The sequence below is a fragment of the Malus domestica genome, chromosome 16 (genome assembly GCF_042453785.1).
Source record: "Malus domestica chromosome 16, GDT2T_hap1".
Taxonomy (NCBI): domain Eukaryota; kingdom Viridiplantae; phylum Streptophyta; class Magnoliopsida; order Rosales; family Rosaceae; genus Malus; species Malus domestica.
Genome location: NC_091676.1, coordinates 9,780,920 through 9,904,907, shown reverse-complemented (window position 1 = coordinate 9,904,907; position 123,988 = coordinate 9,780,920). Strand labels below are relative to the sequence as shown.

At 39.0% G+C, this 123,988-nt stretch overlaps 19 protein-coding genes across 24 annotated transcripts; 10 read left to right on the top strand and 9 right to left on the bottom strand.

The window, feature by feature from the left end:
• Positions 1–3,110: 3,110 nt before the first annotated feature.
• LOC103433124 (transcription factor HY5-like) lies at positions 3,111–5,493 on the top strand. 2 transcript variants are annotated; one of them, XM_008371356.4, is made up of 4 exons: positions 3,111–3,578; positions 4,093–4,285; positions 4,901–5,057; positions 5,163–5,493. In XM_008371356.4, exons 1-4 carry the CDS (start codon positions 3,401–3,403, stop codon positions 5,226–5,228), a joined length of 594 nt encoding a protein of 197 aa, XP_008369578.1. In that variant the 5' UTR covers positions 3,111–3,400; the 3' UTR covers positions 5,229–5,493. The 2 variants fall into 2 exon arrangements, with proteins under 2 accessions (XP_008369578.1, XP_008369576.1); XM_008371354.4 differs by having other exon boundaries at positions 3,243–3,578; positions 4,045–4,285.
• A 22-nt stretch (positions 5,494–5,515) lies between these two features.
• LOC103433123 (pectin acetylesterase 10-like) lies at positions 5,516–9,689 on the bottom strand. Of its 2 annotated transcripts, XM_008371353.4 has the most exons (12): positions 9,076–9,689; positions 8,655–8,737; positions 8,161–8,290; positions 7,971–8,044; positions 7,259–7,345; positions 7,061–7,185; positions 6,916–6,976; positions 6,674–6,727; positions 6,458–6,535; positions 6,217–6,322; positions 5,952–6,097; positions 5,516–5,822 (listed from the first exon to the last, which is right to left on the bottom strand). In XM_008371353.4, the coding sequence occupies exons 1-12, from the start codon at positions 9,311–9,313 to the stop codon at positions 5,715–5,717; spliced, it is 1,290 nt and encodes a 429-aa protein (XP_008369575.1). In that variant the 5' UTR covers positions 9,314–9,689; the 3' UTR covers positions 5,516–5,714. The 2 variants fall into 2 exon arrangements, with proteins under 2 accessions (XP_008369575.1, XP_008369574.1); XM_008371352.4 differs by having other exon boundaries at positions 8,655–9,123.
• Positions 9,690–11,048: 1,359 nt separating this feature from the next.
• Positions 11,049–14,201, bottom strand: LOC103433194 (protein NRT1/ PTR FAMILY 4.5-like). The gene is made up of 6 exons (XM_070815938.1): positions 14,076–14,201; positions 13,394–13,484; positions 13,021–13,238; positions 12,406–12,828; positions 12,174–12,298; positions 11,049–11,961 (listed from the first exon to the last, which is right to left on the bottom strand). The coding sequence occupies exons 1-6, from the start codon at positions 14,199–14,201 to the stop codon at positions 11,049–11,051; spliced, it is 1,896 nt and encodes a 631-aa protein (XP_070672039.1).
• A 1,215-nt stretch (positions 14,202–15,416) lies between these two features.
• On the bottom strand, positions 15,417–22,399 carry LOC103433121 (uncharacterized). 2 transcript variants are annotated; one of them, XM_070815495.1, is made up of 21 exons: positions 22,025–22,399; positions 21,905–21,939; positions 21,693–21,814; positions 21,346–21,435; positions 21,103–21,222; positions 20,918–21,001; positions 20,615–20,692; positions 20,042–20,167; positions 19,870–19,959; positions 19,333–19,368; positions 19,194–19,256; positions 18,964–19,070; positions 18,309–18,453; positions 17,752–18,196; positions 17,549–17,640; positions 16,829–17,378; positions 16,476–16,611; positions 16,246–16,287; positions 15,932–16,088; positions 15,732–15,815; positions 15,417–15,643 (listed from the first exon to the last, which is right to left on the bottom strand). In XM_070815495.1, exons 1-21 carry the CDS (start codon positions 22,279–22,281, stop codon positions 15,497–15,499), a joined length of 3,006 nt encoding a protein of 1,001 aa, XP_070671596.1. In that variant the 5' UTR covers positions 22,282–22,399; the 3' UTR covers positions 15,417–15,496. The 2 variants fall into 2 exon arrangements, with proteins under 2 accessions (XP_070671596.1, XP_008369572.1); XM_008371350.4 differs by lacking the exon at positions 18,964–19,070 and having other exon boundaries at positions 19,201–19,256; positions 22,025–22,398.
• Positions 22,400–23,063: 664 nt separating this feature from the next.
• Positions 23,064–25,664, bottom strand: LOC103433120 (F-box/kelch-repeat protein At1g16250). The gene is made up of 4 exons (XM_017331594.3): positions 25,357–25,664; positions 25,114–25,237; positions 24,248–24,823; positions 23,064–23,877 (listed from the first exon to the last, which is right to left on the bottom strand). Coding segments are annotated over exons 2-4 (1,161 nt in total). The 5' UTR covers positions 25,116–25,237; positions 25,357–25,664; the 3' UTR covers positions 23,064–23,294.
• Positions 25,665–26,413: 749 nt separating this feature from the next.
• On the top strand, positions 26,414–28,203 carry LOC103433119 (rhomboid-like protein 14, mitochondrial). The gene is made up of 2 exons (XM_008371348.4): positions 26,414–26,763; positions 27,227–28,203. The coding sequence occupies exons 1-2, from the start codon at positions 26,551–26,553 to the stop codon at positions 28,016–28,018; spliced, it is 1,005 nt and encodes a 334-aa protein (XP_008369570.1). The 5' UTR covers positions 26,414–26,550; the 3' UTR covers positions 28,019–28,203.
• An 827-nt stretch (positions 28,204–29,030) lies between these two features.
• Positions 29,031–33,344, top strand: LOC103433118 (DEAD-box ATP-dependent RNA helicase 50). The gene is made up of 8 exons (XM_008371347.4): positions 29,031–29,512; positions 29,722–30,350; positions 30,841–31,035; positions 31,447–31,634; positions 31,880–32,093; positions 32,383–32,514; positions 32,672–32,847; positions 32,988–33,344. The coding sequence occupies exons 1-8, from the start codon at positions 29,221–29,223 to the stop codon at positions 33,223–33,225; spliced, it is 2,064 nt and encodes a 687-aa protein (XP_008369569.1). The 5' UTR covers positions 29,031–29,220; the 3' UTR covers positions 33,226–33,344.
• A 446-nt stretch (positions 33,345–33,790) lies between these two features.
• LOC103433117 (large ribosomal subunit protein uL18c-like) lies at positions 33,791–35,964 on the top strand. The gene is made up of 3 exons (XM_008371346.4): positions 33,791–34,293; positions 34,982–35,143; positions 35,592–35,964. The coding sequence occupies exons 1-3, from the start codon at positions 34,117–34,119 to the stop codon at positions 35,739–35,741; spliced, it is 489 nt and encodes a 162-aa protein (XP_008369568.1). The 5' UTR covers positions 33,791–34,116; the 3' UTR covers positions 35,742–35,964.
• Positions 35,965–36,117: 153 nt separating this feature from the next.
• On the top strand, positions 36,118–40,440 carry LOC103433116 (cation/H(+) antiporter 19-like). Its single transcript, XM_008371345.4, has 3 exons — positions 36,118–36,663; positions 36,820–37,821; positions 38,931–40,440. The coding sequence occupies exons 1-3, from the start codon at positions 36,475–36,477 to the stop codon at positions 40,191–40,193; spliced, it is 2,454 nt and encodes an 817-aa protein (XP_008369567.1). The 5' UTR covers positions 36,118–36,474; the 3' UTR covers positions 40,194–40,440.
• Positions 40,441–47,492: 7,052 nt separating this feature from the next.
• Positions 47,493–50,209, top strand: LOC103433115 (uncharacterized). Its single transcript, XM_008371344.4, has 5 exons — positions 47,493–47,791; positions 48,110–48,224; positions 49,471–49,542; positions 49,637–49,854; positions 49,945–50,209. Exons 1-5 carry the CDS (start codon positions 47,682–47,684, stop codon positions 50,045–50,047), a joined length of 618 nt encoding a protein of 205 aa, XP_008369566.1. The 5' UTR covers positions 47,493–47,681; the 3' UTR covers positions 50,048–50,209.
• A 122-nt stretch (positions 50,210–50,331) lies between these two features.
• LOC103433114 (probable glycosyltransferase At5g03795) lies at positions 50,332–52,144 on the bottom strand. Its single transcript, XM_008371342.4, has 2 exons — positions 51,262–52,144; positions 50,332–50,905 (listed from the first exon to the last, which is right to left on the bottom strand). The coding sequence occupies exons 1-2, from the start codon at positions 51,996–51,998 to the stop codon at positions 50,419–50,421; spliced, it is 1,224 nt and encodes a 407-aa protein (XP_008369564.2). The 5' UTR covers positions 51,999–52,144; the 3' UTR covers positions 50,332–50,418.
• Positions 52,145–55,999: 3,855 nt separating this feature from the next.
• LOC103433127 (uncharacterized) lies at positions 56,000–59,932 on the top strand. The gene is made up of 10 exons (XM_008371359.4): positions 56,000–56,511; positions 56,635–56,704; positions 57,477–57,601; positions 57,798–57,906; positions 58,004–58,067; positions 58,160–58,215; positions 58,538–58,645; positions 58,804–58,953; positions 59,045–59,215; positions 59,376–59,932. Exons 1-10 carry the CDS (start codon positions 56,270–56,272, stop codon positions 59,607–59,609), a joined length of 1,329 nt encoding a protein of 442 aa, XP_008369581.1. The 5' UTR covers positions 56,000–56,269; the 3' UTR covers positions 59,610–59,932.
• Positions 59,933–60,264: 332 nt separating this feature from the next.
• LOC103433126 (DNA repair RAD52-like protein 2, chloroplastic) lies at positions 60,265–62,924 on the bottom strand. Its single transcript, XM_008371358.4, has 4 exons — positions 62,355–62,924; positions 62,242–62,279; positions 61,557–61,648; positions 60,265–60,714 (listed from the first exon to the last, which is right to left on the bottom strand). The coding sequence occupies exons 1-4, from the start codon at positions 62,702–62,704 to the stop codon at positions 60,580–60,582; spliced, it is 615 nt and encodes a 204-aa protein (XP_008369580.1). The 5' UTR covers positions 62,705–62,924; the 3' UTR covers positions 60,265–60,579.
• A 3,929-nt stretch (positions 62,925–66,853) lies between these two features.
• On the top strand, positions 66,854–70,474 carry LOC103433125 (U2 small nuclear ribonucleoprotein A'-like). Its single transcript, XM_008371357.4, has 8 exons — positions 66,854–67,167; positions 67,267–67,307; positions 67,427–67,556; positions 67,650–67,855; positions 68,420–68,584; positions 69,185–69,235; positions 69,332–69,505; positions 70,150–70,474. The coding sequence occupies exons 1-8, from the start codon at positions 67,086–67,088 to the stop codon at positions 70,153–70,155; spliced, it is 855 nt and encodes a 284-aa protein (XP_008369579.1). The 5' UTR covers positions 66,854–67,085; the 3' UTR covers positions 70,156–70,474.
• Positions 70,475–72,645: 2,171 nt separating this feature from the next.
• Positions 72,646–76,275, bottom strand: LOC103433128 (eukaryotic peptide chain release factor subunit 1-3-like). 2 transcript variants are annotated; one of them, XM_008371360.4, is made up of 3 exons: positions 76,025–76,275; positions 73,212–74,692; positions 72,646–73,129 (listed from the first exon to the last, which is right to left on the bottom strand). In XM_008371360.4, exon 2 carries the CDS (start codon positions 74,649–74,651, stop codon positions 73,344–73,346), a length of 1,308 nt encoding a protein of 435 aa, XP_008369582.1. In that variant the 5' UTR covers positions 74,652–74,692; positions 76,025–76,275; the 3' UTR covers positions 72,646–73,129; positions 73,212–73,343. The 2 variants fall into 2 exon arrangements, with proteins under 2 accessions (XP_008369582.1, XP_008369583.1); XM_008371361.4 differs by having other exon boundaries at positions 72,646–73,069.
• Positions 76,276–77,001: 726 nt separating this feature from the next.
• Positions 77,002–80,638, top strand: LOC103433129 (histone-lysine N-methyltransferase ASHR2-like). Its single transcript, XM_008371362.4, has 2 exons — positions 77,002–78,356; positions 80,500–80,638. Exon 1 carries the CDS (start codon positions 77,086–77,088, stop codon positions 78,325–78,327), a length of 1,242 nt encoding a protein of 413 aa, XP_008369584.3. The 5' UTR covers positions 77,002–77,085; the 3' UTR covers positions 78,328–78,356; positions 80,500–80,638.
• Positions 80,639–86,087: 5,449 nt separating this feature from the next.
• LOC103433131 (uncharacterized) lies at positions 86,088–92,052 on the top strand. 2 transcript variants are annotated; one of them, XM_070815159.1, is made up of 14 exons: positions 86,088–86,161; positions 86,402–86,736; positions 89,325–89,462; positions 89,573–89,654; positions 89,849–89,925; positions 90,002–90,108; positions 90,219–90,333; positions 90,445–90,561; positions 90,653–90,744; positions 90,867–90,933; positions 91,013–91,091; positions 91,196–91,287; positions 91,446–91,589; positions 91,694–92,052. In XM_070815159.1, the coding sequence occupies exons 2-14, from the start codon at positions 86,425–86,427 to the stop codon at positions 91,718–91,720; spliced, it is 1,449 nt and encodes a 482-aa protein (XP_070671260.1). In that variant the 5' UTR covers positions 86,088–86,161; positions 86,402–86,424; the 3' UTR covers positions 91,721–92,052. The 2 variants fall into 2 exon arrangements, with proteins under 2 accessions (XP_070671260.1, XP_008369585.1); XM_008371363.4 differs by having other exon boundaries at positions 86,095–86,267.
• Positions 92,053–92,060: 8 nt separating this feature from the next.
• On the bottom strand, positions 92,061–94,117 carry LOC103433132 (UPF0481 protein At3g47200-like). The gene is made up of 2 exons (XM_029096131.2): positions 93,388–94,117; positions 92,061–93,166 (listed from the first exon to the last, which is right to left on the bottom strand). The coding sequence occupies exons 1-2, from the start codon at positions 93,982–93,984 to the stop codon at positions 92,297–92,299; spliced, it is 1,467 nt and encodes a 488-aa protein (XP_028951964.1). The 5' UTR covers positions 93,985–94,117; the 3' UTR covers positions 92,061–92,296.
• A 21,474-nt stretch (positions 94,118–115,591) lies between these two features.
• Positions 115,592–118,151, bottom strand: XET01 (probable xyloglucan endotransglucosylase/hydrolase protein B). Its single transcript, NM_001294036.1, is given in 5 exon segments — positions 115,592–116,301; positions 117,274–117,467; positions 117,572–117,672; positions 117,818–118,012; positions 118,109–118,151. Coding segments are annotated over 4 exon segments (885 nt in total). The 5' UTR covers positions 118,008–118,012; positions 118,109–118,151; the 3' UTR covers positions 115,592–115,901.
• Positions 118,152–123,988: the final 5,837 nt, after the last annotated feature.

Below are 123,988 nucleotides of genomic sequence, written 5' to 3'. Positions count from 1 at the left end.
AAGATAACAGACTACTTTCCAAACGGTCTGATGAGTTAGCTATTAAGGATTCGCTGGCTCTCAGTGTTCAGTGTGCAGGTTCTTTGTCTAATATGGCCCAACGCCTATTTGCTCGAACCCGCCAAGTTGAATCATTGGCGGCTGAGGTGATGAGTCTCAAACAGGAGATTAGAGGGCTCAAGCATGAGAATAAACAATTGCACCGGCTCGCACATGACTATGCTACAAACATGAAGAGGAAGCTTGACCAGATGAAGGAAACTGATGGTCAGGTTTTACTTGATCATCAGAGATTTGTGGGTTTGTTCCAAAGGCATTTATTGCCTTCGTCTTCTGGGGCTGTACCGCGTAATGAAGCTCCAAATGATCAACCTCTGATGCCTCCTCCTTCTAGGGTTCTGTCCAGTACTGAGGCTCCGAATGATCCCCCTCCGGTGCCTTCTCTTTCTGGGGCTCTACCGACTGCTGAGACTTCTCCTAAGCAACCCTTGTGAAGGCTCCCTCTTGTTTGTTTATTTTGACTCATGTATATGTACATATTTGTAGCTTATCGGGGATATCAATAAATAAGTTTTCCTTCATTTCAACGTATTGTGTTAAATACACCAAAACCTTCTTCGCTAAGTTCTTTGAATTTTCTTTTGTTGAAGCTTGTATGTTGAAGCTTTGTGAGTGGAGCATGTAGGTTAGGGTAGTGTTCCCTTAATTTCCCGAGTGAGGAAAACTTCTCGGTTGGAGACTTGGAAAATCCAAGTCACTGAGTGGGATCGGCTATATGAATCTTAGAACGCCATTGTGCTCGGTCCTGTGTCATGTCCTTCGTTAGATCCAAGTACTCTAAGTCTTTTCTTAGAGTCTCTTCCAAAGTTTTCCTAGGTCTTCCTCTACCCCTTCGGCCCTGAACCTCTGTCCCATAGTCGCATCTTCTAATCGGAGCGTCAGTAGGCCTTCGTTGCACATGTCCAAACCACCGTAACCGATTTTCTCTCATCTTGCCTTCAATTTCAGCTACTCCTACTTTACCCCGGATATCCTCATTCTTAATCTTATCTTTTCTCGTGTGCCCACACATCCAACGAAGCATCCTCATCTCTGCTACACCCATTTTGTGTATGTGTTGATGCTTCACCGCCCAACATTCTGTGCCATACAGCATCGCCGGCCTTATTGCCGTCCTATAAAATTTTCCCTTGAGCTTCAGTGGCATACGGCGGTCACACAACACGCCGGATGCACTCTTCCACTTCATCCATCCAGCTTGTATTCTATGGTTGAGATCTCCATCTAATTCTCCGTTCTTTTGCAAGATAGATCCTAGGTAACGAAAACGATCGCTCTTTGGTATTTCTTGATCTCCGATCCTCACCCCTAACTCGTTTTGGCCTCCATTTGCACTGAACTTGCACTCCATATATTCTGTCTTTGATCGGCTTAGGCGAAGACCTTTAGATTCCAACACTTCTCTCCAAAGGTTAAGCTTTGCATTTACCCCTTCCTGAGTTTCATCTATCAACACTATATCGTCTGCGAAAAGCATACACCAAGGAATATCATCTTGAATATGTCCTGTTAACTCATCCATTACCAACGCAAAAAGGTAAGGACTTAAGGATGAGCCTTGATGTAATCCTACAGTTATGGGAAAGCTTTCGGTTTGTCCTTCATGAGTTCTTACGGCAGTCTTTGCTCCTTCATACATATCCTTTATAGCTTGGATATATGCTACTCGTACTCCTTTCTTCTCTAAAATCCTCCAAAGAATGTCTCTTGGGACCCTATCATACGCTTTTTCCAAATCTATAAAGACCATGTGTAAATCCTTTTTCCCATCTCTATATCTTTCCATCAATCTTCGTAAGAGATAGATTGCCTCCATGGTTGAGCGCCCTGGCAAGCAAGAAAAATTTTCCTTCGAGTCAGACTCAACAATAATCCTTTCCATACCCATCGAACTGGCAAGTTCGCACCCGTATAAAATTGCCAGTGCCTCCGCTGCTGCAGCACTCGGCGCCTTGATCTTCAACTTTCTCGCCGCCACAAACAAGCCATCATCGTTTCTTGCTATAACCCCAGCATGCCCATTACCAGTGGCAGCAACCCAACTTGCATCCACATTCAATTTCATGTGATATAGTGTCGAAGTATGTAGGAAATGCAAGAACAAATGGACTGTAGTATGCAAGGCAGCAAGGGGCAGGACATGATGCGAGAATAGTATTTTCGGAGCTGGTTGAATTCATGGTCTTTTTTACAAGCCGGTCTGTAAAGTGAGAAACTTGAAAGTGGAAAGCAAGCAAGCAAGCATTCCAACTTTTTGACTTGGCTTGATTAATGGATGAGTGACATGGTTGGCTGAATCTTGAAAGGGAAAGATGTGATTACTCTAAGGGAAGGATGAAGTGTTTGAACTCAAAACGTAATGAGCTGAAGAGTGCTCTATCTATCAGTGCAATCCACTACTTGCAAGAAACTGTTTTTGTTATAAGACAAGAATGCACACATCTTCTTAGGATTTATATATCCCGCAATGTTGTTCAATGATAAAAACTATCTATACTTCTTCAAAAGTATCATCATAAAAAAATAACGAGATTCAAAATTGTATGATCGTTTACAAAAATATGAAGTAACACAATTTATTGGATGCAACTGAAATGAAAATGAGGATAATGAAATTGTTAAGTGAAATATTCATGATTAATTCGACTTTTTATACATGAATAATTCTTGAAAGGAAATCTAAAGACTGAGCAATTATAAAAATGAATGGAAGAAGATTTAAACACGCTCATTTTAGCCTCTTACATAATCTTTAAATGATAAATATGCGCTAAAATTAAACTTGAAACGTGAGAGGTTAAAAAGAGTGTAACTATAGTATTTTACTTACAAAAGAACCATGTCTTTATATATTATTGAAGTAGCTAGTACACTAAAAACAGCTTTACTCAATGAAAATGGTTGGTTGCGTGTTGTTTAGGGGGAAGTTTGTCGCGCGGCTGTCTTTACATCAACGTGTTCGCTCCTCATCCAAACCCTTCCTTTTACTCCCAACTCTATCAACTCATCTAAACACACACACACACAACTGAAGACACATAATAAATTCCATAATTATATATACACATACACTATATAATATGGGGTGTGCTATCCACACACCTCTTTTTACTTTTTTCACACCTCTTGTTAATTTATGTCATTTAATATTCTTCAATTCATCCGATCCAACGGCCGAAAATTAAAAGGGTGTGAGAGAAGTAAAAAATGGTATGTGGATATCACATCCCTATAATATATCTGTGTGTGTGTATGTGTGTGTGTATGTATATCGTTTCATATATAACCTCAACGTCCAGAGAGAGAGAAAGTAGAAGAACAAAGAGAGAGGTCATCCGCCATGTCAGTCCCAATCAGAGCAGGAGATGGTGAAGCCAAAAATCCGATGTTATCAATATCCTCCTCCTCCTCCTCCAGTTTGGAACAACCTCAGCGGCAGCCATCTGGTTCTTCTTCCTTGAAGCTTCCTCATCCTTCTCTTCTTCTTCATAGTAACAACAAGAACAGTAACAAACTAGGTTTGCCGATACTTTGTCAAACTCCCAGTTAAAAGTTGCACAATATTTTCCTCCATATTAGTGTTACATTAATTAAATTCATATAAAATATTCCAATGTACTAATTGAGTTGAATTTATTTAAGCCTTTTTGGGATTGCTTTTAGATTAACTAACAACGTTTTTCTTACATTTGAAACTCTTACAATTAACTGCGTTTGACAAAAGAAGTTCATAAAACTGGTTTCTGGAGAAGCACCTATAAAAGGTCTGGTTTAGAAAGCGCTTCACTTCAAAGTGCTTTTTTAGGAAGCACTTAAATTTTTAATAACGAGTTTAATGTATTTCCAGATGAGAAGATATATTGATCCGAGGGTTGGGCTTTTTTTGCTTGAAGTTACTTACATTTCCATGCCTTAATTTTAAGGGTTACTCTTTTGTTTTTTATATTTTTAATTTTTCAATATTAATTTTGTCTTAATTAATAGACGTTCCTTGGTTTTGGTCATTGGATGATGATGGTGATAATGTTCCAGAAGTGAGCGATGAAGATATGTTCATGGTTCCGGACGTGGAGGCGTTACGTCCTCCCAATAATAGTATTAATAATGCGGCCTCAACAATCGCCAATGCCACCAGTAACAACAACCCAGATGCCCAGTCTGGCTTTCCGGCCAAGCGCCACCGAGGCCGAAACCTGGTCGATAAGGAGTACAGGCGGCTCAAGAGGTACTATCAATAATAAATATAGGGGTTCGGAATCCCTATATTATCAATCAATGGCTTCTATACATAGGAGTAGTTTTTATATATGCAGTGCATTGCATCAATACACAAGCTACTTTTGCTTAAAACTTGCATGCATGCACAAATATTTGTCTAGTCCATGTGCCAAGTCGTTGTTACTTCCATAATTCAATCTTCCTCCCAAAACCCTCCCTCGGAAATTTCCGTTTATTCTTAATCAAGTTCTACCTCGCATTTGAAAGATTTTGCTGCAATATGTCCGGTTGTTTTTGGCCATCTTTGTTAGATTTGAACTCTCTTATTCGCTATTATGCGTAATTGGATTGCTAGAGACCGAGCTTACACCTACCAGTCAGAATGAAACTTGTCAAATTTTGAATGGAAATTAGCTGAATTGGAATTTTTTTTAGTTCGACATTGCCCAAAACCTCAATTTATCTTAATTTGTCCAAACTTCTTGGTTCTTAAGTCAGTTTACAAGGCTCATTGAAATCATGTGTAGTGACATTATCAGGTTGCAGCTTGACATGATTTCATAACAAATATCCATTTCCAATTAATTAAAACTGATCAAAACTTGTGTATTCAAACTTACAGATTGCTAAGGAACAGGGTGTCTGCTCAACAAGCCCGGGAGAGGAAAAAGATTTACGTCAACGATCTGGAATCAAGAGCCAAAGAATTGGAGGATGGGAATTTAAAGTTGGAAGAGAAGATATCTACGGTTGTTAATGAAAACGCCATGCTTCGAAAGGTGAGGCTTCTGTTACCGTTGATTGAGTATTACATCCACATTGCGGTTTACAAATCGTATAACTCTTTCTAATGGTCGAATTTGAAATCTCTGTCTCAATTTCAGGTTCTTATGAACACAAGGCCAAAAGTAGACGAAGGTATTGAACAAAAGCAAGGATCAGTTAAGTAAGAGCAGACAAGCATAAAGGAGTTCTTTTAGGCAGTTTTAGGTGAATATATTTAGAAATTTTTTAGAGATCAATTCCGACGAATGTGAATCACAGCCTTCGATTCTCCAGCTACATATGGTATTTGTGCATCACTTAATTTGATATGAACACTCAACTAGCTAGTATGGAAGTTTTAATGAACTTCTGTCTTCTCCCTTTTGTACCATGTATTTTTCATGGAAAATATTTTTTTTGGATGAATTTCATTCGAGAAATTGCTACTCATTGCATCTTCGTCAACTAGATGTTGTCAAAATATATAACTGAAATTTAAGCAAAGATTATTCCGTTTATATGTTGGATTATAAAAACGATACCTGAACATGCTGATCACTCTTCGAGCTTCACAGCAATGACTCATTTCAAAGAGTACATGTTGCATTACATGCCCTTGGCAATATAAATTAGGGAGAGAAGACATAAATAGAGATGATATACAGATATTTTCACTTAAACACCAGATTATGGCAGGTCTTGTCACAAGGGTACGGACAATCTATAGCTTTGGTACTATACCGATCGAAATACCAGTTTCCGACTGATTTTGCTATCCCCTGCAGATAATTGATGGCATATGAGATCAAGACAGACTCTAGTGTGACAAAATAATGTGAAAATGAAACGACTGCAAATCCATAGATATTTGTTTCTTTATCCGAGTTTAAAGTGGAAAAAGGACATACCTTATTTCCAATAAGGGGAGGATTTTGAGAAAACCAGGTGTCTTGTCTCTCGGTCTGGCAATGAGAAAAGCAAGAATTTATGAACAAACCATTTTTACCGGCCCTCGAGAATCCGCTTACAGCTTTGAGCATCTGATACCGGAAACCTAATAATTTGTTGGAGAAAGAAAAGAGATAACTGAATTCAGTTCCGAAACACAAAGCATTGAGCATGTAACTAAATCATCATCTGGAACACAAAGCATAATCAAACTAATGAGGTCACCTTGCAAAAACTTAATTTGCCATGCAGCACAGTTTGCATTATTGTTTGTGCATGCATGCCAAAGGCCATTAGGGTCTGCTGTTCGTGGAGCTAAACTGGCCTGGATCTGATTGAAGGAGAATAACATTTAAATTAATCATTCACTCGTCATCGTATCACGATTCTACTGCAAGATATCAGGTCTCATTCACCATATGAATCAGAAAGAAACGCGAGGATGAGAAATTATATATGAACGTACCTGCCATGTATCATAAGCTGCATTGACCAGAAAAAGGGGAGTCTTGACACTTGCAATTAAGTGCTGGGGGAAAAAGCACTGAAATTTGAACGACGAAGTTAATAATCAAGACTAAAAACAGAAGGGAAGCCTCTTTCCAAAATTGGGTTCTTTGTATAATCTATATAGAAAAGGGAGTTTCTCTTAAGATAAAATAAATACAAGAAAAGAAATTACCAAAGTCGGGTTGAGGCGATTGGTACAACTCCATGGGAGATTCTTTTGCACCCCCTGCAAAATAATTGTATCTACATGATCTTAAAAAGTTCCCCACATCAAAGTACAAACTAGCAGAACAAATTTTAGGAGTTCACAGATCAATGAAAAATTGCACGTCTTCGGTGTGTTAATCATAGAAGCTTCAATCCACAATAAGCACATTCGAAGGTTGATAGTTTTAGTTTTAAATTGTAATATACCTGTAGGCTAACCACTCTTCTAAACATACTTCTCAAAGTGCGCCTACCAGATACATCAATTCTGCAATTTCAGATAACAAGGTTATTTATCTAAGTACCAAAAGGTATCGGGCATGCCAAAATTTGTTGAAGAAAGGATACTTACGCGTCAAGAAACAATCCACCATCGCTGAGGCACTTGACTTTAGTAGTTGAGGGAAACATTGCACGAAATCCATCGCAGTGGAGTACAGTTGCAACACCACCAGCAGAACATCCAGAAAGAAGAGCCTGAAATCCAACGGTAAAGTGTATAATACTAACACGAGTAAAATTATATCATCTCTCAAAAATTAACAATAACCTGATTAGCATAACGCATTCCCTTTGACATCAAGTCTTCCATAGCAGCTTTCCAGATACGTTGCCCTCGAAAATGCAATCGGGCAGCCTGATCATCAAATAAGCCATAATTTTGCAGTCATAATTCATAAATGATGAAGCTAAAAAATTGTCCTCCAGAGTTTTAGCGGTATACAATAATGAAAAAGTAATTAACTTAAACCAGAAACAATACATGCATCAGTGGTAGAACAAGAAATTAGTTCATTTGTAAGGTGGAAATGACCATACCAATTGAGGACATGATCAAGAATCCTGCGTAAAATTGTTTGTCATCCATAATTAAATGTGGAAAATTCTTTTGAAAGAACAGTAGCAGTGTGACATGTTCAAGCAAAAATAATAAGAGGAAGGCTTACAACCACATAGCCTTAAGCAGTGAGAAAAACCATGGTTGAAAAGCGATATTTCTGAACTAATCTAATTAACCGGGAGGGGATACGAACTTGAGTGCAAGGTGATATGCACACTACACTAACCGACTAGCTTAACTCACCTCAGCAATTTTTTTTTCAGTACATTACATCTATAAGAATGCTGCTTTCTTTGAACTTTGTTTGCATAAAAATTGTTTAACAAAAAAATTCTCAAGAACCTGTTACATCACAACCAGTGTAATACAGCAACTTTTTCAAATTTAAGACCTCTGGATTTTGGAAATTAAGCAAACTGACCTCATTTTGACTGTCACCGCTGAAAGATGCACCATCACAATATCGAACCTTAACTCTGTTCCAGTTGTAAAAGTCTGCAATTGTTTGTTTTGCATCCAGAATGTCAGATTACTAATTACTTCAGAAAGAAAATGTAGGAAAAGTAGTGCTTTGTGTGTAATGAAATAAAGGACGCAGCCAGATATATAACCAGGGTTTTCTCCAGCCTTGTTGCTCAATATCCCTGAAAACGGTATCTGCTTCTCCATATATGCGGATGAACCACGACGAGTTTTCTTACGATAGACACAATTTCTGATTGTATCACACCATCCTCCTCCCTATCAATAAAAGAAGTTTAGCTCCTAACATGTTACAGGCAAGCCACCCAATAAAACAAGTTTAACCAAGGAAGGACAATTCGGCATCTTCTAAGTTCCTTCCCAAGATCTATTTCCTGTATCTCCTTTAGACACATAAAAAAGGAAAAGAAGTGCAAATCATCTTTGCCGAACGAGAAACTAAGTCTAATTTGATCAGAGTTACTAATGAGAGATCCATCTAGAAGTACCAATGGTTAGTAACAAACAGAAGGTTTACTCAATCATCATAACTATTAATGGTGATGTGTCAAGAACAGAACTGCCATAATTCACACTGTCAAGTGTGTATGACAGGTCTTAATTTCCCTCAGTTAAGACATACCTCCAACTGAACGAGCCAACTGTTTGCTCCTGACCCGTATCCGCGGTGGATGTGGTAAGCTGGTAATGTTCCATCTAGGCAGACTGCACATTGAAATATTGAATATCTGATAAGTCCTTCTTTTTGCGCAAGCATATGCATTATTTGGACACTAATCATATGACTCAAGGCATCACTTCCTTTCCTTTGCATTTCCTGGAATTGGCCACATGAGCATGTAACTAAGAAACAGATGATTTTACTTTCAACTATCAATGAATCCATTGAATCGTTCGACAAAGAAACAAACTTTAATAAACAAACAGAATCATAAAGAAGGGGTATGCACATCAAGATACACAGTTAAATCATTGAAAAAACACAGTAATCTGTAAATTCTAATATCTTTTCCATTTTTCATTTTTGGGTGACCAAAGAGAACCTGCTCCTTTGGCAGCAGCTCCATTGATGAGAGTGAGACCCACCATCAAGGGTCTGGTGGAAACCCCATAACCATAAGCTGCATAGCCATACACATTACTCTGTGTATAATGCAGGTCTTGTTCCTGGGTGACATTCACTTCCCTAATAAAAGTTCCATCTGTTCTTCTGCAAAACAGTAACCCCATAAACCCCACAACCCACAAAAGCTTCATGTTGGCTGACCCCAGAAATCTCATTGCGCATACAAATGGTAAAAACTAGAGCTAACACAGCGTTGAGAAAATAACAACAAAAAACCCAAATGATGATTGCAAAACTACAGTTCAAATCACAGCTATTTTTTTATTTATTTCACTGTAATTCAGCTGAAGAAAGGAAGGGGGAGGCAGAGAGACAGAAATACACAGAGAATGTGGCTGAAGAACAACTTGGGTAATATGAAGAGGAATATCAATAAGATATGCAATGATTGTGAGTGCCTAATTGGAGGGATGTTGGTGCTCGCTCCCGCCAATTTACATATACTTCATTCTTTCCACTGTCATTTCAACTTTTTCATGGATTATTGAAATTATGTGGGGCTATTTTGGAAGTGCATTAAAATTACTGAAAGTTTTTTTTTTGAAAAAAATGTTTTTGGATTTCAAAAACACTTGAAATACTTTTTGGAAGAAGCACCAAATATGTGTTTCTTCTTCTAGAAATCACTTTAAGTGATTTTATAGGATTTATTTGCATTTTTACTAAGGATTGGTTTTAATAACATTTTCACAAAAAAACTCTTTGAGTCTTGTTTTTTTTTTTAACAAACGATATTATTTACACGAAGGGCGAGGTGGTGGGCTTAGCCTTACAATAGACTAGCATAATGTGGTTCAAATCCGTCTTTGGTGAGAATCAAATCTAAGGTTTCTCACTTACAAATGAAAAGGAATATCAATAGACCGTAGTACAATGCTTTGAGTCATTTTAAAAATACTTTCAAACGAGCTCGTAATGTCAATATTATGTGAGAAAGTCGAAACCATAGTCTGTGTAGGTTGATAGAATTAGAGCTTTTAGGGACATTTTAACCTAATTAACTTCTTTTTTAAGTAAATAATGTATGCCTCTAAATTTAGAGTGGGGTTTAGTGATATTTAAGGGCAACCCTAAACCCCTTATCCAGACTGACTTGTGAGAATGGCAGCCGACACTTTATTTGATCGCCAATCACGCCTAGTCGAGAGCTGTACCACACTCATTTGGTATCTTTGCATGGCCATGATGTCCCCATGCTTATCAAATATTCAACTTTGTTATCCTAGTAGTTCACATTTCAACATCATGCACACCATCGTGAGTTCTATCCTAAAAGCTTACCAATGCTTTTGCATGTCCCACATTCGAGAAGAACTTGTCATAAGCTTGGAATGTCGTCGTGGGGTTATTTCATGTTAATCATGCATTAGTAAAGTAAAAATACATGACAATGTGTGATTGATTTGAAATACCGTCATAGTAGCATCACACATGTAGATAAGTTAATTTTCTTGCATCCACATCTATCATGACAACTTCTTCTTTTTTATAGTTTTTTAATACAAACGATATTAAAAGTGAGGAAAATCAAACACACGATCAAAGTATAAAGTTAACTAATCATAATCACTTGAGTTACAATCTTTTTATATCATATGCGTTGGGGAAATTGGTCTTATAGTATTGAGCACTATATGAGGTTCATATATAGTTCACCAAATTGGAAATTCCCAAATTATATAGAATTTGATCACTTAAAAATAATACAAGATGTTGTGGTCCATGCATCCATACCATGACATTGCCATCTATAGGGCTTTTGGCTTTTGGCTTTTGGGAATTTTTATTTTTATGTCACGTAACATTTAGTACTCAAAACTCAAAATTTCTGTATGCATGGAAATGGAACTAGTACTTGTACTTGGGGCATACACTTTGCTTCCTATTTTTTCACTTGGCCCCGCTTTGTTTTTCTTCCTTCTCTCCTGCCTTGGACACAATGCTTACACCACTTGCAGAGAAAGACTGAGGTTCTCCGGCTTTGAGCAACATTTCCTCGTCGACCGCAATGTCATTCTTATACTTGTACCATTTGGCACACCATACATAAATTCCGAAATTAACCACGCTGAGGATCGCGAGGAACCAATAGAAATAGTCCACGTGGCTTTTGTTCATGTCGCGCCCTTCCAGCCACCCCATTTTGTTCTTAGTGAACTTGCTAGTGATGGTGTTTATGAGATCAACAAAAACCGTGCTCAAGTAGTAGCCAATGGACAGAGAGAGCCAAGAGAAGGAAGTGGAAAGAGAGCGCATGCCGGCGGGAGCTTCCTTGTAGAAGAATTCCATCAGCCCCACAAGTGTAAACATGTCCGCTATTCCAAAGATTGCGTAATGGAAAGAGAGCCAGAAGAGGCTGATTTTGTGGTTGTGGTGAACCATCTCATGTTTTCGCTTCACTTCTACGAGTCCTGCTATGGCCATTGAGATAGCTGAGAGGACAAGCCCCACCCCGACTCTTTGGAGGTGGGTTATGCCATTGGGGTGACCCGTGATTTTGCGCAAGAGGGGAACGAAGGCAAATTCGTAGATGGGGATAAGGAGGGACATGAACAATAGAGGAATCACCGGGATTGAGGCAGATGGGACATCAAAATCGCCAATGCGCGTGTTCATGAGGGTGCCTTGTTGGATTGAAACGGTTTGCAATTGGGCTAAGCATGTGTTCATGAGGATTGTGCTTAGAAGAATAGGCATCATCCTTGTCAAAACCTTCACTTCTTCCACCTGCGTGACTGTGCAAACTTTCCATTTTCCTGCTCCGCTCAGGCCTGTAGGAAGAACGGCTGCCTTGTCTAGTAATCTGCTCAAAGAAAAGTTGTACTTTTCAGTCATTGCGATATTTTGTTTAGTTTGCATGCTTGCTTGAACAGCAAGTAACTATCGATCTAACATCTAATTAGTCACATACTGTCACGTGATCTGTTATTGCCAGAAACATGGTACATGCCGATTGTATGCAAGAATTGAAAGCGAACAAGTGGAGATAACAAATTAAGGGTTTGAGGACCATGCCTGAATTGACTGCTGTGGGGGATGAGCTCTGCTTTAGAAGCAGAATCGCGAGCGTGTATTTCATACAATTCATCGGAACTCTGGGGTACCTCCACCTTCCAGTTCTTTACAGACACCACCAAAACCTGCACAACAGGGTCATCTCAAATTAATCAGTCCTCTGTTAATGGCATTACTAATCACTGTTTTTATTAGCTAAGTTACCAGACACGAGAGGAAGGGAGAGAAAGACCTCTAGAACCCTAATCAAAGGGCTGTCTCCTGGAACTCGGACGCGATAATATGGCCTTCCCAATGCAACAAAGATAAGACCAACCGCAGCGCAGGACAAGGAGATGATAAATCCGATATCCCATCCAACATTTGAGCTCACATACACCACAAATGTGACACCAACCACAGCTCCAACTGTTATGCTAAGCAAAAGCCAATTGAAGAAGCTGGCTATGAGCTTGTGCTCATTGGGATCTTTGGAGTTGAATTGATCAGCTCCTAAAGCCGGGATTGCTCCTCTGATTCCACCTCCTCCAAGTGCCACAAAGGAAATCGAAGCGTAAAACAGTAGGGCCTTTGTGCCATGCACACAGGTTGATTCCAGACAAGGTAGAGGTTGCAGTTTTGTGTAATGGGATTGAATAATGAGCAACATATATCCCTGGAAGTCAAAACACAGCATATATGTATTGATTAGTGTAGTCCGGCTATGAAACAGACAGTCTGTTTGTACTAAAGAACGAAAAGTCCTACATAAAGATTCCTATTGATTAACATTAGTTCTTTTTTTGTGTTTCCGGTTAAGATGAATCAGATTAAGTAGGTTGGAAGGATGGAAAGAAACAAGATTTACCATCAACTCGATTACGCCAAAGAGTAGAGTCGTGTTGAGGCGATTCATATAGGCATCAGAGATGAATCCTCCAACAATGGTGAGCAAGAATGTAGTGCCCAAGTAATTTGTTGTGGTGGTTGCAGAGCCAGAGAGGTCAAAATGTATGACGAACATGAAGTATAAAACCAGGCTTGCCATGTTAGCCACAAAGCCTATGTTATCAAGGAACATCATTGCTGCACACAAAACACAGATACAACAAGAGCTCAAATTTCTGTCCCGAATTAACGTGATTTCGAAAAAATGACACCATTTTTTATATAAGGGGGTCCCACATATAATGGTAGAGTCCGTTTCTATTAAAGTGTGTCATGCTGCACTAATCACTTACCAAAGATAAAATAGTTGGCCTTGAATCCACCTTGGTTCCTCTTCAAGGGCTCATAGGCCAAGTCCTTAGCACCAAGTTCATTGTCCAACCCCTACAAAGTATAACCAACTAATATGAGAAAATGACATACAAAATGTAGTAGCTCTAATGAACAACCATGCATGTTCAATTTGTTTTTTTTTTTTTTTTTTTTGGTGTAAAATGCTAATTGAATGAGCAAGGCATGACACTTTGAATTCACGGTCCATTAAACAACTGCTTTTAGAATGGTTAAAGAGCTTTTGAAAGCGTTTAGAGAAAAAGTTAAATGTTATTTGGTTCAAAAGCTTTTTTTTTGGGTAATTGGTTTCTGAAACATTTTCAGAAACACTTGAAATTTTTTATAAAACCAATTTAAAAAGATTTCCACCAAAAACGTTTATGAGCAGAGGTGTTTTTGCCTCAGTAGTTACCATAGCCAAGGATGATAAGAGTTCCTTTGTTAAAGAAAAGGGTGGTTAGAGATTTTTGGGAGAAGAGTAAGGAGAGAGGGACTCCTACAGGTGTTAGCGGGAGGTTGCAAGTGCATAAATATATATAGACACATGTATTTATGATTAGGTGTGTTGTTAAGAGAGCATAAAATGTTACGCCATCCTGTCTAATGCCAGTGCCAGTGGCATCCTAATTGTGGGAAGCATACAAAAACAGTGGCATTCCAACTCCCAGATCCCAAATGCCAATGCCAAACAACGCCAGAAGCCGACGGACCGGCCGTGAGATCCAATCCAGCACAAGTATTCTCAATCATTGTCGCTCTGACAGCCATCTATAATCTAAGTTATTTATGCCCTTAATCATAATTTAATTTACAAATGCTATTTCAAACAACGTGAAAGATGGAGCCAGAGATGATTAGTTGGAGACAATTCCCCTAAGGTGACCAATGAGGGCTCACTTGGAAATGTCTGTTGAGCGAGCATTCATGTTCATAAGCGTTTTTGTTAAAAATGCATTAATGTAAATAGCATTTGGAAGTGCTTTGTGAAAAAATTCAAAAGTTCTGTCTAACAACTAAAGGTGCTTCTAAACTGCATTTGGACTTAAAAGTGCTTCTAGCTCATAGAAGCGCTTTTTGGAGAAGCACCTGCCAGGTTCAATCTTTATCAAGCTAATAAAAATTTCAACGTATTTATCATAAGAGCAATTCTTACAAAAATACTTATGAACATAAGAGCTTTTTAGAAAAGCAATCCAGCAGGCGGCCCATAAGGCGTTTTTGGTTACACAAAAGCGTTTTTTGTCATACAAGAGGCAGTTCCAACTGGAACCCGAGCCTTTGCTTAGTCTTATTCGAGGGCGTGAGATTCTGGCTGCTAAGTTACGGCCAGGAGGGGCATTAGATGCTTTTGGTGGCCTTTACGGTGGAAGATCATAGCTAGTAGCTACCCTACAAAAACGTCAACATTTAACTCCCCTTGCACTCCACATGTCCGAGTTTACAAGCGGATCTTCCAATCTGTTGCCTCCAAACTTCTTACAAGCTCATTGCATCATTCACTTCCCAGCCAGTCATCACCTTTGTATTTTCCATCATTTTGTAGTGCACTGCACTCGACCAAATCTGCTGTATTTTTTCAGTTAGATCATGAGCTATCGATAACTTATTGTACAATCCAAGTCGTAAGGAAACCGGGTTAGGCAGGTACGACGACCATTGCTTGTGCACGCTCAAGTCCGGTCGTGTTTGAGCATGAAGAGCAGCAGACACAGCTCAAATAGTTGGTACAACATCACATTCATTAGATTTTTCCGCAAGTATTCCTGTTTAAATAAGGAGGTCGCACTTGGTGCGATGGCAAGTGCCTTCGCCCATGAGCAGTAGGTCTCGGGTTCGAGACTTGGGAGCAGCCTCTCCATAAATGGGGGTAAGGCTAGCCGACATTTACCTCTCCCAGACCCTGCGTAAAGCAGGAGCCTTGTGCACTGGGTACGACCTTTTTTTATTCCTGTTTAAATAAACGAATACAACTATGACTATGCATTTGGTATCTCAAATGAATAGCTACAATAATCAATCAATAAATGTGGACAAAAATTTTCAGTTGATTACATGTATGGTTTCTATTTTTCGCTGAACGGGTCTTGTAGAGCATCATCATCATCTTCTACGCGACTGAAATAGTAATGTGACGCCACACAAACGAGTATGTCCGTGAGGATAAGACCAGCCACATCGAAAACAAACTTAGGAGCAAATAAACCCCATACCTGCAAGGTAAACATGTGGCTATGAGCATATCATGGGAAAAAATTATCATGAAAAGAAGAGAGATTCGTGTTAGAATGACGTTTTTACCATTAGATGCCGCCTATGCATTGTAACGCATATTATAGTGGCTGTGACCGAAGTGGCCGTGATGACCCCATAAATCATATACACCTAAAACATGAACAATAATCGACTCACTCGTGATCTTACTAAAAGAATCCCTTTTGTAAAGATAAAGCTCATTTCAGTGGCAAACAGATGATCTATATGCAAGTCAATAAACTTACTAGAGATAGTCGCGTGAGCATGAATTTCTTCCCTTTCTCGGTCTGACCCAGGCGTGCAACAAGAAATGGAAGTCCAAATATTGGAAGGATGAGAGAAAAACCAAATGTGTCCATTGTAAGGAGGATTGCTTGGGGACCTAGGACGAACTCATCGAACCTGAAAATAATACAGGGTTTTAATAATCTAATCCACAGGGCAATGGATATAACTCCCACACTATGACCATTGACCACTAACAAAGGCAAAAGTGGTAGACAATCACTACTGAATTCTTTAGCTTTCAAAAGATACTTATTGGATACCCGTGACTCACCCAATAAATGCAGCACCGTATCGGAGGCCGTCAAAAGCACACCTGAAGGAAAGTTTGTTTTGGGTTATGAAACATAAAGAGGGCAAAAAATGAAGAAAACAATGCAAATATAATATAGAAAAATTCAACTCTTTTTGTAGGGACCAAACCAAAAGGATTATGAAAACTAACACAAAATGTGCTGACAAGAGAAATCAGAAAACACCCAAAGTAGGAAACAAGCAACAAACCAATGACCAGTGCAGAAAAACAGGCACACAGCAAAAAGGCTCCATTGAGTTACAGGGACAGGATCAAGCGACGTATTCCAACTGCCTCCATCTTTGGCATCCAGTTCTATGTTATCCAGCCTCATTATGCAATAACCTGGCAAAAGTCAAAACAGATTATTACATGTACCAAAACTTTGAGAACAAAAGCACAAATCATTTTATAAAACCTAACATGGTTTTTCTCCAATGAAACAACTTCTACGACTGACCATGTATTCAAAGCAGGGCTAAAAGATGAATTTTATTGGCCAAAACAATATCATTCAGTAGAAAAATAAAGCACCAAAACTGTAAATAACTAAAACACACACCTCCAATAAGGAATGCTAAAGCAATCCAGGGCCCCTGCTTTCCCAACAGAAGAATGACTGTTGAGCTCCAGGCAGAAAACATGGCCACTGTTTTAATAAATAAGACTTTGCTGCAATCTGAGGATTTCCCTTTATTGAAAAACTGATTAAATGCCAGTAAAAACAATTGTCCAAATCCAATGGCATATATCAGTCGAGGAAGGTTATTTCTTCCAATGCCTTTAAGCACCTCATCCAGATTCAATATGTTACTTTCTGAAGCCCAATGCACTGCTATTAGTATATAACTTATATTGGTTCCTATGACAATATACTTCCAAATCCCCTCAGAAGAGCTTCCAGTAATAGCCTTGCGCAGCAAGATTGCCAATAGAATCAGGGCAACTACTGGTAAAACTTCAGCGAGAATATTCCAAACTGGAAACCCTGCAGTGATCCTGAGCATCCACGAAGGATATGCATTAATAATTTCAGAACTAGGAGCCTGCTTTGACATTCCAACTTCAATAGTAAATCTGCAAATGGTGATCAGAAGAAGGAAAACAAATGCCTGCACTTACATCAGTGAAAAATGATCATTACAGGTAACAATATTTGATCTAGTTCTATCAGAAATGAAATCACAAACTTGTAACAGTATGTCCGCAAAAAATGATTAATTAGAATTAGGGTCTTGGGTGGGGGCACAGTAAAAGAAACCGGAGGTAAACAACTACTTACTTCTAATATCATCTTCTTCTTCATGATTGAATATCGCATCTTAATCAGTCCAGTTGTGGCCAAAAGAAAGCATGCCGCTTTTCCTTCTTCCACTGATCTCAAGATTGACAATAAAGAAAAAGAGAAAAAGTTACTTTGCCAACGTGAGCATTAACCATGGATTATGTGCATCAATATATAAATGAGCAGTAATTATTACTTACAGATAAAACTATTCGAGAGGAAGCTGCATGCACGCATCACCACCATAAAACAAGAAAAAACTAAACCGAAGGATATCCCAGAATCTCCAGATGAAGTAAAAGAAAAACCATATTGCTCTTTCACTTTCTTAATTGCAATGAAATGCATAAGAAGTGACATCAACATAATGCCAAGTCCAGCACCCATCATCTTTAAATTAAACTCAGTCCATTTGGAGCGTGCAAGTTCAGCAACACTTGCCAGGAAATCAGAATACAAATCAATTTGCCTCTTAAGAGCAGGCAATAATTCATTCTGGCCTTCCTTTTCACGTGAAAGCAATTTCTTTGTAGCATGTGACCATTTCTCCTCTGCTTTAGCATACATGCCTGCTATGTGTAACAAGTCTTCGTGGGAAAATCCAATAACTGCTGAAGCTGAATAAATATCTATATATCTTTTTACCTAAACACGAAGAATCCAACAATTATTTCAGATAAATGATACACGAGGGTTAAATTTTTCATCCAAGAATTGATGAAGTACATTGACATAATATAAAATGCTAGAGTAATACCTGCCAAGAATTGGTGCAGAGAATATTGGCATAATTCAGCATCCATTGTTCCAACTTTGAATGACTTTGGGAATTGCCCACACTATCTTCAAAATTCCATGTTCCAGCACCTAAAGCATATAGCTGAGGATTAACTTGCCCAATACTGAAAATAAAACAAATAAAAGTGATATAATTCCTTCAACAACGAAAAGCTAAAGTAATGACACAGTGGTACAGAGGTGAACAATCCATTGGACATTGATTATTGTGATTTCTACATCATAGAATTCAGAAATGAAGGAAGCCAACATATGTTCCAGGATATGGAAACTGGAACAAATATTAGACGCCATATATTAGAAATCATGTTTTCAAGCAAGTTACGCTTTGTGTAGGATCACCAGACATTGTCAACTGGACACAAAGTGGATAGATTTACAGTGTGCAATGCTCTCACAAATTGAGTACCATGAAAACAATGCAAACCAAACCCATATAATCCAAACGCGGGATCATGTGACCTCTCACAAAGATATAAACAACAACCCAGTTTGTATGACATTTTGTGTATTAACAGAGTCTCAATTAGGTTAACTACAGTGACAGCTTCATCCAATAGATTGCCTTACAGTCTTTTATTTATTTATTTATTTTTGGTCTGGAAATGAGCAACCTGGTAAAATGTTGTCCATATATAAGCAGTAGGCACTGGCTCAAATAAACGAATGTTGACTTCATGGCCATTGAATGTTTCATTTCATATTTCATCGAAAGTATTGGCTTGCCCATGGTATAATATAGTGTAGGAAAAAAATAAGAAGCCGAGTTAGTCATGTAATGATCAATAAAATCAATAAGTAATGACAATCATAATGGCAAAACTTAAATTGACAGGATGCTTACACTACACCTTCCAAAAGGAAAGGGGATACCAAGAAGCGCTGATATTGTCACTGCAAAGTCAAGCTGCAGAGAGTGACTTGACTAAGGATGGGTGATTGGCAAGTAAGACAAAAGAACAAATACATTAACCCATTATTACCTGCTGGAAGGAACTGGCACAAATATTCCTCCCATCCTGAAGCCAAACAATAAATAATTTAATCAGAACAAAAAATTAACTTATGACTCATAAAAACCTAATTAAAAATGCCATTTGAACAAAGAGATTTTCTTCTTTAAAGTTCTCTTAAGGCTAATAGGACTCATACCTATGGAGAGTCTGAAAGACAAATTAGTTTTATGACCAATCGAATCAAGTTTCAACAATCCCTTTAAGTCGTCGTACCCAGTGCACAAGGCTCCCGCTTTAGGCAGGGTCTGGGAGAGGTGAATGTCGGCTAGCCTTACCCCCATTTATGGAGAGGCTGCTCCCAATCAACAATCCCTTTAAGTAAAAGGCAATATTAGATTTTGAAAATTTAAATTATTTAATTGTCCAACCATTTTGAATGTTTCTCTTTTTCATTTTCTACAAAATCAATCTTGAGCCTCCATAAAATATAAGAGAAGAGTAGCAAAGGGAGCAACTCATTCGTAGGTAGAAGATTTCTATTGTACTTTGGGAGAGAGGCGGTACCAAGTCTAGTTCACATGATGAAGTATCAAACTCTAATAGTATGGGAGATGGAGGATTCTTAAAGCTCACAGCAAACATTGATGTCTCAACCTGCATTGTGTTTTATTATTAGCACGAGTAAAACAAAATAAAAAATAAATAAGCATTAAGAAAAACATGTTTTAATACGTACCTCTTCAGCACTTCCTCCACCATGATCTCCATTCACAGTCTGACCATGATCGCCCATCACAAGTAGCAGAGTATTTTCATGTAAGCCCCCTGGCGCAGACTGCCTCTCCAGTGCTTCAACTACTTTCTAAAGCAAACTGATCAGTTTGTTGTGGAAATTAGGGAAGGATAGATAAAAAGGCTAGACCTATAGCACATTATTAGGTGAACAAGGCGTAGCAACGGCACCAAGCAGCAAAATGTAAGTTCCTAAAAGGCTAAAACTATTCAATATTTTGAAAAAATGACCCAAAGGTTGGAACGAAAAGGAACCAAATTCAGAAAGTTGAGGGAGAATCATAATTTTGATAAAAATTCCCACGTGTTTGGGCTTCAAAATTGTACTTTCATTGCTTATCATGGAAGAAAAGCGAAAAAACACATAAAAGATATCATAAAAACTGGGTAATTTATCACAGGGAGCCAAGTAACAGCCAACTAGCAAGTAAACAAAAATTAGGAATCCATGGAAGCAAAGCGTCCAATGAAGCATACTTGCTCAGAGCGATTTTCATATGTGAGTTTGAGGACTTACCAGCAAGACGTTGTTGTATTGCTCCAACTTTTCTATCATTTGCACAGAATCAACCCCAAATATGTGCCCAGCATGATCCTGAGCAATGAGAAAATTTAAAATAAAAGGTCGTACCCAGTGCACAAGGCTCCCGCTTTAGGCAGGGTCTGGGAGAGGTAAATGTAAATAAATAAATTATACATAGCTTTCATTAGAAGAACATAATCTGCTTCTCGTATGAAACCCTTAGAGCAGGTCTATACAATTGGAAACAAAATATCCAAATCTACTTATCACTGCAAAAAGTAAGCAAACAAACCGTACCACTCCAAGAAAGTGTGCGATAAGAACATCCCAATCTTCTTGGTACAAGAATGGAAGAAGGTGGTCAATGCATCCGCTGTCCACCTGGAACAGAAAGACAAATTACTTCTAGCCATGATCATATTCAACAATATGACTGAATTCAAGGAAGGTTAAAAAACTTGGAATTTTTTTGTAAGGCGTACCGTATCAAGATCTCTAACATTAAAAGAGGGGTAAGGAAAAGATTTTTCAAAGTGATGAGGAAACAACTGCGTCCATGTATCATCCCCCATCATCACAACTCGCTTTCCATTTTTAGCCAACTGCAAGTAGGTCCACGTTTCAGATTGGCAACAATAAGAAGTTATACAATTTGAAAAAAAAAGAATTACTATCCAATACAAGAAATTATGCCAAGTAAAATCATGGGAGGGGGAGAGAGCAACTTGATGTATCAAGTTATCTTCAACTATAGCTGGAGCACCAAAGCTGTTCCCAACATCAATAAAAGTCGGCAATCCACCAGTTGTCAAGCCCTACAAAACATTGCAAGGGAAGCAATTGATAAAGTTAACATGCATCCTTGGCATAAGGCCTGCAAACAGGCTCTAATTCACCAAATTCGAAATATCAAAGCATGCATTGCTCTACACTAGAAACGCAAACTAAAAGCATGGAACAGTAAATCATAATCCATGAAAGGATAAGCTTAAAGTGGTGCACGAGGCATTGTGCAAAGCAACCATCTTGAAGCTAACATTACAATTTAGAACAAGCAAGAGAAAAAGCTAACCTTCAAACGCTGCAAACTCGTCGTGGGCGGATCAGCAATGGCTTTGAAAATCCGAGCAGACGATGCATTTCTAGCTGCAAGGTCTTGTACAAGCTGTAATTTGTTCATCCATGGCTTCAATTCTGCAACATAACATTTATCAAGCACTCGACTTTACAATCGCAATCGTATTGCAGGCAATGACTAGTGGAGTGAGAATTGAGAATGCTAACCTTGAAAGAAAGTACTCGGAGCTACAAAATCAAACCTGAGAAAAACAAAGAGATTAACAAAACTGAGATTGCCCACATAACTTTCTTCGATAAATTTGATAAATTTGAAACGGGGTTTACCTGAGAGCGTCGAAAACGATGATTACAAGCCGCCCAACAGCAGGCTTGCTCCAGCAACGCTGCTGATTCGGCTCAACGGTGTCATTTCGGTTCAGGGTTTCTGGAACGGAGTATGAGCAAGGCGATTGGGAAGCGTCGGAGCAGTTGCTGTAAAAGGGAAGCTCCGTCCGGGTGAGAAGAAAGCCTCTGGTGAATAAGAGAATGGCGACGACGTGAAGCGCCATGATCGCCCAGTGAATCCATATTCCTTTACCCATCTTGCAAGTAATTGCATTAAGAAGAAAGGGTCGCTGGTTCCTGGGTTTCTTGTGAGATCTTGTATTTAAGGGCAGTGATTGCCGCGCGTTGATGACGTTTGATTCACTGGGCTTTCAATTTTCAACTCTGTTTTTCCTTTTGACATGTTCTGATTTAGTTTCCAATAATTAAATGTTCTGGCAACAGTCTACTAATATTCTTCTTTATTGGTAAGTAAGAAGTGTTATATTCAATTCTTGTTAAAAATGAATTTGAACCACATTTTTGCTAGTACATTGTAATGTTAAGTGCATCCCCTCCCTTAATGTAGATAAAATCGCTTGTTCAAAAAATTAAAAATAATCAGATCTTACACTTTCAATTCGGACTAATGTCTTTCTCATTCACAGTTCTGTTAATTATGTCAGTTATTTTCATCCATTTTGTACTATATAAGCCTCGGAACATGGTGCGATGTGTAAGTTCCAATTCTTCTCCAAATAATTTCAAATTGAGAGTTAATTTTGTTGCGAATGTAGTATTTTGATGGTGATACGCCTAAAACTCGGTTATGCTGCATTGCAGGTGATGAAATTGAGGAAAAATTGCGACGAAATTGATAATTGAGAACATTGACACGAATTGAAAGTTCAAAGAACTCAAAACCAATTTGAAAATGCGGGGGACAAAGTAGAATAAAGTCCAAAGTTAAAGAGGTTTTGTAAGTTTTCCGTTGAAAATGGATACATTTTTTCAAGTTTTCAACTTATAACAGTAATCATGTTGTTCTGAGTTGTAATCATTTAGAAAAAAGAATTCTGATTTTAATTAAATTATAAAGTTTCAAAACACAATAGTAGTGCACTCGGTCTGTAACTCAATAGAGTTTTGAGTGTATAACTCAATACAGAATCAAAGCCAAAGCATGTTCCTTTGACAAATTTGAAAACATTCTTCCGGCAAGGCTTTTCTTGTCGATCAGTCAGTCAGTCAGTCAGCTGAAATCGCTCCATTTTATCGTCGGGATACAACTTCACCGTGTTAAAAATGAAGATTCTTCTTCCATGGATGCGCACCCTATAACGGTGCCACGAGCTGACCCAATCATCGGTCTAGTTTCCCTCCATTTTAATGGCTTAGCCGATGGATTGCAAACCCTAACCAAACCCAACTTCACAATGTCAAACCTCCCGGCACCAGATTGTTCCCACCTGAGAGCCTTCCCTCCCAGAACATATAGTTCGTGCCTTAAGGCAGCAAAACCGTACCCAAAAGCCTCCAGCAGCCGAGGGTGATCATGAAAAATCACTGACGGAACTGAGCCTATGGTGTACCACTCTCCCTTTTCAGTATCCCTTGTTTTAATCAAGCTCTCGCCCCAGTCTACAACAGTATATATTCGATTATCTCCGATCACCTGAGCTGCAAATTGCATTGCCCTGGAAAAAGGCCAGATGTCTTCCACAGTGCGCCATGTTCCATCGGATGGAGTAAAAACCTCAGAGGTATTTTGGTCTGGCAGGCCTACTTGATCACTGAGAACATGAAATCTGCCTTTGAATGACAAGCCTAAGCAGTCCATCTGAGGATTGAGCATTGGTGGCAACTCCTCCCATCTGAAAATTTCAAACAGTTATAACTCGATTAAAGAATTACCAGATTAGGAAAGAAAACCGAAGAAAGAAATACAACTGAATCAGTTGGCTATAATATTATCACAAACACGCATCCACGCATACACGTTAGGTTATCTGCTATTAATACCGTCGGGCCTCACTTTTAACGAGGGGGGATCAAGATAAACATAAGAAAAGTCAGTAATTTACCAAACCTCAAGGAAGACTGAAGTAGTTTGCTCAAAAAAGAAACGGCGAAATGTAATATAGCAAGAAATGAAAAACGAAAAACTTTTCCATATGTAAAAATGACAGAAGCAGTGATAGTAACATCAGATCTCAGACATTATTGCCAAATATAGTAACATACTTATTAGCCACAGGATCATAAACCTCAGCAAGAGCAAGCCCTCTGGTGCAAGATAAGTTGCGGCCCCCAACAACGTAAATTTTACCAGAAACAACACTACATGCAAAATGAGTACGCGGTGTAAGCATGCTTGCCACACTGGTCCATTGTTTCTTAAACGGATCAAACTGCATCACCTCATTTGTTACCAAAGACTTTTGGTGGGGAACCGGTGGGTCATTCTGCGCATAGGACCCTCCAATAACGAAAAATCGGTTGCAGACACCAATACTTGAAAATCCAAAGTGTTTCCAGTCACCATGAGCGGTGGGAATCTTTGGCAAAGGATGCCACCTATCAGCTTCAGGATCATAAGCAACCCACTCATTGTTAGATCCTTCTGTAAGAACAAACAGCCAGTCGCCGCACCATCCTTCTCTAGCTTTATAATTGGCATAGTCCGAGCTGCGTAATAAATCTCTCCACGTCTTTGAGACAGTTTCAAGCAATCCATGGTACCCATGAGACACCTTTGCCAAGCATCTCAACGCCAAATCATCAGACAATCCAGGAATAATACACTGGTGCAGAGACTCCCTATATTCCAAAAGATAAACCAACCAAATCCTTGAGACCGAATACTGGAAAACCGAAAAAATGGAAAAACTACATGCATATAGAACTATAGACAAGATAAAGGCCAGTTCTTTGAAAAAGCAACAATTGTATTTACCAAATATAAACTAAAAAAATAAAAAACAACAGCAAAAATAATTTTATGTAGGGAACTGAGAGAAACATTACACCATTTTTAAAAATCTTAAGCATGGCATTCTTGCTGAGAAAAATTGATATCTAGTTGAGAACTGAGAAAAACAATTTCTTACATATTTCCAATATATCCAGAAGAAAAAAATGGCTCCTTTTGGTTATCAACCTGAAATGGGCATCGGCAACTCCGCTACAGGAATCAAATACCAAATTGAAAGTCAAACCCTTCTGATGAATATCCTGCAATTTTGAATTGGGGTTCAGATAACTACGCAGAAATACAAAATTCATTCATTAAAATTGAGAAATATGTAAAAAAAAAAAAATTAAAAAATAATTCAATGGGGGAGAAGACTTGCAGAAATAGCAGGTAAATGGATTGTTGGCCTTCTGGATTCTGGGCAGAAAATCAAATCCAAGCTAGCTTCTTTGCAGTTTCAGCGGCTCCAATCCTCTGTGGCTCTTATCACTTACTTTCAGAAATGCTTGATTCAGAAGAAAGAAGAAGAAGATGGAGTTGGGGATAAATTGGTTTTTTCTTGTACTTTTTCGTGACGACCTAAATATTCTTTTGTTGATGTAAACATAATGAATAACATAATCATGTACTCCCGTCGCTATCCCTACCTAGAAATTAACTTGGCTATTCAATAGATAAAGGAGTTCTTCTTCAAGATGTTTGTGGAATTGTATTAAATAATTAGAACCGTTCATATAATAAACTATTTAATTATTGAATTGTATAAAAATATATGATCGAATGCAATAAAATTATTATAAAATGTCTATCTATTTACTACGGTTAATTGACTAAACACTCATGTTTTTAATTAAATTTTTTGCAAAGATAATATCGACAAAATGATTGATAATACAAACGATGCTGATAAAAAAGATAAAATACCGTAAATCAATAACACGATACTTTGAGGATTAACTCCTCCTCGAGGTATTAATAAGAAAGCTGATGATCAAACTGAAAGTCGAGGAGATAGATCAGATGAAGGTCATATTAAGACACTTTTAAAAAATTTCACAACTAAAAATGAAATTAATAGTCAATTAGTACTATAATATTTCGCTTCATTTGTAAGTGAAAGGTTTTAAGTTCGATTTTTGCAAAGTCTAACTTGAACCACATTATTACTATCTCAATGTGAAACTTAATCCACTATTTTACCCCTTAATCTTGGTAATATCATGTGTTCAAAAAAAAAATTAATGGAGGTCAAATTTTCCTATTAATTTATAGCAGGCCGGACTGGCACTGCCGGCCGCGGGGCTTGCGTCACGAGGTAATGGGCTATCTTACGGGTCGGCCCATTTCTTAACATAACACGAAACTTAAGGAAGCCTCTCATGCACGCGCAAGTCACGTGATTAGAGTCCTACAAAATAAATCGCGGAAAAGAAAAAAATTGTAACCGCCAAGCCGAAGCGTCTTGGACTCTCTGGAAGGTGCTTTTCGTACGAACCAAGAAGCCAAATCGATTCGAGAGAGGAGGCCGTTGCACTCGAAGATCAACCAATTCAACGCAGCCCGAAGCTCAAGAATGGTGATTGGAAATCGAAGGCCGCGATCGAACGGAATGTTGCCGCTGCTGGCACTTCACGCCGTCAGCGAGTATTACAGGCTCGAACGGAAACCGCGCGTCACCGCCGGACTCATCGCCGCCAACGCTCTCGTCTACTTGCGCCCAGCTTTTCTCGACAATATTCTTCCATCAATTCAAGAAGTCGGGTTCAATCCTCACCTCATCCTCAAGGTAATTTCTCATTTCTTACTCAAAAAGCCCAAATTGTTGTAAAATTTTAATTCTTGCTCTTCTTATAATTGCATGTATGCAATAAAATTTGAATTGTAATGTTTTGTTAGATTTTGCTACTATTTTGTATGAACAATGTGAATAATAACCCAAGTTTTGTTACTCTTTCAGTTTATTTTTCACATTTCTAAGTTATGAAAAACCCCAAATTGTTTGTAATGTGCTAATTTCGGTCCTGTCCATGTATATGATAGAACTTGAAATATTATTTTCTGTTAGAATTTCTAGAAAGCTACAACCTTTTTGTTGTTTTGATTTCATATGTCAATTGGGTTTAATGGGATCATTGTAAATTAGTGTGGGTAAGTTGTTTCTTTATTTTTTTGCAAATTTTATAGTTTTGATTCTATATGTGAATTATACATTGATGTGGACAAGCTGTTTTTGCAATTGGTTTGAACAGTATGGGGACTTGAAGCGGTTCTTCTTGTCGCCGTTCTACCACGCCGGAGAGTCTCACTTGGTTTACAACATGCTCTCCCTGTTATGGAAGGGGATTCAGTTAGAATCTTCAATGGATAGTGCTGAATTTGCATCCATGGTTGCTGTCCTGTTGGGTATGTCCCAAGGAATGTCACTGCTGATTTCCAAGTCTCTACTCATGTTCTTCGACTATGACCAGTCTTACTACTATGAATACTCTATTGGGTTTTCTGGGGTTCTCTTTGCCATGAAGGTTGTGCTCAATTCACAGACTGAGAACAGTTATGTGTATGGAATTCCAATACCGTCTCATTATGCTGCGTGGGCAGAATTAGCTCTTGCCCAAATGCTGGTACCTGGTGTCTCTTTTATTGGCCATTTGGGTGGAATACTTGCCGGTCTTGTCTATATCCGGCTGAGGGGTTCATATAATGGTTCAGACCCACTTACTGCTATCTTCAGAGGTGTTTTTGGTGTGCTGAAATGGCCTGTGAGGTTTTTACAGCGCTTGTTTCCGCGGAGGCAAATATCTGGTAGAGGACGTGTTGGTGGGGGTCAGAGAGGAATGTCTGTAACTGGTTTCTGGAGGTGCCATGCTTGTACGTATGAGAATTCTGCTTGGCTAGATGTATGTGAAATGTGTTCGACAAATAGGAGAGGGGATGGCTATGGCAATGGCAGTGGCATTTCACCTCGATCACCACATTATTCCGGTGACCTTACTTTGGAAGAGTTACGACGGCGGAGGTTGGAAAGATTTGGTAGATGGTAGGGTCCTAAGGCTTGTTACAGATGCCAGGTGGTGTTGGCAATGCAGGACATGTAAATTCAAATACCCCTTCTTCCCCTCTTCCCATTTCATTTGAATGTTTCAATCCGTCATCATTGCTCGCACCTGATCTTATGCTGTTCTGTCGATCCATTTTATTAAAACTTTGAACATTTTGTCTTGAGCAATCTGATCTTTGAGAATGCTATGGTCGTAGGATGGCCTGCTTTTATGTTTTGTGTATGAACATATATACTTCCAAAATGCTATAAATAGGAAGAGTTGATGAAGGTCACAGAAGGATTTATCTGATCATATGTATCATCAAACATTTCTCAACGGTTGAGATTGATTTGATGAGCAAGTTTATACGATAAAGGGAAGTAGGAGAGCATGGGTGGTCAAGAGAGTTTCGTCGATCGAATCATAAGGAGAATGAAACTATTTGTGGAGAGCATGATCCCCGTGTAACACTTCCTACCGCCGAAAAATTGAGTGTGACATCAATAATATAGAATTAAATTTCCACAATTGGTCGGAAGGTTTTAGTGTTATGAAGGGTATTCTTAATTTGAGTTCAATATATTAAACTCATGAGTATGATACTAAAAAATAAACGACAAGAGAAAAAATAGATAGCTAATCATTAAATAAAGAAAAGAAAAATTGACGGGTTTCACATTAATATACAAAACTCACGATGTCTGATTCTTGTATCCTCATTTAAACAATGGGGTGTGCTATCCACACACCACTTTTTACTTCTCACACACCCCTTGTTGATTTTTGTCCTTTGATCTTCTTCAATTCATCCGATCCGACGGCCGAAAATTAAAAGGGTGTTTAAGAAGTAAAAAGGGGTGTGTGGATATCACACCCCTAAACAATTACGAAAGGCCTTAAAGTTACACCAAGAAAAGGAAGAAAGAAACAAGGCCCAAAATAAGGTTAATGTGGGCCGGACACAGTAACGTAGTGGCAGTGCCTTTGCGTTAAAAACGGCGCGGCTTCTATCGGTAGCCAGTAGAGACGATACTCGAGTGCTGATAAGGGGAGCAGGAGCGGAGCAGCAGCTAAGAGATAACCGTTGATACTTGTCACCTCCACCATCCAACTCCAACTCCAACTCCAACGACTTGCACTCTCACTTTGTATCACAATTTCACACAAAAATACTTGTGAATTTCGAACCAGAAGCAGTAGAAATGCTGGCCAAAGTTCCTGCTCCGGCGGCAGTCAACCACCACCACCACCACCTCCTGCGGCCAAAACGCCTTGAACCAGAATCATGGATGGCGGGAACCCACAGCTGCAAGTGTCTCTATCTTCATCAGACGAGAAAATGGGGGATTAGTTGCAGTTTCAGTCAGAGACCCACCGATAACCCTGCAGCTGCAGCAGAAGCTTCTTATGACCTCATGGACGATTTCATCGTCCTTGGACAAGACAACACTGCCCCTCCCACTCCCACCACCAGAAACACTACCACCCATCGAGGTCTTCTCTCTCTCTCTCTCTCTCTCCCTCTCAATTTCAATTTGGGTTTTGCTGCAAATCTCACATACTTGGTTGGTTTTTCCGAAATTATAAAACTTGAGTCTGATTAGACCTGTAGATATGGCATACATAATTTGTCTGCTTCAAACTGCACATATGTTATGTTTATCCAGTTTGGGTGGGAATTGAGCATGTGCCACCATTTACAGGCAATGACCGTCAACCGGCACCTACTAGTAGGAGAGTTGCTCAAAGTTTCGGGAGATTGAAAGTACATAGAGTGAAATCTATAGCTGAGAAACCTTCTCGGATTAAGCAAGAAATAGATGAAAGTGATGATGAAGTAAATGTGCAAGATGCACCACCATTTGTCAATTCGCCTTCAAGACTTGAATTTGATGGGAAAAAGAACAGAGCAGATGCCCGCGGTCTTGGTGGAAGACGCTCAAGTGATTCCCACTCGAAAGAATTTAGGGACATGAGGCGGAGGAAGGGGACAGCAAACAACATGGACCATTCTCCTGTGAAAAGGACGGAAAATGGTTTTGAGCCAATCTCTGACAATCAAAACAAACAACATAAGCCTTATAGGTCTGACACCAACATAGCCAGACAAAAGGATTCAGCTCCAAGAGGTTCTTCTGCTCACTCAAAAGGATGGGGCAATGGAGGAGGGTCCATGTATGACTTGGCTGAGTTGCCCGACCTAAATCAGCGAAGGAAATTTTCCACTGACAATGACTTTTTCAGTCGAAAATCCTTTAGGGATGTGGGTTGCAGTGAATATATGATTGAATGTCTGAAGAGGCAGCTTTTCCAGCGCCCATCGCATATTCAGGTACATCAACATTGCTCCCATATTTAGTTTGCATTATGTGAATAATTTGATTTGGTTGTTTGTTTGAAATGTATCCACTTCAAGAAATGTCTCATATATAATATCCTCTGAAGTATTATATATAATTTTCCACCTTATGGATTTCATTCCACGCTGTTAGAAACATGTTTAATTTGTTGCAGCTTTCATATGTCGCTGTTTGATTCTATTTCATCACCACTTCCTTCCTATCATGTTTAGTTATGTTTGTGTAGTTAGGCTGTTGTCGTCTTATTTCGAAGGGCTGTCTCTTTCCTATTCCCAATACTGATATTGCTTCATTTGCAAAAGTGAGCAAGTTCCATCCTCCTGGAAAATTTTATGCTTAGTCAACCTGTACATGGATATACCTTGAAAAAGTTTCGTATTGGTAACTCATATTTGATGAAGACCTACTTACAATTTTTCAAGTACAGTTTAAACTTGTGTTACACATCTTGTATAACTGCAGGCCATGGCATTTGCTCCTGTTGTTGAGGGGAAAACGTCTATTATAGCAGACCAAAGTGGATCTGGCAAGACATTAGCTTATCTTGCTCCAGTAATTCAGCGTTTAAGGGAAGAAGAACTTCGAGGGCTGAGCAAATCCTCATCACTGAGTCCTCGAGTTGTTATACTGGTACCAACTGCTGAGTTAGCTTCTCAGGTCAGTTGCTGTTGGTTTTAATATTTGTTGTCGTCTTGATCTTTGCTCACGTTGGTTGAACAACAGTTTTCTGAGCATATTAGTTTATTGCCAGCTCTTTGTGTGGCCTGGTTCTCTGAGATTTGCCTACATGCATATGCATGTGTTTGTAGATTAGAATTTTGTAACTTAAAATAACTGCCTGCAGTGCAGAACAGTACAGCACAAGCTCAACCAGAATTTAAAAAAAAAAAAAAAGAAAAAAAAAAAAAAGAGAGAGAACGGAGGAAACAACTAAAAAGGTCGTACCCAGTGCACAAGGCTCCCGCTTTACGCAGATTGTACATATAAAAGAATATAATGGATATTTAGTCTTATTTCTCCCACTTTATGGTATATCAGCCTGTGACAATGCAAGTGTAACTCATGCAGGTTTTGGGTGTTTGCCGTTCAATGTCAAAATTTGGGGTTCCAGTTAGGTCTATGGTTGTAACTGGTGGTCATCGGCAGAAAACTCAGATGGAAAGTTTAGAACAAGGTGTGGATATCCTAATAGCAACACCTGGTCGGTTTATGTATCTGATTAAAGAGGGCTTCGTGCACCTATCAAATCTAAGATGGTAACCCAGTATTCCTTCAACTTCGTTTAACTTTTCTATTTAAGTATATCTCTGGGTTGATAAAACTAAAGCTCCTTTGTAATTTGAATTTCATTGGTGCATATTGTTATACCCTGATATGATTCCTTCACCTTGATGAGTAAATTCACTCAGTTATCCAGAATTAATCTAGATGAAGTTTACATAATAGATTAGGAGTTCTTGGTGATGCTTGGTGATAATATATTAGAACCTCTATGCTGCAGCGCTGTACTAGATGAGGTAGATATACTCTTTAATGATGAGGATTTTGAAGCAGCACTGGAAAGTTTGATCAATTCTGCACCTGTTACCACACAATATCTTTTTGTGACTGCAACGTTACCCCTTGGAATTTACAACAAATTGGTTGAATCCTTTCCTGATTGTAAAGTAGTCATGGCACCTGGAATGCACCGTATAAGCTCTGGCCTTGAAGAGGTTAGTATAGTTATCCTGTTGCGTATACAATGGTTTTCGAATTTAGTCCTGGTAATGAGGTGAGTATGAAGGTTCTTATTTTATGGTTTACGCAGTTTCATAACATGTCAAGAACAAATTATCACCTTCAATTGTTGGAGAAAAAGGGTGTTCTTATTGTTGATGCATTATTAGTTTTACTTTTGTTCAAATTTTCTCCTAGCTTCCGATCAAATTTCATTTTATTAGAACTGAAGAGCTGTACGTAACTCCAAAATGACGGATTTTGATAATCATGATTCATGTCCAGGTGCTTGTAGATTGCAGTGGAGATGATGGAGGTGAAAGATCTCCAGAGAAGGCATTCTCAAATAAGAAATCTGCTCTTCTACAGCTTGTGGAGGGAAGTCCAGTTCCCAAATCGATAATTTTCTGCAACAAGGTAACGTGAAACATTTTCCCTTTTGAGTGGCTTGCCATGTACCTGGGATTGTGTGTATTTACAAGCCTTTCTGATTCTATGTATATGGAACTAAATTTCTTCTCAGGTCACTTAAAGAAAGTATTACTCAAGTTAGCTTTTCCTTGCCTGTTTGCAGATTGAAACGTGCAGAAAAGTTGAGAATATATTAACACGTTTTGACAGAAGTGGAACTCGCGTTCGGGTTCTACCATTCCACTCTGCCTTGGCCCAAGGATCAAGACTCGCAAATATGGAGGAGTTCACCAATTCTCATTCAAAGGAAGTCTCACAGTTTTTGGTTTGCACTGATAGGTAGCAATTTCCGTTGCCTTCTGTATCATTTCCTGTACTGAACTTTGCTTGCATAATAAGTATAGACCGGATCATTATTGGTTCCGTAAAAACGAGTCATATAGCATACAGCAAGTTGACGTTTATGAAATATTTGACAGAGCATCGCGTGGAATCGACTTTTCTGGCGTGGATCATGTTATCCTCTTTGACTTCCCCCGCGATCCAAGTGAGTATGTACGACGTGTTGGAAGAACTGCCCGAGGTGCTGGAGGAATCGGAAAGGCGTTCATCTTTGTGGTGGGGAAACAAGTCTCCCTTGCGGGAAAGATAATGGAAAGAAACCGGAAAGGTCACCCGGTGCATGATGTACCAGCTGCATATGAGCTTTTGTATTAAAAGGCTTTTATGCCTGCTTGTAAAAGAAGCATCACCACCAATTTTCCTGACATACGCTTGGCTTTCAGAAAACATGTGCAATATGCTTTTCATATAAGCCAATTTTTTTAATGATTTAATCAGTATTATCGTCGTGTTAACTAACAAGTTAATATCATTTCAACCGTGTAAACATTGGTCGTGCGAGTTACACAACTCAGGTTGTGTAACGTGTCATGTTTGAAATTGTTTGTTTGTTTTGGGCGAAAAAAATCCAAGATGAAGAATAAAAATTTGAAATCGCACTTTCACCGAACGTTTTAGTTTGTTTTATTAGCACCCCATATTTTCTACACACACCTCACACTTTTCACATCTTAGGTGCAAATATGTATTTTGTGTTTTTATCTTTACGCCCTACACTCTTCTCATATTCGAATTATGAGGTGGTTTTTATGTTGTTTCTCCTTTCAAATAACGAAGATTTAGATTTGAGAATCCACGTTGAAAAAAAAAAAAGATTCCTTCACTCTGTAGCATAAAGTGATCTAGAAATGCATAGCATAATTGATTATGCATTAACTTCATAACGTAACTGCAGGCATGCCAATATTGTTGAGATCACTAACAATAAAAAATATAACGTCGATTTCATGTTATATTCAACAAAAATAATTTTTTTCAATCAAGGTAATGAAAAAATGAAACAAAACCCATGGGCTTTGGGGGAAAAAATGGGTTAAAAAGAAGGAATAACAGAGTGGATAAATGGTGAGTAGTGTTCTGGGTGGGGGATGGATAAGGTGCCAAATTGCAGAATTGGGTTTTAGAAATACACAGGGAGAGAGACACACACTAAGAGACGAAGATAGATAGATAGATAGATAGAGAGAGAAAGAGAGATACAGTACAATGTCAGCTTCGCTTTCGTTCCTAGCGTCTTCTCAGCAGCTATGGCTGCGTCCTCAGCTCGTGGGAGTGGCGGCGACTCCGTCTCCAAGGCCTCAGTCTCGGTCTCTTGTCGTGGAAGCCAAAGCCACCACCAAAAGAGAAGACAGGACCGCCCGCCATACCCGTATCAGAAAGACGGTACCTTTCCCAACTTCTTCTTCTCTCCAATTTCTGCAATTTGATTTCTTCTCTTCCAACCCACATAATTCAAGATAAAATTTTACGGCGAATTGTTGTCCCTTTGGATTGTATCTTCTTAACTGTCCCTTATCGTCTTCCCTCCCAAGTTCCCAACCCAGAAACTCTTGCTTGTCAGTTTCTGAGTAGTGGGTGTCCAGAACATGAAAATGGGTGCCTTCAATTTCATATGCCAGAAACTCCTCGTGAATTGACATCACATGAATTGGGTTAGCTTGTTCTAGTTTCCAATTACAGAGTTTCCGGTTGAATGTAGCAGATTAAACATAGATTAGCTTAACTGATAGGATCTTGGTTCGAAAAACTCGAATGCTTGTAGCAAAGACAAGGTTCCCATGAGTGGTGCCTCCCAATATTCTCCACAGGCTTTGCTACTATGTTCATTCGGAAAGTTTAATGTATTGCCTTTTTGTTGACAGTTCTTACCTAAAGTTAAATTTTGAAGCTTTGATTGTCTTCTTATCAGTATCATGATGCACTCTCGAATCCTCGACTTTACCCTTGCAAATGAACTTATGTGGAATATTTTCCCTTGATTCTATTAGTTTCTTCTCTAATGGATCATTTTGCGAAAATTTGGTTGATTTGCCTCTTCTGATTGTGGATGGCGCATCTGTTTGTTTTTCAGGTTGAAGGGACTCCCGAAAGGCCCAGGCTGGCTGTCTTCCGCTCCCACAAGCATCTCTATGTCCAAGTGATTGATGATAGCAAGATGCACACACTTGCTTCGGCTTCAACAATGCAGAAACCCATCTCTGAAGAATTTGACTACACTTCTGGTCCTACCATTGTGAGTTAACACATATCAGTTGAACAGAAAGTTCGATATTGTTCCTAGGCTATGCGGTTCTTTAGTCTGAAAACTTTATTGCAGATGTACATCTCTGTGATGGAATTCATCAATAGATAGCCATATTTTCTGAAAACTTTCCATTACCTTTATTTTCTGAACCGTACTTCTCGGTTAAACTTTTAACATATCATCAAATGACTAGCTCCTTATACCTGTTGTCTTTTATTGTTTGACTTTAAGATACGTTAATTCCAATTCGATGATTTATCATAAATGATGTAGTAATAAACTCAACAGCTGGAAAAAAAAGTCTTGTAGTTCAGCTTAGGTTTTGATCGTTCGTTTATGATTTGGTATTATGTCAATTCTATTTGATAAAACTTGTTGCCTAGCTTTGATGTTTGTTAAACAAAATTCCTGATCTATTCAAGCTATGTGGCATCAGGAAGTAGCAAAGAAGGTAGGAGAAGTGATCGCAAAGTCATGTTTGGAGAAAGGGATCTCAAAGGTGGCCTTTGACCGTGGTGGATACCCATATCACGGACGTGTGCAAGCCCTTGCTGATGCAGCCAGGGAACACGGCCTTCAGTTCTAAGATCACGAAATACTTCAATCCTATTTTGGACCGTCGTACCCCTTTTGTAGTTTCTGTAAAAGATTTGGATGGAAGGATGTATCAATGTGTAAGCAGAGTTGCTGTTTCCTAGTTAATTGAACATTTGACATTGAGACGCTGTCAATTTTCTTTCCAATTCAGTTTGTATCCCTGAAAATTATACGCATCGGAGATGAAATTCTTATATGTGGTGATTAGTTTATATCTTGATAATTGACTCATTAGGGCATTGCATTCAAACTTGAGATTTGTTCGGTCATTTGAGATCGGAGTTGAAACAAATTCAGGTTGAATATTAACCACATGTCCGAGGGGACGGAGGAATCAGCAGGCACTTCCTCACTCCCAAGCAAAGAAAGCGTTCAATTTGTTGTCATTTGCTATAATTAGTATGTTGGTTTTATTTGTATCACTTTTCTCTCCCCTTTGCTGTGCTAGCTTCTTCTGTTCACTCTCCGGAGTCTGTTTCGAATCGAACCAAATTAAGTTACACACATGCAGAGATCAACCGCCGGAGATCCTCATATAAGTCGTCCAGCGTCCAGCATCTAGCGTCCTGAGATTATCTTCATCATGTCAAAAGAAAAGAAATTTTGAGTTGGTTCATTTCTTCATCAATTGATTTCTACTCACTGGAATGTTGGTGCGGCCGGCAGATCCGTTGTGTGTGTGGTGATCTCTTAAATCTCTGACCAATTCAATCGATCTGAAGATGGCTCCGCCACCACCGCTGGTTGCCCCCATGAAGGCAACATCCAATGGATCGTTTCAAGGCGAAAATCCCCTAGATTTTGCTATTCCCTTACTCATCCTCCAGATTGTCTTGGTCGTTGTTTTCACCAGAACACTTGCATTCCTTCTTAAACCTCTGCGGCAACCTCGAGTTATAGCCGAAGTCATTGTAAGTTCTTTCGTTAACCTGATCAATGATTCAAATTCACGATTTAGCAACATAATCATGTTGCGTTTCAGATTGTCTGGTAAGAGAACATTCTTTGTTTTGCTTTTGTAACCCAATATATTTATCATTCATGCATGCACGCACATATAATTCTAGGGAGGGATATTGCTTGGGCCGTCGGCATTTGGGAGAAGCCAGAAGTTTCTACACACAGTTTTCCCGGCAAAAGCCATGACTGTACTGGACACAGTGGCAAACATCGGACTCCTCTTCTTCTTGTTCCTTGTCGGCCTCGAACTCGACATCCGCGCCATTCGCCGCACCGGCAAGAAATCCCTAGGCATCGCCGTCGCAGGAATCACCCTCCCTTTCGTTCTCGGCGTCTTCACCTCCTTCGCACTCCGCGCCACCGTCTCCAAAGGAGTCAGCCAAGGCCCCTTCCTCGTCTTCATCGGCGTCGCCCTCTCCATCACCGCCTTTCCCGTCCTCGCCCGCATCCTCGCCGAGCTCAAGCTCCTCACCACTGACGTCGGCCGCATCGCCATGTCGGCCGCCGCAGTGAACGACGTCGCCGCCTGGATCCTCCTCGCCCTGGCCATCGCCCTTACCGGAACCAATACCTCCCCGCTCGTCTCCGTGTGGGTCCTACTATCCGGGGCCGGCTTCGTTGGCTTCTGCGTCATTGCCCTAAGACCCCTCCTAGCCATGATGGCGAGGCGGTCCCCCGATGGGGAGCCGGTGAAGGAGCTCTACATATGCATCACGTTGTCCCTCGTCCTGTCGGCGAGTTTCGTGACGGACGTAATTGGGATACACGCGCTGTTCGGCGCGTTCGTGGTTGGGATAATAGTCCCGAAGGAGGGGCCGTTCGCCGGGGTGCTGATAGAGAAGCTAGAGGATCTGGTGTCGGGGCTTTTCCTGCCGCTATATTTCGTGTCGAGTGGGTTGAAGACCAACGTGGCCACCATCAGCGGCGGGCAGTCGTGGGCGCTGCTGCTGCTGGTTATATTCACGGCGTCTTTCGGGAAGATTGTGGGGACAGTGACGGTGTCGATGGCGTGTAAGGTGCCGTTCAGGGAGGCGTTGGCACTTGGGTTTCTGATGAACACCAAGGGACTGGTGGAGCTCATTGTCCTCAATATTGGAAAGGATAGAAAGGTTAGTAGTTATAATTTCTTGTCACCTCCATATATCACTCTAAATTCTTCTCAAAAGAATTAAATTTGGTTTAATTTTACACATTCACCTCTAATACGATTCTAATATGAGTATTGCTACACACACCAAATTTTGTATCAGTTTGCTATTTAATTATGTTAATCTTATTTTAATTTTTTTTAATTTTTAATAATTAAGATTCTGATATGTGTACAAATACATTAGTTCCGTTGAATAAAATTAAAAGAAAAAACCTTAATGATTCTTGGATTCCTAGTATATATAGAGAAAAATTGGTAATTAAAAGAGAGTTCATGCATTGAAAATTATTTAGCGTCTACTTAGTCATGGTAAGAAAATTTTATGTAGCCAACTATGAAATTAGGTCTTCATAAATGTTCACTTATGTGGGTGGGTAAAATGTCATACACATAGCATTACGGTTGCTAATTATTTGGTGGAAAGTCAATTTAGATCTAGTCAACTTACAACTTTTATGGGTGGGAAATCAATTTTACATTGACAGTTGTATAATATTGTTAGTTCATATTGTGGCAGTGATTGGGTAAGGTTCTAAAAGGCGCTAGATGATAGTGGTGGGCATGAATCTAGTCTTAGTGTTTAGACCGGGCCTAGGCTCTTTTTTTTTTAATTTAATTAAATTTATTATATAACACACAAAGAAATTTTCACCTATACCTAAAAAAATATATATAATTGTAGTGGAATATTAGATCATATTGACAGCTTGAAGAACAAGCATAATAAATGTTTATTTAAGTATTCAATAGGTCTTTTATTAGTGAAAAAAAATTCAAAATGAATGTCTAAGTGAGAGTCGCAACTTAGGTGAGTCTAGGCAGGCTAGGCGACGTTCAGGTAGGTCTAGACATCATTTCTTAATTTCTAAATGTCTAAAAATTAATCGAAACGGTGACTAACTCTTTAACGTTTAAACGGAGCTTAAGCGAATATTTTTAGAATAGTGATGAATCAGTAATGTCACACACAAACCTTGACTTCTCTCAACATATGGTTAGTTGTTATTAGATTATTACACAATTTTAATTTACAGTCTAATTTATGTGTCACCACTATACGCATGGCAGGTGCTGAACGACCAAACCTTCGCCATCTTCGTCCTAATGGCGTTATTCACCACCTTCATCACCACCCCACTAGTAATGGCAGTCTACAAGCCAGCACGCCGAGGCGCCCCCTACAAGCACCGCAGCGTCTTCCGCAAGAACCCCGACACGGAGCTCCGAATGCTGGCTTGCTTCCACAGCACCCGCAACATCCCCACCGTGATCAACCTCATCGAGTCCTCCCGCGGAACCCGCAAGCGCGGCCGCCTCACCGTCTACGCCATGCATCTCATGGAGCTATCAGAGCGCTCCTCCGCCATCTCCATGGTCCACAAGGCCCGCAACAACGGCCTCCCTTTCTGGAACAAAAAAAACGACGAAAACAACAAGGACCAAATGGTCATTGCATTCGAGGCCTACGAACAGCTCAGCTCCGTCAAGGTCCGCCCCATGACCGCCATCTCCTCCCTCGACAACATCCATGAGGACATCTGCGCCAGCGCCCACCAAAAGAATGCCGCCGTGATTTTACTCCGGTTTCACAAACACCAGAGGCTCGACGGCAACATGGAGTCTCTAGGAAACGCGTTTAGATCGGTCAACGAGCGTGTGCTTAAACACGCTCCCTGCTCCGTTGGGATTTTGGTGGACAGGGGTCTTGGCGGAACAGCCCAGGTTTCGGCCAGCGAGGTGTCGTATAATATTATGGTGGCGTTTTTCGGAGGGCGGGACGACAGGGAGGCGTTGGCGTACGGAATGAGGCTGGCAGAGCATCCCGGTATTGTGATGACATTGATTCGGTTTGTGGCCCCACAAGGAAAGACGTTGAGTTTTGGCGCGAAATTGGTCGGGATAACTTCTGACAAGAACAAGGAGATTTTGAAAGAGGAAGACTGCGGCGGCGACCAGAAGGAGGACGACGAGTCGCTTTTGGCGGAGTACATGAATGTGATGAAGAATAGTGGGAATAAGGAGGGCGGCGGGGAGCCGTCGATGCTGTACGAGGAGAAGGTGGTGGACAGCAAGGCGGAGATTTGTGTCGTGTTGAAATCGATGGCTAAAAATGTCAATTTGTTTATTGTGGGGAGAATGCCTCCGACGGCGCCGTTGGTGGACAGTTCGAGTGACTGCGCGGAGTTGGGGCCGGTGGGAAGCTTCTTGGCGTCCTCAGACTTTTCGTCCACAGCGTCGGTTGTGGTGTTTCAACAGTATAATCCCACGTCGTCGCAGCCGCTTGTGGTGGAGGAAGCTGACTATGAGGTGCCGGATACACCAATGGCTTGATCGTTTGCTTCGAATTGTGCGAGAGATGAATAATTAATTGAGTAATCCATCTATAAAGCAGGAATAAGAACCGTATTAACCTTTCCAATCCTTGATTATATATTCAATTAGGAAACGATCTATATTCTATAGTCAAAGTTTAATTACTTGTATTTCTGTTGTACCCGATTTTACATTTTCGGATTAAGGATTGTCAGATGATTATGAAGAATTCTAGACATTGGAATGTGATCAACTTTGTACCCAATTAGGCATTATTGGCTTGTTTCTAATATTTTTCTGAATATTAGTATTGGATTATTGTAGTAGTTATCTTATGAAAATATTAAAAATGAGCTTGAAGAGTGCATATTGAAATCAAGGACTTTTCTTCCTCCACGAGTCTGTTCGGGATTCTCGTATTGGAGTTTTGTAGTGTATTCCAATAATTCAAGCACGGACAAGGTCAAACAACATGGGCAGATATGGAAGAATCATAGCCACCAAGTATCTTGGCAGGATTTCAAGTATTTTAATTAAATGGGATTAATGAAATTGCATACATTATCACATCCAGGAAAAGGTTGGATTGCATACAAGATGTGGAGATAAAGTGGAACTGCATTGGAACACGTGGATTTTGAACGATGGTGATGACGCAATTAGGATTGAATCTTTGAAAAAGATTGTACAGAATGTCAGGATGGAAAAGATGGGATCAAGCTTTTATTGATGTGATAAGGTGTGGACTTATGTGCATATGAGAAAAAGTTTTCATAACTTCATTTATTATTGTAATTATGCATGGGATAAGTGCGTGGTCAGCAGTAACAAATAAAGACTCAGAGTCACATTGCAATTGGGATTAGTTTTTACGACTTGAGCAGGTCTGTATAAATACCAAGTGGCAAACGACTAAGAGGGCCCCTCCCAAATCAAAACACAAATTACCCTGCGTAAAGCTTCTCAACAACCCTAAGGTTTTATCCTCTTCCCCTTTCTTCCCGCCAACACATCTTCAGTTTAGATAAACAGTATTATGAAAGAAACCAGAGACATCTTCAATTTGGATAAACAGTACTGGAGCCGTAGAATCAGTCGACTTCTTCAGTTTGGATAAACAACACTAGAGCCGTAGAATCAGCCGATCGATAAACACCTTCAGTTTGGATAAATAGCACTGCTTCGAGATTGACTGGTTATTTATCCAAGTCTCAATCAACAAGGATTTCTGAGTCCTTGTTGGTAGAGATCATCCCATCATCATTCTCGGCAAAGTGAGGTGTTACCAAGTTACTACATTCGGCACATTGAAAGCCGAATTTGAAATTGAACTTCGCAAAACTAGCAGCCTTGTCTTCAGGCTCTAGAACCCGAAGGCCGAGACATGTTCCTTCCTCGACTGCACTCGCAAGATCAAAAAGTCAGCAGGGTGCCCGATGCCACATCAGCATATTTTACTCCCCGGTTGAACTCGGGCGACGAGTTGGCATGCCTTCACATAACCGAATGACGTAGTTAGTTTATTAATTACTCGACCTAAGCGCCACGTAGGCTTAATAGCTTTTAAGGTCAACAATTTCTTATCAAGTTCTTGTTGTTTTTAGTCACTGAGTGCAAATCATTTACTAAAATGATTCATTATTTTTTTTTAAAGGTTGATTTTTTCTATATGAACGATTAAACGATCTGTAATTTAATTTGTTCATCAAAATTCAATTGAACAATCATAATGTTTGGATAATCATCTATGCAATACGAACAATCTATGTACGAATGATCTATAGAATACGTACATATGCTTGAAATTATCAAGTTCAGTTTATATCAAAATTTTGCTGCGATCTCCAACGACTTTGAACCTGGCATGCAACATGTTGAACATGTCCTACATCCAACACATTCTTCAGCAACGCTATGTCAATTTCCGTTCCCTCGTGTTCTTTATGAACAAAAACTATTACAGTTGTTGTCACGCGGGCGGTAAACCAAATCGTAAAAACAGTTAAATGCAACTTCTTTTAGCCCATGAAGTGATTTCCGTTCGATCTAGTAACGATCAAGATAGTTAAATTAGCACGACAGCCACCTAACAATAAGATTTGTTTATACCATATTTAGGGCCTCATATTTTGATCTCGTACAAATACTCGGGAGACTTAAATGTAATTATGTGATAAAGGAATGGGCAAATATGTAATAAATGAGGAGTCCTTATTCTATAAAATGACCCCTCACCCTCACAATTGGGGGAGGCCAATTCCTAGGCCCTCTCACCCCCTCTCAAAGCTCTCATTCTCAGAGCTCTCTCTCCCTCAAATAAATACATAATCAGTGTGGACGTAGCCCAAACCTTGGGGTGAACCACGATACATCTTGTGTTATTTACATTTCTTACAGATTCACGGTCGGATTTACGTTGTTCCAAGACCTCCGGTTTTGTGCATCAACATTTGACACCGTCTGTGGGAATCGACACAAAAAAACTATGTCGGATCTCTCTTAATTTTTCCACCTCCATCGTGAATTTGCAAAATGACAAAAACTCAGAAACCCAATAACCTCTTTCTCTAAACTTAAAACCTCAGGAGAGAGAAAGCAATTTATTGGTGATATGGCAGGAGTAGCAGGTGCAGGCGCAGCCTCAACCTCAACGCCATCGTCGCCAGAAGAGGAGATAACGTTGACAGTGAAGTGGAGCGGAAAGGAGCACACCGTTAAAGTATACGGTGACGACACGGTGGGCGAGCTCAAACGCTGCATCTGCCAACTCACCATCGTCTTGCCCAAACGTCAAAAGCATCTGCCAACTCACCACCGTCACCAGAGACGACAACGAAGAAGTTCATCAAAGGTTAGTCGACAGGTCGCCAATTTATGGTGCCAACTCTTCTTCTTCTTACATACAAAAACAGATAGAGAGAAAGAATGGCGAGTTGCAGCTCTTCCCACAACCCAGGTAGACAAGAATCCGACCCAGATCCAAAAGGGTCTTCTTCGTTGGCGAGTTTGGTGCAAAAGAAGACAACAAATGTGGATTGTCCTATACTGCAGGCAAGATGTCAAGATTACATGAACGCCACAACGCCACATGTCCTATAATTTTCCAAATGTTGACTTACTCCTTTCGCCGATCCTCTGAGAGCCACCACGACACTCACCAAGAAGCAAAAGCATCTCTCTAGTCAGATATTGAACGGTGTTCCTTCGTCCTTGGTATTAGCATATCTATCCTCATTTTTTTCGGCCTCCTTTCTCTTTTTAGCCAACTCTCCAAAAACAGCATCCAGGACCTCTTTCTGTGCAATTTGAATCTCCACCCTTTCATCGTTTTCTGAATCATTTTCTTCTGGTAGCTCAATGTCTTCAGGATTTGCGGTAACTTTGATCCCTCCGTCAGTCTGTTGAATTGCTCCAGCATTCATAAAGCCTATTCTACTGCTATCTTTAGTGGTAGTATCGTTGGCCAGAGGTGCGAACTGCCTCTTTAGAGCAGCGTTTTCATCTTTGGGGACTCCTGCCTGTTTCAACTTGTTTTTTGCCTCGTCCATGTTCAGCCTCTGATCCTTTTGCATCATATACCCTGTGATGCTTGAGGCTGCTCTACCCTGTGATGCTCGAAAGCCCCGAGCTCTGTGGTCTTTCATCCGTAAAATCTACGTGATCGTTGCCATCCAATTACTCGCCACCATCACTGTAGGCACCGTCGTCGTTTTGGTCCGACCAGTGGCTAACTTCTTTGTCAGTATCTGCGCCGCCCTGGAGCTCTACCTCGTTCTCATCATCACGCCTTTCATCGTGCTGTGCCCGCTGTACTATTACCACCAGAAGCATCCGGTTAACTCCCAAAGTTTCTGATGCTCCTTGACAAACAAGTGCCAGCAGCCCAACAATCAATCACCGAGTCAATGGCTCCTCCAAATCTTCTTCTTGGTGTTCCGTATCTCTGCACAATCTTCAACTGCATCATCATCACAGCCCTGAGAATAATGGAGAAGCTTTTCTAAAAAAGCCACAAGCAAAAAAAAAAAAAGGTGTCGACCACCAAAGAAAAAGAAAAAGGGAGACTGATATTGGTATGCTTTTGCTTTTGCCTGACGATGTTTTCTATTAATTCTCTGTGATTAAATGGATCAGATGCATGCAAGCACATGTGGATTGATGGCCTCCAAGGAAAGTGGTCACGGAGCTCATGAGTGATGACCTCCAAATATGCTCTTTACAAATGGACAGCAGCGCAGAGACAGAGACAGAGAGAGTGCAGCAGAAAAATACAAGCAAAAGCAAGGAATAAACACCCCACTAGAATGATGTGGTTTACTTTCCTTATTTTTGAATGATGTAATTTATTTATCTTTCGGAGATATGTGTATAAACCCCATCAGAGGGTAAAAAAAAAAAAAAAAACAGCAAAGCCCAAATAAATGGGCTGGAATGTTGTGTGGATGGCGAAGGCCCATAAGCCCAAAATAACCCAACCAGGTGATCAAAAGTACGCCCAGTACTCCAAAATTATTCGGCAACCTGCCACTATTACCACCAACCAGATGATCAAAAGTACGCCCAGTACTCCAAAATTATTCGGCAACCTGCCGCTATTACCGCCAACCAGGTGATCAAAAGTACGCCCAGTACTCCAAAATTATTCGGTAACCTGCCGCTATTACCACCAACCAAGTGATGAAATGTACAACCCGTACTCTAATATCATTTGGCAACTAGCCATTCATGCCACCAACCAGGTGATGAAATGTACAACCCGTACTCTTCTTCATGCCACCAACCAGGTGATCAAAAGTACACCCAGTACTCCAAATTATACATGAGCATTACTCATGTTATTCATACATAAACATTCATGAGCATCACTCATGACAATTATACATAAACATTCATGACCATCGTTCATATCAACATTCATGAGCATCACTCATGTTAACATTCATGAGCATCACTCATGACAACATCCATGAGCATCACTCATGTCAATCAACATAAACATTCATGAGCATTACTCATGTCAATCAGCTTCAAAAGCTTCAGAGCTCTAGCTTCAAAATCTTCATTTACAGAACTCTAGCTTCAAAAGCTTCATTTATAAAAGCTCCAGCTTCGAAAGCTTCATTTACAGAGCTCTAGCTTCAAAGCTTCACCTACAAACCTTCAGTGCAGGGTATACAAATACCGCCTCCGAACAATCGCTACTTCGGCTCATACATGGATTCAATTTGAAGTCTCTAGCCAACAGACTCTATTGACCGAAGACTTGGGGGACTACATTATGTACCATATATTGGGCCTCATGAAAAATACTTGGGGGACTTAGCCCATTATTCATGTACTGAGGGGCGAACCCTTATTTTATAAAAGGGACTCTCTCACCTTCATTAGAGAGCAACGCCGCCAGCTGAGCAACCGCATCGCCACGAGCATCACTTCTAACCCATCACTTATATATTGAGGAGCGAGCTCTTATTCTATAAAAGGGACTCCCTCACCACAATTAGAGAGTATCGCCGCCTACTGAGCAACAGCCTCGCCGCAAGCATCAACTCTAGCCCATAATTTATGTATTGAGAAGCGATCCCTTATTCTATAAAAGGGACCCCCTCACCTTCAAGCGCCACAAGCCGAGCAGCCTCGCAACATGTGCTACTTCTAGTTGAGCATCATTTCAGATTGAGCACCGCCTTATATCGAACATCAGTTCAAGACAACATCTAGTTACTTCGGCCCACACATGGACTGAATTTCCAAGTCTCCTGCCAAAAGACTCTCTTGACTGAAGACTTGGGGGACTACTGTTTATACCATATTTAGGGCATCGTATTTAGATCTCGTACAAATACTCGGGGGACTTAAATGTAATTATGTGATAAAGGAAGGGGCAAATATGTAATAAGTGAGGAGTCCTTATTCTATAAAATGACCCCTCACCCTCATAATTGGGGGAGGCCAATTCCTAGGCCCTCTTACCCCTCTCAAAGCTCTCACTCTCAGATCTCTCTCTCCCTCAAATAAATACATAATCAGTGTGGACGTAGCCCAAACCTTGGGGTGAACCACGATACATCTTGTGTTATTTACATTTCTTGCAGATTCACGGTCGGATTTACGTTGTTCCAAGACCTCCGGTTTTGTGCATCAACAAGATTCATAAATCATCATTATATCTTATCACCTAATGATAAGATTTAAATTGGGAGACAATATCAATGTAATTAGAAGTAATTCCATCCTTTTGAAATCACTACTACAATTTTTAGTCTTCGACAACGGTTTTATCCATTGCCTTTTTCACTATAATACCGATGTATTGTGAGGTGGTGCTATATGTAAACAACAGTGTGCTCAACCCTCTTGTACTCAATATTCAAATCCTCCTTTCCTCAACTTAGATTAATTTATAGTAATTATTTTTTCGTTTATAAAATAAAATAAATAGAAGAAAGAAGTTGCATGGATGCAACAGAAGTCAACGAAACCTACAACTAGGAAAAAGCCCCTATCCAATCGAAAACTACGTCCGATTTCTAATAATTTTTAATTTGTCAAGTTAAGATGATTTAGTGCTATTTTTTTTAATTTGTAAACGAGAAATTTTAAATTCGATTCTCTCTAAACTTAAATTTGAATTGAATTACTATAATTAGTCTATTGTGAGATTTTGCCCATTCTTTTGTTTTTATTTTTTTAGTGAAAATAATATCAATGCATTAAAAAAAAAAACCAGTTTCTTCTTCTCTCTCAGTCAGCAACATAGAATACAGAGAGATTGTTTTTCGATCAAATTTTTACGAGAGTTCTTAAGTTTCAACTCCTACTAATGTGCATGTCAATATTTTTGTTAATTATTCTATCAGATTGAGAAGGAGAGAAGGAGAGAAGGAGAGAGAGAGAGAGAGAATGGGAGGAGTGAAAGGTTTTTGTTTTTGTTTTTGTTTTTGTTTTTTTTAATATTGAAGGTATTTTAACATCGTCTGTAAGTGAAATTTCAATAAAAAACAGTAAAATTTGAACATATGAAATTACATTATTGCCCATCAATTTTTTTTTTTTTTGTGATAGAAAGATAATTTGTCTTTTTACCCTTTTTTGGTTGACAAAAAAAAATTCATTAATTAGTAGAGATTAGATTGAGAATTATTTTGTTTTGGGACTTTGACATAGACTTTACCGTAAATGAAAGGTTAGGGAAACTTAAAAAAAATTAGGGAGGATCAAAATCAGTAAGATTTATAATTTAAGGACGTGCTAAAATTTTCAAAAAAAAAAAAAAAGAAAAAAAAAAGTAAAGAAAAAAAAAGTAGAAGTGTGTAGATATTACGTTCGAGAAGGTTGCGGAAAGCGGGTGAGTGCTGGAGAGCGTGGGGACAAATTAAAGACGTGTCCGTTTACCGAAGGAAACCAGAGCGACGTGGTGAAATAAAACTGATCCATCCCTCTAACGGTCCACCGGAGGAGGAAGAAGAAGGAAACCGAGAAATCTAGAGAGAGAGAGAGAGAGAGATGGCTGTGAATCCTCAACTGTTCCCCAATGGCATGCCCGTTCCTTTCGTGAACGAGATGTTTGTTTTGGCCAGAGACGGCGTCGAGTTCGAGGTCGATAAGATTCCCGGGTTCGTATTCTCTTACAATTTTGATTGATTTCACGTCCCTCACTTTTTCTCTGTGAAAATTTCTTGCGACTCAATTCTGTTCTGCTAGCATTAATGATCAAAGCCCATCAAAGCATTCAATCTTCATCCTTGTCAAATGGGGTTTGATTGGAATTTTGATTTGATGGTTGTTTAATTTAAAGTTGCTACATTTATTTTATTTGATTTCTGTGGAGTTGTTGGAAGAAGATTGCGGCAGTGTCCAACTGTTGTTTGTTTGTTTGGTTAAATTGGAATTGGTTTCTGTATTGAGCATTTGCCTCCAACTTGCACTTGCAGATATGATGGTGGTGGTCGTCTGAAAGCAAAAGGAACAATCTACTTGTCAAATATACGGATGGTCTTTGTTTCCAACAAGCCTGTTGGGAGCTTTTTGGCTTTTGATATGCCCCTGGTATGTGATTCTTGCTCCTAACTCTAAATTGCTTTCCTTTCGTCCTTCTGCTGCGGTTTTCTTTCAGAAGTTCATTTGAAGTGAATAAACTTATTCAAAACCTGATGATTCTTATGTAATTCTTTGTTTTTGTTAGTATCAAATTTGTGAAGCCTTGAATTTTTATTTGTTAATGTTCAGTAACAAGAAATATCGTTCGGAACTGCCAGACTAATACTAACATAGAACGTACACAGAAATATAATCTGGTACATAACAGTAAGAATTCTTTCAACAGTCTACCTGTCTCAAACGGAGGTTGTAACACTTTGTTTTTGTTGATTATAACCCTGTAAGCCTCTTTTGATGTTTATATCAAGTCCGAAGCAACGAGCTTTAATTTTTTATATTAGACCAAACAGATGTATTGCTTTTGCCATTTTTAGCTTGCTGAGTTCTTAGTCTCTCACCCTATTGTGAGCTACATTGAGACTTTGTTGGAAGAATTAAAAACGCTCCACAAAAGGGTAAAACCCCACTGAAAAAGAAAACCCCACGCCCTAGTTGAGAAGCACTCTCCATCCACTTCCCCCTTTCCCGTGTGCCCAAAAGCTCGCCGCGCTATTTGTGAGCGTCTTTTTAATTCACTGACCCAATTTCAAATACTTGATTTGATGTCAATCATGAGCTCATCTTCCCCCTTATTTTTATGTTTGGTTAGATCTTTTTTTTACTGTTTCTCCGCAAATCTATGTTTTGGGCTATTTAGCATGGTTATTAAATCCTTGGTATCATCTTATGATTGATCCGAGGGCCCTCTACTGGATCTTAGGGAGGACAGTAGGATCCTGAGTTAAAGTTCCTGCATCTCTCATTGCCATTATCTAACCAAGACTATGAACTGATAAATTTGATATTACAACATATTTAATCAACCTTTTATGTCACAAATGTGTCATAAACCTACAGTCAGCCATTATCCGCCACTACAACCACCCAAATTTTCACTGTCAACAATCATAATCCCACAGCAGTAATAATGTGATATCGAACAGTTGTTGGATTTCAGTCCCTTACTGGTGCATATTTCTAGGGACTTAGGCGAGTGCTACTGTTATTATGTGTGTAAGGCTTAAAAGCATTTTTTATGTGACGATTGACCTTTTGTCTCCGTGCAGTTTTCGTGCATAGTTGATGTCTCTTCCTGTGTTTCTTTTGTATCTATTTATTTGCATCTCACTGACTTTTGGATTCATCTGTTTTTCAGCTTTACGTCCATGGTGAAAAGTTTAATCAACCAATTTTCCACTGCAACAACATTGCTGGTCAGGTGGAGCCAGTAAGTATATGTGTTAGAGGATTTCAATTATTGGCCATCCCATATCCCCGTTTCTGATTTTGGAGATCTTATCGGTCTTAATGGCTAATTTCAGGTGGTTCCAGAAGGTCAGCATGGGGCTCTTTATTCCACTCACTCATTCAAGATTTTGTTCAAAGAAGGGGGCTGTGGGACGTTCGTTCCACTCTTTTTCAACTTGATCTCCGCAGTGAGACAATATAACCAGTATCAACACCCCAACGCTGGGTCTCAGCCTCTTGTGGATCCTTTGCAAGCAGCACAAACTCCTGTTGATGAGATGATGAGACATGCGTAAGTGAACGTATTTTGCTGTTTTATGCTTGTAGTCAAGTGGCTGAAGAGAAGGATTACCGGTTTAACTATGATTTCCTAATTTTGCAGGTATGTCGATCCTAATGATCCAACGAGGATCTTCTTGCAGCAGCCCACTCCAGAGGCTCAGCTGAGGCGGCGCACATACCAGTCACAGCCCGTCGAACATTAAATGTAGTACGTTTACAAATATTGAATAAAATTACATGTTTTAAGAAGCCATATTAGTGTGCCGTTTAACTGGATTATAGCTACATTACATTTTGTAAGAAGTCTGTTTCTACTTGTATATTACCGAGACTTCCTATTGTGAGTAAATAATCTGTTGAATCTTCGCTGTGGATTCGTTACATTTTGGCCTTGAGCGTGTAATTCCTGAAAGTATGTGTTATTGTTTGTTTTTTTGGGGGTTTTCTGTAACTGTTGTACCGGCATCATTCAGTTACGCGTGCCCTGTTTCACAAAATATGGTGCAAATCATTCATGTGGTACAACTGTGACATTCAGCTTTAGAAGTGTAAAGATACAACGCCGGAACTTGGTTTAGGCGGACAGACGCAGCGAGCTTCTTTTGAGCCACAGCTGGTAAGCAGTCATGTGGAAGGAGTCGTAACCTTTCGGAGTCTCGTGCCAAACAAAATGCCGACGAACCTTGATCAAATTACGGTACAACGTCGCATACGATTGTCTTGTTATCGACAACAATGTCTTCTTCAACAAGGAAACCTCGCCACTGTTGACAATAACTGAGAACTTGGTCCAATCCAAGACATTAGCAAATGGAAGCTCGTAGTGGTTGGATATTATAACCGGAATGCAGCCGTAGTGTATTGCGTCACTCACTCTCGCAGTGTTGACCTCGTAGCCTCTGACATGGAGGCAAAACTTGCTCCTCCGAAACCCTTCTTCGTAAGGGTAAGACGGGTTGCCGGGAAATATGTCCATGCGAGTGTCGTTGCCCCATAAATCGATCAGCTGTTGGCGAATGTCCGAGTTTTGAATTCGTCCTGAGAAATAAACAAGCTTATCCCTGCATTGAGCATAACATCGCATGTTACATTGCTAGCAAAGGAAAACAATCATGTATATGATTTTGATGCGGGTGCGATTATTTAACCCAGTAACGCTATCGGTCGATCTAGACGGAGTGATTAGCGTGGTATTAAATTAACAGTTGGACAAAGAAATTAAGCATTACCCAAAAACAAAACATACAAACTAAAATGTATATGATTTTGATGCGGGTGCGATTATTTAACCCAGTAACGCTATCGGTCGATCTAGACGGAGTGATTAGCGTGGTATTAAATTAACAGTTGGACAAAGAAATTAAGCATTACCCAAAAACAAAACATACAAACTAAAATGTTGGGTTGGAGATAATACCTGGATTGTGGGGGGTTGAGGGATTGCTGAGGAGGCCGTGGCCAAACCTGCGGCAAGGCGACATCTTTATGCGTAACATACAATCTCTGGAAGTAGCTGGAGGAGCAAGTGAGCTGGATCGCATTGTTGCGCAGCCCGGCATGTTGGGCGGCGGCCTCTCTGCAAACAGAGTGACAGCAGGCGTAGAAGTGGTCGGCGCCAGAGGAGGCGTTCCAGAACTTGAAGTCTCGGCCGACGGCGGCAGTGTAGTGGGCGACAAACTCGGCGATGGAGGACTCGGAGTGGACACGGGGGTCGTTGCGGAGGACATTGACGGAGAATGGGAGGAAGAAGAGGTGGGCATTTTGTGGGTCGTTGGTGACGAAGGAGCTGGAGAGGAGAGAGAGCTTGAACATGTGCTCGCTGAAGTAGTTTCCGAGCTTGGGGTCGAAGGGGTTGGGGTGGGGGAGGAAGACGGCGGGGAATGAAGCGAAGGAGGGGGAGGAAGGAGGATCGGAATTGTTGGAATTGGTGGGGTAGACGTAAATCTTGAAGCTTTGGAGCATTTCTCGGAAATCGGTCGCGAAGAGGTCCCAGTCGTGGTAAGGGCCTGAATCTGGAGGAGGAGGAGCGGACAGACCCAAATTATGGCTGTTTTGTTTGGATAAGTGGAGAGGGAAGATGGACAACCAGGAAGCGGAGGAGACGGCCAGCGCCAGCATTGCCGCCAGGAGTAGCCGGCGTTTGAGGTTGGGCATTTTCTTACGTGATGAATACAGAGGATGAATCTTATCTTGTTGGTCCTCTTGATCCAAACTTGTGGAAACTCCGACGGGAAAGTGATTTTCGAACTGTTTCTTCACACTATTATTAAATTATTTTTTTTTTAATACAAATAATGACCGGCCAGCGAATTGGGCTAGATCATTAAATTTGGGTGACGATGGACCCACCCACCAACTCTAATTCTCCATCTATTTTTAATGAAAATCTTAATGACATCTCTAACTTTTTGCCAAAAATGACTTCATGCCATCGTTAACCTTTACTCTTTTGTTTTTGTTGGATTTATTCTGAAAATTAGAACGATTTAACCCATGTAATCTCTTTTTACACATAATTTATTCATTTCATCCATATTATTTTTTAGAGTTAATCTCTATTTACTACCATAAAATTTCGTGGTTTTCAACATTTGGTACATGAAGTTTTTTTCATCCCAAAGTCATACCTCAAGTCTTGATTTTGGAACAGTTTCATACATCCGTTAAGTTTTCTATCATAACCTCGATTAACTGATGATATGGCGCCCACTTGGATAATGACTGAATGACACGTGTTAATATGAGCCACGTGGAAATTAAAAAATATTTAAAAATTTAAATTTAAAATACATGAAAAAAAAAACTTACCCATCTCTTACCCTAAACCCTAAAAAAAACTACATGTCTCTTACCCCCACCCCCCCCACCCCTCCCTCACATCTCTCTCTGCAACCTGCAGGACCCTCCATTTTCACCTCTGCAAACTGCACCAGCCTCCCTTCTCTCCTCTGCAAGCGTAGTCTAGTCCCGCCTGCAGCTTCTCCTCGTACACCTTCCGCTCGTTGGGGAAAAAGATCTCGTAGTTTCTCTCCGATGTGGGACCGAATTTCTTGTCCTCGTTGAATAGAATGAAGAGGTAGATGGGTCGGATCTGCTTTGGTTCTCAAGGAGGTCCCCCCGCCGGTCAATACCCGACAGATGAGGAACTTGGTGGTGTTGTGGGTGTCAACGAAGACCTCGATGCCGACGCCGATAGCTTCGATTTGGGTGTTGGGGTGGTAAGCAACGACGTTTCGTTAGACCCAGTTGGTAGCAAAAGACTGAGACTTGGCGGCGGAGAAGAGCGATCGACGGTAACCTTGATGTTGGATCCAGCTAGGGCCCTGAGCATGGCCAGGTCAGAGTCGAAGACCTTGACCCGTTCCAAGCCTGGGGACTTCAGAAGCTGGTGCGGTTGGTAGAGGTGAAAATGGAAGGTCTTCCCCCAACTCAGATCCCACCCTTCCTCTCTCTCATCCCTATTCGCACACTGAAGGTCGTGGGTTGAGGCTAGAATTTGTAGTGGCTGAAGTGTGGATCTGGGAGTCACGGGTTTGCAAAAGAGGTGCAGTTGTTGTTCGATTTTAAAATGGCGAGAGAGACGAGATGCTGAAGTTTGCGGGTTGGTAGCTGCAAGTGCTGGGATTGCGACGAAGCTGTGAGTTGCTCGAGGGTTTGTTTATTTGACTTTGTAGAAGGAGGGTTCCCGAGGACTGGGTTCCTCGAATTTCTTAACCATGTCGTGACCTTTGGGGGACTGCAAAACCTCGAAGGAGAGACAACCATGTTTTGAAGTCATGGCTTCAACAATTTGGGTTCTTTGATTTATTGTTACCACATTTGGGTTGTTGCTTAGACGCTGACGCTGCAAGCTCACCGGAGGGATCCCTCTAAAACTGTCAGCCATCCCCAACCCAGATCCCACCCTCCCTCTCTCTCATCCCCATCTACATTACGCGGCGCAGATCTATCGAAACCCTAAGACTTCCAATTCTGATATTTGACTCTGAGCAAAGAAGAAACTGAGCTCAAAGCCATGGACTTTTCTTTGTTTTTGTGTTTTTTTATTTTTTTTTAATTTTTTAATATTGAAATGGGCTCATATTGACACGTGGCACTCATTTATTGTTCACGTGGATGACACATCATCACTTAACAGAAGTTCTAACGAAAAACTTAACGGATGTATGAAACTGTCCCAAAATTAAGACTTGAGGTGTGACTCTGGGATGAAAAAAACTTCATGTACCAAATGTTGAAAACCACGAAACTTCAGAGTAGTAAACAAAGATTAACCCTATTTTTTATTAAAAAAATTAATCTTTCTTTAAACTCAAATTTATTACCTAAACTACTCTCTCAAACTCAATTCAAAATGTTATCTTTACACCAATTTCCTTTATAAAATAACATATGTAATTGAATAAAAAAAAAAGCATCCTTGTCCCACCCCCTCTTCCCACTAGCATTTCCATGGCTACTTTTTTTTTTCTTTATGCTACCAAACCCAAACATTTGTCTTTTTTCTTTCTACTAATGTCCATAAGCAACAAATCAAACAATTCATCCTCTTATATTTATCAACAAGCAAGGAAGTTTATAATCTAACAACATTGGTGACAAGTTTTTCCTTAGAATTTTCCAATAGCAGAAAGTTTAACAAACCCTTCGGGCTTGATGAAAAAAATTGAAACCTAAATACTCATCTTCTAAACTTAAAAAAAAAATGAAATCAAACGAACAAAATATTCATAAATTGAGTCATATCTTAGTTTGAGGATTCAAAACTTCAAAATCACCATCCATCTATAAAAATGATTGTTTTTCTCTACAAGACCTATTAGGGTTTTAGCTAGAATGAACGTAGGATAAACAAGAAACGAGGGTAGGGTTTAATGGGTTTATTGATAAATTTGAGTTTTATTATTAATTTCATGCCCAATAAAATGTTTTTTTTTTTGTCAAACGATATAATTTTGTTAGAGTAGTCACCAACGGAGATCGAACCCACTCTTCTTTCCATCACTGCGGTAAATGACCACTTGCATACCCATTAATAGTTTGTGCATAGCAGTATAGCACAACTCTAAAGTTATTGTAAAGTAGTGACAATTTATTGTTAGTTGAGACAGACAGTGAGAGTGAATGACATTTTTACCCCCAACATCTTAACAGAGATTTATCGAAAGACTAACGAAAATAACAAATTGGATTGACATTGCTAACATGTTTGACCATAGGGTTATGATTAACAAAAGAGAAATTTTATTTGAACCCATGTAACCTCTTTCTACACCTAAAGTAAATTTAAATTGCTAATTATCTATTTTATCCTATTGCATAATTACTATTAAGTACAAAATGAAATTAATAATAAAACTCAAATTTATCAATAAACCCATTAAACCCTACCATCACTTCTTGTTTATCCTACGTTCATTCTGGCTAAAACCCTAATAGGTCTTGTAGAGAAAAACAAGCGTTTTTATTGATGGATGGTGATTTTGAAGTTTTGAATCCTCCAATTAAAGTATGACTCAATTTATGAATATTTTGTTCGTTTGATTTCAATTTTTTTAAAGTTTAGAAGATGAGTATTTAGGTTTCAATTTTTTTTCATCAATTTTGAAGGGTTTGTTAAACTTTTTGCGATTGAAAAATTCTAAGGAAAAACGTTGTACCAATATTCTTAAATTATAAACTTCCTTGCGCTTGTTGATAAATATAAGGGGATGAATTGTTTGATTTGTTGCTTATGCACATCAGTAAAAAGAAAAAAGGCAAATGTCTGAGTTTGGTAGCAGAAAGAAAAAAGAAAAAGAAAAAAAGTAGCCATGGAAATGCTAATGGGAAGAGGGGGTGGGACAAGGACACTTTTTTTTTTTTTAATATTCAATTACAAATGTTATTTTATAAAGAAAATGAATGTAAAGATAACATTTTGAATTGAGTTTGAAATGGTAGTTTAGAGACGTAGAACCCGATTTGCCTATAATGTTGAAAGTAGGCAATATATCGTATGTAGACGAAGTTTACTAACTACACTATTGAAATATATTTTCACATAAATGGCTCATCAAAATAGATTTAACTAGTCATTATCTGCCATTATAAATTATAATTCAATTTTGTCTACTTTAATTGTCTAAATCGATATCAGAAGGTAACCGAATCTGAAACCAAACAAAGCTTTCTTCGTAAGTTACAAAAACTTTGTCTGGCTATAAGAAGAGCCGGGAAACGGTGTCGTTTACCGGGTGTGGTCAGGTTGGGCCACATCACCAATTTCAATTCTGCACAAGTCGTCTATGTTCTGAAGAAAGAAGACGATGACAGGCAGCTGACCATTTGAACAAGAGCGAAAATAATACAGTGGAATTTGAATCTAAAGATCGAAGCTTTTGCATTTGGGTTGGAAAAAGTTGAAGTCTTTGAGCAGAAAAAGCATGGCCAGTTGCTGGGTAAGCAGTCCGCAGCCCCATCCCAATCTCCACCCTCATCAATCTTTCAGTAAGCGGCTGCTGATTCAGTCGCAGAGCCGCGTCCTCAGCCTCTCGAATTCTCAGCGCCGTCGTCGGAGCAGAATCTGCTGCAACTACGACGACGAAACGACTGGGAGACAATCACAACCACCAATTCCACAGGGTCCACAACCAACTGGGATTCAGCTCTACTCCGAGATTGAAAGGTAAGTTGTTCAGGCAGTGTGTGTGCGCCAGCCCCTTTGCATCCTGGGGTCGAATTACGCTGAACTAGAGTAGTTTAGAATATCGCCTTCTCGATTTTTATTTTTATTTTTATCTACTTGTAGAGTACTTACAGAGACAGTGAGGCAAGCCCAAGGTCGTTGGGATGGTACAGGCGACTGGACTCAAGTTGAGGTATCATTTCATGCTTTTTTTTCGGCTTATCACATCGGTTTTAGTTTCATTCGTGTATGCACAAGGCTTTCTGGAATCTGCACAGGTCAACCATCACAGGATTTCAAATTTTGTTTCAGTTATGTTTATATTCCGTGATGAATTCTGTATTCGGAACCACTTCCGGGTGCTTATTTAGTTAAAAGTCCATTATCCAAGTGAATTCTAGAAAGATGGCCTTGGGATGAAACTAGATCAAATTTTCATAGTGGATCGAAACTTGGTTTCGTGGTGGATCAAAACTTGTCGAATCTGCGTAGCAAGTTTTACTTTTTGTTTTGAGTTACGAAAGCAAGGTTTATAATGTTGAAACTGTACAAGGAAACAATACATGTCAAACGCCCCGATCAAATTATATTCTCATTAGTAAGGACTTCAGCAACCTGAGAGTTTCTTCTTTACTTGGTCATCCTTGCTTAGGGGTGTCCATTTCCTTATTCGCCTCGAAGTGCAACTTATACAAGTTCACACCCATGGCGACCATTCAAAATGGAAGATGAATAAACCAGGTAGTGGCTGCAGATGTTAATCCGAGAAACTTTCTCGAGCATTTCACAAGGCTCTAGCTTGAAAGCCTACGAACCTTTTTTCAAGGAATAAATAGTGTATGTTAGACACTGATTGAAAAAGCAGCCATATGTTTTTTTTACTCTATCTCTTGTATGTTTCATTTGTGGGAAGGATAGTCTTCATTCATAACCATTCTAAACCTATCTATCATTATATATTTCAGGGAGCATGGGTTCTCAAACCGAGAAACTCAGAACCCAAGGCCGTTGTACATTTTATTGGTGGCATATTTGTTGGAGCTGCCCCTCAGCTTACCTACCGTTTGTTTCTTGAGCGCCTCTCAGAAAAGTGAGATTCAGTTAAAACTTTGGTTGTCTGGTAATTAACTTGAATAGTTTGTATCATGCATATACAGCTTATATGCTGTCCTGATTTCTTTTATTAGAAAGTTGTATTTGATCTTTGTCTATCTACTATTGGTTTTGATGGAATTTTCCGCTTTTGAGAAAGAAGAAAATATGATTCAGCCATTTATGTGTTGTAGGGGTATTTTGGTGATTGCAACACCGTATGCTAGTGGATTTGATCACTTCTTCATTGCAGATGAAACCCAAATCAAATTTGATAGGTGTTATCGATTTCTTAAAGAGACGGTGTGTTTTTATTTCTTATCTTCAGAATCTGTATGTTTCGAATTCTGCTTGATTTTCTTCCTTAGGTACACAAAACCTGAGATGCTTGATTGTACAGGTTCAAGATCTTCCTACTTTCGGTATTGGCCACTCTTTGGGATCTGTCATCCACCTTTTGATCGGTATTGCCACTTTTTTTTCCTAACTGCTCTTAAGAGTGCAAATCTTTTGGGTTTTAGAAACTCATTACGTTGGTGGCTGAATGGTTGGTTAGGTTCAAGATATGCTGTTCAAAGAAATGGGAATGTGCTGATGGCATTCAATAACAAGGTATTTAACCTCCTGACTTCATTGGTATACATTTCAGAACTCAGTAAGAAGAGAAGAAATTGAGATGAGTAGAGGTGGAATTCTCACTATTTCTAACAGTTTGCTTGCTTTATCATTCTTTTCTCATTTAGGCTGCAACCAGTTGAACTATACACCATCTCTTAACATCTCATACACATCTCACGTGCATCATAATTACGTATTGAATGAAACAAAAGATAACAAGTAAAAACATATGCATAATAACACGATATATGGTTTCTAAAAGTGTTTCGGTAGAACATTTGATATTAAAAACATTGTTTCTTTCATAATTTGACAGGAGGCAAGCTCAACTATTCCTCTGTTCTCACCTGTTGTCGTTCCAGTTGCTCAAGGCCTTGGACCAATTTTAGCACAGATTGCATCATCACCAACAATCCGCCTAGGGGTGAGATTTCTAAAATTAACGTGTTGTAAATTTGTACATATATGTATATTTAGTTTTTAAACCATGACACATGAAGCGTGATTATATAATCATCTCATCGAGGAATTCCATTATTCATTTCTAGTAACAATGAAACTCTGACATTGAAATGCTTGCAGGCAGAAATGACTTTGAAGCAATTTGAAAACCTTAGCCCTCCCATCATGAAGCAAGTTCTTCCTTTAGTTGAGCAGCTCCCTCCACTGTATATGGACTTAGTTAATGGAAGAGAAGATTTTGCTCCAAAACCAGAAGAAACTCGGCGACTAGTAAGCAAACCTATAACTATTTACAAGTTGCTTCTATGCTTCTCTTCATATTTAATGTTAAGGTTTACCACTTAATGATGCTTTTTCTCAGGTAAAATCATACTACGGTATTTCCCGGAATCTTCTGGTGAAGTTCAGGGATGATATGATCGACGAGACTTCAACTTTGGCACAGTTGCTAATTTCAAATTCAGCCATCAGTTCTATGCTAGACATGTCGATTCGTTTATTACCTGGAGATCACGGGCTTCCTTTGCAACAGGTGAATTTTGTGCCAACCATAGTTGGGAAATAAATCTCCGTAGCTTTTATTTTTGGACATCCGTACGTCAAATGTATACTTAGAATCCCCGAGTCCGGTTCCAGTTTGATCCATCTCTAAAAGAGGAGCATTTTAGATAAATAATATTTCTATCGTGCAGGCTCTCCCAGATGTGCCTCCGGCAATGGCAGATGCAGTAAATCGCGGAAGTGAGATGTTGGCTAATCTCACCGTCGGGACACCATGGGAGACCGTTGCTAAAGAAGTAGGCAGCACATGGGGTGTGGACTCGAAGGTACTTCGTGCAGAAGCATCAAAAGACTTAGGCCTGCTTGTGGATGTGATTGCGTCGTGGATAACTTCAAATGCAGGTCCAAAGCTCTTGAAGCCGTGATGTGTTGGGCAAATAATAGCATACAAATCAGACCAAAGTTTTTATCTCGCCGAGACAAGAACATGGTTTTCGATAGGACGATGAAAAGAAATGAATTGGAAATAAAATCTTGTTCATATTTATGTAATTTCAAAGATGTTAATGTATAGATAGAAGTAATCAAAACGTGTGTAAATGTACATTTGTTGGGTTGTAAGTTGTAGCAAAAGCAGTGTTTCTCTAAAGAAGAAAAAAAGTTGTAACATAAACAAGCATCAGAAACAAGGATAATGATAGTTTACTGTTACCATTGATTCATAAATAAAATAGTTTCGCCCGCGGAATTCGTCCCCCTACTAAAAAATCAAGCTCATAGTCAGGTACGGGATGGGATGATCCGCATGTGGTCTGCTATTGCCTGCCCCTTGCCTTTCTCATTTAGAGTGTGACGGACACAATATCGAACTCTTAAAGAGTAACATCTGCCACGTTGTACGGCCCGTGAGGGCTGCCTTTTTCAAAGAGATACTTCAGCGCGCCCATGTACGGAAAAACCCCTCTAAAGTCGTAAAAGATTCCGGTGTCAACTTGGGACAAGATATGTATTGAATTAAACTTCATATTGTAATAAGTTTTAATTTTTCTATGTCCCGACTTAAGTAAACACGCCACCATATAATTAGAATTATCAATAAATAATATGCAAGAAATAAAATTCTTGGCGCCCAAAAATCCAATTTAGGAAATACAAAATTCGATAAATAAGTCCAACAATATATTTTAACTACCACTCTATTAAGTAACAACCTAAGTTATAAAATTGGTTTGGTCCCAACTGTTTAACTTTAGGAAGGTTTTACTGTAAATACGAATCTGCAGTATATATGACAACTCATCCGTTGGATATATAGGCATGGCGCAATCTGACTTCTTAGCGAATCAAACGAAAGGATGACACAACGAGCAGCTCAAGCCTCCCGTCTCTTTGCATCTAATCTTCATGAAACAGATACAGGCCAAGGCCAAACCGAGCACACGCTCTGCAGAAAGCAAGTTGCTCAGCTGCAGCAACTGGATCGACAATATCGTCACTGGGTGCTACTGTTCCACTTGATTCACGGTGTGCCTGCATTGGTGCGTCAGATCAAATATTAGAACTGCAGGTGTTATCGTATGTTCCTCAAGGCACCCATTTTAAAACAGGAGATTTACAATTGAAACTTGTGGAGATAAGGACTATGACAAGAATTCGACGATGGTGAAATCATTGGCAATGCACCACTCCCCAAATAACAAGGCATCCAGCCAACAGTTATACATTACCTCACTTCCTTTAATTTTGAACTAGAAGATATAAACAGTGAAATCATTGGCAATGCACCGCTCCCCAAAGACGGGATAAGGACATGCTTCTAATTGTTTACTCGTGTAAAATGTTTCACTGTTTCCTTAGGCATTTTCTTGTGTAGAAGGTTTGTGACGCTTGCTGGTTACTCAGTTTTAGGTTATTTAACATTTCAAGAATTCAAATTCACGTTCCCATTCAAAACTAAATTCAGTACGTATTAAGTGTTCGTTAGCATAACATTTTTGTCCTCCACCCGAGTCTCCACCTTAAAACTATCATGAAAATTCTAAAAAGCACATCAACCTTCAAAAACATAAGATGACGGAGACTCTCTGAGCCTCTTAAATTAACAGTATATGAAAGATTCGCTTCCTAATACTTGACAGCACCAATTTTTTAGGACCAGAATTCCATAAAATTCAAAGCAATCGCGCACAAAAAAATTATATTCACATATGCAACCGTAGTGATTTTTTATGGCATGTATGATACAACTTGTGATTGCAAAGAATGATTCTATGATCAGAGGCATGAATATTATTGTCATATAGTAACTAGTTATCAAATATGATATGTTATAATGTAGAAATAAACCGCAGTAGATAGAAGAAGGGCCAGACCTCTCCATCAGATCCACGTACAGTGACACGGTATACCACAGTCACGCTTCCATTGTCAGAAAATATAACATCACGGACTTCTCCACACCATCCTGTAAAAGAGAATGTTAACAACTGATAACATATGGAGATTCACTAGAAACTAAATTAAGGGGTCAGCGAAAGTAAATTTAGTCCACAATTCACTACAGAGGGCAAGAGAGAGTAGCAGTCGGGCGAACTACCTGAAGCTCTTAAACTCGAATTGGGTTGCTGATCTTAATACTCTGCCTAAAACTCATAATGCAGGCATCAAGGTTTCGTAAACTAAAGACGAATTCGGGATTAAGAGCAATGATGAATAGCATGCACTCCAATTACCAAACATACATCTTAGTAGTGTACTGGCACAAATATTGAAGAATGATTGAAATGAAAAATGCACATAACATGGCATCTCCACGCCGAAACGCATGAGACTGATGAAGATTACAGATAGCTAATTGCTTAATAAAATCAGATTAACAGTTAAAAATACACCAATTACCAAGTATTGATTACAAAAGGTGAGAAACAATTTGCAAAATTTTTCTGAAAAACAAAAGTTGGGGTATTTTGGAGCAATTCAAAATTGAGATTATAAGGAATTATGATTGAAAGCTTATGAATTTGCAAACTGAGAAGACGAGGAAAAGAAGGGACACACCAGCAGCGTAGAAGCTCAACATCCGGTTGGCATGGTACCTACCCAATACACAAAATTTCCATGAGATTTGTTTGGTCAACGAGAAAATCAAATGAGAGAGAAAAGAAAATTACCAGGGGATGAAGGTGGAGGAGGGACTTTCAGCTGCCGTCTGGATGATGTTATCAGGGATTCGCTTGTTGAGGTCTCTGAGGATTTCAGTGAGAGGGCGAGTGATGAGGGACGAGTTGGAATACGAAAACGATTTGTCTAGGGGCACCACATAATTCGAATTGGGCACATCGCCACCGCTGCTGCTCTTGCATGCGATCATACAAACTCCTCCTCCCCCTCCCGTTCTCCTCCGACCCCAGATTCCAGCTCCGACCACTCGAGTTCGGAGCCGGATGGAATCGACCCGACACGGAACCGGGGCGGATATCGGGAGCAGAACATTGCTGCAGGTACTGGTCTGCAAAGCCATTGTTAGTTAGTCCACGCTCCTCTCTCCTCTGAAACTCCAACTCTCTCTCCTCTGAAACTCCCTCTCTCTCTCTAGAATCTAGGCGTCCGGGGGCGGGACTGGTAGATGTGAACACGATCGATTGCTTGTCCAAATTCTAAGAAAGTGGCGACACGTGCGGCCCAAGATCACAGCTTTTTTTTCCTTTCTTTACGTTATTTTTATTTTTATTTTTTAGTACATTTCGTTGCGCTGGTACTTTGACTATTTATTTTTTAAAAAGAAAACTAATTAAAAGTAAAAAGTAAAAAATAAATAAATAAATAAAAATTAATTTTAATGAAAAAGAACAAATAAAGATGTAGTGAATAATACCAGAAAAATGTAAAAATGTGATTTTTTGTTAACAGTGAACAATATTTTTGGTTAAAACTCCATTTTTTAAATTTATTTATTGCAGTATTGTTATTTTGGTTTTTGTCATTTTAGTCTCTATTGAACAATTTTACTTTTTATTTAACATATATTTTTTATGCAATGATCAAAATTATTGATGGTAGATTTCTACTTATTTTAAATATTAAGAACCAAAATGATGAATTATATCAATCTCAGATACCATTTTGGCTAAAATGCCAACACCGAATTTCATCTAAGTGTACGCTCAATTTTTATAAGGGTAATGTTATTAACACACTCATTCTTACTTCTCATACTCTTGTTAATTTTTTACTATTGATTTTTTTCAATTCATTCAATCCAATAGCTAAAATTTGAAAATAGTGTATGAAAAACACTATCATTTTTTTATACACACCATTAAATTATAAATGTAACTTTTTCTAATTTCACCAAATTTATTCCTTAGAATATCCTTAAACATCATCACCACAGACACCAACACACCAACAGACGGCTACTGATCCGATATGCTGAACAATATTTTTGTATAAATCTACACGTAGGGAGATGTTTTTGGTCAAAATTATAAGTCGAAAACAGTAGAAAGCAAAAACAGTTATATCCCTACTTCTGAAAACAAACGTTTTTTTCACAGCACAGTCACTTCTTACTAGCCTTTTGTTCCATCAAATCCAATGCAAAAACAAAAACCCTAGCAGCCACCCTGTAACGCCAAATCCCCTACCTACCCACCCAAGCCTAGCAGCCCCACACGCCCCAACCCACTTCCCCACCGTATCGACCCACCTACTCGCAAGTTGCACCCCGGAGTTTGGTGAGTTACAAAATACAAGGTGTTGTACACCAACCCTTCAACTAAATAAACTACTAATTCTAATTGGTTGGTGATTAAATTAAACTAACGTCTTGCCACACGCATATGGCAATTGCCTTTTTATATTAGACCATGTTCAATGAAAAAGTGGTGAATCGATTAAACTTATTTTTGGTTTAATTGTAATTTTTGAAATTCTTAAAGGGCAATCTATGATATTTTGAATGTTTTACCGTTATAAGATGCTCACTTTATATATATATATATATATATATATATATTAAATGTAATCTTTTTTGTCATAATATGTTGATGCTACTGCTTCAGGCCCATAAAAATTCCCAATTTTTTAAGTTAATATGATCATAATTTTAATTTTAATTTTTGAACATCCACGGCATATTGATCATATGATTAAAGTTGATGGCATAGTGATCAGAGTTCAACAACATATCAAATTTCTTTGCGGATTAAATTACTTTTTTTTTTCTTCCACTTTCGATACAAGTCCTACGAAAAGAAATGAATTCGAACACAAGACGTTTGATCAAATGATGATTAAGACAAGCCACTCAAAATGCTTGCTTTCTTGCACGAAAAATAGAAGTTGACGTGAGCTCGATCGATCGCACACGTCGCCATCCTTCATAACAAGTCGATGAATTCAAACGTATTTTTGAGCAAATCCACGACAAAGAGCAATTGAATTTTCATTCTTACGGTACCTAGTGAGGAAGGACTAGGAAAATGATAGAAAATCATAAGTAGTACATTGGACCAATCTCCACCCCATACATTTAGCCTATTTTTATTTGGTAACTTCATGCACTAAGCGCTGATGTATTTTCAAGCTGTAGCATCATATCCAAAGGTTAAACTTTAAGTTTTTAGATCAAATTCAACGATCAATCATGCAACGATAGTACGTGTTTTTAGGTACCAAAGAGAAAAATTGCTATTTAATAGTTCAGCAAGAACTATCCACCTACTTCATTCATAGAAGAGTCCTATTCTTGTATCAAAGTGTAGAAGTATCACTTCAAAACTTTCTTTGTTGCTTATGCATGCGGTTTCCGTGAGAATATGGAATTATCGTACATTGATAAGTTAAGGAAAGCTTCTAAGGAGTTAAACTACTCCTCCCCATTCCCCATGAGACGTGGGTTATTAGATACTGAGCGAAAATTCAACTTCCATCATGCAATCATAGCGTGTTCACCCACACTACCCTTACACATGCATATAAATTAGTTTGCTAATTGTTAATTAGTTTTACAACGAAACCTCATTTTCACCAAAGATGCTTGGATAAGCTGACTGCCAAGATAAATTCATTTCCCAAGAAGATCGTAATTTCAACATATAACATTTCTGCCCTTGAAGTTTCACCTATCAATCTATGACTACAAGTTACAACCAAAGCCCACCCTAGTCTCCCTTATGGGGAAAGAGACCAGATTTCGAACTGTTCGCTATGTACAGATCCAAGATCAAGAGCATTACATAAATTACAAACGCACCAGACGTACCCAAGTATGTAATGTTGTTTAAGGATTGAGTTCGCATCATGTGGTAACCCGTGTTACTTGTCTTTTTTTTAAAGGGATCAGCTGATGGCTTCATTACGGCAGTCCACCATTTTGAAGGCCGAAAGACTCACAGATGCATTTCAGCCTTTCCCTGACCACCCTTTCGTGTTACTTGTCATTTCCATAAGACGCTAAGTCAAAGCAAATAATAGGATGGTAGTTAAGACCAAAAGTAAGTTACTAAACAGATTGCTACCCAAAGCAAGTCTAGTAGCCACCTCTTCCAGCTTTCTATAAAAAATTTGCTGCACTTCATTGCGGATGCTTTGCACATCCATAGCACAATCTCTGTGGTCTTCCACCACCATTAAACCCTGCCGTCGCCGGCTCAATCTCTCCAAGACTCCATCCAACCCACAAAAGTTCTTAAAAACCAGAGCTTCGGTTGTCCTGACTCCTGAGTTGCAGAAGATTCTTAAGCGCAACGAGGGCTGCATACCATTGCAAATGATGAGAAACTGATTATCATAAAGTTACCAACTTCCTAATCCAACAAATCAGCAAATCGTGTACAAGTGGAGTAAGCACATCAAAATACAACTTAATTGAATTTATCATAAAGTTATTCCGTTGAGCTGTTTTTATTTTGAATGTGCATCGGATTTTTTAAAAACATTCTTTTGGAACTATAAACTTATCTTCGGATTATGATTTTTATACTCAATTTTTATAATCAAGTTAGAGCTGTAATGCATTTTAATCTAGAGTAAATTGTAGCAATGGTCCATCAACTTTAATCAAATTGAAGCAATGGTCCCTCAACTAAAAATTCATTATCATTAGTCCCTCAACTTATCAAAATGCGTAGCTATAGTCATTTTCATCAATTTCGTCAAAAATTTATCAAAATAAGTAATGTTGGAATAACTATTTATATAATTAGGGTCCCAACTCATCAAAGTGTGTAATTATGGTCATTTTCGTCAACCACGTCAAAAAATTTGTCAAAACGAGTTATGTTGTAAGGATCATTACTACAATTGGGTTAAAGTTAAGGAACAATTTCTCCAGTTGAATTAAACTTGAGGGACCAATGGTAATAGACTTTTAGTTAAGGGATCATAACTGCACGTTTTGATGAGTTGAGAAACCAATGGTAATGAATTTTTAGTTGAGGGACCATTGCTTCAATTGAGCTAAAGTTAAGGGACCATAGCTACAATTGGTTCTTTAATCTATGCTTTAGTACAAAAATTCAAGAATATTTACATCAAATTTGGGCCTCATTTTAATTCATTCAATATATGTATATTATATATATATATATATATATATTTTTTTTTTTTTTCAGAAATTATATTATTTATATTACTTTTTCAGTAAACTCTTCCAAAAATGGAAAATGCAAGAAAAGAAATTGCAATGGACGAAAGTGAAAATTTGCTTAAATTACAAAAAGACGAAAACGACGCCGCAGCCGGGTAGCCGCACAATTAGGTTTTTCAATTCAACTTAGTGGCTGGTGACCTCCGAGCTCCGACCCAAATTAGCAGCGGAGAGAGTAGAGGTTTAGGGTTTAAGGCCAGGCCAACAGTGACGGAGCGGAACAGCAAAGCTAAGATAGGGAGAGAGAGAGATGGTGAGGCTGACTGCCGACTTGGTATGGAAGAGCCCTCACTTCTTCAATGCTCTTAAGGAGAGAGAGTTGGATCTCCGAGGTAATTCCAATTCCAATTCCCAATTCCCAACTCCAAACCCTACATTGACGCCGTTAGGGTTTTGATAATTGAAACTGTTTGCTTCCTTTTTGTTGTCAGGTAATAAGATTGCTGTAATTGAAAACTTGGGAGCGACAGAGGTGTGATTTACTTAAATTTAACTGTAATCATTTCAAGCCATCGTTTTTTTGGATTTAATCTGCTTCAAATTGCTGAATTTAGTTGAATGAAATATGGTTTTTCGGTTTAATTTGAACAGGACCAATTTGACACCATTGATTTGTCTGACAATGAAATCGTCAAGCTCGAAAACATGCCCTATCTTAATCGTTTGGGTACTTTGATTATTAATAACAACCGAATCACCCGTATCAATCCCAACATTGGAGGTAACTAACTTCTATCCTTCTGTCACTTTGATGTCATACCATCATGTTATCTTTTATTTTATGTACCAAGTATCGAGTTGTATGTAAATGCAGAGTTCTTGCCGAAGTTACACACCTTGGTGCTTACCAACAACAGGCTAGTCAACCTGGTAGAGATCGACCCTCTCGCATCCCTCCCAAAGTTGCAGTACCTTAGCCTTTTGGATAACAACATCACCAAGAAGCCCAACTATAGGCTGTACTTGATTCATAAGTTAAAATCGCTTCGGGTTCTTGATTTTAAGAAGGTGAAAAACAAGGTGAGTCAACTTTAGATTGCCAAACTCATGTTTGTCGTTGTGGTGTGGGCGCTACTTTTCTATGGTACCATTTATGAGGTGCTTTTAGAGTGCCTAGGAATAACATACTAATGGAACACTAATACTTGGTATTAGAATGCCCTGAATTGCATAGCTGAGTTCCATGCTGACATGACAGAAGCACACATCTTGTGAGCAAAACTGGCTTGGCCATATTGTACTTAGCTACGGTGTAATGTGACATATATGTTGTATTATAATTGTGACGCTTTTTCTCTGGGGGATTTTCGATTTTAACTCGTAGGCTACTGAAAATCAATTTCTGTAGTGTCTGATTCCCAGACATTACATATTATTTTGGTTTTATAGCTTTAAAAGGCTTTGTTCGTTCCAAATGCTTAATTTTTGCTAACTTGTATCAATGGCTTCTGCTTATTTCTTACTAGTTTCACCCAAAAAGTGGAAATATGAAATAGAATGCTATTTTTCGTAGAAGGTTAGCTTGTCCCTTTTGTACCTATCACCTGGATTAATTATTATTTGGGCTTGTTCTATCAATCATAGGAGAGACTGGAAGCACAAACTTTGTTTTCATCTAAAGAGGTTGAAGAAGAGACTAGAAAGGTATCTCCCCAAAAATTCGTGCCTGCAGAGGTTCCAGAAGTTTCCCAGGAACAACAGGCTCCAAAAGTTGTTGCCCCCACTCCTGAACAAATTATGAAAATCAAGGTAATCTTAGCTATCAAGTTTTTGCATAATTTCATCAATCATTATGTTCTGTGACCATGTATGTGCATGGAAAAACCACGTCTTTCTCACGTTGGAGCTGTTAGTAAAACGAATGAAATATTATTTAAATGTATCTAGGAGAGACAAAGTTCACCATTCAATTACTTTTATAATCAACGCAGTTTTATTCAAGAAATAACAATTTTCATAGTCTTTTCAAGTCCGTGTTCTGAATGTGAAGGAAGAAACAGTTAATTAGGGTTATTCTTTTTTCCTCTACTAATGAATAAACATTAGTATGAAATTATTTTTCCAACCTCTATAATTGGATTTGTTCATAAGTGTAAATTGATTGAGCAATTCTGATGCATTGTCTATTCTCCATGTTAAATTGTCTTCTCTTTGCTGTTTAGGCATTAGTTGTCCCAACTGAAAGTTATTCTGATATATCGAGATATCCAGTTGTGGGAATTGATAGAGGATTTGATCTTTTGTGATAGATTATTGCTTTGTTTCGGTGGTTTTTTCTCCTACTGTGCAGCTATTTGTGGAGTCACCTTAGGTTTTCAATTATTTTATACATTGTTTGCCCATGTGCAGGCTGCCATAGTGAATTCCTCGACTCTTGAAGAGGTTGCTAGACTTGAAAAGGTTGTTTGCTCAAGCTGAGAAACTACTTCACAATTTTCTCGATGTCTTATCTCTTGATGTTTTTACTTTAACATTCTACTTGTTTTGCATGAGCAGGCACTGAAGTCGGGTCAGCTTCCTGCAGATTTGGAAATTTTTGATGATGATGCTGAGCCCAATAGTGTTGAAGAAAAGGATGATAAAATGGACACAAATACTGAAAATGAGGCTAGTACTGAACCAAAAGATGTGGAGGAGCAGAAGAACGATGAAGCTGAACTGATGGAACAGGTATTGATGCACTTCCTATAATGTTTAAACTTAAAAGTATTTTCTATATTTTTTTTCTTCATCTCTGTGCACTGTTGTAGAAAGGTCTCGTGTTATCCGGGTAAGAAGATGCGTACAACTTTGATGGCCTCAAAAATTATCTTATAAATCAAGATAGTGGTGTTATTGTTTTCAAATAATGCAATGTACAAACAGGACCCTTTACAAACAAGAGGGACTGTGTTGGCTTACAGTATTGTCATAATGTAAGGGCATAGGGAATGGACAGAAGGAAATAGGATGAGTTCGGTTCAGCCTTTGTCCGTTTATTTCTTCAGCTATCGGAATTCATTTCATGTTAAACTTACTATTGTAGCTCCCATCAGTTCTGTAGGCTTAGGTTGTGATGGCTTTAGGCTTCTTCACATTAGTGATTCATACAGAATTAGGATCCACTTGGGAAGAATCAATTGTTTAGCAAGGTTGATAATGATATGTTAGATTGTGTAATTGCTGAGCCCATTTTGAGAAGGATGGTTGTTATAAATTAGTACTGCGTTCGCATGTGTTACGATCCTGTAGTCTGTATGTAGGCAGGCGAACTTATATGATATGTTGGTTGATATTCTCTGGTTCTAGTACTAATGTACTTTATCCTCTTGCAGGAGTAGGAGAATCCAAATATATCCCGGCATCGTAAAGCTTGTCCGATTCGAACCCCTTGGCTGCGCCTGGAAAAGTTATTGATTCGGAAATTCTGCTACTCCTTGAACTCTGTTCAATATACGAGAGAACAAGGGGATTATGCCTGTGTAAGAACAATTTATTTTTGCCTGATTAATTAACACTAATCTTTTCCCTTTCTAACATGCTTTTGGGAGAGTTGGAAGGGTTCATATCTGTATTATGTTGATACAAAGTTTGTGTCAAATTTCATATATTCGTGTTGTTTGAGTTACAAAATAACAAAAGCCGTTGACCACTGCACAATTTTTTCTTACTTGTTCCAATGTTACATTTTACCACGGATGTTTAACTTATAATCGGTTTTTGCAAAATGCTACAAAACTACCGTAATTTTCATGCCGTTTTCTTGCACTATAAGCTATAAATTAAACAGTGACATTCCGGAGATTTTCCATTTGACATAACTGTGGTCTTGGCATTGGTCATGGTCATGGTCATGGCGGAGTTCATGGCGCCCAATAATTGTCTATTGCTTCCACGGCCACAGACACGGAGCGATATCTTCAGCGTTTGCCGGACGCAGTCCTACGATCACGCACGGCCGCCTTTAGCGGCCAGTCTTATACTCAACCTCTCCATCACGAACAAGAATGCTGCAAATTGGATGAGGATGTTCTGGAACGGCGGTCCACCGTGGAATTGTAACTTGGTTTTTTGATAAAATTTGTGTTCTACTTGTAACGAAAGCGCTTATGAGCACAAGTACTTGTTACATAAGCGTTTTCAGTTAGGACCTACGCGGTATCGTACAAGAAGAGTGTTTGAAAACGTATCAGCTCATGAGTTGCTGAGGGACTTGTGGGGTACCATGTTCATTTTCTTGCAGACTTTTGAGTGGTTGCTCCCAAACTGGTTACCATGACATATCATTTCTTACAGCTACCAGAAAACCTTTTTTTCATTTTTTTCCCTGGATCTTTAAATTTCGAATACTTTTCCGCAACTTCCATAATTGCCGTACTGAAACATTAAACAAAAAAGAAAGAAAAAAAGAAAAGTAAATAAAAAGAAAAAAGAAAAAGAGGCAGCTCCCTCAGAACGAAAAACCTATCAACACAGAATTGATTCAGACAAGGCTGAAACTTTTAATATATAAATGGAGTTCAATCATCGGGAGCTGCTTTTGCTGCTGCTGCTTCACATCAAATCAAATGCGAAACTTAATCCAATCAACTGAAAGAAAGTATTGACAAAGCAATTTAAAAAAAAAAAAAAAACACCATGCAAATGCGAATCAGAATTTATCAGCAGAGATGAAAAGTGAAGAACAAAGCGGAGTATCGATCAACAAGGCAGAGAGGGATAAACAACGGAAACAAAGGATTCTGCAGAATTTTGTGGCCTTCCGTTTGAGGCATTGGGACGGCGGCCGCGTCCTCGGATTCGGTGTTCCACCGAATGGATACCAAAGCAGCCTTTTATAGACGAGCCGCAACTCGAACGCTAGACCTAATTGTCACCTGCCCTGCAAGTTGCAAACCCCACTTGTTTATATGGGCCGCGCTTCCTGGGCTTCATCTTCCTTGTGGTTCAGGGTTTGTTTTCTTGTTGGGCTATTAGTTGCCTCTCATTTAATAAATTTTGTTCTCACATTACACGCTTGTGTCGTTGTTTTTATGTGATTTATTGAATTTGATGACTATAAATACATAATTATGTGTAAGAAGAAAATTTGTGTGCGGTTATTATTTCCAATAGAAAAAATGTCACAATGCAAAAATATTTTTTGCACATAGTTTCTTTTTCTGACATTCCTGTTTATTTGCCAATTGATTCTCTTTTGCTTTATTCCATTGAAAGACCAGAAGTAAACATGAATGTGCATGAGGCTGAAAATGAGAGTGAAAATCTTATGCCTATATTATAACCACATCACATGTTTTCTGCACCAATTTTAGAAGGATGGTGCTATCCACTCTCTTTTTAACCTTCCACACACTTCTCTCAAGGTTAAGCTATCAGACAAATAAATTGAAAAGATCAAAACATATAAAAATGAGCGTGAAAAGCACCACCTTTTTTTAATACCAATTGATGTGCCATGTTTTGTGTGTATATCCAAACACCATTGGATTCGCCAACATATAAGAGACATTGCTATATAAGTTATGGGATTGCTACCGTACTTATTCTTAGTTATTAAATTGAATAAATCAAAAGAAAATAACTGACATGAATAAACAAAGGCATGTCTTAAACTACTTGAGTTTGTTTAGAAGTTCTTTTTATAATGACTGAAAACACCAAGCGCGAATATTTTTAGAACCAATCTTTGGTAAAAACGCAAGTTCTTACAAAAAAACACTTCCAAGAGCTTTTAAAACCTAAAAACATTTTCTCTCAAAGCATCCAAAAGAATTCCATGACCAATCCAATTCCAAGTCTACACATCAAGCATCCAAAGGAATCCAACGTACCAAGAAAGATGAGGAGTATTAGCCACAATAAGCATAGGTTTACTTGTTTAGAGTCATCACAAGCAGATAAGAGAAACGTAACTCCTAGTTCAAACATGATTATTCAGCCCGGCTCCATCTCAAAGATGCGCCGCCACGACACTAGTAAATTGTCTCACAAGACAGACAATACCACATCGATGCTAGTAAATTGTTTCACAAGACAGACACGACACGACACGACACGACACGGCTTAAGTCACAAGTAAACCACAAAATACAACTACATAACCAAATGCGATGCGCAACCCCAAGGACCACAATGCAGCATCATTATGGGGTTCTCGATACATGGGTGCATATGTTCGGAAGGTCTTGGCCCAAAGGAAGCAGCCCTCGGCGTTGTATCCTCGTCCAATATGATCGATTTTCCTTGCCTCTTCTGCGATCCAGATGAAATCACCAGATCAAGGTTTTCAGGATCAGATAACAATGTAATGTCCTTCAAGAAATAAAGACACGATAAAGGGACTGATCGCTGTAAAAGAAAATAATTTTATCTAGATTAAAGAGGGAAGAAATACCTCAATCAAGCGTGAGCATGTTTCTGTCAATAGCTCAGGAGCAGCAGCAGCAACCACGACTCCGAGCGCACTGGTGCAGGCTTTTTGCACCCCACCTTCCTGCACCAGTTTTGGGGAAGAGTTGATTGATTGCTATTCAGAATCGTCATAAACTTCTTCATTGTCAGAAAACTCATCAAACGACCTCATATCAAGCTGGTAGCGAAGAATCCCCCCAATTCCACCAAAACCACGGCAGAACTGTGACCCCTCCTGTGACTTATTGGTGACAAACTCAAGACTACAACCAAAGCGCCTGTACTCGTTAGCAAACCACTCCAGCAGTGACATCTTGTCCTGAACCTCTAGGTCCGCATTGGCAGCATCCCGGAAGTTGCTCTGGTTGTTCTCCTGCTCCTTGTTGAAATGCTTCACTATAATCTCGCCAGAAATACTTTTCAGCACATACCGATTGATGTCGAGACTTTCCCACACAATAAGAATTTCGACAGCACCCATCTCTAGAGCTTTTAGTGTGTCGTCCACACCAAAAACATACTTTCCTGTATCCTGGCTGATCTCCTCAAAGTATTTTCCTATCAACTTCTTCTCCTGTATGAATTTCACATTGGACAGGATCTCTGCCGACAACTCAATAGCCTGGTTGAAACCATTCTCTCCTCCATAAGAAACATCCACCACATTCAGTATTTTGGCCTGCAGACGAGGATCAAACATATCTGACTGACTAAGCTCAGTTTTGAAGTCAGCTGACCCAGCGAGTATTAATCCTGAAACATTGGGCTGACTGGTGGCAGGATTAATATAAAACTGGGTTGCAAGCTCCGCTGTCTTCCTAACATAGTTGTGTCTCTTCTCCATTCGAAGACGAGCAAAACGTAGAGCTGATTGCCCTCCTCTTCCGTGCTTCTTTGGAAGGTCAACACTAAATTTATGAAGCACCTCTCTAGTGTTTCCACTTAATGTCCCAAAAAGTGTCCCATTTCCATCCATGACAATGAAGCCAAATTTGTCATCAGATTCTAAGAGTTCATTCAGCGCTTCAATATGGAACTTGTTGTCACAGAGGTAAAGAGATGCATTGATGGGCCTGAAAGGCTCAAAATCAATGGTAACCTTTTTCTCCTTCCCATCGTCAGTAACAATGGTACCTGTGTACAACACAAGCCCATTAGGAGGAACCTTGTTGTAAAGCTTGAGCCTCTGCTGCGCAGAAGTAATAGCCCCAAGAACAGATTGACGATTCACCCTGCTCTTAATGTTCGATGCAGTTCCAAATTCATCACCAAGCATCTTAGTCACACGAGAAATCTGATCCCGGGGAGGCATGATGAGAGAAATCATGCTGGTTCCATTACCCCTTGCAGCTTCAAGTGCCTTGATCAGTTTCTTAATCTTCCAAATCTCAATGTTCTTATCAGTCTCGTGACCATCTGCCATTCTGAAGAATTACAGCAACAGCTGAAACAACAAATGATGGCCTGCAAAATAACATTGAGCAGATGAGTTTCAAAAGAACAAAACCAGATGAAATAAGGCCACCAATTACAAGACAGAGTAAAACTCAATAAGTAAAGGCAAAATACGAAACAAGAAGTAACAAATTGTAAAGTGCCAGGATGCAGAAATTTTAGCCATAAATACTAAATTCAAAGAACACAACAAATATCCGCGCATTTCACTTTGGAAGGTTTAAGCAGCCAACAACAAAAATGAAAATGAAGAAGCATATAAGTTAAGAACTAGAATGCAAGAGTTGTATGATAACTACATACACTGTTCGAAAAACACAACAAGTCACAATTTCATGTTGGAAGAGTTAAGCAGACGACAAACAAAATGAAATGAAGAAGCATATAAGTTAAGAGGTCTAACTATAAAAAATGAATTTGGAGAACACGACAAGAAGTCTTCATGTTGAAAGAATTAAGCAGCTGACAACCCAACATGCAAATGAAGAAGCATAAAAGGTAAGATGTTCTAACTATAAACACCGAATCCGTAGAACACAAAAAGAAGTCATGCATTTCACGTTGAAAGTGCTAAACAGAGGACAACCCGAAATGCAAAACAAGCAGCAATAAGGTAATAGCTTGAATGCAAAAGTTATAACTATAAATACTGAATCTGGAGCCGTTGAATCCACATTAAAAGGAATAAGCATCCTAATTACACATGTTACCACATATTCTGAGGGGCACACAATCTAAATTTATAAAATACCAGAATGCCTCCACACTACATACTTTCATGCAATCTATTCAAATCCAGCCATAGCACGTAACAAGGGATGAGACGCATGCATATACCCAAAAACACACATCCCCGGCAACAATTGACAAAATTCAGCTAAAAATAATAGATACATGCTATCAAGCATAAAATACAGCAACAATTATTCACGATGGAAACTATTAATCACAGGGCATATCAATACAACCACAAATTATGCATAAAACCTGATGATTTCAACGCAAAAACAAAAAGCATGTAACAAAAAAGTAAAAAAATAACAATCATACACGAATTGATTGCATATCTTCAGAAAAAAAATCAGCAATCACAATATGCATACTGCACAGGGAATATAAAATATACCAATTTTCAAATTCGACAGAATTAAACAGCAGATCGAAACAATTGAGAGAACAAAAGCGCATAAGAACCCTAGAAAAATCGCATAAGAACCTTAGAGAAATCGCATAATAACCCTAGAAAAAGTCGCATAACAACCCTAGAAAAATCGCGTATGAACCTTAGAAAAATCGCAGAACAAAATAATAACTACAATAAAAAGGCGGAAAGGGGAGGACCTGATGGAAAGCGCGCAGCCAAGAGCTCCTGGAGAGTCGAGAGCGGAGGATACTTTGATATTAAAACAAGAGCTGACAGAAGGGACGTTCGGTTTATATAGTACCACCAGGCACCGCTGGGCCTAACCCTAACCCAACTTTTAACCCTGGTTAGATTAGATCAACCCGTCGTCCCACCCCTTGCAATTTTGGATTTCTCCGGAACCGACCTTTACCACAACCAAAAACAAGGACAAGAACTTGGCCACGATAATAAATATACGGCGGCTACCTATTTAGACGTCAAAACTTCCAACTCAAGTTTCTCTTTGGGCTTAAATCCAATGCGTGAACATGGTGCTTTGGATTTTCTGGCCATGAGAGGAATGGAGGCCCATGAACCTAATTTAATCTACTCTAGCATTTAGATCTATTTGGTAGGTTGGATGGGATTGAGCTTTAGGAATGAGATTGGATTGGTAAAGATTGGTTAGATTTTGTAAGACGGGACTTGTAACTTATGGATAATAATATGTTATAAAATTTATTTTATTATATATTCATAACTCATTATGTTTAGCTTATATGTCGAAACAATTACTTGTGCCCAATTCACTACTTCAAATGCACAAGTTAAACTCGATCTATGAGGGCATTCAACCAGGTTTATAGCGCTATATCTTGTGTACGAGGTTGAAGTAGGTGAATTAATTATCTTAACTTTTTTTTATACAAGTGATATTTAGTAAATTTAACTTGATACATCACAATGTCTTGAACAAAAGCATTTAAGGCATTCTCTGCTTGTATATAAAATGTGTACCTTACGTTTGATTAAAAAAAAAAAAAAAAAAAATCTTAACTGAGATTAAATCACTTGGCCAAACTCTTTAGCCCCAAACAAAAAATGAAGCAAAGGGTAAAAGGGTTTCCGGGGCTTAGGGTTAAAAAAAAAAAAAACGACTTACGTGTGAAAAAAGGAAGGGTTTAGGGTTTAGGGTGATAGCGATAGTCATTTAATTTTTGGTCACACCTCTGATTGTCTGAGGCAACTGACCGAAAACCGCAGGAAGCAAACGGATATGACGAAGGAATCATTGAGGGTAACGGAGATAGAAGGGAGAGGACGGGGGTTAGTGGCTGCTCAGCCACTCAGGGGCGGCGAAATAGTTCTCAGAGACTCTCCGATCCTCCTCTACTCCGCTCTTTCTCTCGTTGCTCCTTCTCCCCAACCTTACTGCCAACACTGCTTCAAAACCTTACAAAAACCCCAACCTCAAGCTCAACCCCAAGTATGTCCATTGTGTTCGCACCATGTCTTCTGCGGCCCGAATTGCCTCTCCACCGCTCTCTCATCCTCTCACTCCCCTTGGGCCTGCTATGCCCTCCGCCTTCTCCGTGACTCCCCTTCGCCGCTCTCCGGCCAGCCGCTCGAGCGGCAGGTCCAGGCTAGTTTCCTGATCGCCGCCTACAACCTCGCGGCGGTTTCCCCTTCCGATTTCCAGATTCTATTGTCTCTCCAGGGCCAGCCACACGACCTCGCCGACGCCGACACCACGGCTGCTGCCCAGTTTCTTCACTCTCTCATCTCGACACTCTGTGCTCCCCACCCAGTGTTCCTAGAGCAGCCGTTTACGGTGGAGCTCTCGGCGGCCCTGCTGGCCAAGGACAAGCTCAACGCCTTCGGATTGATGGAACCCTTCACGGAATTGTCGCAGAGAGCGAGCAGGGCCTACGCCATTTATCCGAAAGCTTCGTTCTTTAACCACGACTGCCTCCCCAATGCCTGCCGCTTCGATTATATCGACACAGACAGCGAACACAACACCGACATGGTTATCAGGATGATCCATGATGTTCCAGCGGGGAGGGAGATTTGCCTGAGCTATTTTCCGGTTAACCAGAGCTATTCGAACCGGCAGAGGACTCTGGCGGAGGACTATGGCTTCGCTTGCCAATGTGATCGCTGCAAGGTGGAAACTAATTGGTCTGACAATGAGGGTGAGGAAGAAGAAGAGTGTATGGATGAGGACCAAGACCAGGAAATGGAAGCAGCCTTGGAATCAGAACTGGAATCCGGAAATAACATTGAAGAAGCCGAAGCTCAAGCCCAACGGGAAGCCGGGAATAACGTCGAAGAAGCCGAAGCTCAAGCCCAAGGGGAATCCGATTTCCCACACGCCTATTTCTTTCTCAGGTTCATGTGCAATAGAACCAATTGCTGGGGCACTCTTGCTCCATTGCCCCCAAAAGATGACGGAACTTCTTCGAATGTCATGGAGTGCAATGTCTGTGGCAACCTTCAGAAAGATGAGGATAGCTAACTAACTGCTCTCTTGGTTGCTGGCTTTGTGTAAGTTTGATTATTATCTTTCTGCATTGAATTCACCTTGGGAGCAGCCTCTCCATAAATGGGGTAAGGCTAGCCGACATTCACCTCTCCCAGACCCTGCGTAAAGCGGGAGCCTTGTGCACTGGGTACGACTTTATTGAATTCACCTTTTGTTTTAGTTAGTTAATGAGTTAACAGCTAGAAACTGAATCCTTTGTATTTTTTGAGTTTCGACGCTAAATATGAATATGCACCTTCTGATCAAACTGCTCACCAGTTTATGTGATGATTGCTTGTAAACTTCTATATTAATGAAAAAAAGTTGAATTGGTTATGTTTAAGACTCCTATAATGAAAATAAGATAAGGTCACTTATCGAGATGAAATTGGTGTGTTATCAAGCAAGCATTTAGAGTGTTCCTCTGGTTTTATCCTTGCTAGGCAATTTAAATTTGTATCGCCTGATTAGTCTAATCTATGTGTCATCCCGCAGAATCCTTAGCAAATTGTAAGCGGTTACATGCCCTATTGTTGTTAGCACGTGTATTTGTCCGTCATCAGGACATATTCAGAGTCTTCAGACCAAAGTTTAACTATGATTAGGAACATGAAGAAAAAGTTTACAACTCCCCTATTCTCAGAGTCTTCAGACCAAAGTTTAACTATGATTAGGAACCTGTTCTAAATGTGTGGATTTTGGTTTTCTTTAGGAATGAAATATTTCTTCTTCTCTAGTTGCTTTACTTTTTAGGATTCTATAGGGAAAGACAAAAAAGAAAGACCAAAATCACAAAAGAAAGAAAACAACAAAACAATTCCAACGCATCTAATTGCCACTTGGTAAAGCTTTTTAATGATAAACTAGACAACTGTGATTTTGATACAGCAAATTGACAGCCGGAAAGCCTAGATGTCCTCCTGTATCTTGATGCATGTACGCATGTACCTAAAAGGTCGTACCCAGTGCACAAGGCTCCCGTTTTACGCAGGGTCTGGGAGAGGTGAATGTCGGCTAGCCTTACCCCCATTTATAGAGAGGCTGCTCCCAAGTCTCGAACCCGAGACCTACAGCTCATGGGCGAAGGCACTTGCCATCGCACCAAGTGCGACCTCTAAGTACCTAAAAATATATAGTGGAAGAAGTTTGAGTAAAGGGTGCATACTTAAAAAAGGGATAGCAAAAGCCTATACTTTTAATGGGAAAATGACTGCATGCTTTCTTTGGGAGCAAGTTGAAATATATGGCAAACCTTCTCATAAAACTAATACGAACATGCATATTAGTTAAGGATTGTCTAATTTTTTGCGTACAAAACTAGTTGATCAGATTGGGATAAATCGCAAGACTTTCATGCCAAGCCATGATTCTATAGACATCAAGATAATTTAAGTGCATCCGTAGAAGTAGGTATATGTTAAAAATACTCGTTGAATGTTTAGATCACAGGCTTCAAGAGATCAAAAGTTGGTAATCACAATCTTCTCAATGAAAGAAAGCAAAAGCATAATTAGAGGTTTCAGAGTTTTTATTAAATTGGTTATTCCTCTTTGCAATGTTCGTATTTCTAGTTCTTGTTTTAGGAATACGATGACCCAATGATTCCTGTGGGTGGATTGCTGGTGTGTGCGCCATTGTCCTTTAATATACATAAGCATTTTTTCTTTTCCTTTGTAAGTTAGGGCCAACAGGTGCTTAGTGGGAATTCTTAATTCTCTATACTTAGATACCACGTTGAGATAGGAAAGCTTAATTTCATGCTACGTTTGGTGACAAATGAGGGATTAGGATGCTGACTTTTTATTGAAGCAGTTTAGGGTTTTCTCCAAAAGGATCAGTAGGTTTCATGTTCAATTAGTGTATAAGCATATGCTAGCTGTTTGGAATTGTATTCATCAGATGGCATACGCTACCTGTATGCATTATATAGCCTCCTTTCCTTCTTTGGTTTGAAACTATACTATGTCTATCATCCAAAAATATAGTAATGTGATGTTTAAGCCTAGAAAATATTGCACCTAGGGCGGTCCAATATAATTGTCCATAGTCTTTTGGAAAGCGATGCTTGAAATAATCTTTTGGAAAAGAAAAAAAAAACATCCATAGTCTTATTTTCTCTGGTAGAGCTTACTCTTAATAGAAGCTGATCTTTCTTTTCGATTACAGAAACATTGGTGAAGGAGCACGGGCAGACATCCGCCAGCACCAATCATTCAAACTGCGTGACCCGATAATGTGGTGGTCCGATATGCTATAGGCGGTAAGATTTTTGCTTTACTCAAAAGAAAACTCATAGCAATCAATGAATAGCTAATGACATCCAATTGATTGGAAAACTTACTTGTGTAATAGGCCTATTACAAGTTTGGTTTTGGTAACTGACTATTCCCCTTTAACTGCTCCACCCTTTTGATCGAATCAAATACGTAGATGCTTTCCTAATCACGTTATATGAATCACCCCACTTGCTGTTTTGGAGTTTTTGGACCACCATATGCTTATTATAGTTGCACCGCCTACTACTCTCGTGTTTGTAATGCTTCCAACTTTATCAGTGCGTAATGCCCCTGCAAAAGTTATTAAGGGTGATTGTGTTTTCAGGTTTAGGACGTCATGAACGGCGTTGTCCGTGGCTACAGCATGTAATCGTGTTTTACCTAATTTTTGTTACTCTGCTTAACGATGGGTTTGGACGAGGGATTTCTAGCTATTTTACAATTTAGGGTTTAGAATTTAGGTTTAACCATAAACACTAAACCCTACAAACAGATTGTCTACCCTCCTGTTATAGTGTCCTTGCTATCCCCTTCTATTTGTACAGTCACGGTTAAGCAACGTCAATATTTTATATTCCTATTATTTTTTGTCTTAGCTTTATAAAAAAATCAATATAAAATGTTAACATGACTTAATTGTGACCGCACAAATAGGAAAGGATGAGAAGGGCACCATAACAGGAGGGCAGACAATCTGCCTCCGATGAAAATATACGGTATGAGTAATGGGCATTACCAAATCACTTTTAACTGAATCATTTCAAGTAATCATTTGTAAATCACTCTAAGTACATTGAATCTACTCATTTTAAATTCCCCAATTTCATATTTTGTACATTTTTAATGTGTTTCGGCGAAGCAGCTTATACGGAAAGCAGTGTCAAAGTGCTTCTGCAATAATTACTTAAATTTTGTTACAGAGTTGGACATGTTTTTTTTTTTTAAATTTGAGACATCAAAATGCTTGTGAACATAAATGTTCACTAAATAAAGCAATCTGTCATTAATATCGTGTAGGTATATGTTGTTGATATTGATGTTAGAAAAATGTTTTTGACACACTCAGATGTTTAATCCGCCTCACATTGTATGTATTTTTTTTTAATCTTTTTTTAGTAGAGCAATAATGTTAATGGATCACATAGATAGTTGTTAAAAAAAGATTATTGCTAAGAATTGAACTTACATTACATGACATGAGTAATTATTTTTTGTCACTGCGATAAAACTTCGGATGCAAAATCAAATGAAAATAGTTATGCGATAAAACTTCGGATGCAAAATCAAATGAAAATAGTTATGAGCTGCCTACCATATTCATGGAATTTTTTTGAAGCATAGTGGAGTGGGGCGGGGCGGGTTTGCTTTGTGCTTTTGCTTATTTGTCTGCGTTATCTTTGCCCATGTCCGTTCCTTACCAATGAGGATCTTAAGATATTTAAATCGTGTCCGTTTAACATTTATCGTACGATTAATTTTTATCAAATACTATTCATATTTAATTTTAAATAAAAATATTTAAAATAATTTCTGACAAATATCCGAAAAGAATCATCATTGGTTCCTTATCTTCAATCTTTCTTTTCTTTTTCTTTTTTCTGTGTGTCTGTTTATCTCGCAACCTCATCACAGGATGGAAACTTATCAACTCGTCACTGAAATTGAATGCTGAATTGACCATAAAACAAATCAAGTGCATAAAGATAGTGGTGAACAACATGGGAGGTGTAGCCATTCCTCTTTATTACTTTTGCTTTTTCCTTTTTACGTTTTGAGAGTTTCAAATTCTAAATCTTGTTCTTATTCGTCATTTTAATTATATTTGTCTTCTTTTAAAAAGTTGTATATTTTTTGACAATATTCGAAGTTAAGGTCTTCATTAGATTACTTTTTAGTTAAGTCAAATATTCGAAGTTATTGAACGATAGCCCTTGCAAATAATCTTCGAACGATCTTCTTTCTAGCGTGAACCACATTTTCTACTTGGTGGGGAAAATCAATTAATTTTGGAAGGAATATTGAAATTAAAATAGTAGTTTTTCAATTTTTTTACGGTATATAGTTATTAAAGTTGTACTAAATATATACACAAGAATGTAACGTGTACGTACATGCGAAAAAAGGAAAATAAATTTGGAAAGAGAGTCTAATGCATGAGTTTTACATTTTTTTAGTAATACAATTACAACCCATGGTTTGCTTCCATTATTCAAAATCCAGGCCAAAAAGCAAAAATCTGAGCTGCTGAAAAGCAGTCCCATCCCAGCGAGAAACAGCTTCAGCTGTTCACGTCACGCTTTTGGGAAGTCAGGCATTTTATGTTTGCGGCTCATCAGATACAAAGAGAGTCGGGATTCGGGAAAGCAATGCCAAAATAGATTGAGAAAATCTAAAGCCGGCAGAGAAGGAAGATATTTTCAGATGTATCTGTCGCATATTGTTATCATTTTATATGCTATAACAAATTGTATTTTAAACAAACGATATTATCTATAATAAGAATGTGTGAAAGTGATTGAGCCTCGTAATAGGCTGGCCATAATGGTTTGATTCAAATGTCATAAAATTTTCAGATGTATCTGTCGCATATTGTTATCATTTTTATTATGCAATAAGGGCAGAGTTATGGCCATAGATTCTTGATCAAACATAAAATGACCAAAATTAAACCACAAAAAATGTCATTAGATAAGATACAAGCCATAGTTAGAGGTGATTTTCTATTATTCTTTGTGACAGTCCTGCTTTCCTAAGATACACATAACTTTCTAGTAAAATATGGAACGAGTATAGTATATGAAAAATATGTAAATATTGTTCGACAACTTTGTCATAAAAAAAAAATCATATTATTTCGGCCATTTTTTATTTTAATATTTATTTACTTTTACTCTTGATAGAAAACGTGAATTGTATATATTTATTATAAAACGTGTCAAAAAATCGTGTGTTAAATGTAAAAGTATGTACGTCTATAATATGTGTATAGTACTTTGTAGTTATGAAATATGTGCATTTTAATGAATCATCAAAACGTGTATGTTAAGTGAACTTACTAACTATTATTGGAATTAGAGATATAGGAGATTAGTTATGCGATACGTGAATGTACTAAGTGGTTTGGTACTGAGGTGCTTTTATAAAAAGTGGTTATAAAAAAAAACTGAGCTCAAAAAGGTGTTTGGTAAACACTTAAAAACAGCTTATTTTTACAGTTTTGGATAAAAAAAAAATTGAAAACGTGAAACAGCAAAATTGAGTTTATTCTCACAGCACAATAGAAGCATTTTTTTTCAAAGCATAGTAATACCAAACCAACTCTAACTATTACTGGGATTAGAGATGTGGGAGACTAGATATAGGGCTGGTTTGGTATTACTGTGATTTGAAAAAAAAATTGTTTTTGCTGTGCTGTGAGAATAAGCTTATTGTTACTGCTTCACGTTTTCAGTTTTTTTTTTCACCCAAAACTGTGAAGATAAGTTGTTTTTAAGTATTTACCAAACACTTTTTTGAGTTCAACTTTTTTTATACCCACTTTTTATAAAATCACCTTAATACCAAACCAATACATACTCACGAGTCCTAATACAAAGCAGATTCTTATTTATAAATTATTATGCGGGGATGATAATTAAGGGATTTTAGAGGGTAATTACGGGAAAATACAGGGTGCAAAACAAATATCTGCTATGTTGCAATCACTAAGGGCGCGTTTGTTTGGCCGACTTAAGTTTCACTGGATTGGAATACTTAGTTAGAATCAGTAATCCTATGTTTGGTGTAAATTGAGATTGTGTTTAATGGGATTAAGCTGGACTTGTGCTGACTAAATCCTTCGCTAGGTGGGCTTAGCGAGAGCCACAAAAAACGATGAGATTCATAGTCCCGTTTTTGTTCTTCGCTTCACCTCGTGTTGCTTCGCTTCACCTCAGGCTTGAGCGACAACGTGCCTTCCCTTTCTCTGACTCTCTCTCTCCTCTTCCCTCTTCTTCATCTTAGAAGATCTCCAAGTCTACAATATTGGGCTTGACGGAAACGAATCCAAGAAATCCAAGCCATCGTTGTCTCTCACTTCCCCGACTCCACAAACCCCAACTAGTCGTCGGTCAGCTCGCGAGGCATCGCTGCAGGCCGGTTCCGCAGCTCCACAGACTTACCGCTCTGATTAAATCCACGAACTTGGAAAGCTCTTTCCAGTTGGAATCTTGAACTGAACAAAAACCTGAAAAACCAAGCTCGATTCTTTGTTTTGTAGAAGAAAAAAAATTTGGCAATTAATTGGAGAAAAAAAGGGAAGGGAAGGAAGGTGTGGGACGGAGAGAACGAGGGGGATAAAGAGGGAGAAAAAGATGGAGGCTTCTAGAGAGAGGGAGAGTTTATTATACCAAACCAATACATACTCACGAGTCCTAATACAAAGCAGATTCTTATTTATAAATTATTATGCGGGGATGATAATTAAGGGATTTTAGAGGGTAATTACGGGAAAATACAGGGTGCAAAACAAATATCTGCTATGTTGCAATCACTAAGGGCGCGTTTGTTTGGCCGACTTAAGTTTCACTGGATTGGAATACTTAGTTAGAATCAGTAATCCTATGTTTGGTGTAAATTGAGATTGTGTTTAATGAGATTAAGCTGGACTTGTGCTGACTAAATCCTTCGCTAGGTGGGCTTAGCGAGAGCCACAAAAAACGATGAGATTCATAGTCCCGTTTTTGTTCTTCGCTTCACCTCGTGTTGTTTCGCTTCACCTCAGGCTTGAGCGACAACGTGCCTTCCCTTTCTCTGACTCTCTCTCTCCTCTTCCCTCTTCTTCATCTTAGAAGATCTCCAAGTCTACAATATTGGGTTTGACGGAAACGAATCCAAGAAATCCAAGCCATCGTTGTCTCTCACTTCCCCGACTCCACAAACCCCAACTAGTCGTTGGTCAGCTCGCGAGGCATCGCTGCAGGCCGGTTCCGCAGCTCCACAGACTTACCGCTCTGATTAAATCCACGAACTTGGAAAGCTCTTTCCAGTTGGAATCTTGAACTGAACAAAAACCTGAAAAACCAAGCTCGATTCTTTGTTTTGTAGAAGAAAAAAAATTTGGCAATTAATTGGAGAAAAAAAGGGAAGGGAAGGAAGGTGTGGGACGGAGAGAACGAGGGGGATAAAGAGGGAGAAAAAGATGGAGGCTTCTAGAGAGAGGGAGAGTTTATTAGAATAAAAAGATAGAATTAATTAATATAATATTATTAGATATGATTTAAAAAATATAATATTGTAGTTTGTTATTATTCTTATTTTTAATCCGACATTGCACCAAATGTTTCATTAAGTTAGTCTAATTTAGTCTAGTTTAAACCAATCCAGCTTAATCTCTGAAGTTAATTTAGTTCAAGATAATTTGGTGAAACAAACTAAAAAATATACAAAAACACCTTTTCCTTTTGGGTTATATATATATATATATAACCAGGGGAGAGAGAAAATTAGAAGAGCATAAAAGGAGAAAGAGAAATCAGAAAACTTGGGGAGCATTTCCAACGCAGTCCTGCAAGGTACTGCCTCTTCTCCTTGCGGCTCCGCTCCCCCTCCCAAACCCAAACAAAAAAAGTCAAGAGTTTTATTTTATTTTATTTGATCTCTCTTACCCTCCAAAATCAGGTTTGTGTGGCCAATATTGAAGATTCATATTTCCATATATTTGTTTCCTTTTTCTTCTGATTACGAGCGATATTACTACTCTAACATTCTCGTATTTGTTATCTGATTTGCATATCATGTCCATTTACATGCAGAGTCCATAATAGGGTAGGGAGATATGGCGATGTACGAGCCTATTAAAGTGTACTCGGACGATGAAAAACGTGGTATGGCGGATCGTATCATGGGGAAGAACATTAATATCGGTGGTGGTGATGGTGTTGGTGGCGGTGATGGCGGTGATGGTCATATGGACGCCGATGTTGAGATGGCCGTCCAGCCGATATCAAAGCCTCCCACCGGCGTCGGGGGCGCTGCTTGTAAGAATATTAGTAGCGGAGAAGCAGCGGTGGCGTCATTGCCTTCGAAGTCGCGGCAACAGCAGCAACGCCTTGTTTCCCTTGACGTCTTTCGTGGACTCACGGTTGCGGTAACGTCTGCTTTCCCTGGATTTTCATAGTCCTTCATCTCTCTTCTATTTTTGCCTTCTATTTTTGGTAATGAAAAAAGATAAAAATTAATTTTAATTGATGAAAATAAATTTTAATGGTTAATATTTGAAGGCATTTGGTAGATTTTAGTATTAAAAATGATTTTTTAAAATAAAAGTTTTCTTTTTCATTAAAATAAACAATGTCAAAAGTGTTTTGCATGAGTTTAAGCTTTGCTCTGTTGTTTGTTTGTTTGTAACTGTCAACAAAATGGATGATTGATGACTAATGAACTGTTGCTAAACAGCTCATGTCACTTAAAATAGACCCCAAACTAGCTCCTTAAGAAATAAAATTAATGTTATTGTTCTTATGCATTTTTCGTTATGAAACACTAGCGTGTTATTTTACATTATAAAATTTAGAAGAACGGAACTGGTTTCTAGTTCAGTATTTTGCTTGTTTTTAAGTCTTAAATGAGTTGGATGAATGTGATCTGCTATGAAAATTTTGAAATTTAAGATTGTGGCAAAAAATCTCTTCTTTGTTGACTTTTTCCGTTCAATTTTGTTTGAAGAAATGGAAAATAATAAAAATCCAAATCCACGAAATAAAATGGTATCCCTCTTTTGTGGGTATCATGATTAATTGCATAAGCTTCTCTTATGGTTTTGGTCAAAAATCGATTTCATGTCTTTGTGTTCTTTCCTTTCAACAATGTCGTTCTAAAATCGATATCTTCTTTTGAAAAATGTTAAGGAAATTTTCTCGGCACCCCTAATGAAAACTGTCTATCACTTCATATTTTTTACATAATATTTTATAATATTAACATGGAAATTGAGATTAGATTGTGAGTTTTCAGAGATTTCATAAAAAATCTCATTTAAAATAGTCTCTTTATAATTTCTCTTCTTTTATGTTTTTGCTAAAAAATTAATTATATATTTTCTTTTATGTTTTTGCTAAAAAATTAATTACTTACCCCCTTACCTCCGGCCATCCACCCCAAACCCTACATCCAACCATCCGCGCCACCCCGTACCTCCAGCCTCTCGCATCCACACCACCGATCTATTTAAAAGTAAAACATGTTGATTATTTAAAAATCTTGGAATTATTATTTTCAAATACTAGATTTCTAATCAATTTCATTTTTGTTTTAAATCTTGATGCCACGTAATTAACCTAATGGAAAAACCAAATTTTCAGATTTTGTCAAATTCAAAAACGAAAATTAACATATTTTTAATTCAGCGAAGAAATCTAAATTATAATACAAATCCACCGACTAATTACGTAATTTAATGAAAGGAAAAAAAAAAGATTTAATCATCTTGTTATTATTGTGATCAATCCGTTCGTAAATATTCGTGTGCAAATCCGATCTCGATTCACATGTGACATCAAATGCAACGGACACGGCACCCTCCTTTTTTCTCTCCTTTTGCAAGGCTTTAATCAAAAGACACCGACCTCCTCAATCTCAATGCCCGTTTCTCAGGCTTTTGCTTTTTGTATCGAGTGACTTGGAGCTCCACCACCAAGCGCCTAAAATTTACCTCCACTGATAGATTCTGATACGTAACCGGAATATATTTCATTTTATTTGTAGTCATAAAATTTTAGTATGAGCGTTCGAATTATGTGTGGGTGCTTATTTATTTGATTTAAGTACGTGCTTTTGGATTACGTGTCGGTTCTTATTCATTTGTTTTGTGGTCCAAATGCAGTCATAAAATTTTAGTATAAGCAATCGGATCACGTGTCGGTTCTTATTTATTTGATTTTAGTATGTGCGTTCGGATTACATGTCGGTTCTTATTCATTTGTTCTGTGATCCAAATGCAGTCATAAAATTTTAGTATGAGCAATTGGATCACGTGGTAATTCTTATTTATTTAATTTTAGTATGTATGTTTGGATTACGTATCGGTTATTATTCATTTGTTTTATGGTTCAAATGCAGTATTCTTTATCAAAAACACTCTCGTGTTATACATACGATATTGTAGACAAGTTTCTATCTCTCCTATTTGGACTATTTTACTTTTTCTTTAATCTCATGTGACGGGTTGATGTACCAAATCTATCGCGTCTGACATGTAGAGATGGGTCATACTTCCCAAGTATGTCGGCTTCGCCTGCAGTCACTGCAACTCCAGCTGGTTGGTCCATCCATAAATTTGCTTGGAGTTTATCAAATATTTTACGTGTTGCTGGCATTACTTGCTTTGAGTTATGTCAAAAAGCTCTGAATGCCATTTAACTCCTGCCACTTGGAAACCAGTGCAAAAGCAGTTTCTCTTCTTCTTTCAATATTTTATAAAAAACGAAAACCTAATTACAATTTCAAATACATCTTTTACATAACTTGTACTATACTAACTCGTACGAATATAAAAACCATTTATACGAGTGCTTGTATTGTTCTATTTGTTACATCATTTGACATGTCGATTAACTCGTTGTTTCACATGCACATGATACCAACATAAATTGTTAAATCGAACACGACCCATGGTCACCTGTAGTTGTGAATCCTGTTATGTTCGTTTCCATAATTGCTTGCCATTGTTTGATGCAGCTGATGATAATAGTGGACGACATGGGTGGAATCCTGCCTGCAATTAACCATTCACCTTGGAATGGTTTAACCCTTGCAGATTTAGTCATGCCATTCTTCCTGTTTATTGTTGGTCTTTCCCTTGCACTTGCCTACAAGGTACACTTTACATTTCTTGCTCCATCAATTCATTTTTTCTTCATGATTACGTGATCTCCGTCACAGTTTTAGGAAGAAGCTAGCTAACAGATAAATGTTTCTGCGTACAGAAACCGTCATGCAGAGCTGATGCTACGAAAAAAGCAGTTTTACGGACGCTGAAGCTTCTAGCATTAGGCCTTTTTCTTCAAGGTACACTAATATATTAGACAGTCAAACCGAAACTTTTCTCTATCGTCAGGCTATTAGCATTTGATTGATATGTTCATATGGCAATAGTGAACTAGTAATTTTATGTCTTCTACAAAAGACTTTTACTGCAAAGTTTGATTTGCAAACTATAAGATTTTGTATACTGAGCAATGTCCGACATATCTTTTGTCCAGGCGGATTTTTCCATCGCGTCAAGGATCTTACCTTCGGGGTTGATATCACAAAGATCAGATGGATGGGCATTCTACAGGTATGCTGTATTTCAGTAGGGTTATTTCTTAATTTAGAAACTTGAGAGAAAAGTTAACTAATTCTTTTATTCACAGAGAATTGCGATTGGATATATTGTAGCAGCGTTGTGCGAGATTTGGCTAAAGCGTGATAGTAATGTCAACTCAGGAAGATCGCTGCTCAGGAAATATCGATCTCAATTGTAAGTAATATTTATCTGCATTAGTAGCCCTATTTTTTTGTTTTTCTGCACCACTCTAATACTAATGTGTATATTGCTCCATTTTAAAAAATGTATGCCCTGTTTCTCAGGGCTGTGGCATTGATAATCACCACGATATACCTGTCATCGTCATACGGATTATATGTTCCTGATTGGGAGTACCAGATTCCTGTCGATTCCTCCTCTGCACCGAAAACATTTTCAGTAAGTTTCCATCATTTGTTTCTTAGTTCTTTCCTAAAATGTTTGAGAATTCGGCGTATGTTTTGCTTTATAAAGATATATCCCGCTTTTATACTCATCTCTTTTTTGTAGGTAAAATGTGGAGTACGGGGTGACACGGGATCGGCTTGCAATGCAGTTGGGATGATTGATCGTACGATATTGGGGATTGAGCATTTATATAAACGACCAGTCTACGCGCGAACGGAGGTAAGAATCTATTTCCTTTACTTAATTTCATTTAATTGTAGTGTTCCTCACTGTCATTAGTAATGGTTAACTTTTATTTGCTATTTTACAGCAATGCAGTGTTAACTCCCCTGATTATGGCCCGTTGCCTGCCGATGCTCCTTCTTGGTGCCAAGCCCCTTTTGATCCTGAAGGACTTCTGAGGTGTGTTTTTTACTTTTTTGCAGATCCCATTTCATCACTATTTAGATAGACGTGTATTTTGGTTATTTGTTTCTAATCTTTTCGTGTTTTAAAATTTATTTGCTTCCCCTTCGTCGTTGCAGTTCAATGATGGCCATTGTTACCTGCTTGGTTGGTTTGCACTACGGGCACATCATTGTCCATTTTAAGGTGAGAAAACTTCATATCAGGTACTTCTTTTCTTCCTCAGAGGATTCATATCTGTAACCATTACTCCCTCCAAATGCAGGATCACCGGGAAAGAATTCTACACTGGTCTATCTCATCCTCGTCTCTTGTAGTCTTAGGCCTCACCCTCGACTTAATTGGTACGCAATTCCAGTACAATTTTGTTAAACACACATAAAGAATGGAATTAGCTGCAATTTTTTTTTATCACTAAACTATCCTTTTTATGCTTCTTTTTTCTCAGGCATGCATATTAACAAGGCTCTTTACACATTCAGTTATATGTGTATCACAGCTGGTGCTGCTGGAATTCTCTTCGCTGCAATTTACTTGATGGTAGGGTTTCAAGTCAAGTCAAGGAATTTAAGAGAAACTTTTTTCACAATTTCTTTTAATTTTCTCTTCAACTTGACACCGTCTTAGCATAAATACTTTATGGTTCGGCCTTCCTAGTTTTCTCACTGCACTTCTTCTTCTTCTTCTTCTTCCCTCAGGTCGATGTGTGTGGCTACAGGCGCCCGGCTATTGTGATGGAATGGATGGGAATGCATGCACTGATGATTTTCGTACTCATAGCCTGCAATATATTGCCAGTTGTCCTCTTTGGATTCTATTGGAGGAAGCCTGAGAACAACATTGTAGTTCCTTTTTCTTTCTTTCTTGTGTTAGATGTCATTTTCTCGAATTGATATTCAGTTATCTACTGGTTTTGTAATCTGATAATCTATATTATCTCTTGCAGCTTACCTTGATTGGAATCGGAAAATGAAGTGATAAAGAGCAGCTCTCGGGTAATATGACTGAAGTGCCCGCGCAAGTACAGTCACTTTTTTCTTGGACTGTAGAACCCAAATTGTTCAACTGATTTTGGTTCGTTGCATTTCGAGATGTGAAATAATGCGGAGTTTGGTCTTTCGTAGAGGCCCCGGCAGGCACGGAGTCTTTCCGCCACTCTTTCCATGTATACAGTTGGAGCTTTCGTAGAGGCCCAAAATTTCTCTGTGAGGACTGAAAATTGTATGGAAAGATTTAGAATCCGGGTATTATTCATGTGTCACTACTTTTATGAAATCAATCATTATATAATACTATTTCGAGAAATCGTCATCTTGCAACATGCATTTTCCCTCACTGATGAATTATTTATGGATAGAAAATAAATGAATCTGGTGTTTCTTGGACATCGAGCAAACAAGAAGAAATCATTCAAACCAATGTTCTAAAAATCTTAACCTGCCACCCGACTAGCGCCTAGCGTCTTTTTTTTCAAACAAATATGGAGAAGAAATATGAAGGAAACCTCCCAAAACCCACAGATGATTGTTGGGAATGATCAAAACCATCTTCAACCCGTAAGCATCCATACAACCGACATAAGAACGAAAGAAAATATAAATCTTGATGGTGAGGTGGAGTATGCAGCGTTTGGTGGAGGCGGAGGAGGAGGCGCAGGGCTAGTAGAATTGTTAACAGAACATGCACAGGTGGGAGAATCACCATTTGGAAAGTAGTAGGGATATATGGAGTATCCGGTCTGAACTATAGTGAGCACGAAGAGGAAGACACCGGCAACGAGGGAAATAATAGCCCATGGATTTCTGAAATAAGTGTGCATGAGATTGGCGCGCCAGACGTTCCAAGGCTTCTTGCAGTAGTGATACACATTCTTATGCACCGCATCAAGGCTGCTTTCTGGATCAAGCGTTATGTCCTTAGAGAGCGAGTTGAAAAGATCCGCAACTGCCTTGTCGCTTCCCAGGGCATTATGGATGATACCTTTTGAGTGTAGGAGGGCAACATCTCTGGCATTGTCTATGATATTGTCCATGAAAAATATATAGGATGTGACCTCGTTGCCTGCCCCAACATGGAAGCGCTCAAACGCTATCAGATTCAAGAACATGGATTCGGTGGTGTCATCCACAATGATGGATGGGAGCCTGAGGATTCCCCTGGAGAATGAGATGTCTTTGAGGCTAGTGGTTTTGCTTTCCTTGAATCTGATCCCGGCTTCATTAAGCTCTGTCGCTGACCAGATGATTTCCTCATGACGATTCACAGTCTCTGGTCTGCAGTGACCTGTTTTGCAATAGGGCTCTCCCAGAAGCTGGCTCTTCCTATACACATCCAATGCGTGCACGCATTTTCCCGTAATTGAGGCTGCTGTACCGGGGGAGAAGAACTTGATTAGGAGCTTGATGACAAACCCTTCATCCTGCCAGAAACAAATAGAGATTATTGTGCAACGAAAAACATCAACATAGGATACAGAGGACTATGTGTTAGAACATGAGCATCCCACATGGGATACAGAATCTTATGTGTTATGTTGTTAGAACATGAGCATCCCACATGAGCATCCACATGAGATTTTATTTAATTATTATGCAACAATTTAATTTCCTGACTTGAGATTGACACTCTCTACATTAATACCTTAGCGTAATCGCTCTCAACCGCAACCAGCTTGTCAAGAACCAGGATTGGCAACTGATTCTCAAGCATCAACATGTCGCGCTTGATGTACGGCATCGTATGGAGCTTCCCGTGGTTGCTGAAGACGGGATCATTGGGAGCGTAATCATCCAGTAAATGAGAAGCAACCCGCAAGACTTCCAGCATGAAACAGCCATCCAGAATCATCAGCTGCAAGAATCTATCTGTATCATCTCTCCACTCAGGCTCAAGCGGATTGTACGAGTCCTTCAAATCCTGCACCACTTCAGCCAGCGCGTTGACGAACAGCTCAACAGGTTTCCCACATCTTTTCAGGAAATGGACAAGGGCGCGGCGCTTGTGCTCCTCCATTGGATTTAAATTATTGCGCTTGTGGTCCTCATTTGGATTTAAATTATTGAAATGGTAAGGCCCGAAGGAGACCACCTGGGGCTTGTAGGCCTTCTTGTTAATGTCCGTGATGCAGGTTGGCAGTCTGTATATCGACCCCTTGCTCCAATGCTCCTTCTCTATCGAAAGATCCTGCATCTTATCGAGCTCTTCGTTAACTTGAATAATCCATTTCGTGTCTGCCATGGCAATCGTTGATCGACCACAGGCTGCAGACACCGAAATTTGTTCTGCTCCTTTATATATGCTGTCTCGAAAATCGGAACTGTTTCCAATCTTTTGATTCTTGCATTACAAGCAAGATCTTCACTCCGACAAGCTAAAGTAGTGAAGAACAATAAATCGGTCATTTGTCTGAATAATGTCAGCTTTTTTAAAGCTAGATTGAGTGATCAGGAGTTCTCATAAACTCTACAAGTTTACAACATTTTCTTAATTTGATAAAAGTGAAAGATTCATCGGTCTTTAAATATCACGAGGCAACTGCTTCTGTGATTCGTTTCCTCTCCAGAAGACAAAGTTTCTAATCGGTTTAATTACGGATTCACAAACTTTTCCTTTTTCTGCTGGCTTCCTACTTGCTCTAAAAGCCTCAGGCCTACGGGCCCTCAGCCTTATGATCTGGTTCTATAGACTGAAATACTACAATGGACACTCGACCCTCGTTTAGTGTCAAGGATTGGCATATGCCGTAACGTGGAAGGAAGAAAGTTCTTTCCTCTACAAAATGGTGATTGGAAGGGATAATGTTGTGGGACCAAATCAGTCCTTAACACAGAGAGAGGATAGCGGATCTTCTTTGTGAGGATTATGGAGATCCTTCAATCACATTCGTTCATCGTATATCGTGCGGTCAGTTTTTGTTAGATACTGTTTATATTTAAATTTAAATAAAAAAATTTACAATAATTTCTGATCGCACGATATACGATGAACCAATGTTACTTGAGAATCCTCAATATCCTCACTCCTTAACCTAACCTAAAGTAGTGACCTCGATAAGTGTAAAGCTTTGTAAAAATAAAAATAAAAAAATGTCCTTTTTCTTTTTACATAAGTTTTGAAAATACATGCAGATGACTTTACCGCTGTGAAGGATAGCAATTATGCCTGTATACCATGCTGCTTATTTGAACCCTACTGATTTCATTTCTCCCATAACAATTAACTATTTAACCCACTAACAATATCATTTGTCACAAATAAAAATAGAGATGTGATATCCACACATCCCGTTTTACTTCTCACACATCTTTTTAATTTTCGACCGTCGGATCGGATGAATTGAAGAAGATCAATGGATATGAATTATCAAGGATGTGTGAATAACACATCCCTAAAAATATTGAAACTACTCACTCGAATTTGTGCTCGAGCCCTCAAGCTGACAGTATGAAAATATAATATGTTGATGCACAAAATCAGCGAGGACTTTGGTACAACAGAAAGTGTCAGGTTTGTGACCTTCGCTTGGTTGCTTCGATCACTAGTGAAGATAAGTACGTAAATGAATAAGGACAGGGAGGCAAACACAAGATGTACGTGTGGTTCACCCAGATCGGCTACGTCCACGGAGTAGAGGAGTTCTCATTAATTGTGAAGGGGTTACACAAATACATAGGTTCAAGCTCTCATTTTGTGAGTTCTAGTGAATAGTTTAGTACAAAATGACATTAGAGATTATTGTGGGAGAATGATCCCTATTTATAGAAGAGAGTTTCTAGTTTTGTTCTAACATTGACACGTATCGTGTTGTGATTGGCTTCTGATGTTGACACGTGTCGAGCTGTGATTGGCTTCTGATGTCGACACGTGTTGCATTGTGATTGGCCTCCTGGTTGAAGGGAAGCTCTTCTGGGTCCTTGACGGTATAACGTTGACCGGTGCTCAGTAGTTTCGGGATTGGTCAAGTATGGTACAAACAGTGCTCCCCTAAGTTCCCGAGTGAGGGAAGCTCCTCGGTTGGGGACTTGCAAGATCCAAGCCATTGAGTAATCACGAAACTTCTAAGTACTGAAGTGTGGTATCATTTTCACGTGCCTTATTTGTTTCATATGTAGATGTGGCATCTTCTCTGGAAGTACTTTTCCTCCATCCATGGGTGGTATCTTTAACCGATGAAGATGCACAAGGTAATGTATCAATTTCACTTGACGCTTACTTGTAGTTTCGGGCTTGGTCAAGTGCGATACAAACCCTATAGTAGGAGTCTCCCAAGTCGCCGAGCTAGGAGATCTGCCGAAAGAGGTGACAGACAAGGTAAGCAGTCAAACTTCCAAGCAAGCAACCCAGGATCGGAGGTTTGACTTTGGCTTCCGGTTGATTGTTCTCCTTCTCCTTGTCTCTCATTCAGCTGCCAGGATAAGGAGAAGCAAATGGAGAAGAGATGATATGAGATACTTTTGCTTTTGAAGAAGTAACTTTCCACAGGCTTATTCTTGAACTGTGCTGGAGGGTTTTCTGGTTCCCTTCAGAGTATAAGGCCGACTCAAGAATTTGAGGGTTAAAACAAGTCCATCAAATCTAGAGTACGTTCGACCTTGATGATATGGGATACTTTTGCTGTTGACGGAATAATGAATGTGGTATGGAAAGGTGTCGTGCTGTAGTGATCTGTTTCAGCTCACCGTTAAACCTTCTGCTTCAATCTTTTGCATGGCAGAAGTGGTGTGCAACCTTTGCATTTAAATGGTCCTTCAGAACATTCCTTCATAGTGACTCATCCACGCTTGGCAGCTTCAGTGTAAAGAGCCAATATCTGATCAACTGTCATAAGGTATGTGCCGGTGGAATTCATGACCTTGACAGCAGTTGAGGATGAGTTCTCGAGAGCAATGCTAAGTAAGCAACCAGGCAAAGGTCTCAGGCAGTCAGTTCCAGATTGAAGGTTTGATTTCAGGTTCCGACTGACTGCTCTCTTTCTCTTTGTCCTGCAGGTGTGGACAAGGACGAAGACAAGGACAGGGAGAAAGCATGATATGGGATACTCTTGCTTTCGACCCTGATGATATGAGATACTCTTATTCTTGGTGTGGCTTATTTGCTGAGGTATTATCGGGGGGGGGGGGAAATAAAGCTGAGTATTTCGAGAGGTTATGTTGATGGTGCATTCTTGAATGCGAGAAAGGGTTGAGCATTTTTGCAGGTTTGCCTGTCCGTTGAGGAGGGAGGTCGATGTATATAGAGATTTCCCAATAACAAGTAGTAATGCTATTCCTTTACCCTTCTTGGTCACAGCAATGTAGTGGGAGCTGCCAGCTTCACGTGTTTTAACTTTGTCAGAGCACTTTGAAAAAGTGGTATGTTGTATCTGGAAAGCTGATGTTGCGTGTGAAGATTACAGACAAGCTTTATCTAAGGAAATCTGGCTCTCGAAGTTCTGAGAGCTGTGCCTCTTCGGTTTTCGAACAAGCAATCCCGTTGGCGATCTGGCTCTCGAGATTCGGAAAGCGGTGCCGCTTCGGTTTTTGAGAAAGTAATTATGTTGGGAGTCTTTTCTCGGATGTGAGTAAAGGTTGGACGTTCTTGCCAGCCTGTCTTGCCACAGAACACGGAGGTCGACACACATAGGGACTTTCCAGTTGTCAAGCAGTGGTTCTGTTCCTTTACCCTGTGGGTAATAGTAGGGTAGCTGGAACTTCGAAATTCTCGTGCCTAAACTTTGTCAGAGATCTTTGACAAAGTTATATGTGGTACCCGAGGAGTTGATGGTGCGTGTGGAGAGTGGTGATTGAACAGTAAGATTCACGTGCTTTCTACTTCACCAGAAATCTTCGACAGATTGCCCGTAATTTCCGCAAAGCTGAGTGTGCATGTGACAGGTGCTGACGAGGCTGAAAAAGCAGGTGCTTCTTTGATTTCTGAGATCGGTCATCGTGGTCTCTGAGCAGCTCAGCTTTCGAGAAAGCAAACGCCTCTTCGATTCCTGAAGCTCCGTCAAGTGCAGATTTTTATAGAGGTTGGCATTAAGTTCCACAACACACTTGAATCTCCACCAGTAGAAGCTCCCTTCTTGCACTTCTAAGATCTTGATTTGTCTGACCTCTTCCCTCTTCAACACCTTTGAAAATGTCTGGCCCCTCCGACCGTCGTTTTGACTTGAACCTTGGAGAAGAGACAACCAAGCCTTCTCCAGACAACATATGGCGCCCATCCTTCATATCCCCTACTGGTCCTCTTACCGTTGAGGATTCTGTGATGAAGAATGATATGACCGCTGCGGTGGTGGCCAGGAACCTTCTCACTCCCAAAGATAATAGACTACTTTCCAAACGGTCTGATGAGTTGGCTGTTAAGGATTCTCTGGCTCTTAGTGTTCAGTGTGCAGGTTATGTGTCTAATATGGCCCAACGCCTATTTGCTAGAACCCGCCAAGTTGAATCATTGGCTGCTGAAGTGATGAGTCTCAAATAGGAGATTAGAGGGCTCAAGCATGAGAATAAACAGTTGCACCGGCTCGCACATGACTATGCTACAAACATGAAGAGGAAGCTTGACCAGATGAAGGAATCTGATGGTAAGGTTTTACTTGATCATCAGCGGTTTGTGGGTTTGTTCCAAAGGCATTTATTGCCTTCGTCTTCTGGGGCTGTACCGCATAATGAAGCTCCAAATGATCAACCTCCAATGCCTCCTCCTTCTGGGGTTCTTTCCAGTACTGAGGCTTCGGATAACCACCCTCCGGTGCTTTCTCTTTCTGGGGCTCTACCGACTGCTGAGACTTCCCCTAAGCAACCTTTGTGAAGGCTCCCTCTTGTTTGTTTATTTTGATTCATATATATGTACATATTTGTAACTTATCGGGAATATCAATAAACAAGATTTGCTTCATTTCAACGTATTGTGTTAAATACACCAAGGTATTCTTCACTAAGTTCTTTGAATTTTTCCTTTTGTTGAAGCTTGTATGTTGAAACTTTATGAGTGAAGCATGTAGGTTGAGGTAGTGCTCCCTTAATTTCCCGAGTGAGGAAAACTTCTCGTTTGGAGACTTGAAAAATCCAAGTCACTAAGTGGTCGTGAGACTTTCGAGTATCAAGGTGCAGTAGCATATGGTAGGAGTCCCCCAAGTCTCTGGTCGAGGGAGTTGACGAATGAGGCATTTCCTTTCTAAGTGGTAGCCCAAAACTCATTCTTCATATATATTTGTTATGAAAGTGGTTAGGCCCAAAGAAGAGGAGGCCTAGGCAATTTTTTTTGATTTTTTTTTTTTTTGAATTTTCAAATTTCCGGATTTTTGAATTTTCGAATTTCCGAAAAAAAAATAAATATATATATATATATATATATATATATATTTAAAAGCTTTGTTGGTGAAGCTTTGGTGTTGAAGCTTTGTAGGTGAAGCTTTGAGGTTGAAGCTTTGTTGGGCATCATGAATTGATTTTGCTTCACACTATCTTGATGAAGAGTGTGTGAAGCTTTTATATGTTTTGGTGTTGAAATTTTGTATTGTAGGTGAATCTTTGGGGTTGAAGCTTGATAGGTGAAGCTTTGGTGTTGAAGTTTTATAGGTGAAGTTTTGGTGTTGAAGCTTTATAAGTGAAGCTTTGGTGTTGAAGCTTTATAGGTGAAGCTTTGGTGTTGAAGGGTTGAAGCTTTATAGGTGAAGTTTTGGTGTTGAAGCTTTATAAGTGAAGCTTTGGGGTTGAAGCTTTATAGGTGAAGCTTTTGTTGGCACCATAAATTAATTTTGCTTCACACTATCTTGATGAAGATAGTGCAAAGCTTTTGAGATTGATATTTGTCCTCCATTGATGAAGCTTTTGTTGGCACCATAAATTGATTTTGCTTCACACTATCTTGATGAAGATAGTGCAAAGCTTTTGAGGATTGTAGTTGTGTTCCATTGATGAAGTTTTGTTGAATTCCCAATTTCCAATTTCCTCTTTTTTTTTTTGTTTTTTTTGTTTTTTGTTGTTTTTTTTTTTGTTTTTGTTTTTGTTTTTTTTTGTTTTTTTTTTGTTTTGTTTTGTTTTGTTTTTGTTTTTTTTGGGAAAACTAGAAATTTGAAAATGTGGGAGAGACAACGTATACAAATTTTGCTTCCATACTGTTAAGCGAGAGATTGTGATGCAAGCCACATCTTGTAGTAGTAGAAGGTTTGGATGAACCATATAAATTGAATTTGCTTCGAACAGTCTTGATCAAGAGCGTTTGAAGCTTTCTATGAGTTGTAGTGTTTGCATTGTTACAGAGGAGAAATGTCTGAAGCAGATGCAAGAGGGCTGAAGAGCTTGATCTTCGTATACCATGCACTGAAGCCATTGTTGGCTTGCAATAAGACTTTGTTGGTGACTATAGCTCTTGTTAGGCATAAGTGCTCCCCTAGTTGAGTTGTAAAGCTTGATGGTTTTTGATTATTTGTGAATGCTAGGAGTTCACATGTACAAGTTGTACCACTCATCTTCTGGTTAATGGAATGAATGGTAGGTTGCTTTCATCACTTGGTTGGTGGTACGAATGTGAATTCCTTAATCACTTTTCATCACATTTCATCACCTGGTTGGTGACATGAAGGAGAGTACGCGTTGTACATTTCATCACCTGGTTGGTGGCATGAAGGAAAGTACGCGTTGTACATTTCATCACCTGGTTGGTGGCATGAAGATGAGTTCCTTCTTCACCTGATTGGTGATAAGGGTGGCAAGTTTCCAAATAATATTAGAGTACGGGTTGTACATTTCATCACCTAGTTGGTGGTACGAAGGTGAGTTCCTTCATCACCTAGTTGGTGAGAATAAGGGCAAGGTGTCGAGGCACATTGTGGCAAATGTCGAATGACACAAAGTGTGTTGAACCCTTTCGAAGCACAGTTGGCTTATGTATGGATGTGTTGGAATGTATAATGTTTATGCATGAATGTGTTGGAATGTATGATGTTTATGTATGAATGTATTGGAATGTATGATGTTTATGTATGAATGTGTTGGAATGTATGATGTTTATGTATGAATGTGTTGGAATGTATGATGTAGATCCTTTGTATAGTCTTGTTAACACATACTTAGATTTTGTTTTGTATTGGAAACATTTGCGTTGAAGCTTCAACACTTGAGTGTTTCATTGCTCAGAATGGAAAAGAGTTTATGGCCGAGTTGGCTAAATCACCAATTTATTGAATTCATACCAAATGGTCTTTGTTACATATGATGCCTAACGGCTGTAGCTTAACACTTGTACAATGTGAGTCTATTTGTAATAGTACTTCAAGTGGTCAGCATTCCATGGATGGCCAAGGGTCTTGCCGTCGGAGTTTCTGAGCTTGTAGGAGCCAGGGCGGCTGATGCCGACGACCTCGAATGGTCCGTCCCAGTTAGGACTGAGTGTTCCTTCACTCGGGACCCTATCACAGAGTAATCTTTTCTTCAGTGGAACACAACATAATATTTCACTCGGGAAATATGGAAATTCAACAAAGCTTCATCAATGGAACACAACTACAATCCTCAAAAGCTTTGCACTATCTTCATCAAGATAGTGTGAAGCAAAATCAATTTATGGTGCCAACAAAAGCTTCATCAATGGAGGACAAATATCAATCTCAAAAGCTTTGCACTATCTTCATCAAGATAGTGTGAAGCAAAATCAATTTATGGTGCCAACAAAAGCTTCATCAATGGAGGACAAATATCAATCTCAAAAGCTTTGCACTATCTTCATCAAGATAGTGTGAAGCAAAATCAATTTATGGTGCCAACAAAAGCTTCATCAATGAAGGAGGACAAATATCAATCTCAAAAGCTTTGCACTATCTTCATCAAGATAGTGTGAAGCAAAATCAATTTATGGTGCCAACAAAAGCTTCATCAATGAAGGACAAATATCAATCTCAAAAGCTTTGCACTATCTTCATCAAGATAGTGTGAAGCAAAATCAATTTATGGTGTCAACAAAAGCTTCATCAATGGAGGACAAATATCAATCTCAAAAGCTTTGCACTATCTTCATCAAGATAGTGTGAAGCAAAATTAATTTATGGTGCCAACAAAAGCTTCACCAATAAAGCTTCAACCCCAAAGCTTCACCTATCAAGCTTTAACAACAAAAGCTTCACCTATAAAGCTTCAACCCTTCAACACCAAAGCTTCACCTATAAAGCTTCAACACCAAAGCTTCACCTATAAAGCTTCAACACCAAAGCTTCACCTATCAAGCTTCAACCCCAAAGCTTCACCTACAATACAAAATTTCAACACCAAAACATATAAAAGCTTCACACACTCTTCATCAAGATAGTGTGAAGCAAAATCAATTCATGATGCCTAACAAAGCTTCAACCTCAAAGCTTCACCTACAAAGCTTCAACACCAAAGCTTCACCTACAAAGCTTTTAAATATATATATATATTTTTTTTATTTTTTTCGGAAATTCGAAAATTCAAAAATCCGAAAATTTGAAAATTCAAAAAAAAAAAAAAATCTAATATCTGCCCGAAATATACTCATGATAGACCATAATAATAAATCTAATATCTGCCTCAGGCTTGAGAGTAATAATAAATATAATATCCCCAGATATACTTATGGCTGACAGTAATAATAAATTTAATACATGCTACAAATATACTCTTGGATGGTAGTAATAATACTACAACGATAACAGTTCTCTACTAGACCTCTCAGTTCACAATTATTTCAAACACACACATATATACATTTCGCAAAGCAGATCAATGATTGGGTAATAACACATTTATAAATTCAAGTTACACACACAAATTAAATAACAAGGTAGTCTTTCATATACAAAATAGTTGTCACATAAAACTAAAGTCAACTCATTTGGAATTCAAGCTACTACTTCTCGAGTACAAAGATCGCATCACTCACACGATCAACCACTATTAAAACACACAAGTCTCAACTCACAAGCCTATTTCAATTTCACAACGATCCAACGTTTGGGTCATCACTATTCACCAAACTCAAACGGCAATCACATTTGGTTCTACGATCAAACGATTGAATCACACAAACGGATCATGGATAGGGACTCAGGACATTGAGAACGTTTCGCTGTCCAAAATACTTATTTTCCGACCAACACTAAATCCTACCAAATTACCCATGCATGTAGAACTCAACAAGGAAGAAATATGCGCCAATCCCTAGAAATGGTTGGAAGACGGTCAAAACCGCCTGAAAAAATGCAGTGCCAAAAAATTGCGCCATCATCAGAGGTTCGGCGACATTGATTTTGGTTGGGCTCGTGAAAAATTGGCCTACAAAACCTAGGTGATGTGCCACCGAGTTCGTTGTCGACGATGATCTCGAAATCTAGGATTTTAGGTGTACCAAAAGCTTCTAAGGCACGATTCAAAAACTAAAGTGGTTACAAGGACAAGTTGATATCACCAAAACGGTGGTCGGAATCAAGAGATACGACCGGTCAAAGTTCAGGTCATGATTGGGTCAGGTTGACTCGATCGCCTCTAAAAGGATCTGCTCCAAATTAGGAGGTTTCCAATTTCGGTAATTATAATTATAGTATGTGCAAAGGACCAAATTTCCCATATTTCAAGGTTCGTAAATTCCTTGTTCTAATTCGGAATTAGGTGTCGTTTGTGTATACGCGCTCAGGGTATTGAGTTCTATCCGTCTATTCTAAATTCATCTCCAAGAGTGTTCCTGGAACAGCGTCGTATTGTGTTTGCGAAAAAATAAAGGCAACTCATGTTGAACTGTTGAAATGGAAGCGCTCTCTAAGTTCTGTTCAGCAGAAAATTAAGGTGGTCCACGACCAACTGCAAATTCTTTTTTCAACAACCTTCCGATGGGGTGGAATGGGAGCTCATGAGTTCTCTCTTTAGTAAGCTTGAGTCTCTACTTACTCAGGAGGAGGCCCATTGGAAGCAGCGGTCCAACACTACCTGGTTGTGGGATGGGGATCGAAACACAAGGTATTTTCTTCAGAAAATTTCTAACCGTCGCCAGAAAAATAGCATAAAAGGTTTGTTTGATGCAAACAACACTTGGTGTATTTCCTCTGGAGATATCGAGAAGGTTGTGGTTGACTATTTCTCCTCGATGTTTAAATCAAATGGTGAGTTCCCTTGTGATGTGATTCTAGAATCTGTTCCCAAGCGTGTCACTCAGGATATGAACCGTATGCTATGCGCTGATTATTCGAATATCGAGATTAAGGGGGCACTTTTCCAAATGGACCCTCACACTGCTTTAGGGCCAGATGGGTTATCTCCTTTGTTTTATCAGAAGTTTTGGGACATTGTTGGAACATATGTGATTGCTGCTGTAAAGTCTTTCCTTACATCAGGCCGCATCTTCAAGCAACTAAATTACACCACTGTTTCTCTAATTCCTAAGGTCCTTGAGCCAACAAATATGACCCAGCTCCGGCCCATAGCATTGTGTAATGTCCTCTACAAGATAGGGGCTAAAGTTATTGTGAACCGATTAAAGGGGATGATAGATGCAATTGTTTCTATGCAGCAATGTGCTTTTGTTCCAGGCCGATTAATTTCAGACAATTCCCTTGTAGCTTCTGAGTTGGGTCATCACCTTCATAATCTTCGAAGGGTTAAACGGGATTATCTAGCCTTGAAGCTTGATATGAGCAAGGCGTATGATTGCGTCAAATGGAACTTTCTCAAGAAAATTATGTTGCAACTCGGTTTTGATCCTTGATGGACAGATTTGATTATATGCTGCGTTAGTTCAGTCACATTCTCATTTCTGGTTAATGGAGATGTTATAGGGTACATTACTCCCATCCATGGGCTCAGGCAAGGGGATCTTCTCTCCCCTTATTTATTTCTCCTCTGTGCAGAAGGTTTTACCAGTCTGTTTGCTCGTTATGAAAGGCTTGATTTTATTCATGGTGTCACTATCTGTCGTGAGATGCCTATTATTTCTCATCTGTTGTTTTCTGATGACAGTTTCTTGTTTATGAAAGCATCTTTCCAGGAGTGTTGGTATCTTAAACAAGTATTACAACTCTACGAGGTGGTCTCTGGACAGTGTATAAATTTTCAGAAGTGTGCGATATCATTTTCGCCCAATATTATGCGGGATATTCAAGATCAATTGGCTGCTTACTTAGGTGTAATGTGTGTGGATGTGTAGGACCGTTATCTCGGTTTGCCTATTGTGTTTGGGAGGAACCACTTTGAACAATTTTCTTATATTAAGGATCGTCTTTGGAAAAAGCTAAAAGGTTGGAAAGAAAAACTACTTAGCACTGCGGGTAAAGAGATTCTTATTAAGATGGTCGGGCAGTTTCTACCTATTTACTAGATGAATTGTTTTCTTCTACTAAAGACCTTCTGTGAGGATCTTCAGCGCATATTTTGCCGGTTCTGGTAGGGGATGGTGAAGGCTCTCATTGCTTCCATTGGATGTCATGGGAAAACATGTGCCGGTTCAAGAAAGAAGGTGGTCTTGGCTTTCGTTTGTTGTATGATTTCAACCTTGCGCTCCTTGCCAAACAAGGGTAATGGCTGGTTCAAAATCCAGATTCTTTGGCATCTCGATTATTGAAGGCCAAGTACTTTCCTCATAACACTTTCTGGTAGACGTCACTGGGGTTATCTCTTTCTATGTGTTGGCAAGGCATCTTGGAAGCTAGATTAATCCTGGAAAGTCGGTCACGCTGACGGGTAGGGGATGGTAGTTCGATAAGAATATGGCATGATCAGTGGCTTGACCGTCCCCATTTGTTTTGACCTCTTATGCTTTCTTCCCCGGTTGCTGGAGTAGAGTATGTAGTAGATTTGATTGTTGCGGAAACGGCATCTTGGAACTATAATTTGGTTAATAAACTATTTCGTCCTTGTGAGGCAGCATTGATTCCTGCTACTCCACTAAGTTGTAGACTGCATCCAGATAAGTTAATTTGGCATTATGATGCGAAATGTTTGTTCTCGATAAAGAGTGCTTATAAGGTAGCTTTCAATCGCCGTTTTGAGGCTTCATCTTCGCACCTGGTTTTGATGGGGGCTTCTGTTTGGAAAGTTATGTGGAAGGCGACTATCTTGGGCAAAGTTAAGATGTGTGTTTGGAGGGCTTGTCGCGATATTTTGCTTACTCGTGCTAATCTGGAAACCAAAAGAGTTGTAGTGGACAATATATGTTTTTTTTATAGTTCATTTTCAGAGTCGGCGTTACATGTTTTCAAAGATTGTCCATTTTCTCGTGCGGTGTACACATCTTCTCAATTAAAATTGGGGTTAAGGCTTCCGGCACAAGCTTCAATGTGTGATTGGCTGTCATTATGTGTGGATCGGTTATCTTCAAGTCAATTAGTTTTGCTATTTATGACTCTGCATGGTATATGGCGTGCTAGGAACACTCTGCTTTAGGGGAACAACATGGTTAATCTGGCCTTAGTTTTTCATCTTTCCCGTCCACTTCAAGCGATGTCGAGTTGGAGTCCCCCTTCAGTTGGGTGAGTGAAATCAACGTTGATGGCTCTTTTCTCCCTAGGTCGAATGTGGGAGGTGTAGGTGCGGTATTTCATGACGAATCTGGTAGCTATGCTGGAGGGTTTGTTCGCCAAATATTCCTTGCATCGAGTCTTACCATAGGGGAGTTACTTGCTGTTCGCGAGGGGATTCGTTGGGTTGTGGAACAGGAATTTGCCTAAAGTTATTGTGGAAAGTGATTCATTGCAAGTAGTTCAAGCTATTGGCAGCCGAGTCCAGGGGTCTTCTCCCATGAATCTTCTGGTGGATGACATCTGTGTTAGTTTGCGGGCCTTTGTGGATTCGCAGGTTTGTTTTATGCGCCGTACTGCTAATGTTAATGCATATGGTATGACCATGGTCTAAAATATCCATAATATCCCGATATTTCCATCGAAATTTCCGTGTTTTTGGACTACCGATATTTCCGATATCATCTATATTTTAGACCTTGCTAAGTCACTCATGTATCTTACCATGCAATGTATAAAGTGTAAAATATTGTACTAATTCATTATATGTAAATGATTATGGTGTGTTTAAACTTCTTTCATTAATTACTACATATTTTTTACACTCACAATGTTTGCCAGCTTGCTATATAATCAACTTAAATCAGTTATATATATCATGCAATGCATTTCCTTCCAATTTTGTGTGATAAACTAATAGATAATTGACTAAATAAAAATCCTGCAAAGTTTCAATAAAAATTTCCAAGTTTTTTTTACAATTTCCGTGGTTTTTATTCAATTTTTATCGATATCGATAATATCCCGATATTTCCATCAAAATTTCCGTGTTTTTGGATTACCGAAATTTCTGATATCATCGATATTTTATACCTTGGGTATGACCAAGTTGGCTATTTCTTCTCCTATTGAGTTTTGTTGGTTTGAGGAGCCTCTGGACTCGATTGTGGAGGCCCCTCTTTGATGTCAATTGACTTATGATTGCTTGATAAAATGTTATTGTTTCTCTTCAAAAAAAAAAATCACCTCCAAGTACCAAAGTAAAATTTAAAACGACCAAAACGCCCTTTAAATCACTTTTTTTCTTTTCAAAATTGTAAAATAAATAAATGATAAATTTCGAAATGGGATATCACAGTCATGCTATGGAAGAATAAAATAGCTGATATTTTACGACTTTATAGTGTCCTGTTAAATAGATACATGTGTTACACATGAGTACATTGGTACATGGCTTCTTGTTGTTTATGGAGTAATTTCCTCATCCAAATATTGCCTTTATGAACTCTAAACCTTAAAATGTGAATAAATGACCCTTACCCTTATTATGATTTAAGTCAACCATTCATGAAAAGAAAGATATTGCTAAACTAACACTACATTTAGACAAGACAAATAAACTTGAAATTTGGACAAAAGTTAGAATTTAGAAATTTACATGCACCAATTCTAAAGTTTAAATTTCATAGAAATTAGTGTCATTTTTAAATTTTCATAAATGAGGGTTTAAAAATACAAAATACGAAAAAAAAAATGAACCATGAGGGGCCACCACCACATGTCACTACCATTATCACCACCCACCGTTATCATCACCATCACGACTGCCACCACCACCACATATCGTTGTCTCCCCACCCCTGGCACCACCATCACCCACCATCATCACCGCCGTCTCCACCACCACTACAAGCATCCTAACTATTATCTCTCATTTATATATCAATGATTCTATACACATTAACTTTCGTAATTAAATTTCACTATTCTTTTAGGTTAACCAAACAAGAAATTTCTCATATTTTAGAAAATAAAATTCGGCCACTTCAACTTCTGTTATTTTCTGATTCCTTAGTAATTTTAAGTTTTCTCATCTAAACGCAGTGTAAGAATTAGTTGGCATGTAAGATGTTGGTATACAAACTCACCTGGACATTAAACTTGAACTCTAAACTTCAAAGTGCAAGCATAATTATAATTTGAGAAAGTGCTTTATCGGATGAACCCATTTTTATGTCATAGATTGCAGTTGTCAAATTCACATGTAAACATTGACATTTACTTGATAAAATGGTCACACATCCATTTCCAGATCATCTAACATCTGTGCCTAAACAATGACCTCTTTGCTTTTCCCCACTCCCCCATTCAAACCAAATTGATTGTTTGATGGTGTCTCGGCAGAGTTTCTTTTTCACTGCTTCCAACTTTCATTGCTGCCCCTTCAAATCTAGCTGTGCTTCCATCTTAGTCAATCAATTTTGACCCGGAAATCTGCTTAATTTTTGCATTAATATAAGTGAGACAAGATGACTCCCAAGTCTCCATGTCACTTTCTATGGGATGCTCCACCCCCCTCGCCCTTCTCTTTTTGTTAGAAATAGTTATGTTACCCAATACTTTAGACACCAAAGTTTCAATTTTGATAGTGGACGTAACCACCAACTTTCCTCCGTAATTTCTTCCATTTCGAGCAAATCCAAAGAAAAGAAAATGCGCAAATATGAGTTTGACCAATTAGTTAGGACAATGTATTTAGTTTTTTGCAGCCAAGTTCAAACGCATCTCTCATGTATTATATTAGTTTAGAATATCTAAATGAATTATAATGACTACTAATTTTGTGCGATATATTATGACGACCACAAAAAAGAGAACATTTATTTTAAATTTTACGATTATGAAAATTATCACGTAATGAGTACTATAAACAGATTTTCTTCCCCTGAGAGAACAATTATGTTCCTTCCAAATCTTGAGCTATCTTGCTATTTTACTCTTTTTTATTTAAGGAAGGTCTTAAGTTGAAGGTGTTTATACCATATTTAGGGCCTCGTATTTAGATTTCATACAAATACTCGGGAGACTTAAATGTAATTATGTGATAAAGGAAGGGGCAAATATGTAATAAGTGATGAGTCCTTATTCTATAAAAGGACCCCTTACCCTCACAATTAGGGGAGGCCAATTCCTAGGCCCTCTCACCCCCTCTCAAAGCTCTCACTCTCAAAGCTCTCTCCCTCAGATAAATACATAATCAGTGTGGACGTAGCCCAAACCTTGGGGTGAACTACGATACATCTTGTGTTATTTACATTACTTGCAGATTCATGGTCAGATTTACGTTGTTCCAAGACCTCCGGTTTTGTGTATCAACATTCGGCACCGTCTGTGGGAAACGACACAAAAAGCTATGTCGGTTTTCTTTCATTTTTCATCTCACCACCGTGAAACCTCACCACTATCCATCGTGGATTTGCAAAACCCAAGAGACACCGACCCCCCCCCCCATTTTCTTTCTTCTCTACTCTGTCTCAGAAGTGTCCAAGTCTCAATTGGCCCAAAACCAAGACCCATCAACACCAAAACACACTCTGTGCATATGTGTTGCACTGCTTTAACCTTCTATGTACTCTGCAGAGAGAGAAAGAGGAAGAGAGATGGAGGGACTGCTAGCGTGGGCAGCAGACATAGTGAGAGGAGGTGGCAGGCAAGACAACAAAGGGACGAGTTTGATCATCATCAGCACCTGCATGGCCACCTAGAGTCCCTTCCTCCGTCGAAAAACCCTTCTTTTACTTCCACCGCCTCCTTCACTCCCGATGCCGACGGCATCTCTCCCATCGTCAGCGTTCGTGACTTTTTCCGTGAGTTTTTCAAAGAAGCCAAAAAGCTATGGTTTCTCACTGGCCCCGCCATCTTCACCTTTATATGCCAGTATTCCCTCAGCACAATCACTTAAGTATCTGCCGGCCAAGTCGGTACCTTATACCTTGTTATCGTCTCCATTGAAAACTATGTCATTGTCGTTATGCTTGGAATGAGGAATGCTCTCGAGATGCTATGTGGGCAAGCAGTTGACGTCGGCGAAAAAACTTGTCGAGGTTGACTCCGGGTCGACCCGGATTTCTATTCCTGATCTGCCGAGGACCTTAATCGCCGAACACCAAGATCTGGACGACGGTGGTGACGCCACCCACTGCCCTGCTCCCTAGTCATCGTCAACGCCCCAAACCCAGGTTGGTCCCTCAAATTTAGGATTTTCATCAGTCGTCGGACTCCAAACCGCTGATCGAGGACTTCGATCTCGCACTCAACGCAGACGATCGATGCTTCCTCGTCGGATCCAATGGTGCGGGGAAGACCACGATCTTGAAGATCTTGGGCGACAAGCACAACAGCAGCAACAGCAACGTGAGCCGAATCAGAATCAGAGTTAGCAAGTGAGGCTTAGTCCATGGAATAGTCATGCTTCTGCCAGAGGTATGGGACCCCAGAGCGCCTGCTCTGCCTCCATCTCCTGCCGGATTGGCCCCGAACATCTCTCTTACTCCTGGGAGCGGTTTTGCGCCATGTTTGGATTAAGGTCCTCTCGTGTTGAAGAACGATTTCAAGGTTTTTTTGGGTCGGGTCGGATCGACGACCTCCAGTAACATGAAGCGGCATCATCATGAGGGAACAGTGACGTTTGGGAAGTTACGGCAGCATCATCAGGGGACAACCATATCCCTGCATAATCAATCAATCATCGAGCCAATGGCCCTCAAAGTCTTCTTTTTGGTCTTCCGTATCTCTGCACAATCTTCAACTGCATCATCATCATATCTCTAAGAATAATGCAGTAATGGGTTATCTTCAACAACCCACTTAGACAAAGGGAATAACTCTTCGCATGTGCTAAATCCGATCCATGCCATCCTGTCAATCCATCAGCTTGTCAAAAGAAACAAAAACAAAAACAGATCACTTTAGAGAAAAACAAAAGAGAGCAAGTAGGTGGTATCAAGACTGTCCTGTTATGTTTTACAGGCGAACATGCAGGAAATGGAAAAGAGAAAGTAAAAGCAAAAGCAGAAAGCAAAAGAGGATAAAAAGAAGCAGACATAATTGTGGTGGTGATGGCATAATGGGCGTGACCCATTGAACAGAGGATCAGATTTATTTTAGAATGATGTAATTTATTTTTATTATCTTTTGGAGACATTTGTATAAACCCCATCAAAGGGTAATATGTATAAACCCCATCAGAGGGTAATCATCAAAAAAAAAAAAAAAAAACGGCAAGCCTAAAATAAATGGGTTGGAGTGTTGTGTAGAGGGCGAAGGCCCATAAGCCCAAAATAGCTCAAACCAGGCCATCAAAAGTACGCCCAATACTCCACAATTATTAGACAATCTGCTGATATTACCACCAACTAGGTGATCAAAGTATGCTCAGTACTCCACAATTATTCGGCAACATGCCGCTATTATCACCAACCAGGTGATCAAAAGTACGCCCAGTACTCCATAATTATTCGGCAACCTGCCGCTATTACCACTAACCAGGTGATGAAATGTACAACCCGTACTCTAAAATCATTTGGCAACTAGCCATTCATGCCACCAACCAGACCCGTACTCTAATATCATTTGGCAACTAGCCATTCATGCCACCAACCAGGTGATGAAATGTACAACCCGTACTCCCCTTCATGCCACCAACCAGGTGATCAAAAGTACGCCCAGTACTCCAAATTATACATGAGCATTACTCATGTCATTCATACATAAACATTCATGAGCATCACTTATGACAATCATACATAAACATTCATGACCATCATTCATGTCAACATTCATGAGCATCACTTATGTTAACATTCATGAGTATCATTCATGACAACATCCATGAGCATTACTCATGTCAATCAACATAAACATTCATGAGCATCACTCATGTCAATCAGCTTCAAAAACTTCATTTACAGAGCTCTAGCTTCAAAAGCTTCATTTACAAAAGCTCCAGCTTCGAAAGCTTCATTTACAGAGCTCTAGCTTCAAAGCTTCATTTACAGAGCTTTACCTACAAAGCTTCAGTGTAGGGTATACAAATACCGCCTCCGAACAACCGCTACTTCGGCCTATACATGGATTCAATTTGAAGTCTCCAGCCAACAGACTCTATTGACCGAAGACTTGGGGGACTACACTATACACCATATATTGGGCCTCAACTGGGCCTCATGAAAAATACTTAGGGGACTTTAGCCCATCATTCATGTATTGAGGGGCGAGCCCTTATTATATAAAAAGGACTCCCTCACCACCATTAGAGAGCATTAACTCTAGCCCGTATTTATGTACTGATGAGTGAGCCCTTATTTTATAAAAGGGACTCCCTCACCATCATTAGAGAGCATCAACTCTAGCCCATCATTCATGTATTGAGAAGCGAGCCCTTATTCTATAAAAATGACTCCCTCACCTTCAGACGCCACTAGCCGAGCCAACCAAGGCAACATAAGCCACGAGCCGAGCAGCCTCGCAACATGTGCTACTTCTAGTTGAGCATCATTTCAGATTGAGCACCGCCTCATATCGAACATCAGTTTAAGACAACATCTAGTTACTTCGGCCCACACATTGACTGAATTTCAAGTCTCTAGCCAAAAGACTCTCTTGACTGAAGACTTGGGGGACTACTATTTATACCATATTTAGGGTCTCGTATTTAGATCTCGTACAAATACTCGGGGGACTTAAATGTAATTATGTGATAAAGGAAGAGGCAAATATGTAATAAGTGAGGAGTCATTATTCTATAAAAGGACCTCTCACCCTCACAATTAGGGGAGGCCAATTCCTAGGCCCTTTCACCCCCTCTCAAAGCTCTCACTCTCAGAGCTCTCTCTCCCTCAGATAAATACATAATCAGTGTGGACGTAGCCCAAACCTTGGGGTGAACCACGATACATCTTGTGTTATTTACATTACTTGCAGATTCACAGTCGGATTTACGTTGTTCCAAGACCTTCGGTTTTGTGCATCAACAGAAGGCATCAAATATTTTTGAACTAGAGAGACAACCTTATCCTATAATCTGAGAAGAGTAATGCTAGAGAGATTAAATTTTATAAACTAAATGATATGGAAGTTGGTGAATACATTATTACTTAATTGTTGATAAACATGTTTTTTTTTTTTTTTTGTTGAGAGGAAACACACTTCATTGAAACAAGACAGGATCAACAAAGCAGCAGCAGGAGAGCCTACAAGAGGCTAACAACAGAGGCAGAGCCTGAGCAGGAAATAACAGTGCGAGGCTTACAAATAATAGGACACTTCCACCTTGTGAAAGCCTCACCCCAGCATCGAAAAAAAACAAGAATTAATGTGGACAAGGGAGGCCGTCATTGTTTAGGATGAATACCAACGAAGATGGGGGTCGATCAACCCAAACAGAATCACTCATCTCCGACGAATTATACAACGCCAAAACGTGCGCTGTTTCATTAGCTGATCTCGGACCCAAGACCAACGACAACTCTGAAAATAACTCCCCAACAATCTGATCTTCTCCAATGTAGGGGAAGCCTCCCAGTTGTCAACAACAGAACTAGAAAGACAAGAAATGACTTCTGACGAGTCCGATTCGAAAATGACCTCCTGAAAACCAAGCTTCAACCCCAACCTGCACCCATGAAACAAAACAAGGGCTTCCGTAGTAATGGCAGATGGAGCACAAATAGGGTAGCGCGCAGCTGCTACAAATCTTCTTTCAGCAGCACGCACCACCACCCCAGCGAAACCTCGTTGAGTGACCATCGACCATCTAGCATCCACATTTATCTTAAAACAAGGATCAGACGGATCACACCAAAAGGCAACCTGATGAGCCGAAGCAAAACTCGTCACTCCACACGGCTCCACACGGCTCCACACTAGAATTAGCCTTCAAAAAAGAACTAAGGGCAGCTGAAATTTTTAGAAGAACTGAAACCGGGTTCAATGGAACCTTATTAAACACAAAATCACAACGAGCTTCCCAAATGAACCAACAAGTGAAAGCAATGTAAGATTGGGCCCAATTCCTGCTTGAAGCCGATCCAAACGTTGGCAAAAATACATCCTTGCACCACCCACCCCATAAAGAAATAGCTTCACGATCCACTTTGTAAGACAGCGTACCGCCAAACCAGATAGGATAGCGCACCGCCAAACCAAATAGGGCGAACCCAAGTACAAAGGAGGAAGATATGCTCAAGAGATTTATCCTGGCACAAACAAATATGACACACAGGGGAAGGGGCAGATTTGCGGTGATAGAGAGTAGCACGGGTGGGAAGCCCACCGTGAACCGAGATCCAAATAAAGTGCCGGATCTTAGGATGCACCCCAAGCTTCCATAAATGTTTCCAAAAAATATGAGGGAGTTGATTAATTAAAGTAGGGCTAAACCCCTTCTCGTCCACAACACTACTTAACCAATTGTACCCCGACTTAACCGAGTAGATAACCTTCTTGTTCGGAGCCCACACAAGTCTATCCTTACGACCTAAAACACCAATGGGAGTAGCCTCAATAGCCATTTGATCCGCTTCAGAGAGAAGCTTGCAAAAAACTAATATCCCAACAACCTGATATCGAGCATATTAGCGAAGAAACTCTGAGATTTGGCGATACACTCTGTTGTCCCATAGGCTTCGGGTGTCCCGAAGGAATCGAGGGCAGCCACCTATCACTCCAAACCTTGACATCTTGCCCTCCCATGATTTGCCAATGGGAACCTTTATGAAGCAAATCTCTAACTGAGAGAAGACTAGCCCATGCCCATGAAGCTCGACCTCCTTTTCTAGCCTCCCAAAAAGAATAGTGAGGGAAATAGCGAACTTTGATCACACGAGCCCATATAGAGAATTTGGTTCAGTTACCAATCTCCAACATTGCTTCATTAGTAAAGCTTAGTGACACCTAATTTGATTTGTTAATCTAGTCTACAAATTTAATCTCTCTAGTTTTACCCATCTCAGAATATCCTTCTAAAAAAATGGAGAGATTTTTCAGTGTGACGGGCACACGAGATGATACATCACGTGCCACTATACAAATGGTGGGATATGTATGTTAAAAAGTTAATAACTTAAAAAATAAAATTTTCCACCACTTACTAAAAACACGTGGTGTATCATTCGTATTCCCGTCACAATAAAAAATTTCTCTATGAAAATGCTTCCAAAACATTTCAAACTACAAGCAAGCAATCCTTGTGGCTTACGAGAAATTTTTAATTGTGACGGGAATACGGATGGTACACCACATGTTTTTATGCAAGTGTATAATTTTTAAGTTATTAATTTTTTAACACATATAACCCACTATTTATATAAGGACATGGGATGTACCACCTCGGTTACACTGAAAAATATCTCTCTTCCCATCTGTCTCTTGCCACTTGCCAGACTACAGACCAATAATTTTACCTTTACTCAGATCGTGCTGCTGGGGAATCATCAATCAAGGCCACTGTAAATTATTCTAATACAACTCTCCAAGTAACAAAAAAACAAGTGCTCACATGAATCCACGTTACGTTGATCAAAATAATTAGATCTTATAATTATTTTAATATCCACCTTATTGAAGAGAACACAGAAACTATATATTATTTATTTAAAGATTATGATAATTTAACAAACCTTCTGTTAAAAAATAATTTAACGGAATTAAAGATAATAACACTCATACGGATAATGAATCTGCATGCTAATCGACGATACAATCGATAGAAAAAACAATGGAATACGTAATAACACTGAGTACGTGTCATCTTCTTCTCTAATCGGTGCACTCGCTCGAACAAAACAAAGCGTTTATATATCCTCGTGCGACAGTAACAACGTCACGAGATGTTGCAAGTATATCAGCCTAATCATAATTTACTCTTGGTTTATATGTCTCTGTCCCTCTTGCACTCTGGTGGCATAGAAGGGTATCTGACTCGGTCAGTGCAGTAGTTGTAGATGGTGAATTTCTTGCGGACCCACCTCAGCCTTCTCCATTGCTGAGCATCAAGGTCTTGGAACTCCTTCTGGTCCCACCATCTCTTACCCTGGGTGGCACAATACTTGGCTTCGACGGAGGCCTCGCACCCGTCGATGTGGAAGCCCCGGTAGCTAGCGATGAACGGAGCCTTGGACCAGTCGGTCTTTTCCAGACCACCCCTGGTAGCCCAATCGTCTGCGTTCCACAGGCTGGAGTAGAGCTTCATGGGCTGGTTAAATGGGAATTTCACACCCAAATCTTTGCTGTTCTTGAACACCCTGATCGGTATGTCGTCCACCAAGAATCTGGTTTTGCATGAAAAGGCGGGACAAGTCAGCCACATGAATTTTACCCAGTTTTTTTAGAAAAAAAAAAGAAAAAGAAAAGCCAAACACGATAAAATCATTGAATTTTATATTGAAACATTTGTTTCGAAAAACATCAAAATAGGAACCGGATCCCCTCCTGAGCATAGAGTGGGATCCTCTTGATCGGACAATCTGAATTATTGAAATTTGATCAAACAGTTACAATAATTATAATTTTTAAAAAACCTCTTATTTGTAATCGTTGAATTAATTTCAACAGTCCAAATAACCTAGTCAGAAGAATCCCTACTCTTTGCTCAGATCCGGTTCCATAAAAATAAGTTGGAAAAGAAAAAGTGAGGAAAAAGTGGGGATGTTCAATGTTTGTTGGTTGAAAATCTTTGACTTACTAGACTTTGTTTTTTTCCGTTTCTCAGTGGAAAATTTGAACTTTATGACTTTGGTGCAAATCTTATGATGGTGCAAGGTATCTTAAACCGATATAATTTATAACTTTATAATACGCGTCACGTGATTGTTGTTATCTTTTGTTTTTATTCTTTTCAAAATGCACTATTTTATCCAGTTTTTAAATTGAATAAAATTAAAAAAATAATGAAACGAGAAAAAATGGGAGTTATGATGATGGACCTTGTTAATTTCCACAACTAGAAACTTTTAGTTGTGATGAAAATAGTAGTACATCAAATGTTTAATAAAAGTAGTAAGAAATTTTATTTTTTAAGTTATTAACTTTTAGGATACATATTTTACCATTTGTATAATGACATATGATGAACTACCGTGTATCCATCACATTGAAAAATCTCTGTCACCCAACAACTTTGTTCTAATGTTTTGAGTGTCACTGGGTTGAAAAAATCGAAGAAAAAGCAAAAGGGATTACGAGAAAATGTACATGAAAAGAGAGGAATTTAAAGAAAAGAGGGCAGAAGAGAAAAAACTTACACAATCTGATAGAGATTCCAGAGGACGGCGTAGGAGTGGTAAGCTGCAGTAGGGTCGAACCAGAGGAAAATCCTCTGCTCTCTATCCCCCTTTCCACCCGTGAACACATTGGTCTGCAGAATGTATGGCTGTCCTGTCCTGTTCCCCAAGAACTCGAAATCGATCTCGTCGTGTTCGTTGTTTTGTGAAGACAGCTGAATGACAAGCATATAACATTTGAGTTCAACGTCCGTTTCAAAAAACTTTGGAAAACAAAATGAAGTAAAAAAATGAAAGAAATTGAGAAGAAAACGCTCACATAATAAGCAGTAACAGTTCCAGCAGAATCCCCAGGAACCATCTTAATTTGCATATGGAAGTGGCCAAACAAGTAATTTCCTTTTGATTGAAAGCCAGTACCTTCTCAAATCAAAACCAAATACTAGTAAGAATCCATAATATGAAATTTCAAAAGTATCATTTGATTAATTTACTAACTGGTTAACGCTTGAGCGATACTAATAATATATATATATGTACTGGTTTGAGTTGTTTCTCTTTGTACCTGTGTATTTGTCGAGATGCAACTGGATCTCTTTGCCTCCATTGAAGTACTTGATGTGATCAAAAGCCCAAGTGGGCATGTAGTTTCTGCCAAACGGCACCGCAACTGGCTTTTTCGGGGGAGCTGCCACTGTTGCAGAGACCAAACACAGCAAACTCAAAAACACAGTCCATTGTTTGCAAGAAGCCATTTTCTCTGCACAAAACAGAAGTTCCCAAAACACAGAATTATCAAAAGCTTTGAAACTTGAAAGAATTGAAAAGGAGGTTCTTCAAGATTCTAGGGCATTACCTCCAGCACAGAGAGGAAGAGGAAGAGAAAGAGAGAGACTTTGAGGTGTGGTGAGGAAAAATGAGAGGAGGGCAGCCCTATTTGTAGTGTGGGATTTTATCTGCATTTCGTAGTTGAAGGGTTTTCTTTTCTGTTCAAATTTTTTATCCTGTGGAAAATTTAAATAAATATTATTGATGAGATTGTTATTATAGTGCTCGTAGCAGTACAGCTGTTCAATTATTTTTCTTTTGGTGGAGACAGAGGAAGAGACATTAGACGAATGATAAAAGATGTTTTTGAATTTAATTATTATTATTATTGATACATTTCGACTGTTTTTCTAGAAAATCTTGTTAATATTTAAACGACAAGATGATACATGACGTATTATTAAACGATTGAGTTGATATGATTTTTTTATTAAAAAAAATATTTATAATATGAGTACGCTATTATGATAATGTCTTATTTCAAGAATACATCATACGCCCAGATGCCTTTGTTTATATATTGGCATGGACGTCACCGTAACATACAAGTTCCTCTCACTTTTACGGTTTATTTTTAACATTTCTCGATTTGTAATGATAATTCCCATGTTTCGAGTAAATTGAAAAAATCTCTCGTCTTTCATCTGTCTGGCTATCTTTTGTGGCCAATGAGAAACGAGAGACTCGCTAATGGCCAACGGCCACTGCCATATACTGCAGTAAGTGCAATGTTTTTGCATTAACCCGGGCCACTACGTGGAGAAAAGTGAGTCTCTCGGCACCTTTTGTCTTTGTCATCGAGTTGGAACACAGCTAGCTCTTTGCGTGAAACTGGCAACTGGTTGCCTCATTGAACCAAAAGAGTCAATTGTGGAATTAACATATGGAAACCGAGTAAATGTCTAGTGTGATGATGACACGGTTTAGTGGTCTTTGCTACTTGATGGAAACCGAGTAAATGTTTAGCGTGGGACCCTCAAACTCTTTCTCGCTTCATGTTTTTGTTACAATGTATTATAATATTAGCACGAGAATTGACATTAAACTGTGAGATGTTAGAAAGACAATAGAGAATTTCACTTTGAGAGAGCCTCCATAGCATTTCTCAAAATAAAATTGAGAAATGCTGAGGAGACTCCAAAAATAGGACCCTCCATAAACTTTTCATCACCTCATGTATTTGGTATAATGTTTTACATGTTAGCACGAAAATTCTGCACGAAGTGTCTATGGACTCTCTCCCACCTTCAAGAGAGTCTTCATAGCATTTCTCACTGAAATTTAACATTTTAGATTGACATTTCTATTGAAAATGCTCTTTACTTTCTTGTCGGAGTGTAGGAAAGTCTCTATTGAAAACCTGGGGCATTGGAGCAATTGTATGGAATTCTCTCCTGAACTCAGGATGGGGATCCTCCTGAGCAACCCATCCGGGCCGTTGAATTTTGATCCAACGATTCTAAACAGGAGGCTCCTCTAAAAGTTATAATAATTGCAACCGTTGGATTAAATTTGAACGGTCTGGATGAGCTACTCATCAGGATCCCCATCCTGAGCTCAGGAGAGGATCCAGTTCCCAATTATATGCCCATACTTGTCAATATATTAACTCATATAGCTAAACCCGAAGAGATATTAACTCAAGTGTATTCTGTTTTCTTTACTTGTTACTAAGGAATTGGATCCCATTTGGATCTACTTTGTGGGAATCTTAAGAATTTCTACATTTTAATCATTTATCATGTATCGTGCGATCAGAAATCAATTAATTTTATTTATTTAAAATTAAATACAAATAGTATCTGAAAAAAACTAATTACATAATATACGATAAATGACTAAAGGAATCCCACAAAATTAATTCGAAAAGGCTCCTTTTCCTGTTACTACAATCACCACCAAGGAAGAGTATGAATGGCATTCTAATAATGTTGGGTGCAGAGCACAGCGTTTGATTATCAAAGATAAACTTTAAAAATTATAAAAATAAAAGTAAAAGGGTGAACCAAATCAAGCATAGATTTTGTAACGCACGTGAGGACGGCTTCTCAGGGCTTTCGGTTTGCCCTAGTGGGGACGATGACACGTGCTGTACATATTTAATACATACATACCTCTCCTCCTGACCTACCGTGAAAACAGCTAACATTCCAGGATTATTTTTCTTACAAAAATGCTACTTTTGCATGGAACATGCCAATATAAAAATGATAATGGAGCAGCTCTCTAAACGTCTTCCATGAAGCAAGTTTATATCATTACTAGATAGGAAACTTGATTCATATAAGTCTTTCTTTCAAATGAAATTTTGATATTTTCATGTAAGGTTAACACTTGTCACATATTATGTCGAAAAAGTTTGAATTCGTCGACAGAATCGCATGCCTTCTCCAACCACTTACTAGACTTCCACCAAATCAACTGTATATGTGACCAAATAGTATGTTTGAGCCTATTTCAAAGTAATTTTAAATTGGTTAAAAATGCTTATCATGATGTCTAAGATAAATGTCCTAGTTATAAAGTGTTTCTCAACTAAAAGAACTCTTACGACGCATGTAGACATAATTTAGCCTATAAGTATTTAATATTTTTGTTGATATAGAATGATGTACTAGAATCCCAAAAAGAAATGGATAAAAACTATAGCTCGACGAGAACGCAACACACAACATACGTATGAGGGGAGGATTTCGGTTTACTAAAGTGAACAAAGCCAAAGAAAAACAAAAGATGATGAAACTCTGGAAGAAAGAAGGAATCGGCGGGTGGTGCATGAATCTGGAACAACAGCATGTGGATGGTCAGCTGATAGCAGCAACAACAGTAGCTAGCCTGACCACATGACATGAATCCTCTCAATCTAAAATCATAATACAAAATATTTTATGTCATATATGGTCAAATCCCCTTCAAATCAACTAGGTGGGTTTGGATCGTTGATCGAGAGAGGATGTCTTGCCAAGGGACAATGATTGTCTGCCCTCTTACTGTTCTTTTATTTGTGTGGTCACGATTAAATCACGTTAATATTTTATATTATTATTTATTTTTATTTTATTATCTTTATAAAAAATAATATAAAATGTTGATGTGACTTAACCGTGACCACACAAAACAGGAGAGCACGGGAAGTGAGAGGCAGCCAATCCTTGTCCCTTGCCAAGTGCCTAGTATGTGCTCAAACAGTGATCAGGATCATCTCCTGAGTAAATGGTGAGGATTCTCATGATTAGGCCCATCGGGCAGTTCAAATTTTATCTAACGGTTACAAAAAAGAGGTTCCTTTAAAAGTAATAATAATTGTAGTTGTTGGATAAAATTTGAACGGCCCAATGGGCTTGGTCATGAAGATCCTCATCATTTGCTCAAAGAGAGAATCCTGATCCCGCAAACAGATGAGATAAGTGTTGTCAATTTGTTATGTGTTGTGATGAAATAATATTTTATTTTATTGAAAGAAAAACTTATATTGTACGAGTTTAATATTACGACAACTTTTTTTTAAAAAAAATGTAATTTATATGTTATTGTTTACGATGACTTAAAAAAAAAGAATAAAGAAATATGTAATTTATATGTTATTGTTTTTTTTGAAACAGATTATCACTTAATGATGAACTTGTGTTATATAGGTCGTTATCCTTCCTTATCAGATGATTTTATTCACAGTAGAATACGCTGTCTTGCGGTTGTGTTCCAGCACTATCCAAAGCAGAAAGGTGTCTTGTTCCACCTCCAGGCTCCAGTTGTAATTATTTGTCAGGTTTGGCTGGCAGCCCTTAACTCACTCATTCATATCAAACCTAGCTCCTCTCCCTCTTCCGCAATACATATTTTGTTCTTTTCTCTTTATTAGTGTACAGTAGCCTCCTTCATTAATCTGGTCAACCCAACGTATGTTTTTATATATCAAGTTAAAGTTAGGGAGATACGGATACGGTATTGCTCGGCTCCAAATAAGGTTACATTCTCCATTATTTTGTCATACAAATAATCAAAATCATTCATTTTTATTTAGTTAACTGATTCATATGACGGTATAAATTCAAATTGAATGAATTTATTTAAAGATGATATTGAATTATAAAGATAAAAAGAATAAACGATTTTGTTTATAACGTTTGATTTACATAGTTTTAACATGTATGAAGCCAGTAATGTCCCACAATAAATTCTAAAACTTTGTTCTTAATTTTTTACGTAGTAGTATTGTCACAGACGTAGAGTCATCCAACCTCAACACATTGATTTCAAGAAACTTTTTACATGTCTTTTCTATTTGAATGTATGTCATGACTTACATTATGGGTTTCGAACTTTAGATTCACTCTACTCTTAGTCACCCTCACAAGTCACAATTGAGTTAAGTCTAATAGTTCTTTTTGTACTTGTTTTCCAATGAAATGCATGTCGGGCAAACTTTCATTCATACACTATTATCTCATTTTATGATACAGCTGATTAGCTTGAATATGATTCTTCAAATAGTGAATATGTTAGGTTTTAAGTTTCAAATTTTGAGTGGATTTCAGAATTTCCTTGATAGATCAACCGTGGATCTTTTTATTTTTTTATAAAACATTGTTTATCGCTTTAACTTTAAACACAAACTATAGTATTCGTACTCCGATATCTCCGCATACATGCTGCATGCATGCATATAGATATAGGTGATTATGGCTGTAGACTTAAGATTCAAGTATGTTATATGTGGCTGGTGGAAGTAATGTTTTACTTCTCCAATTAACTTAATTATTCAGAAGTTAGCTTAGTTAATCACAAGTGTCAGCGGAACCCTCGTCGACTTTTATATATGGAATCGAGGACTCGGATCAAAAGATGTTGCCTGCTTTGGAAACCACTGCCTGCCTAGCATATGTTCGCAGATCTTCAGCTGAGTTGGGAGGTCTCCGCAGAATCAAATAACAGCCGAATTAATGAGATATACTTGTTGTAACTCGAGGTCGCAAGCAGTTGACTTCCACATATATATGTATTATATATATGCACACAAATTAACATGTATATTTGCGCAGAAAGCTTTGTTTAATTAACTGCAATATCAACTTGATTGATCATATGAACTGGTAATCATGTGAAATTCTAATGTTCTGTATTTAATATAAAAAGATAATTGACATCCGAATCAATATTAATGATCCCGGCAATTTGGGAAACTCATCTATGCAATTAATTTAATTAACATGGTCTATCTTCTTCCAAATTTTGGTTCGAACCAAAGATATGTAACCAACTTTGAGCCAAAACATGTGGCTTTAATGGTTTGACGTGCAATCTGGTTCCAACTCTTTCGGATTAGGGCATAATTAAGCAGGTTTGATACAACTGTTTTGAGGGTAAAGAGTTGGACCTAATACCTCATACTTTTAAGTGCGCAACTGTGCATTTTCGTTGAAGTGGGGTAAAATCTTTCTTTTTCCCGTCTAGATTGACTTGCTAGGAAGTTGTCCAGGTAGAGTAGACGATACAACTAAGCAATTAAACATGATAATTGATGAATTATATGATATTGAATCCCATTCAATTATATGATATTGAATCCCAAAATCAGTTACAAATATATCATCATAATTTGAGTTTGGTTGGATCATATTCGCTGTCGATCGAATTGCGAACTTGTTGGTGACTTAAAAACTAGTGGTCGATGACTTGATGAGGTGACCAATAATGGAATTAATTATATTCATTTCATAATTCAATATAGCTAGCTTATCAGACCAGTTAGTTACGTGCTCCACGCACCATGTTTACGTTTAGTACCTGATAAGACATGCTATATTATATATTATTGATCCCTGTAGATGGTTCACTTCTAATTGCACACGGGTTTTTACAAAATAAAACTTAAGGCTATTACAAAGGAACTGATCAAGAAATCAAGGAA

Coding starts and splice junctions, on each gene's coding strand:
- LOC103433124 (XM_008371354.4), top strand. CDS start 3,401: ATGTCAGTCCCAATCAGAGCAGGAGATGGTGAAGCCAAAAATCCGATG. Junction 3,579..4,044: donor CAAGAACAGTAACAAACTAG/GTTTGCCGATAC, acceptor CTTAATTAATAG/ACGTTCCTTGGTTTTGGTCA. Junction 4,286..4,900: donor GAGTACAGGCGGCTCAAGAG/GTACTATCAATA, acceptor TCAAACTTACAG/ATTGCTAAGGAACAGGGTGT.
- LOC103433123 (XM_008371352.4), bottom strand. CDS start 8,984: ATGTGCATACCCCTTCTTTATGATTCTGTTTGTTTATTAAAGTTTGTT. Junction 7,186..7,258: donor GAATGCGTTATGCTAATCAG/GTTATTGTTAAT, acceptor GTTGGATTTCAG/GCTCTTCTTTCTGGATGTTC. Junction 6,728..6,915: donor GAAGAGTGGTTAGCCTACAG/GTATATTACAAT, acceptor ATTATTTTGCAG/GGGGTGCAAAAGAATCTCCC.
- LOC103433194 (XM_070815938.1), bottom strand. CDS start 14,201: ATGGCTGTCAGAGCGACAATGATTGAGAATACTTGTGCTGGATTGGAT. Junction 12,299..12,405: donor CTTTGATTAGGGTTCTAGAG/GTCTTTCTCTCC, acceptor CCTGTTGTGCAG/GTTTTGGTGGTGTCTGTAAA. Junction 11,962..12,173: donor CCCCACAGCAGTCAATTCAG/GCATGGTCCTCA, acceptor TTCTTTGAGCAG/ATTACTAGACAAGGCAGCCG.
- LOC103433121 (XM_070815495.1), bottom strand. CDS start 22,281: ATGGGTAAAGGAATATGGATTCACTGGGCGATCATGGCGCTTCACGTC. Junction 21,223..21,345: donor AAGATAACTTGATACATCAA/GTTGCTCTCTCC, acceptor ACCTACTTGCAG/TTGGCTAAAAATGGAAAGCG. Junction 15,816..15,931: donor TGCTCACGCGACTATCTCTA/GTAAGTTTATTG, acceptor TTCATGTTTTAG/GTGTATATGATTTATGGGGT.
- LOC103433120 (XM_017331594.3), bottom strand. Junction 23,878..24,247: donor TATGATCCTGTGGCTAATAA/GTATGTTACTAT, acceptor TGAAATTTTCAG/ATGGGAGGAGTTGCCACCAA.
- LOC103433119 (XM_008371348.4), top strand. CDS start 26,551: ATGGTGATTGGAAATCGAAGGCCGCGATCGAACGGAATGTTGCCGCTG. Junction 26,764..27,226: donor ATCCTCACCTCATCCTCAAG/GTAATTTCTCAT, acceptor TGGTTTGAACAG/TATGGGGACTTGAAGCGGTT.
- LOC103433118 (XM_008371347.4), top strand. CDS start 29,221: ATGCTGGCCAAAGTTCCTGCTCCGGCGGCAGTCAACCACCACCACCAC. Junction 32,094..32,382: donor TAAGCTCTGGCCTTGAAGAG/GTTAGTATAGTT, acceptor ATTCATGTCCAG/GTGCTTGTAGATTGCAGTGG. Junction 32,515..32,671: donor CGATAATTTTCTGCAACAAG/GTAACGTGAAAC, acceptor GCCTGTTTGCAG/ATTGAAACGTGCAGAAAAGT.
- LOC103433117 (XM_008371346.4), top strand. CDS start 34,117: ATGTCAGCTTCGCTTTCGTTCCTAGCGTCTTCTCAGCAGCTATGGCTG. Junction 34,294..34,981: donor ATACCCGTATCAGAAAGACG/GTACCTTTCCCA, acceptor TTTGTTTTTCAG/GTTGAAGGGACTCCCGAAAG. Junction 35,144..35,591: donor ACACTTCTGGTCCTACCATT/GTGAGTTAACAC, acceptor ATGTGGCATCAG/GAAGTAGCAAAGAAGGTAGG.
- LOC103433116 (XM_008371345.4), top strand. CDS start 36,475: ATGGCTCCGCCACCACCGCTGGTTGCCCCCATGAAGGCAACATCCAAT. Junction 36,664..36,819: donor GAGTTATAGCCGAAGTCATT/GTAAGTTCTTTC, acceptor ATATAATTCTAG/GGAGGGATATTGCTTGGGCC. Junction 37,822..38,930: donor ATATTGGAAAGGATAGAAAG/GTTAGTAGTTAT, acceptor TACGCATGGCAG/GTGCTGAACGACCAAACCTT.
- LOC103433115 (XM_008371344.4), top strand. CDS start 47,682: ATGGCTGTGAATCCTCAACTGTTCCCCAATGGCATGCCCGTTCCTTTC. Junction 47,792..48,109: donor GAGGTCGATAAGATTCCCGG/GTTCGTATTCTC, acceptor TTGCACTTGCAG/ATATGATGGTGGTGGTCGTC. Junction 49,543..49,636: donor TTGCTGGTCAGGTGGAGCCA/GTAAGTATATGT, acceptor GGCTAATTTCAG/GTGGTTCCAGAAGGTCAGCA.
- LOC103433114 (XM_008371342.4), bottom strand. CDS start 51,998: ATGCCCAACCTCAAACGCCGGCTACTCCTGGCGGCAATGCTGGCGCTG. Junction 50,906..51,261: donor CTCAACCCCCCACAATCCAG/GTATTATCTCCA, acceptor TGCTCAATGCAG/GGATAAGCTTGTTTATTTCT.
- LOC103433127 (XM_008371359.4), top strand. CDS start 56,270: ATGGCCAGTTGCTGGGTAAGCAGTCCGCAGCCCCATCCCAATCTCCAC. Junction 58,954..59,044: donor CAGAAGAAACTCGGCGACTA/GTAAGCAAACCT, acceptor GCTTTTTCTCAG/GTAAAATCATACTACGGTAT. Junction 59,216..59,375: donor ACGGGCTTCCTTTGCAACAG/GTGAATTTTGTG, acceptor TCTATCGTGCAG/GCTCTCCCAGATGTGCCTCC.
- LOC103433126 (XM_008371358.4), bottom strand. CDS start 62,704: ATGGCTTTGCAGACCAGTACCTGCAGCAATGTTCTGCTCCCGATATCC. Junction 61,649..62,241: donor GTTGAGCTTCTACGCTGCTG/GTGTGTCCCTTC, acceptor TCTCTTTTACAG/GATGGTGTGGAGAAGTCCGT. Junction 60,715..61,556: donor TACGTGGATCTGATGGAGAG/GTCTGGCCCTTC, acceptor GCACCAATGCAG/GCACACCGTGAATCAAGTGG.
- LOC103433125 (XM_008371357.4), top strand. CDS start 67,086: ATGGTGAGGCTGACTGCCGACTTGGTATGGAAGAGCCCTCACTTCTTC. Junction 67,168..67,266: donor GAGAGAGTTGGATCTCCGAG/GTAATTCCAATT, acceptor TTTTGTTGTCAG/GTAATAAGATTGCTGTAATT. Junction 67,308..67,426: donor AAAACTTGGGAGCGACAGAG/GTGTGATTTACT, acceptor TAATTTGAACAG/GACCAATTTGACACCATTGA.
- LOC103433128 (XM_008371360.4), bottom strand. CDS start 74,651: ATGGCAGATGGTCACGAGACTGATAAGAACATTGAGATTTGGAAGATT.
- LOC103433129 (XM_008371362.4), top strand. CDS start 77,086: ATGACGAAGGAATCATTGAGGGTAACGGAGATAGAAGGGAGAGGACGG.
- LOC103433131 (XM_070815159.1), top strand. CDS start 86,425: ATGGCGATGTACGAGCCTATTAAAGTGTACTCGGACGATGAAAAACGT. Junction 89,926..90,001: donor GATGGATGGGCATTCTACAG/GTATGCTGTATT, acceptor TTTTATTCACAG/AGAATTGCGATTGGATATAT. Junction 91,590..91,693: donor GGAAGCCTGAGAACAACATT/GTAGTTCCTTTT, acceptor TATCTCTTGCAG/CTTACCTTGATTGGAATCGG.
- LOC103433132 (XM_029096131.2), bottom strand. CDS start 93,984: ATGGCAGACACGAAATGGATTATTCAAGTTAACGAAGAGCTCGATAAG. Junction 93,167..93,387: donor TTGAGAGCGATTACGCTAAG/GTATTAATGTAG, acceptor TGTTTCTGGCAG/GATGAAGGGTTTGTCATCAA.